At 40.7% G+C, this 108,475-nt stretch overlaps 1 protein-coding gene across 1 annotated transcript; it reads left to right on the top strand.

The window, feature by feature from the left end:
- The first annotated feature begins 8,330 nt into the window (after positions 1–8,330).
- On the top strand, positions 8,331–107,658 carry LOC133344242 (myomesin-2-like). The gene is made up of 37 exons (XM_061554306.1): positions 8,331–8,472; positions 9,558–9,760; positions 13,585–13,728; positions 13,840–14,047; positions 15,227–15,387; positions 17,599–17,691; positions 25,023–25,111; positions 25,226–25,282; positions 26,851–27,015; positions 36,797–36,958; positions 39,657–39,798; positions 42,248–42,438; positions 49,101–49,157; positions 49,789–49,910; positions 51,585–51,768; positions 56,826–57,000; positions 58,793–58,914; positions 69,012–69,208; positions 71,387–71,513; positions 77,297–77,478; positions 78,767–78,881; positions 86,122–86,275; positions 86,583–86,689; positions 87,630–87,674; positions 90,175–90,311; positions 91,941–92,085; positions 94,330–94,389; positions 94,519–94,586; positions 95,550–95,660; positions 96,191–96,278; positions 96,502–96,540; positions 97,337–97,442; positions 98,593–98,756; positions 100,426–100,462; positions 100,712–100,734; positions 102,004–102,059; positions 102,576–107,658. Exons 2-37 carry the CDS (start codon positions 9,627–9,629, stop codon positions 102,999–103,001), a joined length of 4,593 nt encoding a protein of 1,530 aa, XP_061410290.1. The 5' UTR covers positions 8,331–8,472; positions 9,558–9,626; the 3' UTR covers positions 103,002–107,658.
- The last annotated feature ends 817 nt before the right edge of the window (positions 107,659–108,475 follow it).

Here is a 108,475-nt window from a genome sequence, read left to right as displayed (position 1 = left end):
CTCTCTTGCCTCCTTTTCTTTTTTGCTTTCCTTTTGGAAGCACCACTATTCCAACGTTTGTGGTCCCTATTTCAGAACTAGTATGCTATTTATATGAATATATTTACAGCATATCTCAATACCTACTAAATAATAATTGAATTCATATCTATTCATAATGACAACATCCTTCAAATACTAGTGTTGGAAAATACGATGAAGTGGTAGTATTTTATAGTCTACTTGTACCTAAAGGCAGCTTTGAGTAGATAACAGAAAAAAGTAGAAAAGCAAATTAAAGAAAATAACCATAACCCTTTAAAAAGGCTGTTAGAAAATAGCCCTTCGGAGGCATTGTTGAAATTGCCTCTAAAAAGGCTGTTGTTTTAGAAAAAGATTAAAAAAGTCTCTGAATATATTACTGTGGCATACCAAGCAAGAAAACAGGCATCTGTCTGTGGCTTTTCATACCAAGAAATGTCTTATATACCTGCCTGACACAGATAGATTCATGTTGCTTGAAATTCAAAAGATAACTTTTTTTTTCATTGGCTGAACAACCAACAAAGTCAGTGAAATTACTTGGTGCCCTAGTGGTCAGCTCACTCTTTCAACGCCAAGGGGTTTGTGGGCCCTAGTGGTCAGCTCACGCTATAAGCACCCAGGACCCGAGTGGTCAGCTTGCGCTGTGTGCACTGAGGGCCCTGGCGTTCGGAAGTTTTGGGTCACGCACAGCGCAAGGCCTGAGGCTTGGAGGCCCCCTGGCAATCCGAGGCCCTGGGGCACTGGCCCCACTGGCCCGGTCCATAATCCAGCCTTGTTCTACATAAGGAACGAAACAATTAGACTTCTCCACAAATCTGGCTGTCGCCTGGTGAAGCTAGTTGTAATTACTGGCAAAATGTCGTACTCAGATTGTTAATGTGCTGTACTAGTGATTAATTGGCATGTTCTGTTTACGTGACAACCCTTACTAGTTGGCTGTGTCGGATGGTGGTGGGTTTATATATTTATGCGATCTAAACCAAAAAACCTATATTACAGATCTGCGATTTTAATTCAAACTGATCTTTGTATCCACACACTAGGGGACGTTCTTCCCCACATAGTTAATTGTTTATTACATGGTACACCGATATATTTTTTGATTTACAGGATTATAATGTTTACAAATTAATTTCAAGCCAAGTATACGCACGTACATAATAGGCTCAACCAACGCTTATCAGGATTTCAACTTTTGACCTTGAGCCCACTTCTGTAGTGAATTAACATGAACGTTTAGATTCACACCCAGAAATATGCTATACAGTGTTAGAATAATGTTTTCTGGTCGCCTGCCTGCCTGCCTGGATTCCTGATTGCCTGGCTGGAGCACGTTGCGTTAGTAATGTCAGCACGCATGTTTGCATTCTTGACATCGACCGCATTCCACAGCATTGAGCTGAGTTGGTGCTATCATCATGCCTCCCACTCACCTTCCAACCCGGACGTGTATTCCACCCAAATGCAAAAGCAGAGAGAGATGGAGGTTCTATTATATATTTGCGTATGTCGATATGTTCAGGAGCTGAATGCCAATGTCGAGGTCTGTTAGCCATGAGAGAGCTTCAGGAGAGAGTTCGTGTAGTTTTGCTATTCCCCCATTGAAGTAGCGCAGATTACAGTGGTCCCCTATACGGTACATAGCTTTGGGTTGGATGGCCACAGTGGCACTGTTGGTTTGTCTTCAATGTCCCATTCATGAAGGAGATGTGCACAGCGGCCTGCTAATATTATGATGCAGTTGATGGCTACACCGGTGTGTTCGAGGAGGAGGAGGAATGTCAAAGCCAAAAGAGGCGATGTATGGATCTCGAATGAGGTGTTTAATCTGGACATCCACATTGGTACACTCTTGTTTGCCAGCGTTCTTTCGGATCTGCGTGACATTCTTGTATGGTCACAGCAGCTTGATCCCAGAAGGGGCAATGGGACTTGAGTCGGTGGCGAGGTGCATTGTTGGTTAATGGGTGGGTGGTTGTCGTTGGCAATGACGCGTGTAAACTTCTTAGCAGTTTGCACGTCTCTGCGGATATTTGGTGGCAGAATGTTCGCCAGAATAGGGAGCCAGGGGATTAATTCGCATTGCGTTTCTTCTTTACCGTGCATTTAGCAGCTTTGTGTACGAGCTGATGGACCAGGCTGAGTAGATCAGTGAGAGGCAGCAGTTAACAGCACATCAGCTGAGGCGCCTCCATTCCTGCAAGTTCCTGTGGCAGGGCGAGTCTTGATTTGGTCTCTTCACAGAACAGTTTTATGTGGAGCTTGACTATCAGGCTTCTGTCTATGTTAACCCCAAGATCTCTTGGGATTGTACTATAATCATTCGGAGGGAGATGAGGGGGGAAGGGATGGAGAGTGGAGGGGCGGGAAGAGAGTGAAAAGGCGTTGAACAGAGAGGCGAGAGCAAAACAGAAAGGGCAAAGCGAGGGTATGTGACAAGCAGAGGGGAGGGAGATCAGGGAGAGGAGGCAATAGAGATTGAGATGGGAAAGGGAGAGGTGGGAATATGAGCGTGGGTGAAAGGTCAGATAACGAATTGGAGAGAGATAGGGGGGAGGTAGGTGGGTGAGGTACAGTAGAGAGAAGATGAATATAGATGTGGAAGAGGGGACGGAGGCACTGTTGGAGCCAGTGGTGGGGTGGGGTGGCACGTGCCCCCCCCCCAATGATCCGATCGAAATCCCTAATTTCGATCGGATCATTGGGGTTTATTAGTAATAAATCGACATTTTGTGACCCCCACTGTTACTGTGTAGCATATTGTTACGTGCCAGGGACTCTATGAGATGATAGGACAGTCGACGACTTCCCTAAAGGCATTCACCTTCAGTGAGCGCGATGCCGATCACACACGGTTCGAATTCAACCCTCGATCGATGGCTGAGCTATCGCCGCACATGCGTCGAATAAAAAGGCAAGGGACAAGTCCTTAATAACGAACAACTATCATTTTTAATTGCTGGAGGGGTTGCCTCCCCCCCTACCTGAAAATCCTGGCTCTGCCATTTGACGGAGGAATATAGAAAGAGAGACAAAGCTGAAAAGGTATACAATACAGAGAAGGCTCGACAGGTGGAGAGAGGGCTGTAAATACGATAACAAGTTTGTTGGGTGGCTGGGAAAGACGGACGCACGGTTCGGATGGTAACGTCCAGAGGATGGGATGTTAACTTCCTCGCCTGGTATACAGGAGGTTGTGGGTTCTATCCAGACGCTGACGCCTATGTATATGGAGTTTGCATGTTCTTTCGCGTGGTCTCCGGTTTTTCCCTCCACAGTTACAGACGTATGTGTAGAGTATTTGGCTGCGATACATTTCCACATGATAAGCCACGTACTTGAGCTATCATTGGTAGCCAGATGGCTTATAAAAATTAGCTATATAGCTCAGTGGGCCTTATTAGGTAAAATAAAAAAGTCGTTTAGTTTATTTTTAGAAAGTGTTTGTGTATATTTGAAAGCAATTACATTCTCTAGAGAGGGTGGACAAATATCCTGTGTGTAAATACGATAAAGTGTGATACAAGTTCAGTTGGCTTGACACCCACCTGGCAGTGAAAGTATATATCGTAGTGGGTAATGGTTTCCACAGGCCATGAAAAACAATGATCTGTGTAGACAGAATGATGTTGTAAAGTCCTGCTCACTTTAAATAGTATTTACAGTACTATGTGTGTGTATGTGCCTCTGTGGTGAAGTGCCCACTTATAGCAGTCTGTAGGCGCTACAGTGGATCTGTCTATTTTTGTTTGGTAGCGAGGGGAGGGCAAGTATTTAACATACTACGAACAAAACCTGGAAATCTGCGTTTGATTTCTGGCCATGATTAACTTCGATGGCCAGTGTTATCTAAAAATGTGTGGGGCTCCCCTAGGTCAATCTAGCCAGAAATGCCTGGTTTGGTCTGTAAACTATGAAGCTGGAGAGACAAGGGGGCCACAGTACTTCCTCACTCACCATACTAACCTTAATTGCTCGCTAAAAGCTCTTGCCCTAACATTCTGTGTGGTCATAGAAGTTGTGATCTCGTGCAAAAATCCACTATACGTTTTAGCATTATGCGTTGTTTCGCATATACATTGCGGATTAATTAGGGAACATTTTAAATGAAGATTAGTGTAAAACGCACAGTAAATAATGCTCGTGCTTCTGGCAAGAAAATACAAAGAAAAAAATTATTTAATCTAGAGGTTACATTTGAAGTTTTAAAGCATTTTGAAGCAGGTGAAAACGCAGTCGATATTGCCAGAGATCTTGGTCTACCCTTGAATTTGTTGAGAACTATTTGAGTTAATGTGGCCAACATTCTGGAATGTGCTCAAAATGTGCCAGCTTTACAAGCCGCTAAAATAACTCGTGTAGCAGTTGTTGAATTCTAGAAATTATTGAAAGACTTTAAAGTGTCTGGATTGAAGATCAACATCAGTGTAGCTCTTCTACCATCTCTGCTAAGCTGTATCTCATTATTTGTATTTCTTATAAGTAAAAATGCATGTTCATTTATAATTATATGCATTTTTATTCACTTCATGATAATTAGTCTCGTACTTTTTTTCCAGAAATGTTTGCTAATTACTCAACCCCTGATGTTAACATTACATTTATGGGAAATTAGGGTTCGTTTTAAGTAATTTCAATTAAATAGCATTTTTCAGGAAAGCATCCCTTACATAGAGCAGGGGATTCTTGTGTTATGTTGAAATGAAGTTATATAGATAGCAGTGTATTCAATTTATTTATTCAGTAACAAGTGATGGGGACACTTTCAAATTTTTTTTTAAGAAGATAAAACCATTGTGTTCGAATTTCCTTCAAGTTGTACAACCTGCTTAATACTGCAGGTGTGTTGACCATAAGAAAAATGTGCTATATGCTAAACAGTGGACATTGGACATCCAATGATGTATTTCACAAGACGAGACCACTGTGTGTTAGCGCAATGGTCCAAATTTACTCGGTTGGGATTATACATAGCAAGCATCCCCCCCTACTGGGAGACCATAGCGCTTGAACATTTGTCAAGGATGGTTTCTGGCTGCCTTCCAGCCTGTGTCTGTGGTTTTCTGCCCCATGCTGCTAAGTCAGCTTACTATATTCACAGTCGACGGGAGAGCTGAGATCTTAACGCCTGATGATGCTCGATGTAATCTCCAGCGAAACGTTTAGCATTGTCAACAATTTGCGCGCTTTTGAACATTATGGTTTTGCTGAAAAGAAATGTTGGTATATTTGCCAAGATGACAACTTGATTTGATTGGCTCTGTCAGGTGGTGGAGGGTTTTTGCTGAATATTTGTATACCTACACGACCTATTCCAAAAGTAATAATGAATCGACTCATGTATTCATATTAGTGAATATGACAAATGGAATGAAACGAATGCTAATTTCTGACGTTTCAGATCACACAGGCAATGGGCCACATTGCAATCATTTTAAGATATTTAAATTTAGTGTTAACACTGTTTTTCTTCCATTTTTTATGCAAAATATACTTAATCTGCTTTGTAAGACCACTCCATTGTGACTTTTATGTGCATTTATAAGAAATTCAATTTCAAAATGGAGTTCAATTAAGTCCACATTCATAATATGAGGTGTCAGTAGTTAATGATAGTAGTTCAGAAGGAGATTGATTTGTATTTAATTCAGCACACTGCCTCACGGTCATTATAATGTACAATTTTTTCTCTGACTAAATAATGTAAAAAAAAAAATTAGACTTCATTGGAACTCTGTGCATGCTTTAGTTTGAATTGCTGGAATCCCCCAAAAAATGTACATATTGAAATGTTCACAAACAATACAACACATTGTCATGTTTTGCTTCAGAAGAGCGCAATAGCATAAAGTATAACTAGTGTTGCATAAAAAGCACAATTACTTGCCAATAGCATTGTACTAGACAGAAAACACAAAGCTCGCATGATTCAGCCACCACTTTCATTATAGAGACAATATTATTTGACTGTTACGTTGGACGAATGGTCTATATATGTTATGATTCGTTTTTTGTAGTATGCATATATTTCTTCTAGTTGTTTCTTAGAAGATGAGCGCAAACTCAAGGCACCCAAAATCAGCATTTGTTGATGCATTCCCTCATATTCTTACACCTATGTTGAGCCATTCCTCTCCCTTATATTGAGAAGTCATAGAGAATGGGGGACATGATTAATGTCGAGTTTGTTTTCACATAATTGAAAATTTCATCATTATGAGGACATTCCACAAAAATGTGTTCTGCATAATTAATGTGCCAACTTTGAGCCTGATTGACCACATTGAATCAAGGCTACTAATTCAGGTCAACTATGGGAAACTACAACACACTTGACACGTGACCAGGATGAATTGTGCCCTGCGGCGAAGGGGCGGTGATTGAGGGAAAGGTGCTAAGAGGAGAAGAAGACCACCGTCTGGGCTTGACGTCAAACATGATAGGCTCGGCGGGATAGAAGCTGTCTCAGTTCAAAGACGCATCGATGGAGAGAGAGAAGTGGAGAAACTACTGCAAGGAGTTTCGGGTGAAGGAAATGCTCATGACCTAAAAGGCCATGGGACGAGAAGATCACGTGGAATAATACATATTTAGATATGCAGAAACGTCCGTAATTCTGTGAAATAGTGGGGAAATAACAACCAAATATGTACATGAATCAGATTCAATATCTCCATACACCTCTATGCACTAGTTCCGGGATCAGCTCCGGAGCCGCATGCGGCTCTTTAAGGACTGCTTCGTGACGTTATTTATGAAAGACCACCACCATCTCATATTGACATGCATTGCGGCCCTTGAAATAGTGCAGGAATTATTTTTACCAAATTCGAAACAAAATGCTCTTGTTACTTTGGCTGCCGACCCCTACACTAGTTCATTGGGCTGGCACTAGCAGGCTCCCTGCAGCAAGTTCCCTGTGGTTGGGAATTAAATAATGAATTAAGCCACTTCGTTGAGCTATCATTTGTGGCCAGGTCGCTTCTGAAAAAGAGCTACATTGCTCAGTGTGCCTTAATCGTTAACAAAAAATATGTAGAAATCAACTTCACCAAGCTGTCGTTACTCATTCAATGGAAATATGTATTTAGGTGTCTACTTATATTTATTGCAATGTATTCCCCACTATATTTAGATTGCCAAACAATTCCAATGGATTTTCTTTACAGTAAAAACGAGGACCTGTAAATGTTGGCATTATTCCAGCAGACTCTGAAAATAATTTTCCCATTGCCATCAATATAGAGCATGACGGCACCAACTCATTTTACATTTACAGTCCCGAATAGGAAATAGTTAACGCAACAATTCATATTATATTACAAATCAAAAGTGCTTACTTAGAGAAAATATGAGACCCGTGCATCATTATTACTTCCCAAACTTTTGTGATGTTTACGTTCTTAGTCTTAGATTTATTTATCAATGCCAGCTGTACTGAATCGTATCACCCCTGAATCGCAGTGCTTTTGTTTGAGAAAAGTAAGAGTACATCAACACATCCGCTGTGCTTTGTTCATTTTCCTTGGTTGCAGTCTCGATGGCTGAACAAGCGTTGCTTTGCTGTCATCCCATCAAGCTGAATTATGCCTCCCCCAGATTTTAACCGAACCAGCCCCAGGAGGGGTGTCTGTGAATCACACAAAGAATCCTAAGCAACAAACCCAACCACTGTCCCCCTCGCACCCCACTGTCTCCCCCCCCCCCCGCAGAAGCTCCAAAGCAACGTGGACATTGATGCGCAGCCCTCGAGAGGAGTATGTGAGAACAATTTAATGAGCGTGCTGGAGGACGCGTGGAATACTGATGCGGCACACATCGGGACAGATTTTCGCAAGTTTTCTCCTATGTTGCCATACTATTCAGCCACGAAACGTTCACACGTTTGCAACTACAGCTGCTGCGTAAATGTGCGCACCCCGTAAAACCTACTTATACATTGGCATGCCTTGCACACATGCTGTTACCCGTAATTCTTGTGAATGGCATTGCACTATCGTGGCTGTGTTTAATTTATCAGTGTGTAAAGTGCCCGTCTTGAAAAAAAAATATTAATTAGGCATCATTCGAAGTGTATTGTGTACACCCACTCGTGTTAGATAAGAGAACACGGTGTGAGAGATTTCTGTCAAGTGACCTCTTGAAAAAGAATGGCTTAGTCTCCACTCGGGACGACTCGAGTATTAGTTTCTCCCTCTGGTCTAATAAAGCGATGAGGCGCGGCGTGAACTGCCAGCTGTATTTATATCCCACGGGCCTTACATGGCCGTGTGGCTTGGGAGACATGCCTCTAGGGTTCGCACACACAAATGGCAAATTATAGGCAGTGCTGTTTTGGCAGTGAGTTGATGCTGTATGCTAACTTCTTGCGGGTCCCTCAACGCTAAAGGCAGAAAGCTTCCACTTTGCAACTCAGCTCTCTTCCTTTCTGGGGTTTAGGCAGATCTGGTAAGCATCCATACACAGAAAGCAACAACGTGTAATGTGTTTAGGAATTTGTGTATTGTCAGTAATGTGCTTTGTGCAATGTTTGGATCTGCTTAATTCTCACTTATGCTTCGTAACTTTGGTACACTTTGTCATGGTGGCATATATGTTATTATTTTTCCTGCATGGAAGGTTGCCAGCATTATTAACGTGACGTTAAAAAACTGGAATGTACACATATGATGTAGTGAATACATTTTAGTGTCAAGCATTACATATGTGATTTTATTGTATATAATAATAATAATATTTTACTGAATTCTTGCTTTACTGAGTGTGGCCATCACTGTGCCCGCAGTGTACAATAAAATAAATGTAACTGTAATACATCACCAAGAATCTCCATTACATTATATCCACCACGATATATAACGCAATAGATTTAACGTAGATTCATGTTCTTTTCTAGAATATTTATTTATTTTATTTTTAACCTGACTTAATTTTATTTTATGAGGTGGATTTTTTTTGGTTTATCCTGTAATATGGTCCCGTGGTGTTTAATCAATTGCGTAGTAATTCCCATTCTGAAAAGTAAAATGTATGCTCTAAATTCACGTCATTACTTTAAATGTAGGTGTCTAAAACAAAACTACAATATGTGAGTAATGCACTGTACACTGAGGATAACTTATGATGGCTATAACATTAAAGGCGAAAAAATATGTAGAGTTTGGTAAAAGTTTGCCCACTAAAGTGTACTTTATTTATGACGGCCAACACCAGTGACGATTATCTGAACCGGTCCTGGGCCTCCCCGAGGTTGACTCAGCCTCAAATGAGTACCTGGTGCGGTGTGTAAACATCGCCACTGGGGAGACAAAGGCGGCCGGGCGTGGTGTTGGCCACCCTACCCCCTCGTGTGCCGTGCCAGCCTTCATAGGTGCTCGCGAACAGCACTTGCCCCTACAGTCTGTTCAGGCTATACGGGAGATCTGTCTTTATCTTTGTTTTTTTTAAGTAATGGCCGGTCTCAATTATGGGCTGCATCAAAATACGACAGAGGATGACCTTCGATTTGTTTTTTTTGTTGCATGAATGCACAGAGAAGCGGACGACCAGCAAGGACAAGTCGGCTGACGCTCACATTGTAAGGCATCGGTTGTGTCCTCGTCATGGCCTCATCAACGTCTTCGGCCTCCTACTTCAAGCAGAAGCACCGGCAGTACGACCACCAGTATCGCTCCAAGCAGGTGCAGTCCGTGCTGCAAGAATATGGATCGGAGAGCAGACAGGCAGAGCACAGCCGGTAAGCGCACGGAGCTGGGACGTACCAAGTACTCACGTAGCCATTGAATGAGCTTGCTAATATTGCAAATGTTTTATTATGATGACTTCCTACCCCATGGTCTCTTCACACTCAGGTGTGTGTCAGTGTGGAGACATGCAAAGTGGCATATGAGCAGGCAACCTGATATTGAGTCCAGGGCTTGACAAACACCACTTCTGAGTGGTATTGAAAAGTCGGTCATAGGTTCCCTCCACTGCACCAAGCCACGCCAACCAATGTGGTGAAGTACGGCTAAACAACCTCAATGACTCACATGGCACGGGGATGCCTACATCTCGGAGTTAATACATAGATGTCATTTGTTATATGTTGTGCGAGTATTTTTCTTCCTATAAAGTGTGCATATTATACTTGATGTATAATCACGTCAGCGTAACGCTTCAGAGTAGCATATGAATAATACATCTGTTGTATAGTTGTGAGGAATATACTAAACCAAGTGTCACATTGTGCTTACATAAACATTCGTGATACCTAGGGTTGATTGCAATGGAAACAATGGAATTATTTTACCCGCACAACGTTGAGTGACTTTCACTCGAGGCACATTCCGTGACATATATAGGCCTCCTCAAGCCGTATCAGTTATGGGCGTCATTTGAACACTGGTAAATGGGGTTTGTGAAGTGGGGAAGGCTAGGACTGGTTTTAGATGCCACTCATCACTGATATTTACCATGGGCGGGAATTCAATTCATTCTTGATTTTAAACTTTTTTATACCTACGTGACTTTACCGAAAGAACCAAAGCGCATAATTCAATTCATGTGGTCAGGTTCAGAGCAGTCATACTTATTTTATGAAACTCACCTTTATTTTTCCTGTGTCATTTTTGATTTTGCTAAATCGTCCGTGCAACAACTTTCCAGGCGCATTCCAAACTCTTCACTTCCCTCAGCGGCATGCATCTGCAGATAACGTGTGCCATTGGTTGTCTCGGCCTTCTCCAAAAATAACTGAAATTACAGACGGGAGTGCTGCCTGTCCATTGGTCACACCTGCTGTTGAACATTAACAGACGTGAGCGGGGCAGGCAGGCAGCCACTTGTTCTAGTGACTCCGAGTGCTGCTTCTGTCCGCCGGTTGGGACAAAAAAAAGGTCCATTGCTCCTTGTGTTCAAGAGACTCGTACTCTTAGGTTTTTTCGGTAAAGTCACGTAGGTACAAAATTAAATTATAAAAATAATAATATAAATAATAATAATATTTCAATTATTTTTTTATTTTATTTTTACCTACGTGACTTTACCGAAAAAACCTAAGAGTATGAATCCTTGCAGTCACGAATGCTTCAAATCTAGAATTCAAGAGACTCGTCGATCTGTGCATCTCCGTTGCCTCTGGTGGGGGACGAGTGCTGTAAAGAGGGTGGGGTGATTATTGGGAGAAAGTGGTGGGACGTGAAGGGGTTGGGTGGGACGAGTGACATATGGTGTTAGTGTGGAGTAATGGAGAGAATGTGAGTGTGGCGAAGCTCTGACAGTAAGCTTTAGCTACCCCAATGCCCGTCACAAATGTGGCACCTCCGATTAGCGCGGTTGGCTATGTACGTTGCGAAAGAAGTTCGGGATACATGCATACATGCACAAAAATATGCACACATAATCGTATTAACCTGAGCACGCACTTGTGTATAATCTGACTTTCCTTCATAATTATATAGTCATGTTTAAAATGGCGTGTTTCCATTTAGAGCACAACCTGCTTGCATGTGTGCTATAAAACTATAAATAAATGTACTGTCCATGTATTTTTTTTACAAACCAATATTAACATTGCACAGGGGATTCAAATAGTCCATTCAATTACCAACCCATATCTAATCTCTCATCTTAAACATTAGACAAATTGGTGCAGAAATAGTTAATCAACTATCTAGAGTATTATCTAAAGTTAACAGGATATCAGTCTGGCTTAGACCTCAGCATAGCACTACCAATGCTTCACTCACAGTTGCAGATAACATTTCCAGCAGATACCTTGACAAAAAAAACATCTGCTCAGCAGTTTTCACATTTTTGGCTAAGTCATTGATACTGTTGATCACAATATCCTTCGAACTAGGTTACTTTATTCTGGCCTCAGTGAAAACGCAAAAGGTTAGTTCATAATGTATGTGGCCTATAAATAAATACGCATAACACCGGGATTTTGTTTCCGATGACTTCACTCAACTCGTCAAAGGTGCCCCACATGATTCTATGATCTGTCCTATTCTATGCTCAATCTGTACAGCATCAAATCTATCTCAGTATAGATTGTTTTACTTCATGCTGGTGACATGGTTCTATATACCCCAGCATCTGAATGCAAACACAAGACAATGTGTGAAAGTAAAACTAAACTATTTATATTTTACCAGCTAAATAGATATTTTTCAGAAGAAACCTGGAAATACATAGCAGCCAAATACTCTAAATGCATGTTTCTAAATCTCGAGGGAAAATCGGAGGACCCGGAGAACAATTAATGCGATCATGGGAAGGACATGCAAATTCCAAATATACAGGCGTCAGGGTCGGGATTGAACCCACAACCTCCTGTATACCAGGCGAGGTAGTTAACATCTCACCACCGGGAATTTGACGAGCCCCAGCTGCAAATTTCATGTTGAAAATGTTAACAAAAACGTTATGAAGTTTCAATAATTCTATTATACACGTAAACATGTGATGGATGCTACATTTATACCTATCCGAGACTGCTGCCATGTACAAATCAACATCAGGAATGACTTCGGCATCATTTATGTATGTTGAACTTCTTTCACACCGTACGTAGCCAACCATGCTAATCAGAGGTGTTGGGGGAGGACAACAAACTCAACACAAAAAGTAGTTTTAAAGAAATGAGTTTTCAATCTAGATTTAAAAGTGCATAGCTCCAGTGACTTCCGAATATCGGAGGAAGAACGTTCCAGACAGCCACAGAATCGCATCTAAAAGCAGCACGATGCAGTGACGGTCTTTGTTCGATGGTTAGCCAAAAGCTGCTGCGAGGATGACCGGAGTTCACGTGAAGGTTTATGCGCCTTCATGTGAGACTAATTACTATAGTAAATTTACTAATTGGTATGGTTTATTTGACATTATGATTGGTTGGTCACAGGGAGATTTATGAAACTCCAAAACCTGCTCGGCAATGAGCCTTTACCAGGAACACTAGCTCTTTTTCTTGTTCTTCATCATCATCAGCAGCAGTGACAGCAGCAACAGCAATGTGATTGTCATCATCTTCAACGAAATATTCATTACCATTCATACAATAATCATCATCACAAAATCATTACAATAATCTACATTCTAAGAAATATCTTCATTGCCCTTGGTTCCCGTTCACCTTCATCGTCGCTGCCTTACTCTCCATCTCGGTGTTTGCTAAAAAGTTTAGAGCAAACTTTTCTCAATACTTTTGATTTTGGAAAAATGGCCCATTGCGTCATCTCAGTGCTCCCTGCAAATGCCATACTCTCAAAGCGCAATTTACCTAGTTCTGTATGATGGCATTGCTCTGACCCTGCCTTGACCCCGCATATTATTGGCCGATCGGGCTGACGTGAGTGGCGGTGGAATGGGTGCATTTCGGTGTGAAATTGTCCTGTGCTGAATTGCAAAATGTGGAAAGGGGCTGGTTTTGAAACAAAAATGATCATCATTCTGCCACTTTTTTTGGTAGAATGACAGCCAAGATAGCTCCATGAATCGGGCCCTCAATCATTCAAGCTCGACATATCAAATGAAGTGCTACTAACGTTGTGCTGCTTGATTTGTTTGTTTTTACAGCAAAAAGTTCATTGTTTATATTGATGGAGGCTCTGGCTTAAGCGACCTGGATAGTTTATCGATCGCAACTTCCCGACATCCAACACATTCGAGCATTTTGTCAAAGTCTATGGTTGGAAGTGGATCGATCGGTGTTTCAGAACGGTAAGTCACGTCACAATATGCACACTTTTTACTAAAAGTCTCTACTGGCCATTGATATCCATTGTGGGCGAGTGGGTGAAATTTGTCATTTTGCTTTTTTTTCACTTTGAGGAATGTGGGCTTGATGCATCAAGAAGGACGCAGCTCTGCGGCAAGTCACAGTCGAGTGAGCAGCAGCAGCAGCAGCATGAGCAGCAGGCAGAGCAGCAGCAGCAGCAGCAGCAAAGTGGCAAGCTCTTCCTTTCGCTCGGCAGAAGAGATCCTGAGCAGCAAACGGCATGCCACACGGGACTACTCTGAAAGTGCTGCCATTAAAAAGGTTAGAAAACTCTCCACGACATTCTTGGGATGAAGGCTGCTTTAAAGCACGTGCCTACATCATTTCACCGTGAAGTCCTTACGAGGCTTCACTGCCCAGAAATGAGGTGGCTATAAAATCCAAACAAGCGTGTTACGTTTGCTAATGCAAGGTTTCCACGCTACTAGATACCGGCTGCAATTAATTAAAATAGTTGCAGACTTAATCCCCACTGGCGCTTAGGCCTTCATAATGTGATGGACTTCAGAATACATCATATAGCAAAGATGTTAGACGTTACAATGTAGTTAATTATATAATCATATACATAATGGTTTCAGCTTGCTTGGTTAATTAGGAAAGAGAATACGAGTCTTTTTAGATGTTATGCTTTCCAGCGGCTGCCGCAAAGTTCACGTACGGTTGAAGTTTCACTGGAACAATTAATTATGAAGGATTTGTTTAATTGCTTACAACATCAGTTGCTTGGTTCAGTCAATGTTATAATTAAAAGTTTGAAAATTCATTGCTTAATTCGTTAAGTGAATGAATTTTTTTTCACTTTCATTGATAGATACAATCTTGATTTGAAGCTTTCGTGACTGCAGAAATTCATACTCTTTGGTTCTTTCGGTAAAGTCACGTGGGTAGAATTGCCTTTATTATATTGATAGATAAGCTTTATTGTCATCTTTCACTCCAAATTATTGTTATTTTTAAATGATCCCTGCACTATTTTTGGACCCTAAACTTACACGAATCATAATTGAGTACCATCGTCATACAAATAGCGCAAGGCGATCATTAAGACACGATGTATCGCAGATGTGTATAGTCTGCCAGCAGGGGGTGATGTTAACGTGTTTTTTTTTTCAAAAATAAGTAATTTGCCAGGTTTTCAAATTTGAACCTGTGACACCGGCATAGGTGGCTGACCCGTCTTAAAATAACTTCACCAGATCTTTAACGTCCGTTTGCCATGGCCAGCCATGCTAATCGGAGGTGGACGGCATCTAATTGGTTTACCCGTTGAATTAACCAGGGCGGCCACTGCGATTTGACCACGAGCCTCTGCAACCAGAAACCAATGGGCTAACGCTTGGTTATGTCACCGCCCATGCACACCACAGTTCCGTACTGTAGTGTCTCACTCCAATGGGCATCCTTGATTCACACGCTGCCTGTGTTGGTCTGTTGCAGGTGCATGCTGAGTCCGAGTCCTATCTCAGCCAGGTCATCGACGGGACGATGCATCGAGTCCCGCAGTTCCTGGTGAAGCCACGCTCCCATTCCGTGTGGGAGAAATCAAGCACCAGGTTCATGTGCACCGTGCAAGGCTTTCCCGAACCTTATGTCAAATGGTGAGCACTTGTATCGTCCGCATGTCATATTCGCAGTGGGATGCCGTCGTGGTTTCGTGGCTTGCAGAGTGAGCCTGCAATCCAGTAGACCTGCGATTCGATTTGATCCCTCGGCTTGTCATTAGAAATAATGGCATTGTTACTTATATAACTTCGCCTCTGTCCACCCGAAGGTACAAATGGCGTACATTACACTTATTCGATCAGCAATCGTGCATGCAGTTGGGTAACGTGTGGGTACTCTCACTAAAGACCTCTGAAAGAACCAAAACGTAAAGACATCTGGTCAGAATGGAAAAGTAGGATAAATGTCCTCTCCAGAGGTCCATCAAGTGGAGGCACTTATGTGACCAGTCGTGCAAGCAACAGTTGCAGGGCTGCACCTTTATCCTTTTCACTATTATCAACATGGAGCATTTTCTCTGTTTACCATTGCTCAAGTGCAGGCATTGTGAACTCTTTAAATGTAATGGTTATTCAGGATTGCATACAACAATGTGCATGAGTGGTTGAAATAAACAATCCTGCATTTTGATCAGTGAAACAATGCACGACTCAGTCTCCAAGCTGCAGCACATCAACATCAATTGGGCACATGTTGTGAAAATTCAGAATGCCGGCACCAGAGGGTACATTGCACAAGAGATGATGCGTCACTGTTTGCCATCTGTCAGCCGGTTTTTGATTCCCTCCACCGCTATACGTCTTTACTTTTAAAATCCCAGATAAGGCCTATAACTGAGCTTTAATCTCCACTGTGTCAGTCAGTCACATAATCAAGGCCCACCATCTGGGAATTAACAGAACAATAGCTGTGATTGTACTAATTAAGCCAAGGCACATGGGAGATTGCCGATCAATTCTCATGCACTTGCCTTGCTGTCAATGCCATAATGAGGAGCTGAGTATGCTCGTAAAATTGTACTTTGGCGGATGCTCGGGTTTTCTTTTATGGCACTCTGCTCTCTCCAGCCAGCACTCTGTTGACTTCATAAAATTATTTACAGCCAGGCTAACATGACAAATCGGTTTTGGATGAAACACTGAATAGCCTTTAAAACAAACAAAGCGAGGTGTTAAAATGATGAAGCAGAATCATTTGTGGTGCTCATAGCGAGAATGGATTACAATAACGGGAGTTATTTTTGTTATTTTGAGAAGTTGATTCCTTAACAATAGCGTCAGCACAATGCGGCCTGGAATCAATTCTCCCCATCATTGCCTCTCAGTGAGAGGACTTCCACTGCAGCTCCACCAACAGGCCGGTCTCCCATGATCCCGCACGTGTGTAAATCTCCATTAAAGTGTCCTAACCAATGTTTATTTTTCGATTCACTTAACCAGCATTTGTAGTCACGGGGTTAAACAAATATGGTAGCTGTCTTCTCCACTTTATTTTTGTGATTTTATTTCTCAAGAAATGTTATCCCTATTGTGCTATCAGCATCGCGCGATGAGGTGAACTGTCAATTATGATCTCTCACTGAACAGTGCAACCCATTCATTTTAGAGAACAGGCATTAAAGTGACCTCTTGGTTAAGACAGTAGAAGGGATTCACATTCTCTGCATATGAGAGTAATGTTCGCTGCTATATTTTCATTCACCACATTTATAGAGTTAGAACCTTGTAGCGTAACGTAGAACCAACCCGCTATATCGTTACTATTAAATTCAAGGGGTAATATTTAAGTTCATTATGAATTATGCCCGTGTCATCCACCACTGCAAATGTTGTAAACAAAAATTCCAGAAAGGACGTTGCCTAATAGAGACAATTTATTACGAATTTAATTCGTTTTAAAATAAAAAAATATATATATTAGCATGATGAATGTTATAATGTTGTTAGATGCGCTGGTCATATTTAATTCGCGTTTGTTTTGACAACAATGCAATTAATTAGCAGCTTAGTTTTGGTCGAATTAAAATGTGGAGGCATTTTGATATTTTGTCGGCGTCTACATTGCTTCCCATCAAATGAATAATAATTTAAACCACGCAAATGTCAATTATGGGGATTCTTTGACCACACTTCACGCTGGCCATTGTGAGTTTTTGCTGAAGAGGGAAGCCTCGGAACTTGTTCAGATATCACTCGACACTAATGAGAGCCAGGGCCAGAAATCAAACTCACATTGGGAGGTTTATAGAGCGCATTGTGGTTATAAACACCGCGTGCCACCGCTGGCCCCCTCCTTTATCTTTGAAGGTACAAAAACCACATCCAGATTGATCCACGCTGCAGTGCTGGGAAATATGAAGTTTATGGCAACTATGGTGTGTACACGTTGGAAATCAACAGGTGAGTGGAAATTAACGATGAATCCGTACATTTTACCTGAACGTAATTGTTGATTGATTTTATCTATACTGGGCTGTTGTTGTATTTCTTAAATATATGCTTAATTATGTACAGTATTAAATGTTATGTGGAATGAATGTCTTGCCGTCACCTAACCAGGACCACCGCCCTTGGAAATGAGATGTTTAATCTCAATGGTATATCCTGCAAAGTATACACACTCACCTGAAGTATTTGACTAAAATAGGACTATAACATATTGCTAGTTTTTTTTAAATAGTCGTCAAAACCGAGTGACATTTTCACCTTGTATTAGTTAACGCATCTCTGTTTTGGTGAGGGAGAACAAGCCCTGAGTCTGACCTGTATGGATGCACGTTGGTATGTGCAACTCGTGGGGACTGTTGCTGGCAAGAAAACAAAAAGCCACTCGTAGGCATAGTGTGGAAATATTGTTAATTATAGTTTCGCTCCTGCGTATGAGCATGTGTCGTTACGTCAATTTAAGCCGTGGCTTGGCTTTGTTTAAACGCCGAGGCACATTAATTGAAGGCAACTTATTTTATTGTTTTGTTTTGCATGCTTCCTTGGATGGAGCGGCTTTGGAAGGAGAAATAGGGTTTTCGTGAAATAAAGAATTCTTCAAAAAAGGAGGACTTGACCCCATCACCCCATTCATGCCTGCCATTCCTGACAGCTGCCCCCCCTCCAAAAAAAAATCACCGGGCGCATGCTGTTTTCGACATCTAGGCAATGTAACATGCACACCTGAGAATATCGGTGGCTGGTAACGGTGACATTTCCATGACATCACACTCATTAACTTGCAAGCCGGACAAGTCAGAACAAATTCGTTCTCAAACGCATTAGGCGGCGCACTGCTGCTCGACATGCACGGCACGTAGCCCATGCAAGTAATACCCGGAGACGAAGCAGAGGGGCTCTTTGTCAAAGGCTTGTGATCAGATAGCGCAATTTCCACTCTCCGCTAGTTAATCTACGGCACTGAGTTGTAAGTTTGTTTTAAATGAGGCCAAACAGGGACAATCACGAGTCCTGCCGCATTGGTCGTCCATCACATGCTGATATATCTTGAGGAATGTAAAGACCAAGTGTTGAGTGGCCAAAACTATGTTAATGGAATACATTTTGAGTTGAGTGCACTGTTTTCCTACCGGCATCCAGACTGCTGAAGTAATGGTAATGTTCTTGCTCTGGCCTTGGCAGTAATGTCAGAAGAGCACTGCTAAATATATATATACCACTCAAGCAGGATTGAGATATGATGATGATCATCAGCTGTGATCTACTCACTTCTGGATGAAGGCCTCCACAATCCGTCATTATCTCTCATTGTCTCACGATGCCACGAAACCATATAGCTGATGCACACGAGCTGATTTCATCGCTCCATCTCCACCGTGGATCTCCTTTCGGGGGCGCTCTCTCTTTGGCGTCTACCCCATTGTTTGCCTTCACCACCGGTCATCAACCCTCTTAGTTATGTGTCCTGCTTGAGCCCACTTGACACTTCTTCATAGTCAATATTACATGCAGTACTTCATGTATGTTCTTTGACAATGTGTTCTTCTTTCTGTCTCTCAACATAAATGTGAAAATACCCCCTCCCCGCTACCCTTCTTTGACACAATTGACACAAAGGCGGTCACTATATCGCACGTTTTCAGATGCGATTCTGCGGCCGTCTGGAACGTTCTTCCTTTCAATATTGGAAAACCACTGGAGCTATTCACTTTTAAATCTAATTTGAAAACTAATTTCTTTAGAACTGCTTTTAGTGTTTATGTTTGTTGTCTTCTCGCACTTCCGATTAGTACGGATGACGACATACAACAGCATACGTACATTACAACAGTAATTGCATTGTATTGCTCATCGTACGTGTTTCTAACAGTAAACAAACTATATACGGTAATACCCCAATTGCCGTCTCACACGTTTACATCGTTTCGCAATGCGTCGTCACTTTACTATTACTATCACTTCCCGATTTGCGTTGCCTCAACCCACACTTGCGTCGCTGACGGCATCGTCCACCCTTTCTCGTATCTATCGCCTCTCAAACCTTCGCCTCCATCACCTACCACGCAAATTGCTCTGATATGCTTCTCTACGATATTCCTCGTTGCGCCGTTCACGAATGCTTCCCCGCCATAAACCGGGGTCTTACTTTACTATACTCTACAGTGATGTTTATACATCAATAAGATCGAGATATATTGTGCATAAAACACTGACATCCACGTGCCAGTAGTTTTCTTGTGGCCCTGTGGCAAATGGATGGGCTGTCTTGTATTTGATCGCAAGCAAAAGAAAAGGAGACACTTATTACAGCTATTGGCAGCACTACACAATGAACTATTCTTGTGAATCACGTCACAAGGTCATTAACATAATCGTGACCTTTTGACGTAAGCAGCACTGGCATGCAGAGGCTAGACTGAATATACTTTGGCAAATTGCTTCACTGGCAAGCACACTCGCCATAATAAACTCAAATTAGTCTATAAATACATATTGCGGCCATTACAAATCATTCAGACAAATTTTAAAAAGGCCTTTATTTATATTGGCGGATTTGACTATGAACTCAACATTTAAGCCTTCTAAAACATATATACTTTCGTCCAAGAATATCAAACATCACTGTTAACGTGTTACCCGATGGGTGTTTGTAAAGCACATCTGCCGATCTATTTGCACGTTCCTTACAGCCACTCACTTAGCTGTCACGGCTCTTGGGCTCTATTCCCAACATGGTGTTGACACCCTCGCAACTCCATGTAATAAGTGCCAGAACTTAACCCAATACCTCATCTGCACTGTTCACTGCATCGTGTTCATCATTAGCGTGAAGGGACATTTATCTTGAGTTTTCGTTACATGTAATGACTTCAAGTCTGATGCCGACATTAAGCCACTGATTTCCAATTAAACCATTAATTAATGCATACACACCTTTTAGTGATTGTGCTTTTATTACGATGGCATTTTAGGTTTGTATTTGTACTGTCACCTGTGCGCCGGTATCTATCATATACAAACAACGAGTTTGGAGTAGAATGGTGTTTGCGGAAAAGCACACTGCACTGGAGAAGCTGGTGTTGTTATGCTGCCATTGGAAGAAAGCCATATTACATACACGTGTTGGCCACTCAGTTCAAATGCTAAAGAGGCTGAAATTAGGGTCTTGCACAACCGTGCTTTGGTAGGTAAAGGGGTTAAAAGGGTGAAACAGGCAAAGTGCCACGTCTAATGAGCTGACAGAACTGTTGAAGGCAAGGCACAGGGGAGCCAATGGAAGAGTGGCAGGCCCAAGGAGGGATCAGACATGTGAAACATCTCTACATGAAATATATCACTCCTGAATTAATTTCTAGCACCTTGCGAAGCCCCGTAAGGGCTGCAAAAGATCCTAAGATGTGATAAATTAATAGGCTGGTATTGCGTGTCATGGGGATGTCTTATAGTCCCCATCTATGCACTTGCAGCTGAAACAATAACAGATATTTACTGCGTGGAAGTCCATTTTATTGCTAGACTTTCTGGCAATTTCTGTCGATATTTTAGACGTGAAATTAATTTTTAAACAAAATGCTAGAGTTCGTGGTGAACGGTATAATTAACATATTTTAAAAGTACATGTTATGCTAAAAATTATTTTTTCAAAATACGTATGGGTCATAATAATCATCAGCCATGGTCAATCCACTGCTGAATGAAGGCCTCCTCAAGCATCTGCCACCTCTCACGATCCTTGAGATAACAGATATAATCGCTCTATCTGCCCAAATGACTTCTTCTCGGGCATATTTCATTCCCGATGTAAAAAAAAAAATAAACGCATGCAATATGTATTTGCTTTTTTTCAAGCATAATACACGACGAACTTAGATATTTAATACATGTAACTTTCAATCATCATAAAACGTCATCAATGTATTTATAACATCATAATCATGGTCATTGCTATCAGTAGATAGGAGGCAAAAAGTGTTTTATATTTATTCAGCAAAGAAAATGTACCCACATGGTACTTCCTGTACAATGTTAGTATGCATGGAAATTGCGTGAAAGAAACAGAGGCAGTTTACAGACAAAGGAACATTTGTCAGCAGTTGCCTTAGGTGTGAAGTTGTACGCAGCTACGGAACAAGACTAGGAGCCGTGCACAAACAATTACACTGGCCTGTCGATATCCCATCTCTGCTGAAGGCTCTGTAAAACAAAATCAATTGCCAACAAAAAGTGCTGATTATTTTGCTATGCCATCCTGATAAGTTATGAATTAGTAACTTGGAATTGGTCAGACATCTTGAAACAGGCGGGAGTCCCCAAACGCTACCCCACCGCATGCAGCCTGCCGATCACAAGACTTAATTAGTGTGAATGAGTACGTATTTATTAAATCACAGTGTTTGTACTAGAGGCACATTTGGCACGTTTGTTGTTAGATACCAGGCTTAATTTAGTTTCACGAGCAGTCTAAGAACTTTAGTCAGTAATTGTGATGTTATTTTTTGCTCACGAGATGTTGGCTTCAAATAAGAAAAAGTATGAGAAAGCTTGCTTCATAGGGGTCACTGGGAGCATAACTTGGCATATATGGAATGGAAATTATTCAAGAGGACATCCCACCGATTAAATTGGAGTGTTGAAATCAGCTGGTGTGCAGTGGCTTTACCATGGTCGATGATGGCGATGATGGTGTTACGAAAACAAAAAGAGACGATATGTTTTTCCAAATTGCAATCAATACAATTTAATAAATTTGTCATGATTAACTTAACATATGTATAAACATACAGTGAGGGAAAAAAGTATTTGATCCCCTGCTAATTTTGTACGTTTGCCCACTGACAAAGAAATGATCCGTCTATAATTTTAATGGTAGGTTTATTTGAACAGTGAGAGACATAATAACAACAACAAAATCCAGAAAAACGCATGTCAAAAAATGTTATAAATTGATTTGCATTTTAATGACGGAAATAAGTATTTGACCCCTCTGCAAAACATGACTTAGTACTTAGTGGCAAAACCCTTGTTGGCAATCACAGAGGTCAGACGTATCTTGTAGTTTGCCACCAGGTTTGCACACATCTCAGGAGGGATTTTGTCCCACTCCTCTTTGCAGATCTTCTCCAAGTCATTAAGGTTTCAAGGCTGACGTTTGGCAACTCGAACCTTCAGCTCCCTCCACAGATTTCTATGGGATTAAGGTCTAGAGACTGGCTAGGCCACTCCAGGACCTTAATGTGCTTTTTCTTGAGCCACTCCTTTGTTTCCTTGGCCATGTGTTTTGGGTCATTGTCATTCTAGAATACCCATTCACGACCCATTTTCAATGCCCTGGCTGAGGGAAGGAGGTTCTCACCCAAGATTTGACGGTACATGGCCCCGTCCATCGTCCCTTTGATGCGGTGATATTGTCCTGTCCCCTTAGCAGAAAAACACCCCCAAAGCATAATGTTTCCACCTCCATGTTTGACGGTGGGGATGGTGTTCTTGGGGTCATAGGCAGCATTTCTCCTCCTCCAAACACGGCGAGTTGAGTTGATGCCAAAGAGCTCCATTTTGGTCTTATCTGACCACAACAATTTCACCCAGTTGTCCTCTGAATCAGTCAGATGTTCATTAGCAAACTTCAGACGGGCATGTAGATGTGCTTTCTTGAGCAGGGGGACCTTGCGGGCACTGCAAGATTTCAGTCCTTCACGGCATAGTGTGTTACCAACTGTTTTCTTGGTGACTATGGTCCCAGCTGCCTTGAGATCATTGACAAGATCCTCCCGTGTAGTTCTGGGCTGATTCCTCACTGTTCTCATGATCATTGCAACTCCACGAGGTGAGATCTTGCATGGAGTCCCAGGCCGAGGGAGATTGACAGTTCTTTTGTGTTTCTTCCATTTGCGAATAATCGCACCAACTGTTGTCACCTTCTCACCAAGCTGCTTGGCGATGGTCTTGTAGCCCATTCCAGACTTGTGTAGGTCTACAATCTTGTCCCTGACATCCTTGGAGAGCTCTTTGGTCTTGGCCATGGTGGAGAGCTTGGAATCTGATTGATTGATTGTTTCTGTGAACAGGTGTCTTTTATACAGGTAACAAGCTGAGATTCGGAGCACTCCCTTTAAGAGTGTGCTCCTAATCTCAGCTCGTTAAGAGTGTGCTCCTAATCTCAGCTCGTTACCTGTATAAAAGACACCTGGGAGCCAGAAATCTTTCTGATTGAGAGGGGGTCAAATACTTATTTCCCTCATTAAAATGCAAATCAATTTATAAAAATTTTGACATGCGTTTTTCTGGATTTTTTTGTTGTTATTCTGTCTCTCACTGTTCAAATAAACCTACCATTAAAATTATAGACTGATCATTTCTTTGTCAGTGGGCAAATGTACAAAATCAGCAGGGGATCAAATACTTTTTTCCCTCACTGTAACATTAAACGCATAGTATACATAGGGTAGCCAAAAGTCAGGACACATGGTTATTTATTTTATTTTAACACTGGCTTAAAAAAAATGTATTATTCAAATTAATATTTTATCTGTTATCATTAATATTATTATTCTTCTTCCTGTGCGGATCAGCTCAAATTTGTCGTTTGCAAAACTTGACCAAGAACCAGAATGCATCGAGACAAAACATAATCGATGAACGTTCAAAGATTACACCTGCAATGTTACAAAAAAGTCCAAAATTCATTTAAAAAGAGAATTCATGCGTGCATTCATGTTAATAGAAGTCAGTTTGAACATAAAAAAAAAATGAAATAACCGTCTGTGATTTGTTAAAATAAATATAACTCTTTGTGGTCTTGACTTTTGGGCCATCCTGTATAATGCTGCAGCCGCACGTAATTTGACTATGTATAGTATATTTATCGTAGTAAATTAACGCGTAATTGAAATTAAATGAAGCTGGCCTCGCTGTTAGGCTTCACGTTGTGCATGCTAAACTGAGAAATGAGATTTGTCATTCATCTGGACAGTTTGTGTGCATTATTCATATGGCTGCTGGCCTTCGTGGTTGAATGCATTAAACAAAGTACATTTCTGAAATGGCTGATGGAAAAAAAAGAAAGTATGCATTCAAAAACCCACATTAACACTTGCAAAAAATCCACATATTTTCCGATTGTATGCAACATTTATTATCGTCAAATGCTATTTAACTGTATTGGTCAATACATTTTTTCCACGAAATTAAAGAACGCTTTATGCCATGTGATGGTTTGCAAATGTAAACTTTATACCTTGAACGTGTGTGCATGATCACCAATACCTCATGCTGTGTTGCATTTGCAGATGCGATTTGGATGACACTGCACAGTACAAAGCCTTCGCCATGAATGTTAATGGAGAAGCATCAACAATCGCTACGTTGGTCGTTAAAAGTGGGTATTCAATAGGGATCCACCACATTGATATTTTTTATCGTTATATAAATCATAGCGTGGCTGCTGCCGTATTTAAAGTTTGTACATTTGTGTTTTTCTCCAACCTCTTAGGATATCAAGGAGAAGCTGAACTTGCTCAGCCTGGATCTGTATGGCTCCCCATTCATAGTGAGAATTACACATCCTCATAATCATCGTCATCATCATTAGCAATGATCAGTCTATTTCTGGATTGAAGGCCTCTACAGTGTGTGTGCATTATTATTTGTGTGCATTATTCTCCAAACTGCCACCACCTCTCGGAATCCTGCAATGCGATAAGCCATCCAGCACCAGCAGAAAAACTCATGTCAGCACTCCATCTCCTCCGTGGGCGATCTCTCAGACACATTACACTCCTTGGCTGACACTACATTATAATCCTTAACCACTGGCCACCATCCTTCATAGCAACAAGTCTTGCGCATGCCTACTTACTTTTATTAATAGTTGTAATGTACCTGCTTATTTATTCTGTAGTACGTGTTCCTCTTTCTGCCTCTCGATGTAATCCCAAGTATGCATCTCCCCACGCTTTTTAGCATACTTTTTAGTGTTTACTCCTATATGTTTAATAAGTGACCATTTTCTGAACCATGTCATAGCAGGTAGTACATGCCGATTTAACATATTTTTGAGGTACTGTAAAGCCACTCGAGTCTAACAAGCAGGCCTTCACACAACAGAGGTGTAATGACCACCATCATTAAATTCAAGCAAGAAAATTACCATTGTTTTGTGTGCATGGGAATGTCCCATTTACCTGCTTAAAATGTGAATATCTTGTCCTGTTGAGCATTGGGGGAAGAGTAAAATATGATTTTGTGGCTCAATATGTACTGATATTTGGTCCATACATTGACACACGATGTTGTCTTCCTGTGAGCAAAGTCATCGAACATCTTTTTTCATTTAATTTGCATAAATTATCAAATGATATGATTGCTTATCATTATCATCCAATCAGCACACTGTCACGGGGGTGGCAGTGAGAATCTAAAAAGTACAGACTGCAAATACACAAAGAAACAAACACATTTAGGATGTACTACATTCCATGTAACATGGGCAAATGTACGTATCTATGTTCAACTTACTTGACACTGTACGTAACCAAGCATGGTAAACGGAGGAGCGGGGGAGTTTTCAATCTAGATTATTTAAATTGCATAGCTCCAGTGGCTTCCAAATATCGGAAGAAAGAGCGTTCTAGGCGACCGCATAAGCGCATGCGAAAGCGCCCAATTCAGTGGCCGTCTTTGTTCGATGGCCAGCCAATTACGTGTGTTTATAACTGAAAATAGTGAAAAGCCACATAACTGCCAACATCAAAATGTGTGTTTTTGTATTGCACACTCGAAATAAAGGACGTGGGCAGGTGCGCTAAATCGAGGGCAAACGTATTTATTGTGGTAAATCTGCAAAATGCAACAGCACGTGTGTCACACAGCAATTCTCAACCGAGTCGCCATTAACCACGTGACTGGTGTACAAGTCCGGTTAATCAATAGCCCTGCCAGCCACCCACAGGCCCAACTCAGTTATCGCATGCTGGTGTACACACGTGCATTGATGTACTGCACAGCACATAAGGACTTTCCCAAAACCACACTTTACTCCCTTGCTGCACGAGGAAATCATTAAAAAAGTGGTCCAATCCTAATGTGCCACATTTGTGCATTTTTTCTTTCTTTCAGTTCCGCCCCTTCTGCCCCTTCCCTACACCAAAGTCGACATCACAATCTTCGACAAGTTTGATGTCTCTTTTGGGCAAGAGGGTGAGGGAGTCACCCTGAGTTGCAAGGTGCTTCTGCATCCGAACCTCAAGCGCTTCCAGCCCGAAATGCAATGGTGGCGTGATGGTGAGCACACCAGGAGGACATTTCTCCTTTCCTCTATCCCCTTCCCCAACTCCCCACCATGAACATAACATCGCACCATACAGGTGGTCAACCCTGGCTTTTGTTAATACGCTTGTGAAAGGTGTGTGTAAATCTTCACGGCGATTGATGCATGGTAAAGATTTACACTTAACGGGGTTACGAAATTGTATGCCATAGCTAACAGATGGAGGCATAGATGGAAAAACACACAGCTGTGTGAATTGATGCAGCCAGATTAAAGATGAACACCACTTTATGTAGTCTTTGCCCTTGTTCATTTTTGAACAACCTGTTACCCTTTAATGCCGGGTCACGAGTCTAAGGCAATTGGCAAAAATTGTAGGTCTGAAAAAGCTAGGTTTCAGGTTAGTACCACATTGGTATTCATTCACGCGTCCACACAAAATGGTCACGAAAATTGAGGACAATAAGGATGATAGAACAAAATACAGTCCTTCTTTAATGCACAAATATGGCGCATGCCATGTTTATAAAGCTCTATGTAAACTAAGAGATAAAAGTGTTGTAAGAAATGAAAGCTATAAAATATTTGCGTCTCAAATGTTGACTGTTTGATATCGCAGTTTTATATGATTTAGATCATTACAAAGCAATCGATCTCAAATGATCCATACAACCTCATACAATGTATTCATTTTGATACAAAGGCAGGTGTGTTAAACTGAGGTGTATCCCCCCCCCCCTATGAATCTGGCATCCCAGCTTAATTTTTTCAGCCATGGCTAACATCACTGGCAAGTTATACTTGAAGTGGTGCTTGGCCTACACTGACACAGTGTTCGCAGACCTTCATCCAGAAGTGAATTGAAAAATGGCTGAAAATGATTTAAACACTTTCACTTTCAATTGTATACATTTCATTTTTAAGATAATGGGTAATTTTTTTTATGGAGGGCTTTTCCATGTTGGCTTCTGCATAGATTCTGCATTTTATTCTCATTGGACAGGGTGCATTGCATCCAGCGATATATTGCGTTTTGTGTCAACTAACCTCTTCATAGGTAAGGCTATGAAGAGGTTAGTTGATGGTCACGGGAATTGTGAAATGTAATGAAGTCGGTGAAAACTTGGAAATTACTGGAGATAGAACGATTAGGTGCTTCCATTCAAAAATTATGTAGCTCGTGTGCTGAGAATACAATTCCGTACATTCACAGCCCCACCTTATTCCCTGCTATTGCTATGAATTATCGGTCCCCCCCCCCCCCAAAAAAAAAAAAACTTTCAGCTTAAAAGCTTACAAAACATTACCATGACAAAAGTGTAGCCTTACTCATCAGCAAATGCTAAATCACTGACGATGTTGCCACTGGAGTTTCTGCCACATGGCGGCTAATACTCGGCCGCTTGAATCACGCAATCCAGCCTTGGAAGCATCTCGCTTTAGCTAGGAGTCGCGAAATTGGAAAACTATTGCAACTGTTCCAATACTGTTTGGCCAAGCATATGACTGCACACGTGCATCAGTAATTGCTTGACATCAAGACACTCAACAGAGAGCTACTAGTTAAAAGAAAAATCCTATATACTCAATCTGTAATGCATCGCTGAACTAACACCCAATTCTGCCTCTCCCAAAAAAAATATCTTGTGCAAAACAGGACTCTTATCAGGCAGACTTCTGTGGACTGATTTAACATTTAATGTAATGAGGGCGAATGCTTGCCTCGGTGAGCACACCACGGGTCCGATACGGGAATAGTGAAGAGATGCGCGATCGAAAAATGTGGGGTTGCTCAGGACATTCTCAAATCACACTTGGGTGATTAGATCGGCAGAGAGACGCACCGTGAGGGGGTAAATAACCTATAAAGGGTAACGCAGTCTCAAATGTGAGTGCACATGGACTTCATGCATTTCTGGGTGAGTTGAAGAACCTTCCGTCACTTCAACTGGCGCATACATCTTTGTAACAATCCTAAACGGTCCAGCACACTTAAATGCAATTGTACGTTCATTGAAATAACAACCTAATACCTTGGTATGGGGTCTTTTAACCTAGATTACGCAAAAACTATGTTGTTTTATGGAATGCGGTGCACACGCACGTTATTCCATGTATGTATGTTGAACTTATTTTGCACAATATGTAGCCAAACATGCTAATCGCAATGTACAAGAAAAAATCCTCACACAGATATCACCTCCAAAAAATACGTATCTCCAAAAGTATTCGTTTAATTTAACATGTAAGTTATCACAGACAACATTCTATTTCTGATATTTTTATATATATATTTGAAACCTATAAAATGTTATTGTATTACATTTTACGTGTAGGCACAGGGATAGGTTTTGCATCGTGGGTGCTGAGTAGAATATGACTTGGTACTTCACTTGTTTTAGAACACATACAATTATTGTGGTAGAGAACATGTGTAAAATCCCTTTTCAAACTCATATAGCAAGGGATTTCCACGTCAATTTGTCATGCACCCACTGCACTGCAATACGCACAATAATTGACAGTCTCTTTCGATCCCACTTAGTATCTTGACATCAATTAGGCAGCCTGCTAGGAGCTGTCCACTGAATCAGATTTCTTTGGATATGCCCTGCATTCACACCCAAGCTCCAATTAGCACGGTTGGCTACGCACGGTGCAAAAAAAGTTAAACAGACATGCACGCTTGTTTTAACAGTTTCGGCAAACTACTTCACATAACGCAAACAGTTAAATAAATAGAAAAAATTCCATGGCGTAGTCAGCTAAGCTGTGCTAGCCAAACAGTATGAGAAGAGTGCACACCCTTGTCCACATTGGAGCAACAGTCAAATAATGTATTGATCTGTGTAACGAGCAGCCCTCATTCCTCAGGCAGACGCTTAACTGCAGAACATGAATCAATTGGGGTAGTGTTTGCTATCTTCACAGTGGGGCATCTGTTTGTTCGCATGTTAACACAATGTAAGTCAGGGGTCTTTAACCCAGACCAACGGTGCTGTTCGCCTACCTAGGAGAAGTCCAAGTTGTTGCGTCTGTGTGCGTCCTGCAATGCAGCAGCAGCTGTTGCGTTGATTGAACACTACCCCGTCGCCAGTGCTATGCCATTATTGCGAGCTGTTCTGGATGCCGCTGTTGTGTTTTCTACTGAGCGTCTACATCCGAACGGTTGCTCACCACAGCGTGAGCAGAATGAGGCCCTGTGAAAGGTCCAAGGCTTGCGTGGGTACGAGGTGGATTGTTCGCTTCGTGAGATTATAAGAGATGACAGCCACTTGGGCAGGCCTTCGCGCAGGAGTGGATTGACCATGGCTGATTATGATGAAAATTAGATCTCCCTGATTCTCGATATTTATTTCAAATTTCAAACTAAACTGTCCACGTGTACTGTGTTTTACATATAGGTGGCAAAGATATGGTATACGCAGCATATATAACTCATCAAATTAGTATTTAAAATGTGAGTTTCATGGTGGCAGATGCACATTCTGCTTCTTAACAGCGCAGACATTGCTTGTCTCAATGAGGCGACATTTAGCTTCAATTTATCGACCCATTCTGTGAATACAACTAGGCCAAGGGCCTGTGCACTGATATTCAATATAACTGTCTGGTCACATTACATCTGTAATCATTTAAAGTTTATTTACACGTATATCCAGTATGCCTTTGCTGCAAATGCCACAATTCAGTGCATTAAAAATTAAAACAAATCTACCCTCAAAACCACCCTGCTTATTTTCGTTTTACCTTTTTCTAAACAAAGCTCTAGACATTTCACCATGTCATGCCATTTCAAATAATTGTGATCTTCAAGGTCACTTAAATGCTAATGTCCATTAGTTTGGCTCAGAGACAAAATCCATCCATCTTTGACTACTTTTCACGAGAGCTCGATCACACTCTCCCAAGTGGGTATACAGCAATGCAGGTTCGTTCACACAAACTAAAGTTGCCTAAAAACATTGTTAGGCATTTTTATATCCGAGGGTCTTTTGGGGATTCTGGATACACCAGAGTAACCAGCACAACTTTCATCAGTTATTATATTGGTACAACGATCCTATGCGCTATTTACTCTAGTTCTTACCAAGTACGGCTTTATGAGTGGATTTTCTGTATGTGGACATGTTCCCTTGGTATCATACTAAAGCAGACTGGACTTGCCATCCAGGGGTCACTGGCTTGTTTCGATCTCCCTGGCACAGCATGGGTACACCACAGATTCATCGATCGGTCACGTGCAGTGGGGTAACATGTAGGTATGCCACCTCTTCCAAGAGGTCTGGCCAGTATGGAAGAGAAGGTCTAAATGCCCTCTAGAAAGGTTTTCTAGAGCTCCCTCTCATGGAGGCTCGTCCGCCTGTAGTGACGTGAGCAATTGCTTACAGAGATGCACCATTATCTGATATACAGTATTTAATTCTACGTTGCTTTACGCGACTCTCAAGTTTGTTATATGCTGAACAAGTCAACATCATGTTTCGATTTAAAGCTTTCGTGACTGCAGGGATTCATCTTCTTGGTTCTTTCGGTAAAGTCACGTAGAAGGGAAGTAATAAAATAATAAAAATAAAACATAATAAAATCATTCTCACGACGTTTCGGCCTTTTGTTAATGCTACCCCCTACCCCCTCCCTTTGATGCTGCTAATCCTGCATAATGCATGGGCATAATATGACTTTGAAACCCCCCCGCCCACCTCCTACGCATTTCCCATAAATATGCTAAATTCCTCTTGATATGCAAATTATTTTGTCAAGGCGCTCTTCTTCCATATACGCTCCAAGCTTGGCAGTGTTTCATTCTTCACTTGAAGACGGCTGCTTGCGTTGTGGCCCAAACGTCGTGAGAATTATTTTATTATGTTTTATTTTTATTATTTTATTACTTCACTTCTACGTGACTTTACCGAAGGCACCAAGAAGATCAACGTCATGTGTTTGTGATTTTTGCCAATATCACAGGCTAATATACATGCAGCCAAGCACCATTATTTGATGGATTACAAGAACAAATAGGAGTTCTCAACAAATATTGTTATCCTTCAACTCTTTGTAAATAAATATCTATATTGTAATTGAGCTAACGTAACTATTTATATATAATGCAAGAGTAATTTGGATATCACTGCATGAGTAAACATATTTCACATTGCATTCACGTATGTTGAACTTCTTTCGCACCGTACGTAGCTAACCGTACTAATTGGCGGTGCGGGGGAAGGACAACAAAATAAACACTAAAAGCAGTTATAAACACAAAAATGAATTATGTATGCTCGTTCCTATTTAACGAAAATGTGTTTTGAACAAAGATTAGAAATTATTAAAAAGCGACAGACCAATGCACTTTTTTTCTTGAAAAATATACCTTTGACAACAACGACATGATAGCATTGTTTGATGAGTATTAATCTCATTTTAGACAATTTTCTATTCATATTTACATTGGTGTATTTCTGGTACAGATCTGTTTCTATGAGAATAGTATTTGTAAGCTTTTCAAGTGACATACTGGTAAATTGTGCATTTCCAATGCATGAATCAATTAAAAGTAGTTTTTTTATGTGATGACTTCAATTGTGATTACTGACACATTACGTTTTGTTGAACAGAATGCTTGGTACTGGTAATTAATTTGATGGATCTACATTAGTTGAGCTCATGTATTATTATGCTTGAGGACGAGTCCTAATTATTGTGAAGTACTACTTTCGGTTTTCCAGGGTTTGTCTCATGATGTGATTAGGATGTGGTGCACATAATGACAATCTACCATACCCATATCTACAGGTTAGGTTTTGTTTCTTGGCATTACATATATATGTGTAAACACACATAATGCAAAGACAAAAAACATAAACGTCATAGCATACGGACACTTATACATACCCAGATTGCTCCGAGTTAAAAACAATCCACGTGGTCAAAAGGTTGCTTGGCACGAAGGGTGCAATTATCGACAGTGACATGCCTGGATAGGATTCATTTTTTTAATTGCACCATAACAATTGTGATGCGCAGCAAACGCGGTGAAAATCCATTTTAATAATTACAGAGGCTATCATTTGTGGAATGTGTAGTGACACTGAGAATGTGAAATAAAAGTTCTGGTATAGAACGATTGTATTACACACATGGCAAACTGCATGATGGATCACGCGTTATTCGCTCTCTAATTGCATATTGCATACTGGAGCTTACCTGTCACCACCTCCATACTATTCGTCTCTAATTTTGTAGTGAGCTCATTTAAATAACTGTCCTAATAATGTAATTGCAATTATGACAGTAGTCATGAGAATGATGAAGTCCTCTGCTCATGAGTCGTAACAATGATGAAACCAGTATACAATTATTATTCTTAGGGTCTTTCAGTGAAGCCACGTAGATAGAAGAAAAATAATAATAAAAAATATCACGACGTTTCGATCGCAGCACAAGCAGGCGGGAGAGCTACTGAGGCAGGAAAAAATTAAAAGAGCGTGAAAGCTGCTAAGGCAGGATGTTATAAAGCAGTGGCGGCTCCTGCAAAATCTCTCAGGGGGGGCAAATGTCTGGATGATTGATAAGGATAAGGTCCACCCATGCAATGGATAAATTAACAGCTTAAGCATGTAAAGGCAACTTCACTTCTTTAATATTAATGAAAAATAAAGTGACTCTTACAATACATCTTGTTTGTTTCTATATTCACTATTATTACAATCCACTCAGTTTCTTTTATTAAAGATTCCACTAGGTGGCGACAAATAATATTGTTGACTGAAACGTGCTTACGTATGATGACGTAAGCACGTTAGTGCGAGCCCTCCCGGAAGCCATAGAGAATGCATTGCAGCGCCCGCCGTTTGAAAAAAAAAAACATCTTTGAATGTAAGTCTATGGGAACACTCTGGGCGATTCTCAGCCGGAGTGAAATCGCCCAAAAAGAGGCGGTACTCCACAGAACGTGACATGACGCTGATTGGACTATATCCAGAGGCACAGTAACGGCTCGCGTAACTCTGTGGTTGAATGAGATTTGTAATGCGTCGCCCAATCGCCCTAATGAAGAAACTGCCCCTGTTATAAAGGTTTGAGATCGGGTGTAGCCAAAGGGTCATAAGCGAAGTAGGCGGGGCTAGAGATTAAATTTGCATGTCAATGTAGGATCAGAGAGCTGAGCTACCTCCACGACGACACAGCTGTGAAAGTGGCCATTGTATTGTGATCCATTAGCATGTTAATGTAAGAAAAACTAAAACCACCGCCACATCGAGGAAAACGAGCAACGGTGGCTGTGTTAGTGAGACATTTAGCCTGTTAATGTAAAGACATTTAACCTGGTAGATTAGCATGTCAATGTGAGAAAAACGAGAGCCACCGCCACATCGAGAATAACGAGCAACGGTGGATGTATTAGTGAGACATTTAGCCTGTTAATTTTAAGACATTTAACCTGGTAATGTAACTCAGAGAGTCGAAAATAACTGTTAACATCAGCAGGTAGGATGGAAACATCACAGCCAGTTATGACTTAAACTGGTTAATAACGTCCTTCCAATGATTGCACAGTTTGTACCCATCTTCTCGGTTGAAATTGTGTCTGTGTTTATATATCTGGATAGCTTCATGAACGAATCTTTGCTGATAGCCAGTGGGTTTGCAGAGTACCTTCATCTTGGAAAAATCTATTTCATGTGTGCCCACAGCGTTAAAACAATGATCAGACACGGCTGAGCTATTGGTTCTACCGTGTTTCAGATCTGTCTTACGTTCACGAACACGGTCCGAGACATGTCACTTATGATAATTGGTTCTTTACCCTTCTATCTGGCAACAAAACTGACACCTTTTTTGCAAGGAGTCATGGTTGCATAGACCGCAATACCTGCAGTCATAATACAAACAAAAGAACATAACTCTGATAATGTGCACTGTCCTTGAAGTTGATTGGTCCACACCCGAGACAGCTTTCCTTCGAGCCTAGTCTCATATGGGTTGGACCAGATGACGCCAAAAGGCGCACAACTCAAAGACAATGGCACCATCAGAGAATCGCATTGCAGCGATTTCCGATCTTGCCACGTCTGCAGGAATGTGTCCCAAACCCTTATAGGCTACGTCAACCTGGGCAATGATATAATCAACTGGGATGTGTTTAGGGATGACTGCGAAATTCAACCGTTTACCTTAAACCGATTTTAGGTTGTCGGAAATCGGGCTGTTGTCACCGTCTAACTTTTGAATGTGTGGATCTGGCTTCTTCTTGGAAAGAAGGTTGAACTTGGAAATTAGGTTATCTTTGCATTTAGCTGACGTTGAGGTGGCTGAAGAGACTGTCATTTTATCTAAATGGTCCCAATCAGATGTATACATTTTTTCTGTTAATGTTAAGTGTGATTGCAAGAGAGTCTTGTCTAAATTGTCTAGTTCAAATCGGATCAATCTTATTCTCTCTGGGATTAGGGCTAGGCCGGCCCTGAACAAGATCCGTTTAGCATTAAGAGAAGTGACAGCAGCAGATGTCAGTGGAAAGGCGATCGGTATTACCTTAGTGTCTTGGCATCTCTTCAGAAATGTGATCGACTCGATCAGATGAGCCTTATTGTCTCGAAGTTTGTTAAAATATCAAATAGTTACGTGGAAAACATCCCCGTAGAGGCGGATAAATCCTGACTTAAAGCCTTCGTGACTGCAGGATTTCATATTCTTTGGGTCTTTGGTCAAGCCACTTAGAAAAAAAAAATCACGACGTTTCGATCGCAACACAAGCAATCGTCATCAGGTGAAAAAATATCGCAGGAGAGCTACTGAGGCAGGACAAAATATAGCAGGAGAGCTGCTGAGGCAGGACAAAATATAGCAGGAGAGCTGCTGAGGCAGGATGTTATAAAGGTTTGAGATGGGTGTCGCCCAAGGGTCGTAAGTGAAGTGGGCGGGGCTTGAGATGAAATTTGTATTGTGCGGTTTGCTGCTGAAGGGACATACCTGTGTATATATATTAACCTTCACAATTATTTATTTATAGAGTAATTTTTTTTCACGGAGTACGTGCAAATGAGAGGCATACTTACTGTGCAGATAAATAAGTGGCCTTGGGCAGAACACATCGCAAGAATGGATGGTCCAGGAAGAGAAAGTGGCGACAGAATGGCATCAGAGAATGTACCACCGTAAAGATGGAGTGATAGCATCAATCCGTTTCCAGGAGTGAGATGTATTGTGGCATTGGAGGACCATAAAGGATGGCAACATTATGGGATTCAACAGTGGATATGCAATGGCTGATGATGGTGATACATTTTGTTCAATGATGTATTATGCAATTCGGATTAAAGTTCTGATTTGTATTATTGCATCATATCTTTCAACGTGGCATATTGATAATTCTAAATTATTGCACGTTGAATGCCAAATATAGCACTGAATGAGAAAAGTTCGCAATTATTCCCCAGTGCAAAAAAATAATACAGCTCTGCAGTGAACAATAAAACAAATAATGTCGGAAGAACAATAACGTATCATGGAATGCTTTTCAAAAAATACTGTCTTTGTATGTGTGCGTACAAGCGTGTTTATGTGATATTGAGGCTATGCAGGGGATCTTTGTCTTTGTGCGCACACGTGTGTGTGTGAGCAGTAGTGCAGGCGTGGTTCTGGCCACCCACACCCCGTGGTATACCGTGCCGGCCTTTATAGGTGCCACTCATCAAATCGCTTGTTTTAACAGTCTGTTTACAGGTTACACGGGGGGGAGGGGGATCTTTGTCCTCCGTTCTCCTGTGTTGCTTCCTGTGCTGAATGCAGAGGCCCGCGTGGTGGACTCCCAGTGGGCGCAGACGTACTGGAGCGGAGAGAAGGCCACCCTGAGTCTGCCACACCTCCACAAGGACGACGAGGGCCTCTACACCTTGCGCGTCGTCTCTCGCGGATGCTCCCAGCAGCACAGCAGCTACCTCTTTGTGCGAGGTGATGGAACCCCCCCCCCCCCCCCACCGACTGCAGCAATCGGCATTGTCAAGAGCCTGGCTTGAACAGCGGTGTGGTGACTTAAATTATTAGCTCAGTTGGGGACGAGGGACGCGGTTGCGGCAATATGTTAGGTGGGGCCCCCGATATTTGATTTGTCTTACTGCTCTCATGAAATGAAAGTAAAATGTGGAATGTAAATGAAAGCATTTCCATAAAAACTGAAACAAATTTAAACCGTCTTTTAAATACCTGTCTGTAATTTTACACTGTTGTTGAAAACATAGTGGTTGTCAAGGGAGCCCCAACTCGTAGCTTTGGCCACCAGTGGTGGCAGGACACCTCCTGCCCCCAAGCTCGTTATTCTACTGCCCTTGAATTTTAGACACCTTGTACACTAACCCCACGACTTCCAGCCCTTGGAGCGTGACCCAAGGGATGCCATTCAAAACCCAGGAAGCAAGGGCAACAGAATGAGTAACACTATTATTTAACGTGGTGGCAAATATTGTCGTCATTATCATCAGACACGATCAATCCACTGATAGATGAAAGCACCCTCCAGGTCACCACCACCTCTCACAATCCTGCGACTCCAACATTGGCTAAAACTCTCTGGCTGGATAACCTGGTTAGAGTCCTGTCTGTGATAGAGAATGGAGGGTGAGGGAGAGAGATCAAGGAGAGAGGAGAGGGACAGAGGAGGGAGGAAGAGATGGACAAGTGCGGCGAGAGAGTGAAAGGGCATGAAACAGAGAGGAAAGCAAGATAGCAAAACAGAAAGAGGACAGTGATAGATGAGGGAGCGGCAAGAGAGATCGAGAGGGGAAAGTGAAACGTGAGAATAAGGAGAGTGAGGGTGAGAGTAACGGGAGAGAGATAGGAGGTGGGAAGTGGGTGAGATATAGTGGAGGTAGGAGACAGAAAGGGTCGTAGTTCGGGTGTGTCGGTCATCGCCATGAGTTGACCACACTTCACCAAGCTGGTCAGTGCGAGTTTTTGAAGGGAACGAAATTCATCTCGGCTATCTCGGAGTACCTGAGGGGTATGGGGTTCCCCTATCCACCACAGTGACTCAGGCCTACAAGGCTCCCAGGCCTCCTTACCCCAACAAGGCATTGCACCGTCAAGAAGGATACATATCGTAACTTTATTTTTTTACTTCACTATGAGAATGTATGTGGTACTGATCCTTTGGCAGAGGGTACCGAATCCCTTCCATTTCCACCAATGCTATGAGTCTGCTTCCCATCACCTCACAAAGGTCCACATGCTAGACATGGAATTTTTGTTCTGCTGTCGCGTTTATTGATTCGCCTCATTGTTTTGTCTTGTCAGTTTTGATTTATAATGGCCTCAAGGACTGCGCCATTTGTTTGATTTCTATTAATTCCCCAAAATAAAGCGCCTCTGCGTTCAGCACCATCTGTGCTGTCAGTCAAACTTTCACCACGTTTATGATCATTATCGTCATTATTAACAGTATGCATTTTTTTAAATTTTACAATGAATTAATAATTGACAACTGTAAATTAATCATTGACAACTCACAATCATTGACATCTCACCTAGGACTATTAAGCATGGTAAATGAAAATAAGGACAATTTTCAACTAAAGTTGGCTAGCACATTGGGTCCAGATGACTGCCTTTTCGTGATGGGCCTTGGATTACGACCAAAAACACCAGCTGGCTGATTTGCCACAGGCTGCATGCACTAACAAAGCTCCACTTAAGCAAATGGATGAGACACAACAATGGTGTTAACCCAAGTAAGTCTTGAGCATGTGGCTTTTCAGGCTTGAGTAGCCTGACATGTGCAAGTGGGAGGTGGGGAGTCGGGGGAGGGCATGCATGTCGTACCCTGAGTCAAACCCGCTTCAAATGTAAACTCCAAAAGTAGTTTGCAAACGCGTGTGTGCATCAGTACTTTCGCCCAAGCAAACAGATAGGTGTGCTAAAAAAGCATACAAGGCTACCAGGGTGTTCACCCCACCCGTCTTCTCCAAATAATGCCTCCAATGTATAGTACAATTTAAGGATGAATGATAGCCACTTCAAAGTACAATGTCTCTGACTTGTTTTACGAAAGAAATGCTTGGATTGTGTTGAGTAATCTGTCGGCGAAGAGTGTCACAGTGTGTATAAATACTCTTTGGTTCTATCGGTAAAGTGACGTAGGTAGAAAAATAAAATGAAAATAATGTATCACGACGTTTCGATCGCAACACAAGCGGGAAAAAAAACCCGGCAGTGGAACTGCTGAGCCTGTGTATAGAGATGTATAGTTTGCATTTAAAGAAATACCTTTCAAATGTATCATCATATTCAGACCAAACGTGGAGGAAAGTTCAGACTCAGATTTTGTCAAGGAAAGCATTTGAGCCGATGCTGCTGAAAGAATGAAAACGTTGCTTTAATCATCCTCCTCTGTAAACCCAGCAATTTAAATAGGTGCACTGCAATTGGTCATTCGGCAGGTTGCGTGTGTTGTGATAAAATGCGGGCACTCTGATCTCTTCTCAGGACTCTGGCCAGTGTGGAAGAGTAGGCCAAACACCCTCGGAAGATTCCCACTGTAGTTCCCTCTTTGTTGTGATGCTCTTCTGCCAGCAGCGGTGTGAGCAAGCGATTGCAGGGTTTCACCTCACGTCAAATTAAACTTGCTGGGCACACTCCCATCCCCCCCTTTGTGCAGATGGAAAGGCTGAGGTGGCCGGTGCCCCAGCTGCCGCCCTGGATGTCGAGTGTCAAGAATCAAACCGCAACTATGTCCTTCTCTCATGGAAGCCACCCAGTGCAGAGGGTGGCAGTCATGTGGTCGGTTACTACATTGAGAGGTAAGAGAAAAGGCAACACTGTGTCCTCTGTCATGTGTTTGAGAACATTTTACGTGATAACAAATAATAAGAACAGGTTGAACACGTAGGCTTTCGTGACCAATATTATCCACAATAAAAGTGTTTTTGGGTTAGATCACGTGAATATGAATGTGTCGTTAAACCCGCTACCACCCGACACAGCCAATGTATAAGCTTGAAGCTGGTTGTAATTACCAGCGCGAAACGTCATAAAGCAACACAGGTGTGGTTTACTCTCCAACACACCTCTGCGCTCAAGTAATAACCAATAGGCAGATTTTGTTTCAGTGACAAAGCTTACTAATTGGCTGTGTTGGGTGGTCGCGGGTTTAACAACACATTTACTAACCCAAAAAACCTTGACTGTGGGAAATAAGAATAGACTTTACCGTTTCTCGCAATAAAATAGGTGTTAAGATGTTCAAACACCAAATTTATACCTATTACAAGGCATCAAGTCTGCAGTAACCACACATACTTGTGGCAAAAAATGCAAACAAACATTCCCTGATAAAAAAAAATTGTCTTTGAAACTGATTGTCCTACACCAGATGCAGACTTTTTATGGCCTTGTTTCGCCAGTGTTTGACCAGAGAACGCCCAAAAAGGCGAACGGTGCAAAGGCAATGCAAGTATCAAAGTATTCATAGCTCGGGTTGAGCAGTTATATCTATGTGTCCTTTTTGGCAATGTCAATTTTTTTTTTTGGCAATGTCAATCTTTGATCTGAGATTTCTTCTCAGCCCACACATTTTAAGTTATGGTCCACATTGAGATTGCACCGCGACCAGTTTATATATTTACATATTACGTGTTATTTCAATAATTATTGATGACATATCCCACACAGCTACGTACGGTGCGACATGAGTTCAACACACATACACAATGAGAACTGTTGAGAAAGGAGGGCTTGGGCAAAACACGTTACTCGAAAAAACTGTGGCAGATGGGCAGTATAAATGACAGGGTGGCAACCAAAGCACGGAGCACCCCTGAGAGGACGTCAACCGGGGAGATAAAGTGATGAAATAAATTTGTATGTGGGTGTGTTAGGGGGATTATCAAATGACTGAATCGTGAGAGATGGCCACGTCTTAGGGAAGCCAGCAGTGGATTGACCAAGGGCTTCCGATGATGAACAATTATGTTTTTAGCAACAAAATACAATCGCTACTCTTAATCAAAGCTTGCCTCTTTTCACGTATAAATTCCACGTGTCCAATTGTGTTAAGTCAATGTTACAAGTAACACAGGCTCAGATTCTTTCAACTCCAATTTAACTTGTTTGTGTTTTTGTACTTACAATGCAAATTATTTTTTAAACAGAATTCCACTCACAAATTATAAAACGAGTGAAATTAATTTTAACGTATGCTGTTAATCTTTACTAAACGGTAGTCGTGTTTTTTTCGCTCCATTTTTTCATCATCCATCCAATGGCATGACAGTCCACAAGCGTCTGGCAGCAGTCCTGCACTTTTGGCGATCACCATCAGATAGCATCTGCGCCGATCTATGCCATTCCTCTCTGTTCTCGTTTCTCTTCAACTGGACGAGTTATATTGTTTCTCTGTCATCCTCTACGTCTGCCCCCCTCATCTGGCATTGCCATTGCATTTGCTGTGTTCCTGTTTACGTGGAATTCTTCTGACATGGCCATGCCATCTCAGTTTGCATTGCTCGATTTGTTTTTTGTACAGTATCGTTATTATTGTTAATCACAATGATTGATGTCTACTATTACACAGAAAAAAATGTAGATAAAAGCAACTAGTTTAATGGGGGAAAACTATTTTAAACTACGAACAAAACTATTTCTATTTTACCAGATAAGATCCACTGAGCTATATAGCTCACAAATGATAACTCAACGATGTGGCTTATCACGTGGAAATGTATAGCAGCCAAATCCTGTAAACGCATGTTAATGAATTTGGAGGGAAAAAATCAAAGGACCTGGAGAAAAATCCACGCGACCACGGGGAGAGAGCAGTGCCAGATTATCCTAGTAGCAAAAGTAGCATATGCTACGTGCCCCGCACTTTTAAGGGCCCCGCGCTAAATGCTTTCAAGCTATCAATTCCGGTTTAGTGATTCTGCACTTGCTCTATTACTATAATACTCTACTGCCTTCGACTTTCATGAACGACTGGGTGTTTAGGGTTAGCGATTTGGCGTATTATCTGGCTGCATAGCAAATTAAAAAATACAATTACTTTACTATGCAAGTAAAAAAATGCGTGTTTTAATATTTGTTTTTTAGGGCCCTTTTGTAACATATGCTACAGGCCCTGCACTAGCTTAATCCGGCACTGGGAGCGAGAGCATGCAAACTGCAACAGGCGTCAGGGTCGGGATCGAACTCACGACCTCCATGTATACCAGACGAGCTAGTTGACATCTCGCCCTTCTGTGCTACCCACAGGTGTGAGGTGGGCACCAAGAACTGGGTGAAATGTAACGACGCGCCCGTCCGCTTCACGCGCCACCCCGTCGTGACGGGCCTCACCGAGGGGAAGTCGTACCAGTACCGTGTGCGTGCCGTCAACAAGGCGGGCATGGGCGCCCCTTCACGTCCCACCGAGCCCATCCCCGCTGTCGACCCCGCCGACCTAGGTCAGACCCAGCGTCGCCCGCGTGCCGATGTCAAATCGTGCACGGCGCTCGTAGGCTCCAAAGGGGATCGATGTAAACAGGCATGATCCTCTAACTTGTTTTGTCACTGCCGTCCCCCCCTGCCACCCCCCCCCCCCAAGTTAGAATTCCAATTGTGAGTGAAATGTCTATTTTAGACTACCACTTGACAGATCATTTCCCGTGGAAAAGTTGTTTAAATAACGTTGTATCCACGCTCGGTGTTTTGCGACAGACAGATTTGCGGAGAAATCCTCCTGTTTCGTTCGTAAATAGAGGGATAGATGTGATGTCGTCACTTGTGAGACCATCACGTGCGAAGGCCGGGGGGTGTGGGGGGGTGTTAATGAATGCATATAAATTACAATAGGTATTCATTACCGGTTGGGTCATTGATACTAATTGTAATTATTGGCGGAACGTCGTAGTCAGATTGTAAATATTGTGGATTTACTCTCCAACACACTGGTGTGCTGTGCTAGTAACGAATTAGCATGTTCTGTTTATGTGACAAACCTTGCTTATTGGCTGTGTCGGGTGGTGGCGAGTTTAACGACACATTCATATTCACGTGAAAGGCTACGTGTTAAATTAACACATTATTTACTAAATAATTTACATAAATTGTAAAAGTAGAGTTCTGGTTCAAAATTTGATACATGTATGGTGAGCCTAATAATCAAGTTTAATCAATGAATTAATGTATCATTACATACTTACCATAAACCCAACGTCTGCATTAAGAAACAGGCTCTAGTGCACTTATGTTGTGCATCTAATTGCAAAAGCACAGATATATATATGACAATCATTAACGGAGTTAAGCAAGAGTAACTGTGCACCCGTTAACTAGACACGAGTGATTCTGTGTCATATTGGCTTGGTTAGGTCCATGAGGTAATGCTCCATGACAGGGCACTGTGCCCATGTGCGAGATCTGGCGATTGAACTGAGGGAAGGAAAGAGTGAAAAATGAGCAGTCCCTCTCCGGCGCGGAGAGGATCGCTTGTGCAATGTGTTTGATGGCCTCAGCTGTCAGCCCGGTCAACGATGGCTGCAGACAAGCGGAATTCCCTTGTGATTGTAAAGAACAAAACGGGTAATATGAGAGCTGGTGCAATGGAGTCAGCCATGAAAAAAGCCTGGGCCAAGGTCAGTTGATGATGTGTCCAGAGGAACATGGAAATTTTTTGTTCTTCATAGTTATCTGGCTGACAAATTTTCATATACCTGTGATGGATAGCACCACTTAAAATAAAGTATCATGGGGAAGCTTTGTTTAATTAATTACAGTCCACATACGAATTTAGGATGCCACACCTGGTATACAGGAGGTTGTTGGGTTCGATCCCGACCCTGACGCCTGTATATTTGGGGTTTGCATGTTTCTCTCTCCGTGGTCAAGTGATCCTTATGGCGGTACCCCAGGGTACCAAATAACCACAAAATGGCCGATGCAATTACATATTTTATTTCTGGGACACTATTTTTACCAGGGGTTTATTTAACTCCGTGACTGGGGTACCAATCGATCCGAAATCAGTGCTACTCCACGATGTCGAAACTCAGCGAGGACGATTGCGCTGAAACCCTGAACGCTCGCGTACGCACTGTGGTGGTGCATCGTGTACAGCTCGTCGAGATGAGTCGATTGCCGCATCGCCGACCATCAACAGGCTAAAAGTGACTGCATCACGGACATTATGCGAGAGCTGGGGTACTATGGTACCCCGGGATACCGCCATGAGGTTCAAGTGGATTTTTCTTCGGGTCCTCCGGTTTGTCCTTCCACATTGAGAATCAATATGCATTCAGACGATTTGGCTGCAATACATTTCCACGTGATAAGCCACTTTGTTGAGCCATCATTTGTGGCCAGGTCGCTTTGGAAGAAGTGCGATATGGCTCAGTGAGCAATACCTGGTAAAATAAAAAAATAAGTTTAGTTTTTAGTTTTAGTTCAGAATTGAAAAATTGTCGCAATGAGGCTTACATCCTTAGATGTTGTGCAAGGAGGCTGTGTGTAACATTGGGTGAAGGGACAGGGTGGAAGGGTAATGTGTGATAATGATCGACGTGCTTAATTGGAATAATACACGTTCAATCGCGTTGCTTTTCTTCTTCGTCTAGAATTTGTCAGCGCATCTTTAAAAAAAGTACAAGTTACGACCACATTGTGCAATTGATCTATTTGCTTCATTGAAATGTATCGCAATGTGTCCGGGTAAATGCACGTGTTAATTCTCAATTTGCATCCATATTGTGTGAATCCAAACACAAGAGGTGAGCTTGATTTAATAATCAAAAGATGCCTGAGGCTTTGTTTTATTTAAAACATACCAGAATGCGCTCCTTGAGTCGATCAGTCACAGCTAAAACAGAATACACTTGTGTGGCTTGACCTATGCTGCTCACCGATTATCATTGCTTAACGTTAAGTATGACCACTGTTGTCCTTGTTTCACAGGACCTTGTTGAAAAGCGTTTTAAAGCAAACCCACGTCCCACAACGAAACCCTAATGTTTATCCATGGTCCTAAGCTGTTCCCACTGGTAGTGGCGAGATGTTATCTCCCTCGTCTGGTATGCAGGAGGTCGTTTAGAGTATTTGGCTGCTCTAAATTTCCACATAAGCCACCTCGTTGAGCCATCATTTGTGGCCAGGTCGCTTCTGAACATAGATGGACCAACTGCAAAATCGCTGTCCGTGGTGCTGACGTTAAGAAAAAAACACCACTTTTTTCAAATTTTCTTGCTGTGGATTTCACACCTGATTAAGATTGCTTGTGTTGCAGTCGAAACGTCGTGAGAATATAATTGTTTAATATTTTTATTATTTCTCTTCTACGTGACTTTACCGAAAGAACCAATAATATAGTTCAGTTTTAGTTTAAGCTTGTATTTCTTACCAGTAACAATATCCCACTTAGATACAGCCCACTGCTACGTATAACATACATCCTGGTTTCCCATAATATATTGTGATTTGCTATACAAAGTTGTGCAACTCTGAATTAAAATACTGATGATTAATTGAAATGTTTGGAAATATTGCACTATATGTTGGATAATGGACCATGACACTTTTCGTACAAATTGAAAGCAATGCTTCTTATGTTTATTTTCTTTTTGAAAATTATAACAAATCCACAATAATACGGGAGAAGAAATACAGCAAAGGAATTCCACGAGCTTGTGAAATTAGATTGTATTTTCATATTTAGCACTTAATTAGGTTTGTAATTAACATGTTATTGACTGATGAGCAGATCAAATCATTGGTAATTATGCGCACTGGAATCTTTCTATAATTATCACATAAATGTAGGAGTTTTTTTAATGGCCCATAAACATTTAACCAGCAGTTCCCAGTTTTATTTGGGTGAGCTAAGAGCTCCATTAAAAATAAATAAATAAATCTTCAAAAAAAAAAACATTTCCTAACCCGACAATAGCGTTAAGAAAATCATGTCTTTAGTGTAGGCAAATTGCTTGGTATCTTCTTCAAGGTAATTGAGTGTATGAGTCATTTGAATTCCATTGCACAGTTTTAGATGTAGCAAATTTAATATTCTAAATGTTTTAAATGAGCACTGTAATACCTCACAGAAGTTATTCTGTTCTTGCATTAATTCTCGCAACTTTTTTATTTAGTGGTGTAATTTAATTATCTGTGATAAAGGTGTGGGCTATATTAAAGTTCTAATTCTTTACCTTGGATTGAACATTTTCATACTGTTGTCACAAAAAGACCAAATGCTCACAGATATCATGTTTCATTGCTGTGACAGACTATTAGGAGGTAATTTCCACTCGTGCTTTCTTTACAGCAAATGAAAAATGTATATGTAAGTTATATATGTATGTTGAACTTCTTTCACACCGTATAGAATTCATGCTCAGCGGTAGAGTGAGGGCCTCTCAGTTGGAAGGTTTCCAGTTAAAACCCTGATTGGAGACTTACCTTATCCATCATCCCTAAGAGTTACACCTTTTTGGGAATTGAATAGCAATTTTCCTCCCAAAAAAATCACCCCTGCCATAGGAACGTGGAATTTCCACCGCTGCCTCACGGCTGCAAATGAGATGTGAGCACTACCATAATGCTCATTTGAGTATAAAATCACGAACGTAATATTCTGCATATATTAATAATACATTATTTGTAAACAACAACAAACATTTTCTCTCCTAACATATTTTTTTATTATAGCCTTTCAAAATGCAAGTTTTAGTTTCCATAGTATTTGCGTGGAGTTGAAAGGTTATTTCATAGTTGCAAGATTTGGAAAAAAGTATGAAGATAGTTTTAAAGTTTTACTTAGGTTTTACTTAACCATTTTATGAAAAGTAAACTTGGCTTGTCCTACAAATGCAGAGGTCTGTTATGTCTCACTGGCATTTCAGTTAAAGTCATGATTGCATTTGTCTTTCAAAGGCCACCGCTTGCAAGGTTAGAACAATGATTGCTACATTTATGTTGGCAACACACAACACCAATTTATGCAGAGTTAACCCACTCGGGAGACCTTAGCTTAAAAGCAGTATTTTTTTTATTCTGTTTGCAATTCTTCTTGAGCCTGGACTACATTGTTTGTACGTGTGCTGCCACTGGTCACTTCTACAGTTTCATGTGGGCGTCTTGATGTCCTCGTGATGAAGTTATTGTATTTATTTTTTCGTACCAAAGCAGGTTAGGAGATGGAGAAGTAGCTCGGTGGTCAGCACGCTGCACCCTGAATCCAGCGATCAAAGTTCAGTTCCCTTGAGTTATTCACAGCTTACATAAGTGGCAAGCGATATTAGAACTGGTCTTCTCGTCACCCCTTTTGCCAAACCTGCACTAGTCAGCATGGTGGAGCGGAGTGCCACAAACCTACACGATCAATTTGGCGTGGGGAGGCCTTCAAACATTGTTAGATTGAAAATGACGAGATTGTGTGTTGTCATTATTAAGCAGGAAGAAGCTTATGAGTAAAGCAACGTTTTAGAGAGGATAAAAATTGTCCAGATTGATGTGTTATATGGTGGAACAACTATTTTAACCATGAAAAATTGAGTAGAATCACAGAGCGTGTCAATATAACAATCTGTAATTCCATGCACATGAGTGCATCTAAACTGAAGTCCTCTGCTGATACAATTAACATCTGTCTTGAATGGTCTCTATATTATAGTAGTAGGTTTTTACCCTTTTAACTGGTACAAAACTGACACCTTTATTCAAGGCATCATGTTTGCAATGACCACAACACAAGTAGTCAAAAAAGCAAACAAAAAGAAGCAACTCTGATAAGGATGATAATATGCACTGTCCTTGAAGTTGATTGGCCCACACCCGAGACGGCTTTCTTTAGAGCCTAGTCCCCATTGGTGTTGGACCAGATGACACCAGAAGGCGTACAACTCAAACACAGTGCAATATCAGAGTATTGAGAGCTCTCAATACTCTGATATTGCACTGTGTTTGAGTTGTGCGCCTTCTGGTGTCATCTGGCCCTACACCAATGGGGACTAGGCTCTAAAGAAAGCCGTCTCGGGTGTGGGCCAATCAACTTCAAGGACAGTGCATATTATCATCCTTATCAGAGTTGCTTCTTTTTGTTTGCTTTTTTGACTACTTGTGTTGTGGTCATTGCAAACATGATGCCTTGAATAAAGGTGTCAGTTTGGTACCAGTTAAAAGGGTAAAAACCTACTATTATATTTTGCCACTGGTAAAAGAGATCTCATAGTGGTCTCTATATTACCGGGAGAGAATGTTCTTACGACCAAATCGCCCAGAATGCACCATATTTTGTCAGATCTTGGAAGCTAAGCATGTTTCAACCAACGACTATGAGAAACTGCCTGAGAATACCAAAGTGTTGTTTGTTCTGCAAGGTGGTCGGGAGAGCGCAGTCGGGCGTTGGATTTTTGAAACAATATGTGTTGCAACATTTAGTAGTATTCCCATGTAGTGTGTGTGGGATTTAATGGGGCATTGCTGTATAACCCGTATTGTTAGTATTATTGTATGTAATCAAATATGGGATGCATGCGACCAACTTAACTGGAATGGGTCTGATCTTGGAAGCCAAGGACATCAGATCTTGGAAGCTAAGCAGGTTTGAACCTGGGTTGTGTTTGTATGAGTGACCACCATGCACAGCAAGCTGCCAGAGCTAGCAGTGTTACGTTGTGGTCACCACAACGCAGTGTTGTGTTGTTCTGCTATGCTTCCACGTTTGTGTTTCCTATCTTCACCAACCCACGCTAACCAGTGTAGTGAAGTATGGTCCAATAACCCCCACGACCAGCTCTCTGTGCAGATGCTCTCATCTAGCAGTGGAGTGACGAAAATGGCTGTACAAGTACAATTATGGGATAATGTACCCTTGTGTCGTCATACGCAGTGCATTTTACAAAATGTCTAATTAACCGAATCTTAGTTTCAAAAGATTATAAGTAGACTTCTCAACATTTATTGTATCTTATTTCAGAGCGAAGTTCGGTGGGCATTTATAAATGTATGCATTAGTTGTTTTGTACCAGTTTTATATATTTTTAGATATATCAAATTTGGTGTAAATGTATATTTGCTGCAGCAGCAGTCATGAGTTTTGCCATTTATTCCGTTTTAATGCGCGTTTGATTTTCCCCAGGTGAGCCGGCCGCTCCAACAGCTGGAGAAATAACGGTACAGCAGGGCGAGCCAAAAGGTAATTGGTTTTTGCTGAATCATAAAGTATAGCGTGTGTGCAATACAGAAACTTTTCAACAACAAAAAAACATATACAGAAGTAAATAAATAAGCTGCAGTGCATAATCTGCAAATATCAGAGCAAATACTTATAATCAGCCTTTTTTACATTCCTTTTAAAATATTTTTAATATATTTTTAAATATGCCATGCAGTCGGCAGACCAGATAGTGCATTAGTTGTGCTGCCTCCTTTGAATTCATATTTGTACTGCTGTATATTACAGTAAGTTTAAACATATGCAACTGTGGCTTTAAGAAATTCATCATTATTCGTGCCTCACGTATCGACGTGACATTGGCGAACACAGCTCAGCATTTTAATTTAACCTTGTCCGTCTCATCTTACTGCCAGTGAGATGGCAAACCATTTGAGGGTTTATACTGCTGTATATTACAGGAAGTTTAAACATATGCAACTGTGGCTTTAAGAAATTCATCATTATTCGTGCCTCACATATCGACGTGACATTGGCGAACACAGCTCAGCATTTTAATTTAACCTTGTCCGTCTCATCTTACTGCGAGTGAGATCTGTGGACGTGTGCCTCACATAGACACGGGACTAACGAGTGGACCTCCCGTTAACAGGCGCTGCTGTTCCAGCACCACCCATGGATGTGGTTGTGGTGGAAGCCAGCAGGAACTATGCCGTCATTGCGTGGAAGCCACCCAGCCAAGGATCAGAGGGCCTGAAATATTTCGTCGAGAGGGTAGTGCTGCTGTTGCTACTACCTTTACCGACACATTACAGTCCACGTGTCTAAAATGCATCATTAGCAAATGTGATCTAATTAGTGATGTAAAGCATTAATTGATACTTAGCAGTTTCAATGCATTGTTGATATTGTGGAATAAATGTAAAACTTACGTGGAGACTTTTCATCTCCAAGGTACAAACAACTGTGACGTATCATGGGAAGGTGGGAGAACTACATGTAACTGACAAAAAAAAACATGACTTTAAATCTTCTTGGTTCTTTTGGTAAAGTCACGTAGAAGGGAAATAATAAAATAATAAAATATTATTTCCCTTCTACGTGACTTTACCGAAAGAACCAAGAAGATGAATCCCTGCAGTCACGAAAGCTTTAAATTACTTTAAATGTTTAATGGTCTGGAGAGATTTACCGACTTACATGAAGGCTATCACAATCCGGCAGAAACCAGAACGGGTGACGACCCTTCTCATATAGTAGCAGGACATTTCAAACCATCACGCAAACTCCAGTCATCCTCGCAGCAGATTTTGGCTAACCATCGAACAAAGACGGTCACTGCATCGCGCGCTTTGAGATGCGCTTCTGCGGCCTTCTGGAATGCTCTTCCTTCAGACATTACCCACTGGAGCTATGCACTTTTAAATATAGATTGAAAACTAATTTCTTTAGAGCTGCTTTTTGTGTTTAGTATCTCATCATGATGGTGAAGTTAGAGAACAAGTCCACGTTAATAAATTGATGACCTAATTTACAAAACTCACTGCATCATATAAAGCCAAAATCAAATGAATACATTACAATTACGAATTTGTTTTACCTAAGTGACACTGAATAATACATCAGTTCAGGTTTTGTGTTTAATATCACCTGTATCGATACCCCTCTTATTTGTGAACCTTTTATCCATAAACCATGTGAGAAATGGTCCCTCATTGATCCACAAAAATCCTATTAACCATGGGTTGCAAAAAAATTGCAAACACAAGTCACCTAGAAGTGGTCACGTCAGGCACTAAAGACACCGTGCTATGCACAGTGTCCTTGTGCCTAAGAGGAGTCATGCAGAACTCATCACTGACAAGTCCTAATTCATTCTAAGATTTTTCCCTTGCTGTCTGGCATAAGTGCCCGTTCCCTTGCTCGTGAATTTACAGCGTACAGGTGAACTACACCACCATTTTTTTTCGGAATTAATCACGTATGTTAACCATTTTCATGTTATTTATTGATTACTTTAGTTTTATAAAATTGGCGAAGATGCCAAACCATTTGAGGGTTTTGGAAGAGCCGGTGGTAAACTTACATTGAGTTTTGAGAAACCAAGAAATATTGGATACCAGATGCAGACACATTTGAAACCGAGATAAGGATTAATTAAATGCTACGTGCTCCAGAGTTTTCCGGGAATTATTTTGGATAATGCTACCCAAGTCACATTTAGCATTGTTTTACACGCAGACACACTGGTATTGTCTTAAATTAACACAACGCGTGGTTGCGTGTCACATTCCCATTATCTGGCGTTTAGTTTATGAATAACAATTGCGAAGTGAACGAACAACGGGGCCTTTCCACTTAATAATTTTGACATGCTCCGGCTCTGCGAGCAGAGCCACCCGCGCGCCTGTCATCACCGCCACTCTCTCTCGGCCCCCCTCATGGCAGTTGGTGGGAGGCACCGACAGCTGGCAGCGCCTCAACGCGGAGGTGCCCGCGCGCTCTCCGCGTTTCGCCGTCTTCGACCTCGCCGACGGCAAATCCTACAGCTTCCGCGTGCTGGCGTCCAACGCGGGCGGAGTGAGCGAGCCGTCCCGGCCCACAGGGCCCATCAACGGAGGCACGACCGTCGGTGAGGAGGCCCCCCCACTCTGTCCCTCTGCCCCGTCCCCGTCCGTGCGCACTGGCCAAAGCGGCGCCGGTCCGGACACCGTCGGTTGTGTCCACTTGGCCAGATGTGTGCTCCACAACAGGTGTTCCAAATGACAAACTAACAAGAGAAAGGGTCGCACTCAACTAATGATGTTATGCATGACGACGGACAATGTCTATATGTGTGATTGTGATGTGATGCGGCATCGGCAGCGTGTGCGTAAGCGCGAATAACAAAACATTCGACACGCTCATCAGCAGCACAGCCCAAAAGTGATAAACGGATATTGAAAAGATGACATTTTGGGCAATGGCGCTCTTCTTTATACCAAAGAGATATTTCCAATAGTGGTATGTACGTAATTATGACGTGTTTTTTATTTTTACATTGCGTTTTTCACTGAAGAGATCCCCATTGTTTAAATTAAGTGCTCTCGCCATTAGCATCCGGCTACCCAGTAGCATTGGTTTAACAAGCCTGATCTGCTGCGACCCAAATATGGAATCGATCCAGAGTTTGCTCGCTTAAGCGAATGCTCCTGGACAAGATTCGTATCCAAATTCAATATTGTATTTTATATATGAAAATATTAGTTTCACGAACTGATTTAATGAGATGATTATGAAATAGCAGTTTATAGAAGGGGTTAATAATGAAAACATTACATAAAAGTTCCAGTCTGCATGTGTTTAACTGCATTCAATCAAAACTTCAGTGTCATCACACTTACAATCATGAATTCACTTAATTCACTGGTATGTATCTGTCTGATCTTGGTTGGAATAGAAAGCGTTAGAGTAACATTTTTGGAAACGGGGTTTTAATGACACATATGTTTCTCTCAGTATACAGAATGTCATTGATAATATTACAATTCATGCCAGTGAAAAAAAACTTTAACCAAAAGAATAAAAATGTGCTAATTCAATGTAACCCTGACCTGCAAATGTTAATATCAGGGTAGCGCAGTGGTAACTTTTGCCTCATAGCCAATTGTACTTGGGTTCGATACCCAACTCAGCACACTGTGTATAGTTTGTATGTTCCCAGTGTTGGAAAATTACCTGCAAATTACTCATTTGGGATTAAAAACAGCAACATCGCCCCGACTGCGGGAAAACTTGGCAGGACCCTCCTGAAAAGGTATTGACGAGGCTTTCCTGGTTAAACTAGTATAATCATAATAATCGCCATTTCTGACACATTTTTGACATCCAAACAACACATCTGCGATTTCCTCTGCCAAATTGTCCATAATTGGCCTTTATAAAAGCATTTTGATTAATCCTATAAATAGTCCAACAATCTAGATTTATTTATGTTTTTTTATTGCATTGACAGAAGGCAATTTCCTTCGCCTCCGTGCTGCAGATTAAAGAATGTCAAATGGAAATAGCATTCGCTACGGTCGTAAAAGGCACATAATTTGACCGCACGTGAGCAGCTGGACTTAGTGGATCAATTGAGAATGAATATGGTCTGCACTGGCATAGCGGATTCATATCCTACTATTATTATTATTATCCACCAGCGGCACGAGGTCAGATGCACACATAGACATTGACCTGAGAAGCTGCAAGTCTATATCACACAGTGAGACTCAATATCCTGGCAGGAGTTAAATAGCATTGCTCTTAACCCTCCTGAGCATAACACGTTTTTGCTAATGATGAATCCCATATGAATTCGATTTTTTTGTCCATTTCACTGGTTATCTCATTCACAGATTCATACTCCTAAACTACACTGACTGATCTTTTTTATCAAATAATATTAATCTATAACTCATTTTCAGACCAATTAATTTGAAAATGTGCTACTATTTAGCAAACAATATTAATTTATAATAATCATAATCATTTGGACAATTTGTTTGACAAGTGAATCGCTGTATTAATGCACGTTGCTAATTATACGCGTAATCTTTTCTTTTTTTACAATATTTGACAACTGTATTGTCACCATACTCTGCATGTATTGCTGCCTGTGTTGCATTCTGCAATGTAGGCCTGCGTCTATCTGCAAAATTACTCTATTACTCGTCTACATCGGCTTACACTTATATAGATGGGGCAGTTAAGGAACAGCGGTATTTAAAGTGCCCCTATATGTAAGCCACGTGCATTATAAGTGGCAGAGAATACTGACCATGAGGCAGTGCTCGTTTAGTCAAAATTACACTGGTCAACAAATTTTTTTTTCTGGCCTGGACTTTTGCAGCTGTTTTAGACTAATTTCAGGGTGCTGATTCCAAATCTGATCTCAGATTTGCTCTATCACATCTCATTTTTATGCTATCGGCATACCCCATTTTCATTGATTTTACCCGAAATTAACTCTGTCATTTATGATTGCAAGTTGTTGCGAGTCAGTGACTGCTTTAGTGTTAAAATATGGTGCTGTATTTTTAGGATAGTGTGTTTATAATATCATTTTATGTAGATATCCACATTTATTTAATATTTTTCTTCTGCAGGGCGTGATCTAACAATGGCTACAACATCCGAAAGAAGGAAATGCAGTAATGACCCAGATATCTTCTGCTACATTTGTGGCAGCTTCACTTTGCAGGATCAAAGTCGCAACATCAATACCTTTGTCAAGAAGGTTTATCTTGCCTACTTTAAAGTACAACTTGGAGACCAAGACAAAAATTGGGCTCCTCACAAAGTGTGTAAAACCTGTGTTGAATCTTTGCGATCATGGTCTAAAGGAAAGAATGTTAAGCTGAAGTTTGGCGTGCCAATGGTTTGAAGAGAACCTACAAACCATTTGGATAACTGCTACTTCTGCCTTGTCAATGTAAAATGTTTCAATAAGAAAAACAAACAACACTTACAATACCCAGATATCCCATCTGCCAGACGACCAGTTGAGCACTGTGAGGAAACGCCTGTGTCTGTATTTACTGAGCTACCAGAGATTGATGTAGAATCCCTCAGTTTACCTGCTTCTACAGATGATGATGATGATCAGCTCGAATATACGCCATCTGATGCAGATTGTGATAAACTTTCTCTGTTTAGTCAGCCTGAATTGAATGATCTTGTAAGAGATTTGTATTTGCCAAAGCAGTGTGCTGAATTGTTGGCTTCCAGGCTGCAAGAGAAAGGACTACTCAGACCTGGCACTAGTGTCTCCTTTTATCGTAACAGAGAAGCAGCACTGCGAAAGTACTTCCATTCAGATGGTCAACTTGTTCATTGGAATGATGTTGAAGGGCTTCTTCTCAATATGGGACTGCCCGCATATGATTCAAGTTAATGGGGACTTTTTATTAACAGTACTAAAAGGAGTTTGAAATGTGTGTTATTTCACAACAGAACTATATATGGTTCAATCCCAATAGGACACTTTGTAAAAATGAATGAAGAGTATGCCAACATCAAGATTGTTCTGGATGATTTGAAAATGGTACATTTTCTGCTGGGTCAGCAAGGAGGTCACACCAAATACCCTTGTTTCCTGTGCTACTGGGACAGTAGGGCTACATTGGAACACTGGGTTAAAAAGAACTGGCCACCAAGAATCAGTTTGACGCCTGGTGACAAGAACATCGAGAATGAGCCTCTGGTTGATAGGAATAAAATTGTATTTCCCCCACTGCACATAAAACTTGGGTTAATGAAGCAATTCGTCAAAGCTCTTGATCACACTGGAGACTGCTTCAGTTATATATATGTTCAACCTTTTCAAGTCTCAGTGCCGAGAAGAAAAAGGCAGGAATATTTGATGGCCCTCATATAAGAACACTCATCAGGGATACACACTTTGTTACAACAATGACTGCGGTAGAGGCTAGAGCTTGGAATGCATTCTCTGATGTGGAGCGGAATTTCCTTGGGAACAGGAAAGCGGACAACTATTGAGAGATTGTGAAGGAGCTGCTCTTGAATTTCCAAGCACTTGGATATAGAATGAGCATCAAGGTTCACTACTTACATAGTCACTTGGCCCAGTTTCCAGAGAACATGGGTCACGTGAGCGAAGAGCAAGGTGAACGCTTTCATCAAGACATTAAAGTTATGGAAGAACGTTACCAAGGCCGATGGGACTCAAACATGATGGTAGATTACTGCTGGTCCTTGATGAGAGACATTCCACAAGCTGTACATCGGAGATCGTCAAAGAAGAGGTCGTTTATGCAGATGTAACATCACTATTGTGAATGACCTTTTTGTACATATTTTTCTTATCTTCACAATTCAATTCTTACATGATAATATGCATTCACTCACATTGATATGCAGTCACTCTCACAACTTTGTGCTACGGCTCATTAAATGTTTGTTTCATTATTATTGTATGTTGTATTTTATCTTATTCTTGTATGGATGTCTGTTGAGCTATTCGTATATGAGCATAAATTAGCTGTTTTTATTGAAAATGCTATATTTGATATCTCAAAAACCTGATGTGATAGACAAAAACTGATGCCAGATTTGGAATCAGCACCCCAAAATTACATTAAACCCGTTGGAATACCTTATGCCAGAAAAAGTGTGTTGACCAGTGTTATTTTCATTTTAGTATTGGTCGAGTTGCAGACAACCTGTGGAATTTTAATCACGTCCAAGTGTGGATTTCTTTAGTCATTCTCATACTCTAATCGATTAAAACTCTCAAATATTTAGTCCACTCCTACTCTATTACCAGGTCAACTTATCAGTGAATTCAGTTATTTTAAATTGTATTTATTCCAACAGTATTGGCAGCATTGCAGAGCTGCACGTATACTTTGTTTTACATAGCAACTTACCAAAGTGCATCAAAGTCTTTGTATCTTCATACAGACTAGTTAATTTCATCTCGGCAAAGCCATGCTTTGGCCGCTAATCATAATTATCAAAACTCTCGGTGATTTTCGTCCACTTATAATCATCATTCCCTGAAAATGAAGAGAAAGAAAGAAAATAAAGGAAAAATCAAGCAATCAAGCCCACTCAGTTGATCAATATGTTCATCAATGTACTTTTTTCGCGGACGCAACTAACGCTGGCGATGCCGCCGTGCCCGTGCGGGTGACCGTTCCACAGCGCAGCCGTCCTCCCCGGGCCGGATCCTCGCATCCAGGAACTCAAAGACATCAGTGGCCGTCTCGTGGGAAGCGTCCAAGCACTCGCAGGGCCTCATCGGCTACTACATCGAGTCCAGCCTCGTGGGCTCTGACCGCTGGGTGCCCTGCAACAACAAGCCTGTCAAGTACACACGGTGCGAGCCCAATGGCCTGAGCAGCAGCTGGCACAGTCTCTCGCGCCAGGGTTTCGTGGCCACACTTTGGAAGTTGATGATGTCCTGCTATGGAACCAATCCGAGTGCTTATTGTTGAGATTACAGATGCATAGGGAACAGTCTATTGCTGATGCTATCATGAATTACTGTCGCCACATTGTGCAACAGTATTGACAAAACCCTTATTTAAGGACCCGCATTCCACACAGGGTAGACAGGTGGGCTGAAGTTGGGATAAAACTCATCACGTAGGCCCTCAGCTTGCCAATTTTCCAACAGTAAGGGGTTCCTCTTCATTGTGAGACGAACGAGGCGCTACACACGACGGGAGCATCTACGTTCAGCCCAGGGTGATTTTTATAGTCACGGTGATCTTTTCTTGTGACTTTTGCCAGGTCACAGCTGAAAGTTTTCTTTTCTAGAAATTACCCAACATTTCTGAACTCAGCAGGTACATAACCCCCAAGTGATTAAATTGTTATCAAAATCTGAGATGGCCGTGCAACGGCTCTCGTTGAGTTGGTACGGAAAGACATAGTTTTAATGAGTACTTACGCCAATTGTTATTATGAGGGTTATTATGGATAAAGGGAGTAGTCGGATTGTGGTTCGTGAAAAGGTCATGGTGTGCAAGGGCATCGCAAATGCATTTTCAGCAACTATGACAACTTGGCATGGCATTGTCTAATAGTGTGGAGTTCGGTCTGGAAAATGAAAACATGCTTTGAAAAGTGAAAAATGATCGGTTTAGCTAGCACACAACCTTGGGTTGCCATGTCAATTCTTTGATCTGATTGTAAGCTTCCATACCAGCAACCCACAGGGTAGAGTGAACAGATTTGTGCAACTATATTATTTACAATATAAAATGGTGCAGCAACTATTTCCCCATCGATTATTGACAGAAATTGCTGCTCAAAGATTGCTCTGGTGTATCATGGACTTTAGTGTGAAGATTAGTGGTATACATTTGGACTTAGGTTTAGGGGTTAAGGCAAAAGTATTAGTTCACTATTTATTTTCAGTTTAGAGGAAAATGCCTGTTCTCTGCTTAACAATATCATGGCCTTTTAAGCGGTGTGCTTTTGACACCTACAATTTTAAATGCCATTTCTAACACTTGTAAGGGCTCAAGGGAGCGACCTCAGAAGTCGTCACAATTGACACGGAACTCTATTCTTTACAGTGTGTGTCGAAATTTGGCTGGTTCTCAACATCAGCAGCAAGAGTCCATTGCTTAAAGGACAGGTTGAGGTTGGGGTAAAATACTAAGTATTGCTTATTCCTGCAGTCACGAAAGCTTCAAATCAAGATTGATTATTCCATGCCTCTTGTTGCAAGTTCGCTGCTCTAGTGTTATGGTTAGCACGGGAGACGCAGTCTTTGCCGGTATCAATCTCCCAGCATGGCAGTTGTACATATGCATGTTGAACTTCTTTCGCACCGTACATAGCCAACCGTGCTCATCGGAGATGCGGGGGAAGGACAACAGACTAAACAATCGTGCTAGTTAACTCAGTCCTACCGAGCAATATAAATGGGTTCACCAAAGTTGATCGGCGGGGTCCTACAGTGTGGAGTATAGTGTATGTACTCCAACCTCTTCATAGGCGCCTGGTCAGCATTAAAATAGTAGGCCAGATTCTCGAGCTAAATTACACTCGGTGGCACGAGCAAGAAATTGCAAGGGTACAACATTGATCGTAACGTGATTCATTGGCGTTGTGGGTGGTGGTGGCGGCTGTGGGGCTGGCTGTCTGCTGCTGTGCAGGTTTGTGGTGCACGGGCTGGAGACGGGGCAGAAGTACGCGTTCCGCGTGCGTGCCGTGAACACTGCGGGCTTCAGTGACTTCTCGCAGGAGTCCGATGCTGTGACGGTGCTGCCACCTATAGGTGCGTATCCTCTGCCATGCCTTTGCCTAGTGGCTAAATTAAAATGCATTCAGCAACCAAACTGGTGATGACAATACAGCAGTCATCCCCCCCCCCTACCCTACTCCCAATTCCTTTCTGTGAAACATTTTTGAATGATCACTTTGTCAAAACAAATTGTTAAATACCAACATCTTCTTTGTGCTGGCGATTGGATGAGGGGCATGCTAATCAGTTATGTCCATCTCTAGCCCATTCACGTGAATTGTAATTCATAACAAACAACAATAAGCTTCAATTTGGTAAATAATTGGTAATCATCTTCGAATTGTTCATGTCTTAAATACTTGATTTCGCCTCATCCATCGTATTCAACATTCTCGTTCAATCTTTATTATTTAGTAACAGTACACAGGATATGACTCGTTTCCATGTTCGACATCTTGGCCTCTATTTTGCGTTGAGTGCCCCCAAGTGGCAAACTGCAGGTATTTAGGGGAAAAACTACGAATTCTGGATTTTGTGAGTGGATTATGTGTGGGAATTGGTGAAGCGGTTCGTATGCATTCAGTGATTAAACATTGACTCTTAATGTTAATGATACAAGCATCACATTGCAAGTGTCAAAAATTGTGTTTTTCAACTCGTGCCAAAAAATATATAATAATGTGCTAATGCTACATTGAGGATAATTAAGCTACCAAAACTGTTTAAACGAAACAGAAAAAAAATCGGACAATAAACAAACAAAAGGAAAAAAATGTGACTAATGGCATTATGACCCAGAATCACAACAATGTATCATAACACCAAGTGGAGGTGAAGTGTTACAACGCTAGTGGTTCGAACATTCCATTACAAACCTCGTAACTTTCTTCTGATTTATTTAAATATGCATTGCCTATTGATTCGCGGGAGAGTAATTGAGGTGGTTTCTCCTGAATTGCATTAATTACTTGCCCTGCTCTGCAGTGCGCCATTGCCATTCTTAGATGTTCATCTGTCACCTGTTTGTTTGCCTGGTATATCCATTGACTGACCAGCAGAGCGTCCACATGCATCAGACCAGATGCCATCCTTGCCAGATAACAGGGACCACTTGTAACCCTAACTCTTGGGACGCTAGCAGGTTCTACCAACCTCGGTCAGACTGGACCTGGAACTCTGGATGACAGGGGCATTTGCATATCTGTGGTGTAGTGTGCAAATTACACTACACAGTACATTGTCTCACTGCCCCTGCATTATTATAGCGGAGAGCACCTATTCAGCTATGTTGGGAACACTGAGAGAGCCACGGTCTCTTGTCCACAACGGACCATAGTGCACACCACCATTGCACACTTACTGCATGACGCTTCCACATGGCATGTAAAACTAAACATCCAATACATTATACTGCTGCTCCACACAAATATCCCCCATTTACATCGTTAGACCTTTTTTGCCAGTACCAAAATATAATAATAGGGTTTTTCCCCTTTTTTGGCAACAAAACTTAAACCTTTTTACAAGGATTCATGTCTGCATTAACCACAATACTTGCAGTCAAAATGCAAGCAAAAAATATACTATGATAATATATGCATTGTCCTTGAAACTGATTGGTCCACACCAAGGGACGGCTTTCTTTTGAGCCTCGACCCAATTGGTGCTCGATCAGAGGACGCCAAAAGGCGTTAAGCTCAAAGACAATGCACTATCAAAAAAAGCTGTCCTTTGGTGTGGACCAATCAGTTTCAAGGACAATGCATATATTATCATAGTATGTTTTTTTGTCTGCATTATGACTGCAAGTATTGTGGTTAATGCAGACATGAATCCTTGTAAAAAGGTTTCAGTTTTGTTGCCAGAAAAAAGGGAAAAAACCCTATTATTATATCCCCCATTTAGCCTTCACAGTCTGTTGGGACAAGTGCTGTTAGCGGGCACTTATGAAGGCCAGCACGGCACATGGAGTGGGTGGGTGTCCAACACCCTGCCTGGTCGCTTTTGTCTCCCAAGTGGTGATAGTTACACATTGCACCAGTGACTCATTTATGAAGCTGAGTCGATCCAAAACCCATTTGGATAATCGTTGCTGGTGTTGGTGGCCATGAGCAGAGAATCAAACTCGAATCGCGGGGTTCGTAGCACAGTGCGCTAATGACTGCACTGCGGTTTCCCACAGTGTACCTGTGTGTGGTGTGCTGAGTGCCTTAAGCTCTGCTTCAATGGGACTCGAGTAAAGTTTGGTATAGAGTAAACAAGACCTTGGAACTAATGGACTCCTTTATCTCTATAGTGAAGTGTATGAAGGGTTATAATGTTAAGTAAGATAGTGCTTTTTTTAAGAAATGAGCTGCATCAATGTATGATGAAATCTTGATTTATTTTTCTTTGTCAAGCGCTGGCCTTTATTTTTATTGAAGAGACAAATATTTAAATACTTCAGAGCTCGGGTAAGTTTACCTTGAAGATGATGGGTGCTGATCGATGACGATGAGTTGCAAGAATACATTTTGCAGACACTCATTTATATTTGCTCCATTTAATTCCAAAGGAGTTTTTAATTGCAGAGCATTTGCTATCATTTTCTGGTGCTGAGTTCTAATTTACCCAAAAATTACCACTCACCTGTGTGTCTACCAAATTAAATTTTCAAAATTGTGTACCATTCCACGTCAAAATTTAGATGTACGGTATTAGTTTCAAAATGTATTCAATGCAGTTCAGTTTAGTTAAGCACATTTTACATGGTAATCCGAATTTAATTAAATACACACACCATTCATCTGCCATTTTGCAGAACGTTAATTATATCCATTTAGTTTCATACAGTTCTTGCTTTGACTACACCGTCATGCAAAGGGTTAAAGGAATTGTTTTGGTAAACAGAGGTTAAGGGAACACTGGAAATCACGATGGACATGGTAAGCAGTCTAAATAATCCAACACCACATCTGGGCAATATTAGCGCGCAGTGCTATTTCATATTGCTGAGACATAAATCATTATGGATTAGCTATTCTTTTTATGGAATTCTTTGGTGGCCAGGGCTGAATTGTAGCTGCAAAAGTGGATATCATTTTGCGGTAACAAAAAACTAATCAATATACAGGGTGCTTCAAGAAAATGTTAACTCTTCTGAGAATTTGCAACAATACCACAAGAAATGTGCCTCCTGGCTCTGGAGACCACCTGGAGAAGATTCCAGGCATGTGTTGACAATGATGGCGAACAAGTGGAGACTCTTTGACTTTTTTAAGCTATTAACATACATTTGTTATCATGTTACAGTATATTATTCATTCTTTTTCCAAAAAAACGATAGTCCCATATAAGTGTTAAAAACATTTTGAGGCACCTTGTATATGTACAAAAGCCTTGTAATCGTATGAACTGCCATAATGACCAGTGTAGTGTAAGGTGGCGCCCCACTCGAGATATGGCTTCATCAGTATGCCTTGGCACTTTGTCTCGGGTCCACCATGCTCAAAAAATACATCCCTGCTGCGGGAGAACAATTGTTCATCAGAAATGTAGATCAATTTATATCTGGAAAATAATCAGGTTGGGTTTGATGATACGACTGCCATTCTTTGTATGCATATAAATAATCGGCTTTTATATAAAAATAAAAAAATTATTTGACTGAAATATCTTTTTTTTGCCGCGAAAAAAAATGGCTTTGCATGGCAGCCGTACCAAATTTGATAGAAAGTACTTTAGATACCCAAAGCGTAATCTACTCTCCTGTGCATGCACACTTAAATAAATGTGTAGTGAGCGACTTCTGAGGCACGTCGTGTAGAATGCTTATTATTTATTAAGAGCACACTGGGCGATACATTTATGTAACGCAGCTACACATCGCCGACCCTAACACACAACCCCATCATCAGCATCCAACTACGCAGCTGCCCGACTAGTTCAGTGACGGCGATGGTGAGAGCCTTGCAGGAGATTGGCCACGAGGTCAGACGACGTAAAGAGATGACGGTGAGCAGCGATGCAGCTAGGACCCAGGGCGCTCCAGCTTGGCCAAGCCCCGCCTCTGGACACGCCCCCTTCTAGAACCCTCGAGCAGATTCCCGGAGCTTCTCGACTGACTCCGCCTTTCATCTTTACCCCAGATACACCCTCATAATTAGGCATTACGTAATATACCTATAACCGCGATTACACCTTCAGGCCGATAGGTGGCACCCTGTCATTACAAATGTATACATTTGACTTTGGGTTTGATTCATGCAGCTATTTTGGCCATCATTCTGCCACAAAGTGGTTTAAAAAAACATATGAAAAATGCAATGTTTAATGAGTCATGCATGACCAATTATGCTATGCCCACAATCCCATTTCACCACTTCTCTTGCCACAATTTCTAAATGGATAAATGTGCTGGGATTACAGTGGAGTTATGATGTTGACCCAGAATAATTGCAAAAAAAAAAAAGTCATGCCATTGGTTGGACTCACATCAATAACACTTTGGAGGATCTGGTTTGTGCCAGGGAGAGTGTTACAGTCCAGTCTGCATATGTGGCACCTCCATCCGTTAGCACCTCCAATTTACCCTTTTATATTTGACCCGTGAACTGCAGAGTATGTTGGAAAGTGGCAGAATGGAGACTCACAGGAAAATAATGACATTGATGATGATGTAGAAATAAGATAATGAAGCTGATGATAATAATTATGATTTTTATACATTTATTCTGATATTGATACATGAGTGCTGCCACTGCTGCTGATGATGAAGAAGATGTAGCAGAGGTCGAGCTGCTCAGCAAAGCCAAACTGAGTCGTAAGATCATATGGGAGGGAACTGGTTATACCTTAGAGTGGATAACACTCAAATAGATTAAATAATACATTGATGCACTGTCATCTCGCAGCCTTGTGGCTTTGGGAGTTTTATAAATCCCCATGTGATTCACCAACTCAAATCTCCAAAGTGATGGATCACACACTGCGCCAGGCACCCATTTGAAGTCGAATCAAATTAGAAGAGGCTCAGAATAGGTTTTAAAACAATTCACCACTGATGTGTGGTGATGAGGCTTAAAAAGTAAGTGGATTACAATTGGATAGAGGATGGTGCGTGTTGATGGTGTTGTATATATTGTCTTGAAAAGTTATTTGAGAAAATTAAATTAAAAGTGTAAATTTATAAATATATGCTAATTTATGAAATTATGAAAATTAGGCTTGGCTTCGTTGTCTAGGGTTGTATTACCAATGGTGATAATACAATGATTCTCGATTTAACTTTAACTTATTATGTTTTAGTGTAATTATGCCCAGTCTCAGAATTCAGATCTCACCGCAGGATAGAGTTCTTATAATCCAGATTATTATGCATGAACTAGGAAGGAACCACGCAATTTTAATATCTAAAAACACTCTAACATGCGAACACGCTTATGGTCGGAATTGCCACTACAGTACTCCTGTAGAGGTTCTACTCATCGATCTGTACAATTAACCCTCAATGGTTACGTCGTTAAAACGGAGGAATAGAACAATAGGCTAACTTCTCAGAGTAGCGCAACCATACATGGCGATAGGAAAAGTCCTTAAAAAAAAGACAATATTCATACGGAACCGTGCTAAAGAAACATGTACCCAATGGCAAAAGTGGACATCAATGAATTAATTGGTAAGACTATGCAATTAACGAAATGTCCTGAAACAATAGTGTGCGTGTGAGAGTGTATGTTTGGCGAACAGATGCTTATCAATTGGCTAATGGGACATCAATGAATTCCCGGGCAAGATTCTGTGATCAAAAGAAAATCTCAACACAATAGTATTCCTTTGAGTGTGTAGAATCGTAACATAGATGCTTATAAAGGTTGAATGTGACATTAATACATTCATTGGTAAGGTTATGCGATAAAATAAATGAATGGCTTATAATTCTAAACGACCGTATTCATGCAACTCAAGTGGCAAAACAATGCTTTTCACGATCAGCTAATAGTTAACACCCACCTTGGGATGGCAACCCTTTTTGAAACCTTTTTGAAACACTTATTCGCACTGATATGCGTGTTATGTGTGTGTGTGTGGAGGGACAGCACGAGGTTCAATAATTATAGCAGGCAGGTATGGTATAAGTTGTCCACATACTATTTCTGTTACTCTGACGAGTTTAGCAGCTTCCGCGGTGCAGCGTTCCTTGTGTAGTGGGTTCTAATCAGGGGCACACCAAGACTTGGAGGCAACACGTTTATTTACTAACACAATGAGCACCACTCAACGTTCCAAGTTTAACTATGTACATTCCAAGCAACCATGGACATTATGGGTTAACTACGTAAGGTGGTGACCACCATCCCTAACCACTTGAACGGAATCTCTATGTGGTTGAACCAGAACAGCCAACACGTCATCGGGTCGTCATGTGCAGTGACCGAAGAGCGAGGATCGAAGAAGGCAACTTCTTTCCCGGGTTGAACAGCCACGCTCCCTCTCCTGAGACGTCACGCCCCCTTCTCGATCCTTCGTGGAGGCTCTGGGTCCACATCACGTGGCCCGCTCACCCCCTTCCGGGCTCCCCGTGTCCCCTTGTCCGGTCACGTGCTCTTGTGGGTACACCCAGACCAGGGGTCGGGAACCTTTTTGACTGGGAGAGCCATAAAAGCCAAATATTTATAAATATATTTCATTGAGAGCCATATAGTATTTTTAACGTATAATAAATTAAATATGTCTTACTTTTAATGCGACTTCTGGTGCTATATGGTTTTGCTGATGGACTTGTTGTCTGGTTCATACGTGGTTAGGTTGAGCTTCATGCAGGCGTGACCCGTGAAATTTATCTTCAAAACTAATTTCTGTTTACTTTACAATGACACAGTATTATTAAGCAATATCACAAGTATTTTAAAATCAGTTCCAAACTGATTTTTTATTTTTGTATTATTATTTTTTTCAACTCAAAATTGTCTGGGAGCCATATGCCGTCACTGGAAGAGCCATATATGGCTCGCGAGCCATAGGTTCCCGACCGCTGACCCAGACTGTCATGTCCTGACCCGACCTCCGTGACATCCGGAATCTGCCCTCTAGTGAGCCCTTATGTATAGTACACCCAGTATCGCCCTAGAACTGCTCATTTATGTCGTTACACAAGCAGGGAGAGCTGGGTCGGCGTGTATGTCTGTGTCGAACACACTTATTCTTCCTGCGTCGTCAGTCTCTCTCCACCGCTGGGTGGTTGCCGAGTGGGCACGTTGCTCGCTGTCGGCGGTGCTTGTGCTGGCAGGGCTTATGGGTTCGGCTCCATCTGCGTCGATGTGCACGATGATCCCGTCACCAGAGCGCTCGCAGCTCGTCCGCTGGCTGCATCACTTCACCGCCCTTGGCACCAGACACTGTTGATCCTTGTAGACTGTAGAGACAGCGGCTGTCGTCGTCCCCCCCCCCCTACTTGAAGAGAGTACTCAGGCAGTTGTCTATACGACTTCTTCTTGCTGCTCAGTGAACACGTTCAGGTCCTTGTCATTAGCTACCTGCTTCGCGCGAGCACCCTTGGTGCCTACCCCACCCTTCCTCCAGGAGGGCTCCTGCTGTGAGCTGCTTCAGGGAGTTGGCACTCAATGTAGGATAACATTCAGCGATTCAATACATAAGGGTAAATGTCGAATACTTTCAGCGATGCTCTGTCAGCGCCGAACTCAACACTCGGCGAACACATCGCCCCTCTCCTCTGCAAGGCTCGACACCCTTGGTTGATTTCGAGGACCATACCCTTGCCGTTGCTAGAGTGATTTGCGTGGTTTGGCTTCTTCGTTATATCCGCAAACTCTCACACCTCAGACTCCTCTTCTCACAACGGAGCGGAACTCCTTTGATTCCGCTCCTTGGCCTGTGATTGGTCGGTTCTGGTGTACACGTGTGTGTGTGTCTGTTTGTTCTAATTAATTTAAGTAATTTCCTAAGTCACATCAAGGCCTGGCTCCTGTCCCCTTCCTCCAGCCATCTCATGGCCTGTGGAAACAGATGCTTTCAATTGCCCCTAAGGGTAGTTATTCCAGTTTTACAACTTTCCGCAGCAATTAACCTGCAGATGTCTTTTGTGTGGACGAGGCAGAGGGGGGGGGGGCGGTCTTTTTGGCCTTTTATTGCCTCGAGGTGGGAGTGCACAGGTAGGCGGCACTGCATTCTTGTTTGGAAGTCGTTGAATCCGTATATAAAATAAAATCGATTGCATAAAAATAGGCAATATCACTCTTAATATAAATTCTTGGAAAAGGCATATATACAATAATGGACCAGTAGATACGCAGCAAACACTGGTATGCTTATCATCATCATTTACCATTTCCACCATCATTCTCATCTACCATCACCTTTATGATGACCATCATCATTGTTGTCCATCATAATTATAGTCATTGATATATTTTAGTCATGTTCAAATCGCCTTCATCGTTACTGTCGTACCTCCGATTAGCACGGAGGTACGATAGCATAGTTGGGTATGTATGGTAGGAAAGAAGTTCAACATACATACCTCGTCATCGTAATTGTTTTTAGATTGCGCTGTGCCATATTTGGCTTCACGCTACATTCCACATCTCAGTTGCATGTATCTGACACACACACACATTTCGATTTAAAGCTTTCGTGACTGCAGGGATTCATCTTCTTGGTTCTTTCGGTAAAGTCACGTAGAAGGGAAGTAATAAAATAATATTTTATTATGTTTTATTTTTATTATTTTATTACTTCCCTTCTACGTGACTTTACCGAAAGAACCAAGATGATGACACACACATGCTAATGTGTGTGTCAGATAGATGCAGCCTCACTGGTTGGCTCGGTTTGTTGGTGAGACGAGCATGCTGACATGAACACGTACGGCCCTCATTCCTGTCAGCAATGCCACAGGTACCTGATTGGCATTCAGATTTTGTATTATTATAGAAAATCTAACAACCACGTAACGTCCAGCACAAGCATTAGAAACATGAATATTCACATTATCCACAATGGGGGGTGTTAACTACCTCGCCTGGCATGCAGGATTGCGTGGGTTCCATCCCGACCCTGACGCCTATATATTTGGAGTTTGCATGTTTATCTCCTTGTGGTGGCGTGGATTTTTATCGGGGTCCTCTGGTTTTTCCCTCCACATTTAGAATTATGTGTTTAGATTATTTGGCTGCAATTAATTTCAACACGATAGGCCACTTCGTTGAGTTATAATTTTGTAGCCAGGTGGCTTCTGAAAAAGAGCAATATAGCTCAGTGGGCCTTACCTGGTGAAATAAAAAAAATAGTTCATAGTTTATTTTGCATTTGTTCATGGGAGAAGAACAATGCATCTGTCTCCATCACTCTCCTCTTTCAACACCATCGTCTTCTCTTGCTTTGATTAACATTCAAGTAGGAAGGCTTTAATTTCAGTTTAATCAGCACATATAAAAATATTGTAAAGGTTTCTGTTAAACGGTTCTGCAGTACAATGATTAAACATTTTAAATGTTAATATACACTTATAATGTGCCATTCCTAAAAGTATACATTGTAATTGTAGCACATTAGTGCATTGTTAGGATGAGTCCAGAGCAACATTTTAATATTTAACATGAAATATATTTTACGTTATTGTAAATGGCCCTTGTATTTCAGCTTCTGCATTTAACCAGGCAAAGATTTTAAATGAACACAAATATAAAAACACATGGGGAAATCAAACACATTGCGTACTTTACAGCAAAACTGATCATGTAACATTTACTTTGACTTGACGGTGCAATTTTGCTCAAATTGCAAGTTGCCCATTATGCACTCCTAGAAGGCTGTGGAGCTGATTGGATGTGTAATAAAATATATATATATATTTGCAGGTATTCAAATGCATCGTGTGCCTATGTTGTTTAATTCCCCCACAACAACGTTTATTGTTAATTCGTGCAAATGAACTAAGCGGTTGTAGAGATTCCATTAAAAAACACCTCGAAAACAATGAGGGACAAGGATACGCCTGCTTGAAGCCAGCTATTATCAGCATACATTCGAATGCAAGAATGAACGTTTCTGCTCTAACACACATATAATAAATTACGAGAATGTGAACAATTTTCCTGATTCAGTGTCACCCTTCTTCGTCCTTCCTGCAGTGAGCCCATCGCCTCCCCATGGGATTACTTTGCTCAACTCCCAAAAGGATGGCATGGTGCTCGGTTGGAAGGAGCCAACGTTCCTTGGAGGTGCCAGCGTGACGCACTACTACGTGGATTACTGCGAAGTGGTGGCGGGCGAAGCTGGGGAATGGAACGAGGCCAAAACGCAGTCTATGGGAGAGCGGGTGTGCAAGGTACGTACCATGTTGAACTTCTTTCGCACGCAACGGAACCAACCGTGCTAATCAGAGGTGCAGGAGAAGGACAACAAGCTAACACACACAAACGCAGTTCTAAACGAATGAGTTTTCAATCTAGATTTTAAAGTTCATAGCTCCAGTGGCTTCCTAATATCGGCCAGGGAGAGCGTTCAAGACGGCCGCAGAAACGCATTGACCGTCTTTGTTCGATGGTTAGCTAAAAGCCACTGCAGCGAGGATGACCGGAGTTCGCGTGATGGTTTATGTTCTTTGACAAGATCAGCAAGGTATTGTGGTTGATTTGTGGCAAGCACTTTGCGTGTAATGAGTGCATCCTTATAATGTATTCATTTGGCAACCGTAAGCCAATGCAGCTCAGTGAGCACCGGCCGAACATGGTCGGATCTTGCAGTACCCGTCACGACACGTGCCGAAGAATTGTGTACACGCTGCCTCTGGCTAATGTTGTTGCCAGACGTACCGTAGAGGAGTGAGTTGCAATAATCGAGCTTTGTTCATACTATGCCACCGTGTTGGCTATGTCACGATTCAACAGTGGTCGAATGTGCAAACCCTGCAGCTGCTTCCACGATAATTACATGATTCGCGAATACCATTTGCGATTAATTTCATAGCTTACACCTTATTGCTTCGACTTAAAATGTCAATGGAGTAATTTGTTAATTTTCAATATGACTTGTGGCACTATGCATTGTTGGAGATTAAGTCCACATATGTATCAATAACAGTGCCAAAAAAATGAAAAATAATGCAATAGGTGACGTTTAGACTTAAAACTTTCGTGACTGCAGGAATTTATATTCTTGGTTCTTTCGCTAAAGTCACGTAGATAGAAAACCAAAATAAAAATTAAAAGCAACAAACCCACGACGTTTTGATCGCATCCCAAGCGGTCTTCTTCAGGTGGAAGAAGACTGCTTGTGTTGCGATTTTTATTTTTGTTTTCTATCTACGTGACTTTACCGAAATAACCAAGAATATGAATAGGTGACGTTTTGAGCAATGGCCCTTTATTATGAATGTGAGTTTTTATCTTATTTCTACTTGCAGACTGTTGCCATCGCAGGATAGGTGTTCAGGAAATAAAATAATAAGTTGGCCTTACAGGTCGTTCCACTGCATTCAAATGCTGTGTAAAGTATTATACTGGGAACACAAATGTAACATCTGTGGTACAAAGTTAAAAATCAAATAAAATCTCGAATCGTATTGCCCTATCACCACCATGGGCTACAGTCAATATAAACCTTCTATGCTTTTCAGGATATAATTATGGATGGACATTGAGTCATTGTAATTCCCGTGCTTGATTTATAGAGAAATCACTCAATACAGATTGGACTTGACGTTTTCCCCACGTTATATTTTGTACAAGTGTATTCTTCCTAATTTTTTTGTATTCAAGATCGAGATTACATTCAAAAAGAATAAAGGAATCCTTCATGATGATGATGACGACGCATGTACATTTTCCTGATTCGATTTAGTTTTGAGTCTTTAGACCATTCTTGAAGGAGCAGCAATTGCACCTTACACGGAATGGAACACTCAAATAATATTGCAACAATAGTAATAATTTATACTCTGTTGTCACTTCACCGCTGAATGAAGGCCTCCCCATGTCATGTCACTCATGGGGGTTGTTTGACCATACTTCCCTACACTGGCCAATGTGAGTTGGTGAAGGCAGAGGGATGGCCGATTCAGATACCACTCAACACAATTGCTCGGTGTGTTTGGAAATCATACTAAGGCTTTCTCTTATACAGTTCAGCGCATTAATTACTGCACCACTGCTCCCCTAAAATGCTCAAAGTTAGATTGATTTTGAAATACTGTGTTCATCTTTGCGGTGTGACAGAATGGCTAATTGAAAGTTATTCTTGGTTAATCCTTAAAAAAATATTTTTTATTTTAGAATAAAAAAAACACTCCTTTAATTGTCTTCTCTCTCAAAATGTGTGAATTAGATGAGTATGATGAAAATGTAATTGCTGTAGCAAATCCAACAGTGCTAAACTTTATCTCTCAATCCAGTTATGTCACTGACATACCAAATCTCGTTTTTCTGTTGTTTGTCTTACATCCATCCGTTGACAGATGCTGCTTATTTACACATCATTTTATTGTATGTATTGTGTTTGCCATCAGATCAGTGGGCTGGAGGACAGCAAGGAATACCAGTTCCGCATACGAGCGGAGAACTTGGCGGGTGTGGGCGACGTCTCCAAGCCCAGCTCTGCCTTTCTATTCAAGGAGTGGAACTTCCCAGAACCAGGTATGGTCACCCAACTTAAGAAACAATCCTGCACAGTAAACCCTCTCTATCCGCGAGGGTTACGTTCTTGAAAACTCTCGCGAATGCGAAATTCACTAATGCAGGAAGTTTGTGCCAATGGGAAAAATGGGGTTACGTTCCTGGTACGAGTGAACATGGGGGAGGGGGGGCGATGGTAAATGTTTAATTACAATGACTACAATAATTAAGTAAGTACTGCTTTATGAAGAACATTTTATTTTTGAATTTTCTTTGATGATGATTTGACGACTATGGAGGTTGTGGTAATAGTGACAAATTCTGGATATGCAGGTGTTTGACAACACCTGCAAATCATGGGACCTCCTTTGCCAGTATCGTGTCTGCATTAACCACATATACTTGTGGTGAAAATACAAACAAAAACATGCTCTGACAGTATATGCATTGTCTTTTAAACTGATTGGTCCACACCAGAGACAGCTTTCTTTAGAGCCTAGTCTCAAACAGTGTTAGACCAGAGGACGCCAAAAGGCGAACAGCACAAAGACACGCTGTCTCTGGTGTGGACAAATCAGTTTCAAAGACAATGCATGTACTGTCAGAGCATGTTATTTGTTTGTATTTTCACCACAACTATATGTGGTTAATGCAGACGTGATTCCTTGCAAAAGGTTTTAGTTTGGTGTTTTAACATTTTACCACCTGTTTTGTTGTCAGAACAAAGGGGAAAACCATATTCTCAAACCCCTGCACAGTTATAATTTTATCACTCTTGCGGAGCGCTAGCCGCAGCACTTTCCCTAATTGCATTAACTTGTTTTTCATCAGCCTCACAGTCGACTCGTTTATACCGAAATGTGTTAACGAGGCGACTGTAAGTACGTATAAAGTAAAATAGCAAGTTCAGTGCGAGATTGCTGCGAGACTGAGGACTAAGCGTGCAGCCGAGGGAGCATGCCTAACCTTCGCAAAGAGTTTCAAATGTAAAAGTCTGTGCACACCTCCCGAGTGTCGGTGGTCTGGCACTATATACACTCGTGAACACTGGAGTCCGACGGGTCACAAATAGTGCATTAGTATACATTTAGTAACTCGCTAATATGCAAAACTCACGAATCCAGAACTCGCGCATCGCGAGGGTTTACCGTATAGCTCCTTGATTTGATTCCGGATTTGTACCGACGCGATTAACTCTACGAATTGAGCTCAAGCGAGTTCCTGTAGAAGTTGCCATCACATCCTAACAACATACAGCACAACCGCAGAAACCTACATAGCAGTAATGTTGTGTGTCGAAAACACGGAATAACGAATGCAGCTTGTAACAACACCGCTGGTTACGCGAAAGGCAATCATTTCTAAGATGGTGGGGCATGTGTTATCCATAGTGGATTATTTATATGTGGGTTTGTGCTCATTAAAATAGGGATAGGAAGGGCGGCTTGGGAGTGGTGTAAAGTGTGGATAGTCTGACCTCTTCCAATATGTCTGGCCAGCATGGAAGAGTAGGCCAAATACCCTGTAGAGGGGCTCTCTCCTGGAGGCCCCTTTCACCACAAGTGGTATACACCTTTGCCTTTTACATTGTTCTCAAGGCAAATCGCAATTAATTCACGTAGGCTTCTGGTGGGCATCTTGGACATCCACCTGGTTTCTGTCTTGACACAAGGTGCCCTAGATAATTGAACGTCAGCAGCTGTCTGCTTAAGCCAGTGAATACCTCCAGCTGTGTTCAATTGGACCCACTAAGGTTTATCCCCTGACCCTTCCTCTCAAACTGATCTTAAATCCCCACAATTATTCGCCACATCTTCACGTGCCAGCCAATTTGAGGCTGGTTATGCCTGTAGCACTGCTCCATATTCTGCACTACATATACTCACCGATGGTATAAACTAATTAATAGCCGTGAAAATCTATTCCCATTTGTCAACCGTGCCTCACATTGGCAACCGTGCCTCACATTTGGCAAAGGAAAATGACACCTGGCAATATTGTCCGGTGTCCTTGTGGATTGTGGCTGCACTGTGGCATTCACCAAGGATCCCATTTGAGAGGGCAGCGATGGGGCCAGGCCTAATTTTAAGGAGGGCACAACCTCTCCCTAGAATGGTAAACATTGCACCTAAAATCCTCGGTCTGGGGGCGTCACCAGTCTTGGCAATTTTTTTTTTCTGAAGGCAGAAGGCTGACATCACACCCCACTACACCTCCGTCACCTATTTTTTTTTACTTACCAAGTAAGGCCCACTGAGCTTTTTGGCTCTTTTTTCAAAAGCGACCTTGCCACAAATTATAGCTCAGAAAAGTCGCTTATCATGTGGAAAGTAGAGCAGACAAAACTCTGAATGCATGTTGATTCTAAGTGTGGAGGGGAAAAAAACAGAGGTCCCGAAGAAAAATCCACGTGACCACGGGGAGAACATGCTGACTCCAAATTTACAGACATCAGGGTCAGGATCGAACCGACGACCTCCTGTATACCAAGTAAGGTAGTTAACATCTTGCCACCACAGCATCCTGCCAGTAATGCCACTATTAGTACTACTGTCCAGTTGGTGCCCGATCAAGATAATACAAAAGTATTATGGCATATTTATCATCTGCTTGTAGGTTTAATTTAAGTTCTGTTTGAACAAGGGAAAGGTTATCAATTTTGTATCTGCCCATGAAGCAATTCAGTTACAAACTGATAAACGTTGGACTCAAGAGGTGATTGCACAATCTCTGAGCCTGTGCTCTGTCACTGTTAGTCCACGGTGCCATTACTGACATCTGACAGTGATTTTCATCTATGGGCCATGATTAAATAAAATTGGTCTCATCATTCGGGTTGCTGATTGACCTCCAGATACAAGCTTAAACCCAATGCCTCCAAATCACTTCCAGCCTATTACAACCTTAATAATTATATTTTACTAATCAGTACCGTGTTCTTAATACCTGCTTATAAATACATTTAGTATACGTATATAGCAGAAACAAAACATATAATTTCAGTGTGGTCATGGTGACATTTTCATCGATGTATAATTTTAAATACCAGCCACTGTGAATAGCAATGTGACATTGTTTCTTGTCGCAATAATTACAAGACTTTGACTTACTTGTCAAGTATATCCTAATAATACTGTTGAAAATAATGCAGCAGATGGTGGCTTTTTTAAAAGTCTAAAACAATCCACAAGAATTATTGAATGCCTTCACTGTACTTATTTGTGGTTATTGAAAATATTTAATTTGAACTACAATGCTCAAGCAGATGAGCTCATATTTCTAAGCATAAGCAAACGGTGGACTATAACATTTCTCAGAATTCGACATAACTGTGAGTCTAATGTTTTGTTTGTGACAGCAGGCAGGTAGAGACGATAACTTGCCCAACATCAGTGTGTTCGCTTTGTTCCAATGCGTAGGACTATACAAAGCATACGTCCTGCATTCAAAGTCATATTTTTTTTACATAATGTTCAACAAGGAATACACAAGGGATGACTAATCGATGCAATTCCTAAAGTAGCCAAGTAAAAAGCAAAAAAAGACACCATTGCATATGTGAAAATGTAATTAAATAAATAGGACATTTCTAACACTGCAGATGTGTATTGGATATTGGAATGCAATTATGCTAATGGTGGTGTTTGATGCCTGTAGAGGTCTCGCTAGAGATCACAATATACATGTTTTATTGACCTGCTGTTGACCGTTCATAAAACGTAGTATTGTCCATCATAAATGCCCATTTAAAAACGCTGATGTACATGTATATCACAATTCTGATTCTCATGTAAATAAATATGAATGTTTGGTGGGCACTTTGAGACAATTCAAAATAAGCAAGCTGTTGCAGCTACTGGAATCCACTGCTTGTAAATTGCGTGTGCAATCACTGTACAAACTATTCACTAAGGCGTTGTTAAGCTGCATACCCATAACCTTGGGATAGACCAAAAATAAATCTTTGGAATGGAATAATGTAAATAACACTTTTATGGTTGTGGTTAAATTGGCAGATGTATAATTTGAAAGCATATTTTATGTAAAGTCACAACCTGAAAGGCAGTCTGGGAGTGTACAGATCCTAGGTGTGGTTAATCATGCAAAGCAATGTAACATTTTTAAATGTTTGTGTTTCAAACATGCATGAGTGTGGACCATGATTCACTTTTATCTGTAAATAACCTCATCAAGTTCCACCTAATTAAATTAAAATTTTGAGGTAAATGTAGAAAGCATTGCATTAAAGAGTAAAACTGGACATTAAAATTCCCTCAAAGGCACGAGGAGTTGATATTAATTTAGACTTGCTCCCTTTAAGGCATTAAGGCCCTTACCAGATAACTCTGCATGTTGCTGGTAGTATGGTAAATAAGTTAGTCTTGTTTATCATCTAGCAATGCACTATTTCTTTCAATTATGCAAATTTTATGAAAAAGAAAAATATTTATCAAGTACAATCCTGTGAAATCAGGCCATTTAAAGTAGAATAAAACACGATCTGCATTGGAGTGTATTTTAGATTTGTAGAAAATACAAGGAGCACAGTGCACATCTTTAGGTGGCTATTTGGTGCATATTGTTTTAAAGGCATTGCATAAATTGGATGACTTCCACAACGCTTTCTCTGTCCTATTCACAGGATGGATTTAGGGCAGATTTAGCAAACCTGCCAGAGATCTGCCAAAATGTCTCCAACAATAAGGGACCATGGGATCAACAGCATTGATGTCATGATGTCAGCTCGTCCCAGTGCCAACAACCCATCAGAGTGTGGCATTGTAATTACACTGGGTTGGTGCATGTCCCCCAAAATGGGATTTTAACACCGCAGAATCTCACTTTCAATTGAGCCTGGGAAATGTATTGTTCGTGCTGTGAGTCGAAAGGTGCCAGTCCAAAGAGACCTGGAATCAAAGGTCACAGCATATTATTACTATTGCCATTGCTATGATTACTGTCTCCATGTCAGTGCATTCTCTGCTATTATCCATCTCTCTAAGTCTGCATGCACTGCTGGCACTGTAATCTCCATGAATGAGGTGATCTCTTTTCTCTCTATTTGCATCTGTGTTCTATTTTGTGTGCCTTCATCTCTGTAATATAACTAAATAGCAAGTTGCACGTCACTATTTAATTATGAATTGTAATCTGCATCTCATGATCCACCAGCCGAAAGCTGGGAGATCAATCCAGGGCTGGTGGATTTTGCAGGATGTGAAATAAAATTAACTTAATTTTAATAAATTGCTTTTCTACTTAATTTACTATTTTTCTTGGCTCCTTGTACCTAAACATTTCCCAGTAAAAACAGAATATTGAGAAACGAATGAACATAGTATTCAGTCTTTTGTTTTCTCATATAAATGTCCAAGAAATCTAACTTGCCTTTTTTCGAATTAATCGTATTATCTTTGTGTACCTGCTGTCTGTAATACAATTATGTTACTCGTCTTGTGTCTTCATGACAGTTTTACCACCTTTAAAATATGAAGTTTGCGTTTTAGACTGTGTGTAATTATCCAGCATTCACGTCCATATCGGCGAACAGACCATATGTAACAATGCAATATTCGAATTATTGTTAGCATTAATAACTACTTCTTTTTCAATATAGATCCCAATTTCTGAAACATATATAATGTTGGTGCTTTTCTTCTGTTTATCATGCTTCACCTGTTAAATTTTGATATAACTGACTTGTACTCGGAAAGTGTATACTTGTGCAAAACATGCGACGCAACTGGACAATGAATGTTATTGCGTGTTAATTTATCGGATAATTTTTTTGTCACCTTGCCCAGGCCCTCCCTTTGATGTGGTGTTCACCGAAGTTCGAGCTAAGTCTATCGTGGTGCTCTGGAAGGCCCCTCTCTACACGGGCAAGAGCCCCGTCACTGGGTTCAATGTGGAAATTACAGAGGACACTCTTGAGGAACACTGGCAGTTGGTCAACACCGACTTGGTGTCCAAAAGATACTACAAGGTATGCTGCCCCTGCAAGCAATCTTGCTTGCAAATCCAATGAGTATTTTCTCAGATCCACTTAAAATTAGAGTGCCCTCCAATGATGTTTGTACTGTATGTGTGTTTGTGAGTTGAGCTACAAATATTTTTATATTATTGTTTTCATATATTTTTTAAAATAGGTAATAGCCTCAGGTATTAATTCAGTAATGCTCATGTTTGTTATAATTATTCCAATGTATAATTTGTTGGAGTTGCACGGTGGTTAGTAAAGAGTATGCTTTTAGCGGAGTTTCAATCAATATTTCGTATCTGATTTTAAATTTGGTTGTGAGAATCGTTCATGAATTAACAAGTGAGCTGATACAATACTTATGTGGGACATGTAATGCCCAACACATGGCACTTTTATTTGTTTGGCTATGTTGACATACTGTACATATGGCCAGCTCATTATGTGGCCGTCCACAAAAATTTATGAAGAAGCACTGTCTATTTTTTTTACTGCATCGTGGTTATCAGCCGTGGTCTATCTATGGAATATTTCACGTCCGCTGGACAGTGGACAGTGCACATTGTTACAATTCACACACCTGCAGTTATAACCAGGGTGGCCTGCTGGATTCTTATCTCAAACCTTGACAACAATCAGCGAACACGCTACCAATGGGCCGTACCACCGCCCTTGAAAGTTGAATCCAGAGAACATTGAGCCAACACCTCTTGGATCCTTGAATCAGGTCTGTGTAGTCCCCTGTGATCATGCCAGATTTTCATGCATGTTAATGGCCTCAGCCTGGTCACCAATGACTGTCCAAAACAAATAATTGTATTACATTTGGTTGTCCCACTAATTTTGTCAAAAGTCAAGATTTAAGAATTTTAACATCAGTTTTACTGCCATGCTGCAAATATTTATCTATAGCAGAGAATTTAGGAAAGTGCTGTGCCCCCTTTTTGTTGGTAAAAAAGGGTAATTTCAAGGTATCTCAGTAGTACTGTGATATGTCCTTCTTTATGTCATTCTCTAATTATATATATGTGCTGCTCTGTGAGAATTCCAAATGAACACTGTTTTGTGACATGATGCTGAGAGCACAATTTGAAGGAAATTGATATAAAGACAAAAACATCATAAAATTGATGTGAAGATACCAGCAGGTACATGCAGCATTTCCCCATCTGAACTCGTCTCCCAATATGCAATTTGTTTTAAGAGACAGCCAATTAAATAAACGGGTGGTGGATGCATGACCAGTGTAGTTTTACCATTGGTCTTAGTTGCGTTGTTTTTGATGCGTGCACAGGTGAAAAACTTGGAGGAGGGCAAGGCCTATCGGTTTAGAGTCAATGCCGTGAACGCGTCCGGAGCTGGCAAGTACTCAGTCCACTCAGACCCTGTGGTGGCAGCCACGCCAGTTGGTAAGTGTTTGCTAAAGCGTGCTTGACCACACAATAATTTATAGCCACAATAATACTCACTAATGACTCCAGCAATATTGATAGTGTGGAATGGCTGTATGAATCACATATGTAATTGGAGATCAAATGGGTGGGGTGAGCGTTTAATCTGCGGCGTACATGTTGAACAGTGTTTGAACAAAGACAGATGGGTAAGCACTGTTTTGTTAAATATTCTGAGCCGCCCAAATATATAGCACATTATTATTCTTTTTATAATGTCACCATTGATGGAATACAAACCCAAGAACTACTTACGTGAGAAAAAAAAGTCACAAACTAATTAAATTTTTGCTATTCCGCTCAGGGAATATCTTGATTGTGCAAGTCAATAATTGTTTGTTAAAACGATTGTTTAATGGCACGTGAAATACTATTTGGGTAGGTCTTAATAAATTAATAATTATTCCCGTTATTTTTTTTTATAAATAAGAAGTCCTCATCACTTTCCAAAGTTCATAGATCTCGCCAGCAGGATACAGACTCGGAATCGACGAGCATAATACAGGGACTAATAAACCACAGAAGGACACTCAAAGTTGCTCCAAACATCCGTGATTTAATAAAGTATAAAAAAAATATTAACTGACATTTCAGATTAACCACCCGGCACTCCACTACAACAAATTGACGCACAGTGTGAAGAGAAATCTCACCTGCCCAACCGGCCAACACAAACGCACACGACACACACAATGCACACAAACTCACACAGACTCACAAAAACACATACAACGCACACACGGTAGAGGCAAGATGTCGACGTCGGAGTTCATTCCAAGCCGACGTTGTAAGGCTCTAATATGTACCTTCAGTGAGATGGTTAGCTGATGGATGGAAGGCTGATTGATGGTGCTCAGTTTTCCGTCCTTCCCCGCACCTCTGATTAGCACGGTTGGCTATCTACGGCGCGAAAGAAGTTTCACATACATATACATACATGGTATTGTAGGTGCTGCAGAGAACTGTCAGCGAGGCCAGATCTTCTCCCTTGCTAAGTACCTTCGGTGCCTTAGTGACCCACCAGTCTCTCTGCCTGCCGGACTTAGGATCACAAGCACCTCAGAAGGCTGCAGTTGGCCGCTTGAGCCCCAACTGGACTGATGGTTGACCGTTGTGCCTTTCTTCGGCTCAGAGCACCTTTCAGCGTTGCTCCCGGAGTCACACATGAAGATTATGAGATTCTTTGGTTACACTTTGTTACACTTTGTGCGTCTTTCACAGTGGCATGCCAGAGTCACCCTCCACTGCAATAGCTTGACAAAGTTTAATATATAAGCAATGTATCCTTGATGCAAAGACTAAATTGTGTGCTCTAGACAGTAGTTTAAATAAGGTGTGTTGACTTCAACCCAGTAGTATATTTAATTTTATATTTATCTTTTTACTTTCCCTGGTAAGGAGAAGATGCAATATAGGTATCTTTACAACAACCAATACATGGATCAACACACCCTGATCATTATTTATGATGCGCCTTAAGTTTGCATGCACCTCCATCAATCTCGTGTTTTGCATCGCATGCAAATGCTGTAGCCTCCACTACATTGAAAAAAAAAATGTTGGCAAACGTCTTAGAGATAGATTCGCCCAACATCTTGTCAGCTCGCTGTGAAAACTTGGTCCAAACCAGTGTCACATCAACAGTGGGAGCCACAGGCCCAGTGACATGTAGGGTACATGGCCTTGTCTTGATTTTTGGTGATAATGAGGCCATACATAGGACAGACGACCGCTTCATATTCAAACTGAATATCATTCAGCCAACTGTATGAAATGAATGCCTCACATTGACTTAAAACATGTATTGAGCGCGAGCTAAACCTTATCAATACACGTTTGTGTGCAGGCCACATTTCATTTCTCACTAAAATTGGAAAGTAAGAGCTAAAAAGACAAAAAAAGACAAAATCAGTAAATAAAAATATATCCTGTTAATTCTTCTACTCAGCTTGCAAGGTTTAGGAATTTCAAACATTTCAAAGCCCATTTGGATCATAACATTTCTTGAGATATTATTTGATCCTGATGACATGATAATTAAGACTGAAGAATGAGTCACTTACGAGGTAATGTGAATTAATATTCTGCTTTAAGTAGATACCACGCTGAAACATTGTTACCCAAAATTAAATGTGCCAGCAACATTTTATATATATGTAGTCATACATTTTTGATGATTTAAAGGATTGTCTGTTGCTCAAAATCTTCGAAAAGGTAACTATTTTCACATGCCAATTTTTTTCTTTTTTTTCTTCAGAAAACATGTTTTTAGTTATCATTAGATCCATGGTGTAGAGTGCAGTCTAAAGCTATGAGTCAGTCCACATCTTTAGTGTCTATTTTTACGGGGTGCCACGGTGGCGAGATGTTAACTACCTCTTCTGGTATGCAGGTGTTCATCGGTTCAATCCCAACCCTGATGCGTGTTTATTTATAATATACATGTTCTCCCTGAAGTCACCTGGATTTTTATATGGCTCCCCCAGGTTTTCCCTGCACATTTAGAAAAATGGCTGCTTTAAATTTCCACATTATAAGCCACTATGTTGAGCTATCATTTGTGGCCAGGTTATGGTAACATAAAAAATAGTTTAGTTTTAGTTAAATTTACGTGCTATAAAGATGGGCCATTGCCCAAAACATCACCTATTATATATTGTTTCCTTGAAGGCAGTGGTATTGATGAAAGTATTCAGATTTTGTCATTTTTGCTTGTGCACCGATGCCACTGCAGTGTAACTTAATAAGTAAATATAATTGCGTTTTTCTTTGTATTGTTAAAACTGTTTATGATACTATAACATATAATCAACTTTGTGGAATTTTCGTGCATACAGATATGTTGCAAGTTGTATATATAGCTAACCAATAATGTCATCATGCATTAAAAAAATCTAGCCAGTAAGGTTGCATTTTTCAGTTTGAAACAGCTTTGAATTGTTAATATCCACAGCACACGTGAATGGCTTTGTGTATTAAATTAAATATTGGCATTCTACGCTTATAATACATGTATTCCTGACTTTCTGGGTTTACATGCGTGCGTATAAATGTTAATTTAATTAATTACACAGTGCTAGTGATTTTTCTTTAAACTTATTTTCTTCATGAGGAAAAAATGGGCCCTCTTGGTTAATTTGAAAAGGAATCCTTAAATGATATTCTAGTTCTGTAGCACGTGTCGGGAGTATTTGCTACATTCGACATCAATTGTAGCATTTAATCTATGACAATCAATATATGTGGCAGTTTGTTATGGTTCAAATTATTTGATAATAAGACATTAAAAGCGCAGATAATCAGAAACATTGTATGTTTGAAACAATATCAGTGTTTCATTCTAAAACATTATTCTACCATTCACATGCATATTTATTATTTTCATGCAATAATTTGTCTTGCCTCATTTTCGTATTTCAACCGTCAATTGTTAAAACCAGAGAACATCACCTGGTTCTATAAGTGGTTGTATTTATGTCAACATTAGAAGGTTATCTGGGAATATGTGAACAGTGCAAAAAGCAGATGGAATTTCGCAGAAGGAATATCACTGCTGCCTCGCTGGGTTTGTATGTCAGTACCTTTGGCAGTGCAAATCAGATCAGGAGCTAGCTCGGTATACGTGTCAGGACCCCACAGGGCCCCAGCTCTATTTATTACATTCTATGTAGGTCAGAGCTTAAGTTACCAACACCCACTGTCAAAATTACACGATTGATTATATCGATTACATGAGTATATATGGATGTGTTTGTCAAAAACGGTGAGGGCTGTTTGAAAAGTTCGAAGCATGGACTTGAAGATGTTATGGCAGGGGCTCAAATTGTCACCCGACACAACCAAAATTGTCACCCAACACAAGCAAATAAATAAAGTTGTCACGTGAACAAACGTGCCAATTTTCTTCTTCTAAAATTGAAACTAAATTATTAGATGATGTGAACACAGCATTGTTGATAACTTAATTTATTTGGCTGTGTCGGGTGGAGGGGGGTAAATGACACACATTGGCATTTTGCTCGTGCGATCCGACTCGAAAAAAATATATTGTGAATTTGAAGCATGAATTTTTCAAATATGTATACTCACTCATGTGTTTCGCGTAAAATCAGCTTTCTACCTTCACCAGATGCTAGCAAGACTTGAGCTTTTATAACAGTCCTTGTAAACCTGAGTTTATTTAAGTATTTAGTCGTTTACATATTGCATATTTCACATCAACTGTAAATGTAAAACGTAATTGAACTATGTTAATGGTCTCATTCTTTCCGCTAAATCCACAAATGTACGATATACACATATATAATTAATAATTAGAGGTTTTCCGTGTTTTTTATTTCCTTCCAGAGCATCACTCAATCGAATATTTGTAATTTAGTTATTTCCATGTATACCCGTACGTTACATGTGACATTACTTTTACAATTTGAAACTTACGATTCCATTGTGAACCTGCTAAATCTCACGTTTAATTGTGAGACAATAATGTTTGCCACCAGAAGGAAACCTTTCTAAAAGCGTTGAAAAAATTATTGCACAATTTTGTTTCACATTTAATAAAAAAAATAATTCGTGTCACCTAAAGGCCAGTAGTAAAGTTTATTTTAATAGTTAATTACAATCATAATCATTGCATTTTCATTGTTTAAAAAAAAATTCTGCTGCAGTATGGTATTTTTCATAAGAATATGTTATTTTGTGATAATATGTTTCTTACATTGTACTATTATAGTACATTATGCCATGATTCACTCTGAGGCAGAAGGTTCAGTTGGCGAAGAGTATTACTGTAATGTGGGTGTTGTAGAGTTTTGTGTTACCAGCGCAGTAGCATTCAACAATCATCACTGAGGGGTAGCTTCCACTGACCCTAATCCCTCACCCATGTGCATTACTCCATCACACTCCCAGGGAGACATTACCACAAAGGTCAGGCCTTATAAACCACTTAGGACGAGCACAATGATGCATTGAGTGCCGACTCTCCTACAAGAATTATTCTCTACCAGACTATCCATGCCAATCTAAAACTCAGATGGATAAGCCCCAGAGTGACTGTTTGCTTCCCAATGAGAAGGAATGACCAGGGCTTTGCCCAACATTTGGCAGAGCACAGCAGTTATAACATAATACCTTTCAAAACTCTGACTTAACAACAATATGTGTGATGACTTGATTTTTACTGCAAATGTTGGTGAATGAATACATGTGCAAAAGAGTTATTCAAATCCATACATTAATATATTTCCATAACTTTGGAAGCATGGTAGTGCAGGGGTTATTGCACTGTGCTCTGAATCCGATTACCTGAATTCATTTCTCGGCTACAAATAACACCAACCCGCAGTGACCAGGACGGTGAAGTGTGGTTAAACAACCCCCTGCCTGACATAAACGATTAAGACAAATTATATGGCATGAGGTAGGCCTTCATCCAGCAGTGGATTTACACAGGGCGGTAAACTATTATGTATAATGTTAGCAATAATATTTAATTTAGTTGTTTTCATTTATTTTATTTTATTAATTGTTTTACCTACGTGACTTTACTGAAAAAACCCAAAGAGTATGAATCCTTGCAGTCATGAAAGCTTCAAATTTAGAATTATTGCAGAAGTGTTGCATAACATGAACCTGATTGTTTCACCAATACAGGCAGTCCCCGACCTATGAATGGGGTCCGTTCCTGAAACCCATTCGTAAGTCGAACGGTTCGTAAGTCAGAAAGAAATAATGTACTGTATGTAAATGCACATACGGTCACTTATTAAATATGTCATGGTTCACCATGAAAGGGAAGCATTGTTAAACTCGTAAATAATAATAATAAATATTTTACATTTGCATGTAACATTGTTAATAGTTATTGGATTCGGTTCACAAGTGAGAGTTCATGTTCTCAAATCACGTAGTAAAAAAAAAACAGATATCTTATGGAAGCTCATTCATAAGTGTGGACGTGTGGAAATCGGGCAATCGTAGGTCTGAACCTGCCTGAACTGTACTTGGATAATTTATAAAGTAATTGTGAAAGGGAATGATATTCACAAAGAGGCCATACAGAACATATTACATTTTAATAGAAAGTAAGAGTCATGTTCTTTGGCATGTAAATGTCATGGGGTATGTCGTAATGATGTTTCCATGTGGACATAGTCCATTCTGTGGTCAACTGTAAATAATTGTTATTCGTGTGTACTCATGGCCCAGCGACAACGTTATGTATAAATATGTGCAATTAGAAATATCACCGACTTCCACATTGACACTGTAGAATTGAACTAAAATAAATACTTTGAAAACTTCCGAGATAATAAGCCAAATTTGTGTACCAGATTCATGAATAAAATTATGCGTGTTGGCTCTTTCATCTCAAATGCATGTCAAATTTAAAGCAAATGCAAGCCTCCATTGGAGTACCCTCTTTTCTATCCTGCATGTACTCATTAGTACCTTGGGTTGTTTCCGGAGGGAATTTTTTTTTAATGTTGTGAACAAACACCAGCTGCAAATTATAACATTCCATTTCCAAAGGCAGGACGTAGATTTCGCTGTCATTTACATACAAAATACAATTATATTTTGCCAGTGTTTTCTGATTCCCATTTCAGCTGTAACAAATTCAACCTTTTGACTGGATGATGCTCATTGTTTGATACCGATTGACACAGATACACAGACGATGTCAGCGCTGTGTTGGGCGGTCGGTGGGTGGGGGGTTGAAGCAGTATCGTCAGCATTTGAAAATGAGTCACAGCTTTCATGTACACTCACAGCATGAGGTGTGCACTGTGCAAACCACATGCTCAAGCAGAACAGCTGGTCCTGGGATTTTACGAACTCGTGTTTGTTGCTCTGGCCCTCCTCGCGTTGCTCTCTGTCTGTGGCTTCATTTTTATTACAAACAAATAAAGAGAGAAAATGGTTCACGCAATTTACTGTGAACCCGGCAATCCATGTTTGATTCCCAGCCACCAACTTACGCTGACCAGCATGGTGAAGTATGATCAAACAGCCCTGATGACCAATCCAATAATTTGGCGATGCCTTCATCCAGCAGTGGATTGACAAAAGCCTATAAAATATTATTTTATTCCATGATTATTATTTAAAAAATACCGGCTGGTTTCAATAAAAAAATAATACAACTTGAATGCACGTATATTTAATTTTAGTTGTGTCTTTGTTGTTGTTGCAGGATCTAGGGATGCACAGCTACAGATCGATGATGATGGCAACATCTACCTGGAGTATACCTGTGAGGCTGCCACTGAAGCATCCAGTTTCTCTTGGTCCAAGAATTACCACGAGCTTCCAGAAAACAAAGTGACCCCAGAAACTCTCGGACAAACGTGAGCCTTCGTCTTGGAAATGCTTCACAAATCCTATCCTCGGCATTCAGTGTGGTATAAGCGCAGCACATGGTAAATGTTATCACAGCATTGCAGAAAATGCCCTTTCATCAGCTGTTGATTCTATTAGATGGAACATTCAACAGAGTGAAAAAAAGTGAAATATGTACAGAGAGACGTTTCTCGAAGCATAGAAATTTACACAAGACAATTAAGTTTAGAAAAAATGAAAATGTCACACTTGAATGATCTTACTCGAGCAAACACGTTATCATCATTCTCATACGTTATTTTTGGTATATTTTAGAACAAAGTTGTTCTTCAACAACCCTACAATGGACGACCTAGGGAACTACTCCTGCGTGGTCACTGCGACAGACGGCTACGCAACAAGCTACAATCTCACAGAGGACGGTAAGGGAAAGGTTCGGAGTGTGTACGGATCTTTGCATATGTATGTGTTACAGCCCAGTTTGACCAAACTTCACTACACTGGTCAGTGTGTGGTGGTGATGAAGGGTGGACACAGAGCTGCCTCCTACCCACAACGCCTACTGAACCTGCTTAATGTGCGGTGGTCACCCATTCAAGCTCGTGAGGTCTGACAGGATCTGACACAGTACAGATGTCAAATTCACTTAATTCAAATTAATAAAATATTCCTGGGCTGTTACCGCGTACCTACTACCGCCAAACAATGTATGCATTCCAAGTCTCTACAGAGCTACATCACAGGACTCCATTATGCATGTTTGTGGAAACTTTCCATAATTGTCGACTGCTCCCCAAACCCTGCCCACTTTTGGGCATTCCATAATTGTGCCATGAATAGTACCAGCATGATCCCAATTTTGTTTGGAATTCATCACACGTTGATATCAAATTGAAGAGTGTTTCTAAATGTATGCAGAGCCTGCCATTAATTTAGATAAAAAATGAGTGTAATGCCGCTATAAATAGCTACATGAATCGGCCCATCATTTCTACATCAACATATGTTTATTATTCCAAATTAACAAGTTATGGTTTGGGAGATGCATGCAATATATTGCTTATTTGTGCTAAAAATGCATAAGTAGAGTAAAGAATTACTTACAATTGAATGCTGAAATGGTTATTTATTTGCAGATACAGATAACATTAAATTATATTACCTAGATTAAATATATACAATTAGAATGATTGAGATAATTATGGTTGTAAAATGAATGTCAAATGAATATAATTACAATTTCTGCATTAAGAAATAATAATTAGTAAATTGTGCAATGTATTGGGAATAATTGGCTAATCATGCTAAAGGACAGCCATGGATAGTTGATTGATGTATAACATTGTTCTATTTTTTTTGCAGAACTAAAGCGTGCTCTGGAGACAAGCCAAAAGCTAAAATATCCCAGTAAGTTTGTTTCATAAATGAAATAGATCTATACCAATCCATAAATTACACTAAAATACATAGGCACATGTAGTATATGGTGAACATACTTCAATCTTTCTATCCACATTAAAATAAAACTGAATATTGGCAAAGGAAGTGGAACTTAATCAGTGACTTGCAAAATTGTCCAAATACTGTTACGTAATCCTTCATTTAATGTGGTAGATGCTTTCTTGAAAAGTACCACAAACCAAGGAATTACTGTGCGTGTATACATTACAGGGCATAATTATATAAAAACAATAGAAATGTGAATCACATTTGCACTATAAAATTAGCTTCCAATGATCCCATGACGGGACAACGAACTGAGATTAGGGTACGCTGCCTACTGTATCATTCCCCGCATATACCCAGAATTTCCATCCCGCTCAACCGGGCAGCTCAAGAAGGTCGTTCAGTGTCGACCTCTCAGAAGCTGCGCATCATAATGGTGCGCGTTCCGCGTTGTGTGAAAAGTGTTCCCTTATCAAAGAACCATGTTATGGCGAAAAACGCGTTGTGTGAAAACGCATTAAGCGAGGACTCGCTGTACTGGAGTGTGCAGTGATAATGTTTCCCAGTTCTATTAAACTCTGCGTTGTTTAAATTGCTGAATCCCAGCCAATCATCCTGCTCAGTGGCACATAAACACATAGCAAAGCTCTTTTTGAATAGGCTGTGAAATAAATGTTATTGCCATTTACTCCTTTTTTCCCAAGCAGGTAGCTACTGAAAAATAACTACAGTCATATATCAGTGGGGCTTACCTCGTAAAAGAAAAATATAGTTTACGTGGTTAATGCACACATGATTCCTTGCAAAACGTTTCAGTTTGGTGTTTTAGCATCTTAACACCTGTTTTGTTGCCATGAAGGGTAAAATCTATTTTAATATTCCGAAAGTTTAATTGTTAAGCTTAGTTTTTATGTTGTCTTGCTTCACATATTAATGTGATGGGACGACTTTATCTGTTATTGAATGTTAATTTGTAAGCAATATTTTCAGTTTTGCAGCATATATAATTATTAATTGCAAAGGTAATATAACTTTGAGCATAACATGCACATGTTGTAACGTTAGACATTTGTTATTGTCATTTTTAAATGACAACTTTCGTAATTATTTTTTGGGTCAGATTAGGACAAATTAGCAATCTAAATATTGGTTTCAAAAGCATACGTATTCAATCGTTGACAACCTCGTTCTGTTGTTTTCGAATAAGTTTAGATATTGCCATCTACATCCATGTGTGGGTGTGCTTTTGATGTCATTCTGTAAATAATTCTGAGACATTTTCGCACTAAAAAAGTTTCCTGTGGGGCTGAGGATCATTAGTAGTCTAGATGTGTTCGTTAGACAAGCATGGCTTAAGAATACAACACACCTTTGGCTGGTCAGGTCATATCGGGTCAGGACTTGCAGGAAAGAAGCCTTGCTATCATGACACAAACGGACACAGCTGCACCTCTTCGCTGTTTATCTGAACAAAAACATTAGCATGCTGGTGTATGTTGTGGTAATCCATCTTAAGAATTCAGTTTGTCCTTTTTTAGTTCAAACCTCAACTTTGCAACAAGGCTAAAATGCTTAGAGTTTTTATTTTATTTAGCATTGCCATATAGTACTTATTTCCTGAAAAAGAAACATAATGAAAATCTGATTTAAGAACATTTTGGTTGGAAATACTGTACGTGTAACACATATGTTTATGTATGATTGATTTAAGCTTTTTTTCTCACACATATATAGCCACTGTGTTGTATTTGGTTAGTTTATCATTAGGATACTCAGTTAGGCAGTGTCTTGGATAATTTAATTATGATAATGTTCAGCACAAATGCAGATGTACTGCAATATATTCAAATCTAGGTCAGGGCAGTATAGGGTGGCAAATATTTGTTATGTTATTTGGAAACAATTGAGAGATGTTGTTTATTTAATTACACTACGTAAAAATTATAATATTGTATTTAATTACTACAGGCACAAAACAAAGTTTGAAGTGTGAAAAAAGAACATAATGTTACCTTCCATAATGAAATGTGATCTTTAATTCGGGGTTTGTGGGAAGTATGATAAATTTAGGGTGCCATGGTGGTGATATGTTAACGACCTGGCCTGGTATGCAGAAGGTAGCGGGTTTGATCCCGATTCCAACCCTGACGCCTGTATATTTGGATTTTGCGTGTCTCTCTCCCTGTGGTCACATGGAATTTTCTCCAGCTCCTCCGGTTTATCCCTCCACATTTTTAAACATGCTTTTAGAGTATGTGTCTGGTATACATTTCTACATGATAAGCCACTTCATTCAGCTATTATTTGTGGCCAGGTCGCTTCTGAAAAATAGCTATGTAGCTCAGTGGGCCTTACCTGGTAAAATAAAACAAATGTCTAAATCGTAGTTAATGCTATTGGTCATCTTTGAAAATGTAGCCAAATGTGTACAGTGTGGTAAGAGTGTGCCCTATTCAAACAGCCATACCCCTGAGGTCCGAGTTGGCTGTGGAGCTACTGGAGAAAGGGCAAGTGCGGTTGTGGATGCAGGCACGGCATCTGTCACCGACGTGTGAGCTGAAATTCATCGTCAATCAAAGGGACGTTTCCAAAAACGAGGTAATGCAAACCCAAGCATTGACAATAACATCCCGTCCAGCACGATATGAGTCGATGGACGTTCATTCTCATCTCCATATATTTTCTGACAATAAAGAGTGCACTTTAACAGGTACAAGGATAATATATTGTATTCCTCTAATATATTTTGTTGTTGTCTTTCTCAGTCTTTATAACATGTATACTTTAATGACAAAAAACATTCGCCAATGACACTGTGTGTGGCCTTAAGAGGAGAAATATATAATCGGTGACCTTCCAGCAATGGCCCTTCTTCATCGCACATGGTGACGGCAACATGAATGTCCCTGTTAAAATGATTAACGTGGGCAGAAAGTGGAATAAATAAGATGCTAAAAGGAGGTTTTAAATGTAATAATCAAATAATGAATAATTTTCTATTATATTATTACAAATGCGTAAGGGTTACCGACACATCCGGCTTTTAGTTAACAGTTCTTGAAAGGGATATTTACAACCCTCGTGATTAATACATTACTTATGAACGTTCAAACAGTCTGGTTATCAATTCTCTAATAAATAGCAATCTGTGGCATATTTGAATATGCTATTGGGCAATGAATAATGTATACCGAGTTATACTGCTATTATGCTGGATATGCGGTGTTGCAATGTGGAATGGATCAAGGGATATGACGTCTCTAATGAAATTGTCAATCTCGCTTATTTCAAAGATACACGATGTACGTTGCTCAAACCTGGAGCAAACGTAACCCACTGCCATTGATACTTACGAAGTACAAATGTTATCTCACCAAAATATCAATAAAAATCAAACAATACTTGCATCTTTCTAGATTAAACATTAAAGGAGTATTTGTGGATGGTGGGTATATCTAAGACCAACAAAACTTAACTATTTATCCACAAATGTTCACCTATGGACTTCCAAAGAAAACAACTTGGCATACAGGATTACAGGATTAAGACAAAAGATGCGCAATAAGCAATTACATTTTCGCGAGGAATTTGATAGGGTGCCACGATGGCGAGATGTTAACTACCTGGCCTTGTATGCAGGAAGCGTGGGTTCAATCCCGACCCTGACGCCTGTATATTTGGAAGTTTGCATGTCTTTCTCCCCGTGGTCCCGTGGATTTTTCTCCAGGTCCTCAAATTGTTCCCTCCACATTTAGAAACATGACTTTATAATATTTGGCTGCTATCAATTTGCACGTGATAAACCACTTCGTTGAACTATTATTTGTGGCCAGGTCACTTCTGAAAAAGAGTTATGTAGCTCAGTGAGCCTTACTGAGTAAAATAAAAAAAATTGTTTGATGTAACTTGAGAAATTAAAATGTTACAAAGGTAACAAAGTTGTGACTTTAAAAAAGTGATTTTCTAGTGATTGCACGCTTGAGATGTACAGCTAATTTAATTTGTAAATGTATTCAAGTAAACATGGAGATTATTTGCATTTGAAAGATGATTTTCATACTATTTTCACATCTTAACATCTTATTAGCCACTCATTATACTTAAAAGCCTCCCAAATATTAAAGATCCTGTGCCTCTGCGGGCCTGCTCGTAAATATGATGAACTTCTTTGGCGCTGTACGTAGCAGACCGTGCTAATCGAAGGTGCTTAACATGTGATTTGTGTAGAAGTACAAGATTCATGTGGACCGCAGCACGGGCATGATCGAGATGATTATAGACCATCTTTCAGCTGTGGATGAGGGCACTTACACTGTCCAGCTCAAGGATGGGAAGGCGGCAAAACAATCCAGCCTCGTTCTCATCGGAGACGGTGAGAGAGGGTCCCTGTGCACAACCTGTGGACACATACACATGAAACGTGTATGAAAGTAGCCATCTGACTTGCTTTACGTTTACACTTTTGGATCAAATTATTCGGTGTGTGTCAGTTGAAATTGTGCATATTTTCCTTCGACAATAATTTGACGTCACTGTTATTTTGCAACTACTATTATTACGTTCACATTATTGCACAGTTGTTAGTTGCAATCATTTGAGCACTTCAAGCAAAAAAGGGAAAACAGGCCAGTTAGCAACCAAGGACTGGAGAATGTTTCGCAGTGAGGCCTCCTCCATACAGTCCTAAGTACACTCAGATGGATGTAGAGCTTCGATGTGTCATCCTCGCAGCGGCCTTTGGCTAACCATCATACAAAGACGGCCACTGCATCACGCGCTTTCAAATGCACTTCTGCGGCTGTCTGGAATCCTCTTCCTTCCAATATTAGGAAACCACTGGAGCTATTGAACTTTAAAATCTGGATTGAAAACACATTTCTTCAGAACTGCTTTTCATGTTTAGTTTGTTGTCCTTCACCCGTACCTCTGTCGGGTGTAAAAGAAGTTCAGCTTACATGCATGATGTCCCACGTTCTTGCTCCATATACTGGGAGCATCTTCGGGAACTAAACTGAATTATTATGAAGCTCTCAGCACGTGGAGCGAAACCTCGGACATCGTGTTGAACAGATTGTAGCGGTAAATCTAAACATACGTTAGAGAGCACCACAACCGCGAGAAACATACACAGTATTATTACCCAGGCAGACAGTTTGGGCCGCGTCACCCATGAATATTAGTCTATAGCACAATACTGACAATCATCGACTTACGAACGAATTCTGTTCCTGAGACCCGTTCGTAAGTCAAGTACTACATGCAGTGGCACCGAACTGTGATATCGACATTCGAATCCTCAGCTCTGAAGAACATTCACGAATTAATTGGTAAAATTACTTGCCAGCCTAATGGATAGAATAGGCGTTTGACAGGCGTATACGTGGAAGGATCTGTGTCAAGGCTGAGAGAATTCATAACTTGCAGGAGTTTGTCGGAAAAAAAACATCTTTCATCTCATTACCCAGCTCAGGAACGTGCAAGCGCTGATCACAAAATCGAAGAAGAAAATATCACAAGTTTACATGTATCCTTTAAACCTAACATTAATATGTGCATTTTGATATTTCACCTTCAGAATGTTTTAAATGTTCCCACGTGTACTGGTTGGCAGGTCTGCATTTTGTAGGGATAACTTTTTGACTTGCATGGCTTGTCATTTATATTCATATCAAGGTAGTAAATTTCTGTGTCTAGAGTCAATCATTATTATGCATGTTTAACATTGTCATTATTAACCGAGCTAATTACAGACTGGATAAACTTAAAAATACAAATATAAGCCTCAAGGCAGAATGCCCTTTCAACCCCATTGCTCAAAAGGTATTGACTACATTGGTCTTAATTGTAAATGCACAATTGCAAACACAATGTACAATTAATATTTTGCCAAAGTCATTACAACTTGTGTTGATCATATGTATTTCACTTAAAGAGCTGTGGAATTTCCACCAGTGCATCAATCGGTATTATCACTTCTCTAATGCATTGAGAACCATTGAAAATATAAACACTGCAACGGCAAGTAAATGATGGTTACATTGAAAAATCACCCCGAGGAAACTTCTCACAAGCATTTGTATAACGACATGTGCAACACTCTGCACTTTGCTGCTTAGCATGCTGAGGAAATTGTACAAAAAATATAGATCGTAAGCTCTGTTATTATTATTCCACAAACACGGATGACTACAAAAGGTGAAATGATTAAACTCCCTGGTGATTTGATGACTTGTCACGATTCAAGAACATGATTCGATTGAAGACTATTTTTGTTAATCCTTGTGGAGAATGTATAGCGGCCACTAGTGGCTGCAGGGGGTCACATAAACCCATTACATACAAGTCATAACATGAAAGAAAAAAAATTAACGCTTGCTAATTTCATGGCTGCATCATATAATCAATATTTATTGACGAAAGTGTACACATACCAGGCATACAATAACAGAATAAACACATTTAGGTATCTTACAGTATCAAGTTTAAGCACCTTTACCATTTTGTAGTTATCTAAAAACATGTATTTTTAAAGAAACTCTCGTTCATAATTTGCTTTGAACTTGGTAATTGAAATGTTAAAACACTCTAAAAATGTGTGTACCTTTAATCATCACAGTTTTCAAGAAATTGCTGGAAGCGGCTGAATCGCAGAGGAAGGAGTGGCTGAGAAAGCAAGGTGAGGTCGCGATATGTTGACAATTTGTTAATTACATTTGGAGACCACACAGAACACTTTAAGTAAAACTAAAGTTGTACAATTGTTAAGCGAATATGTACATGTGTAAATATCTTCCCATCACTACAGGTCCTCACTTTATTGAATATCTGAGCTGGAACGTGAGCAAAGATTGCCAAGTACATTTAAATTTCCAAGTAAGTGACCTGGAATAAAATTATACCTATGTGATATGTCATATTAAAAAGGCACTGCTTTTTAATATTACATTGGAATTAGCGTTATGCTGGAGAAAGTGATTACACAAATGGTCGTAAACTCACACTACTACATAAGGCTATATGATACATCAGCCATTATCTTTGAACATTGTGTGCAATCAGTGAAACTTCATCTTTTTAATTGATGTGAAATTTCTTATTTTAATCTGATTGTCACTAAAGGATGTAAATAAAGCAAATACTGCTTTTCAGCCATTACCACTCCTCTGCTGGGTAAAGGTCTGCACATTCCATGACAAAAATGTCTTTTGTTTTTTTGTTAGTCAGGGGAGTTAGATCCCTAGGATGGTTTAGATATCACCACTGATATTATACATCACTGGCAATGACTTAGCACAGTGTGCTAACTACTGCACCACCACAAAATAAATATTCGCTAATGCCTTTACAATTAGGATGCAGCCACGGAGTAACGGTTAGCACACTGGATTTGCAATCTAGAGGTTGCCGCTTATATTTGATTAACATACAGGCAACTTTCTTAATCCCCCCACCCCACCCCCTCCGCCTCTGCCCATCCCGTAGTGTAAAAGGGTAGTAATAATAATAATTTCCTTGTATATTGAGTCGTTCATGGTAATTGCATCCGATAACGCTGTACATATATATGTGATGGACCAAATCCTACATACAGCGAGACCACAGTCGATTGACAGGTGGGTGTGTACGTCACTGTACTCCCCCATCTGACAAGACATCTGACCAGAATGGAAGAGTAGGCCCATTACCCGTGGGGAAGGCCCTTCGACCGGCAGTGGCTTGAGGGAAAATATTTCATGGCAGCACGACGACCTTAGCAATTAATAACATGCTGCTGGGAAGGGAGTGTTGTCAGTGTATATTCTCGTGTATTCATCGTGCCTGCGTGCGTCTGTATAGATAGCCAACTTCAAGAAGGAGACGACTGTTTTGTGGTTCAAGGATGGCAGTATTCTAGCCGGTGCCCACACCGAATTCAAAGACGGACACGGCTCGCTGCTCATCCAAGAGGTTAGTGTTGATCCGCTACTCACTGGACGTTATGTAAGTTTTAAATTATAACTTGTGAGTGCAGATGAAGGTAGGCATCGTTTTCAAGTAAAATACACTATCGTTGAGCGTATTTACAAATTTTTTTTAAACAATATTTGAAGTTATTTTCTTAGGTCACTAATATAATAGCTTAATGTAGCTTAAGACTACCATCTGGTGGTCGATATGCGTATAAAAACTATGCTTGTTCAAAATGCACTTGCTCCATACATTAATTTCGACATGTCCAAGCACCAATTGTGAATAGCACAACAAATATATTAAATATAGACTTCAATTCACAAAGACTGTGTGCCATTCACAGAAGCTTCAATTTCATTTTGGATTGCTAGATTATTTATTTTATTTTTACGTCATTATTTCTAGGGAAATATTTTGCAAAGTTACTATTTTCTTGATGTAAAATAGTATACTTTTTGGAAATGTCATTATCCTCTGCACTAAATTTGTGTATTCTAACAATTCTCCATTCTGTCCTCTTCATAAAGTGTACCAAAGAGAACAAGGGATTGTATAAGGTGGAGGTGAAAGATGAGAGAGGGACTGATGTAAGTGTTTTGGATATTGCTGGTAAAGGTAAGAATCATTTACCATACTTTCACACTCGCATGCTCTGAATTTACACTCACACTTTCCATGCAGTTGGTTGATATGCACACTACACTGATGCATGCCCCATTAAAACGCCATCTGTAAATCACACACAGTGAAAACATTTGCGTTTGCTAGCAACATTCCTTTGTCTACTATAACAATTGCACTGCATTTATGCTCCACTCCCCACTCGATAAACATTTAGAACTTGAAGACCTGATGTGCCAGGTGTGCAAGATGAGTGGTAAGTACCCATGGTGTTTTTATTCATATAATATCATTTGTAATATTGATTTAATTTGTTTTATTAATAAGGTATCTCGGTAAAAAAGCACGTGGAATACACAAGCATGAGCTATATGCATTGGATGTTAAAATCTCAGTCTTAACACAGTTAACCTTTGTGATTTGCATAAATCTGGTGTGACAACCACACAAGGACACTTGGGTAGCTCTGGGGACCAATACTTGTGTAGGAATACTGAGCCAACACAATGAGCTCATGGGTTCGAATTCCGGTCAACCACTCAACACTAAATCATTTTGTCAAACGTGGTGAATTTATGGTTTTTCCCTGTCACTAATGACTGTACAAACAGACATGTACATTTGGTTGTCACATAATGCATTTTCATATAGTGGTGAAGGCTATAATTTAGGTATATTCATCAGATTATTGATAATAAATGATTCATGCTTTGAAAGGTGTGAAGGCATGCTGTTTAGTCTGAGGAAACAAAGACTTCTTTGCAAAATTAAAGCCGCAGTACTCAAAATCGTACATACTGTGGTGTCTCTTAAGATTCGTTCTGTGATTCTACATGGTGCTGCGCTTATACAATTGTGAAGAGAAAAAACAATAGTTTATTCGATTTGAAAAATAATGTATTTAGTCCTTCCTCTATCTGTATGCATTGCAATATGACTTGGTGAGAGCTTAGTAGTTTTTATTGACTGTCAACGAGGACTGTAAGGAGTTGGTTTTAATCACTGCGACTCTGCGTGGTGTGCGACTCTGCGTGGCGTGCGTGTCTGGCCAGCGCTCTCGGCCACACCGCTGCAGTTTGAAGCCACGGCCCAGGGCGTGAAGATTCATTCATCCGTGGTGTATTACTGCGAGGACCTCAAAGTCACCTGGTACCAAAAGTAAAAAACGCAACCACAAATAAGAAAATTATAATTTAATGTATTGATAAATGATCATCAGCACACTTGCCGTAAAGAGATCATTTCTTCCTATCACTGTCAGCGACCCACAGGGCACCACGTCTATCCTCAGCCGTGGTGGTTCCCAACCTTTCTGGACCTGCGAGACCACTATTAACCATCGACATTTTTTCGCAGACCATCGTGTGCCAAGAGCTAAATTTAAACAAATCTCATCTCAATGGTAACATCTGCAACAGTTCCTCAGACGATTTCTCTCCACCTTGCAGGCCACCACTGCTCTCCGATATGCATTCCCCCCTCCTCCTCACCCCTCTTCCTGGCAATTGATGACAACCTATCGAAATTTACGGAGCAAAATATACACAACCTCTTCTTGTAGCCGCTGCCAGTGGTGGCTGGTGGTTTGGGACGACGCTAGATGCCATGGCCTTGCAGATCAATATAATGACAATGCATTACATTTTTAAAACATCTTCCTTTGCTAAAAAAAAAAAATCCCAAATGCAGGATTTATTATTTGTTACATTTTAATTTACCATATGTTTGCTGTGACATCACTAAGCTGTATTAATGTTGTTGTGAATGGTTATTAATGGTATGATTGGAAGACCACACATATGCTATCGTTTCATTCAATGTAGATAAGAGTGTTGTTAGTCATTCTGAAGGCTACCTGACCTTACCAGAACCTAGCCATTAAGGCGAAATTATTGATTTGTAAACGCTGTTAATGTAACAATTTGACACTGAAGTTTATACTCTTTGGTTCTTTCGGTAAAGTCACGTAGGTATAAAATAAAATAAATCACGACGTTTCGGGCGCAACACAAGCATCCATCATCAGGTGGGAAAGCTTTCCCACCTGATGATGGATGCTTGTGAAACGTCGTGATTTATTTTATTGTATACCTTCGTGACTTTACCGAAAGAACCAAAGAGTATGGATTCCTGCAGTCACGAAAGCTTCAAATCAAGACTGAAGTTTGTCATACGAATTTGCGTAAAAATTTGCGAATACCGTAAGGTAAAATGAAACAAAAAAGGACACTTGGCCTCTTAATGTACTGCGATGCATTGTAATCATCGTCAATGTCTCAGAGCCCCCTGCACATGCTATGACTTGCAGGGAAACGAAGCTGTCTTCAACAGAGAAGACTATCATTGGCGTGAGTGGAGAAATGTTGTGGATGCATTTGATTGCACCGACGGAGAAGGACAAAGGAAAGTACGTGTTGGAGCTACACGATGGAAAGGAGGCCCACAAGTTGGCTGTGGACTTCTCTGGAGAAGGTATTACTTATTTGTTGCTTTCACGAAAGGTGACCCCTGCGTGTGTAGCACGAACATACTCGTTAGTTGCTCGTGCCTGTGCCAGTTTTTGAGTAGTTGATCATCTTTCCTTCACTTTTAAGGTTTTACAACTAAAATTGAGAGCATTGATGCTTCAGGTCTGTGTGTCTTTATGGTAACTGTTGTGAAGATGCTTCAATATAAATTAAGTTTTGAAGTTGTGTTCCCCCTTAGGGGCTTACTCTGCAGAAAAGCAGACAAGCTGATCAAAGGGTTGCCAAAAACATAGCGATAAAAAACCAAGTGCTGAATGGATAAGGGTCACCTTCCCATGACATCATTACGATTGAGATTATATTGCGGTGTCACGCGTCATACACCATGTGACGTCATCTTTCGATTTAAAGTTTTCGTGACTGCAGGGATTCATATTCTTGGTTCTTTCGGTAAAGTCACGTAGAAAGGAAATAATACAATAATAAAAATAAAACATAATACAATTCTCACGACGTTTCGGCCACAACGCAAGCAGCCATCCTCAGGTGAAGAACAGAGCTGTAGGAAAGTAAAGCGTCTTAATGAACACTGCTAAGCTTGGCAACGTATTTTAATTTTCGATTTAAAGCTTTCGTGACTGCAGGGATTCATCTTCTTGGTTCTTTCGGTAAAGTCACGTAGAAGGGAAGTAATAAAATAATAATTGTTTTATTATGTTTTATTTTTATTATTTTATTACTTCCCTTCTACGTGACTTTACCGAAAGAACCAAGAAAACGTATTTTAAGCTGGGTGGGAGGAGGAGAGCGCCTTGACAAAGGCGTTTACATATCAACAGGGGAATTTAGCATGTTGATGACGAATGTAGATATGGGGTGAGTCACCCCTTGTGGAATGTGTAGGCAGTGGGGGGTCTCAAAGTCATATTATGCTAGTGTATTATGTAGGATTAGCAGTAATAAAGGGAGGGAAATTTTATTAAAGGTACTAAGAGGGAACAAAGAAATATGTCAATGGGAAAGTGGTAGCAGGAAACTTGTAGTGGAGCAAAAAAAACTCCGATCCGTGAGGAGAATACAAAAGCTTTATATTCAATGCCAGCGAATGGAATGCAGTCTGAAAGTCACCGTAAACGTGAACACAATCAATCAAGACCCGGAATGGTTTATCACGTCCTTCCAATGATTGCTGAGCCAGAATCCATCTTCTGGGTTGAAATTGTCTTTGTGTTTGTATATGTGGATGGCCTCATGAACGAATCTCTCATGGTAGCCGGATGGCTTGCAGATAACCTCTGTCTTGGAGAAGTCAACGTCATGTGAGCCCACTGAATTATAACAGTGATCTGCCACGGCTGAGGTGTTGGTCCTACCGTGTTTTAGGTCTGCTTTATGTTCACAGATGCGGTCCGAGACATGTCGTTTGGTTTCTCCAATGTAACTGCTACCACAGAGGCAACTTAGTTTGTAGACGCCAGGGCAAAACAAAGGACATGTACAAGAAGTTTTCTGAGCAAAAGGAAATAATGTACGGAAGAAAACACAGTTCGTAAACATGAGAGTATACCCAGGGCAATTATTTAAGGCATCAACAAAGAGGTGAGGGAGAGCCTTTGGGAAATTTTATTTTCTAAGATTCACATTAACGTTTGCCTTGTTTAATTCTCTTTCAGTATATGATGAAGTCATGCGTTTATATCAAGCACTCAAGTATGTATATCCGAGGCCCGAAATGGGCACTGTGTGTTTGTTTATGCATGCATTGAATGCTATATTAAAATAGACTCATTACGATATTAAGTAAAAAGTCGCCATAAAAACTAGAAGCATAATTTTCCAACTAACATACTCACCCCATATTGGCATTTGAATCCTATCTGTTTCGTTCCTGTGTGCAATACACGCTTGACATGTTTAAATGTATACACGAATAAATGTCTCATGTGTTCATCTTTCCAGGGAGGCTGCCTTCGCAGAGACACGTAAGATTAACACATTACAACTACTGCCCATTCCCACACACGTTTGCCTGTCTGTGTGTGCAAGTCCAAATTAATGCAGGGGCATTACGCACTGCAGCCTCAGATGTTGAGGTCCCCCCCAAAATGTATATTTATACACAGCTTTACAATGGTTGAAAGGAAATACTGCAGCACTATGACGAATCCAATATGTAATATGGTATTTAATTCCATAGCATAATGTTTATTTCTAACAGTTATATACCGATATTAAACTAGTTTTGACTTCGATTCATATTCTTTGGGTCTTTCATCAGGATGACGACCGCTTGTGTTGTGATCGAAACGTCGTAGTTTTTGTTATTTTCTTTGACCCTGTCCACGTGACTTTACCCAAGGAATATGAATTCCTGCAGTCACGAAAGCTTGAAGTCAAAACTTCGATTTAGTTTTACAAATCGTATATATCACATTTAAAACTTAAAACTAAATAATCTAGGTAAATAATAACGGAGTTTACGGCTTTGAGTATGGGTGGGGGTAAAACGGTAGAGGGAAGAAATTGAATAGACAAAGTGGGGCCCTATAACTATAACGTCTCTGGGCCTCCATGACACTTAATCAGACCCAGTGTACGTATATATTGTTATATATGTTTTAGCGGTTTTATATATCTGCATAATGATTAGCACGTTGCACTACACCCTCAGTAACTCGAGTTCAATTCCTGGCTATGCACAACACAAGTGGTAATAATTGGTACATAAATCTGGTCTGGGCATCTCATATGTCTACTCAGCCCTAAATATGTAGCTAGTGTAGTGTGTACCTCAACGTTCCGTGTAGGGGACGGGAAAAACGTCTGGGCTGTACTGGCCTTAATAGGCACTTACATTATTACAGGGACTCCGCTACTTACGAACGAGTTAGGTTCCAGAGGTCTGTTAATAAGTCGATCTATTCGTAAGTCCAAATCTACTCCTGTCGATTCCAAACACATTGTAAAACGGTGAATGGCTTTAAACGTTGTATAATGTCCTGTAGATGTAGCTGCCACTGGTTCTTCATGTTCTGCAGATGTAGATGCCACCACCGCCATCTATTGCGCGGTGGTTGAACTTACGGATCTTGGTCCGAACAGACAATTGGACATACAGACAAATTTGTCCGTATCTCTGAAAGTTCGTAAGTCGAATGTTCGTAAGTAGAGGAGTACCTGCAGTGTTTTTACTGCTGCTATGATTATTTAATAATTGCACTTTGTCTTGTTACCTTTTTTTGTATTTGCAGATCGTGCCAGGGTGGTTGGAGGTTTGCCAGATGTCGTTACAATCATGGAAGGAAAGGTTTGTAATTTTCACTTTTGAGTTCACATTGTGTGCTCATTTTAAACACACTTATAGCATTCATGCAGACAAAGCACAGTGATATTCCATTTGAGTTGGAACATTACAATCTTGCATTTCAGCTGTTATTCAGTTGCACATGTTAGAGAATCGCATTTTATTACAGTTAGGGCCAAAAAATACTTGCAGTTATTGTGCTCATTATTGACAGCTGTGATGTTTTCTTGAACTCTTCCCGTACGCCGAACCGGCACTGAATTTACTTGTTTAAGGTTACACGCCTTCCTAAACAAATCAAATGCACCTTCTGTAACGTAGTTTGGAAAAGTCCTTTGGGTGAGATAATGAGATTGGTCCTTTGGTGTCTCATTTCTATTGCCTGCCAGATTTTGTCAATGCGAGATTTTGATAACGGAATAAGGCTATACTGTCAGATACCTATAGCATGATTGACAAATAAATGAATATAGAACCTGCTGCCGCATTGAACCCTGATTGTGTGCTGCTGTTGCATAGACGCTGAACCTAACATGCAACGTAGCTGGAGACCCAACGCCCGAGGTGTCGTGGCTAAAGAACGACCGGGAGCTGCCAATCGACGACCATCTGTCCGTCACGCTGGAGAGCGGTCAATACGCCTCCATAATCGTGCGGAACATCGCCATGATTGACTCGGGGAAATACACCATCTACGTGAAGAACAAGTACGGCTCCGAGAGCTGCCACTTCACCGTCAGCGTTTACAATCACGACCAGCCTCCACCCAGCGTCAAAGTGCCACCCGGTAGCGTCCAGGCGCCGCCCAGCAGCGCCAAGTCACCGCCAAGCAGCGTCAAGGCGCCACCGAGCAGCGTCAAGGCGCCACCCAGCAGCGTAAAGTCACCGCCCAGCAGCGTCAAGGCGCCACTCAGCAGCGTCAAGGCGCCCGCGCACAAGAAGTGAGAGGCTGCCCAGCGGGTGGCATTGTCCCCTGCGCGCACAGCCGGCGCACGCACATCGCACGTAGAGAGGAACCCTGTTTCTTTTTTTTTCTTTCAAATATGCACACATTTCACAAAGAATCAATGAAAGCGCACAGCTTGGCAGCTGCAAGCAAGACCGTCGTTTTAATCAGGCAGGAGAACAACTGCAAATTAGGATAGGAATATAAACCAAGCACAGATTCTCAGACACATTATGGTAAACATTGCGAGCGTACAGCAACGCAGCAAGAGACAGTTGATGGCATTTTCTGCTTCTGAAGGTCCCAAAAGAATGTTATCAATCTATGTTGCATTTTGAAAGAGCCGCATTGTTTGCTTGGCTAATTGTATAGGCACACCACACCTGTGTAAGGTGGGCAATACATATTTTGGTCTAGGACTAAGTTAATCAACATTCAAAAACCATAATGAAATGTGTACTTTACCAGTTGGTGAATGTTAATAAACATATATTGGACAGTAACAATATGGACACAAACACCTATTTATCCTGTTCAAATAACGAATCCTTGCTGGGTGCTATAAAGACATTGCAGCGTGATACCATTTGTGAGTCAATTTGTGATGTGTATTGGAACAGGGCTCTTGCTGGCATTTGTATTGTGCAAGTATGTGACAGGACTGTTGTTTAATAGTGTTAGTTGAAGTTAATACAGTGTGGACTTATTTTTGTTTCCTCAGTAGATGTAATTGTAGTCTTTAACTTAGTGGCTATAAGCAGTGAAAGCTAAATACCTGGAGATGTCAAATCAGAGTGTGTTTTAAACTTGAACTGCCTGGTGTTCTATGGGAATAAAGGTCGATATCACTTCCCTCAATTAACAAAAACCCTGCCCCCTAGATCTTGGTGTGTTGTTCGGTAATGATTAGGGAGGCAGGCAAGCAGGGTGATATACACCCAGAAAACATATCCATTTATATCCCTTTTGTTATGACAGTCAGGTATCTATTTCAATGGTTTTAGCATTTAATTATTTTTCTCTTCCATCATCCTAGATCTTTGCAGGTGTTACCATTCTAAACCATTCACTTGCAGCTTGGTCAAGTAGTTCATGCTAATTTCAAAAGTTTTGAACTGTCTTACTGACATGATGTGAAATTCCCCATCGCCAAAATCAGTGCTGTCATTTCTCAAGTGCAGCCCTTGTACATGCCTCTTTGACATCTACCATTCCTCTTCATGTGTATGATAATGAGATAACATTGATTTTTCGAACACATCTGTTAATTAGCAGATAATGAAAACAGGATGAAGGGGAGTCATCAAGGGCTAGAATTTAAGAAATATAAAATTGGTATACTAGTCTTTTACAAACCTGACGCTTACAAATTGAGAACATGAGTTTATTTGAAGATGAAGGGTTAGATTGATTTACGAAAAAAAACATTGGCCTGATCCGTGTATAAATTGATTTACGCACATTTGCAGAATTCATGTTGTGCGTAAATTCCTGCAAACTTCGTTCTGCCTAATTCACGTATCGGTTTTGGCACAGTTCGCCATGTGGAATAGGCGGAGCCCCATTCTGCAAACGTGTCTCAGTTCATCAGCAGCCAGGGGAGTGCTCAGGAGAATGTAAAGCCATCTGTGGCTCCACCCACCACTCCAATCACTCAACGAAATAACAGATTCGTGTTATTTAGAGTCATGTGAGGACAAAGATGGTGATGATGTTGAAGATGGTGATAGAAATAAAAGTGATGATGAGGATGATGTCGATGATAATAGTTTTAACGAAAAAGAAGGAATTATAAGATGATGGAAATGGAAAAGATGATGGCGATGATAACAAAGAAGTAAAATATTGTCGGATGATGATGATGATGATCTCACAGTGGTTCTAATGGTGGTAAATGTAGATGATGGTAATGATGATAACACTGTGTAACAATTTTGTTTTTGTTTTTGTTCTTGGTTAGTAAGTGTTATTTTCTAATTGCTTATGCCTCAAAAGTACAGAAATCGGCTATTATTCCCCACAAACGTTGCTTTTGTGACCAGGACAGTGATATTTTGAAATGTACCTATTTTCAATGCGAAAACGGGTGAATTTGTGTTTTTTCGTTCACATAAAGTCCTAAAAAAATAAGATATGAATCCAAATTAACATGTATTTATTCTAAAGTAATACAAAATTTACTACAAAAGATTTAGACACCAAGGCACACTACCACAGGTCGGACTGGCCACAGCATCAAGTGGGAGCCACTGGTGGACCTCCGGAAGGTGCTGATGCCACCACTGCACATCAAATTGGGCCTTATGAAACAATTTGTCAGAGCTGTAGATAAGGAGTCGGCAGGCTTCAGGTACCTTCAAGACTTCTTACCTAAGCTGTCTGAGGCAAAGGTCAAAGCCGGTGTCTTTGTCGGACCACAGATAAAGAAGATCCTGGAGTGCAATGAATTCCCCAAGAAGCTCACTAGTAAGGAGAAAGCGGCTTGGGACAGCTTTGTCGCAGTGGTTCGTGGCTTCCTGGGCAATCACAGGGTCGAAAACTATGTGGAGCTGGTTGAGACTCTGGTGAAGAACTACGGCACAATGGGCTGTAGGATGTCCCTCAAAGTCCATATTCTTTATGCTCATCTTGATAAATTCAAGGAGAACATGGGAGCGTACTCGGAGGAGCAAGGCGAGCGCTTCCACCAGGATATACTGGACTATGAACGCCGCTACCAAGAACAGTATAAAGAGAACATGATGGGAGTACATTTGGGGGCTTATTCGTGAAAGTGATTTACAATATAATCGTAAATCTCGAAAAACTACTCACTTCTACATTTTTTGTAGTCGTTTTTGTATTACTTTAGTATAAATACATGTTAATTTTGATTCATATGTTGTTTTTTTATGACTGTATGTGAACGAAAATACACAAATTCACCCGTTTTCTCATTGAAAATAGGAAAATTTCTAAATATCATTGTCCTGGTCACAAAAGAAAACTTTGTGGGGAATAATAGCCATTTTCTATACTTTTTAGGCATAAGCAATTACGAATTAACACTTACTACCCAGGAACAAAAAGTGTTACATAGTGTAATGAATGGGTGTTGATGGTTATAAATGGATGCTGCTGCATATTATAATGATTTCGCTGACATTACATGTATTTATGTTGCTATTTTACTTTTCCAAATGATGGCAACGAAAATGACAATGCTGATATATCTGCTCTACTTCTGCTGTTCTAGTCAAAGCGTTGCTGGGAATGGTATTTTTTTGGGATATGGGATGAAACAGTTAGGTGCACCTTTGGTTGGAGTAGACGAAGCAATTGTCCATAAAGATTGATTCATTTACTCAATAATGTACTGTCTTTTCACGGCCATATCGTCCGTGGCCCAGTGGAATTTGAGTTTCATAGATTTCACAACGGTAACAGTGACATATTCGTCGTTACCGTTATCACCATTACTTGCAGCGGTGTCCATTTATCAATGCATCAACATAATTATCATCACTGCAAAGGAAGTGGCAGAATGACGCCCATATTGGCTACACTCTTCAGACCTAATGATGGCAACACATGGGCCTTAGTAGTTGTCAAGGTTGCTCTTGCCGCAATGGACAAATATTAATATTCTTTTATTTATTTTATCAGTCGCACAAAGGTGATAAATAAAATATCTGTGGCTCATTATGATGGATGTGGGAACAAAGGAGGCAGCTAAACACCCCTGTTTTATGACAGGGGGGCCAAGCTTATAAGTGGCCATTTACTTCACGATATATGGTCTCCCATGCCTCCAATAAAAATAACTCCCACCATGCTCACAGTGAGGTGTTCACACAGAAATACTCCAATAAAATGAAAACTTATTTGGCAGTGGTGCACAAGCACAAATAAAATAAAGTCAACGGTATTCGTCAATAGCACTGCCTTAAAAAGAAAGCATGTATAATAGGTGAGGTTTGGGATATGACCGTTTTGTCACAGGACATAAGCCAGAGATGTAGAGTTGATAAAAGTTGGATACAGCACTTTATGTCATAGAAAATGCTACTGATAAAATAGTATTTACATCTCTAGCCTATGTTATGTGAAGAGGAATTTACCAAAACATTGCCTATTATATATACGATTTATTTTCAAGGCAGTATTATTGATGTGTCGAGTTTTCTTTTAAACATATGTTCAAAATGTCATGCTTTATAGAATATGTTAAATTTACACTCAAAAGATCATCCTCCAGTCGTACGGGCAAGGCCGTCTATAAGGAGATGCGGGACATGGGGCAGATCACACTGTGTGGGCCCCCCGATGCCTTCAAACTAAACCGGACGTATTACATCTGACACCGTCACGTCGAAGCGCAGAGCCCCCCAAATCGTGGGGCCTGGGGCAGTCGCTCCAATTCTCCCGACCTTAGGGACGGCTCTGCCTACAGTCAAAGTCAAGCCTTTTTTTCGTGATGGAATTTTCATTTCGAAAGTCTACTTCTTTCTTTCAAAATTTCACGATGCGTTATGTTGAAAAAAAATTCAGATTGGGAAATTGACTGAAAATTATTCATCTTTATCAAGCTTATTTAAATTGATTTCAGTCTTATTAGGAGTGTAGTTTGACGATTTTCTGTAAGTGAAACGTGTGAATAAAGCCTTGCTCGTTACATTTTTCTGGTGAAATGTCATATTTTCAACTTTCCATAGGTTGCATTTACAAAGTGTGTTTGTAAATTGTTCGTATTCAAATATATATCTTGAGCTTGAGCTTTATCAAGTTCTAAAGTGCCCTGAGATTCATCTTGCACGTAGGACTCGAGATAACGGTCAAGTTGAGCCTCAATGATCTCTTAAGATGTCAACGGCAAACCGAGCTGCAACTTCACACGCGGTGCTGAGCTAGACACGAGAACGACCGAGTTCCAAGGTCGCACGAAAAAAAAAACACAATACGATGACCATTATAAAAAAACAAGATCCTTGCTTGCCTATAACATGTCCGTTGAACTTATTTCCCATCGTACATAGCCAACCGTGTTAATCGTGTGGACATCTGGCAGTTCACCAGCGCTGATCCAAGTACGCCTGACTGCCAGTGCCGGATTATCCTAGTAGCAAAGGTAGCATATGCTACGGGCCCCGCACTAGTTTAATCCGGCACTACTGACTGCTAATAATACGGTTCGATACCGTCATCAATCACTGCTGCCGAGATTATACTTAAGCCAGAAATCGTTTACGCAGTTGAGATATATAAGAAATGCGTAAATTATGCGGTCAATGAATACATTAGTGAGACATATATCTGCCTACATATTAGATGCAAAAAAAAGTTTTGCTGGCTGGCTCGGGCACGGTCGAATGCCCCGAGCGTGGGCGTCAAATCGCATATCTGTGTGATTACGTCACCCGCATCCGACATTGTCGAGCCGTGCTCGTACGCGTTGACGTCACGACGCACCCCCACCCTCCACCCGGCCTGTATT

Source organism: Lethenteron reissneri, chromosome 19 (assembly GCF_015708825.2).
Source record: "Lethenteron reissneri isolate LAM-NWPU_2019-01 chromosome 19, ASM1570882v1, whole genome shotgun sequence".
NCBI lineage: Eukaryota > Metazoa > Chordata > Hyperoartia > Petromyzontiformes > Petromyzontidae > Lethenteron > Lethenteron reissneri.
This window is presented reverse-complemented; position numbering and strand designations above follow the sequence as displayed.

What these genes read in the sequence shown, in the direction of transcription:
- LOC133344242 (XM_061554306.1), top strand. Translation starts at nt 9,627, where the DNA reads ATGGCCTCATCAACGTCTTCGGCCTCCTACTTCAAGCAGAAGCACCGG. An exon ending in TGAAATATTTCGTCGAGAGG is followed by an intron (nt 49,911 to 51,584) that starts GTAGTGCTGCTG and finishes CCCTCATGGCAG; the next exon opens with TTGGTGGGAGGCACCGACAG. An exon ending in CTACAATCTCACAGAGGACG is followed by an intron (nt 86,690 to 87,629) that starts GTAAGGGAAAGG and finishes TTTTTTTTGCAG; the next exon opens with AACTAAAGCGTGCTCTGGAG.